The sequence below is a fragment of the Xenopus laevis genome, chromosome 3L, assembly GCF_017654675.1.
Source record: "Xenopus laevis strain J_2021 chromosome 3L, Xenopus_laevis_v10.1, whole genome shotgun sequence".
NCBI lineage: Eukaryota > Metazoa > Chordata > Amphibia > Anura > Pipidae > Xenopus > Xenopus laevis.
In genome coordinates this window covers 139343955-139446396 of record NC_054375.1, presented here as the reverse complement: position 1 = coordinate 139446396, position 102442 = coordinate 139343955, and the positions used below count along the sequence as shown (strand labels likewise).

General features: G+C 41.7%; 4 protein-coding genes across 12 annotated transcripts in view; 2 read left to right on the top strand and 2 right to left on the bottom strand.

Moving 5' to 3' along the window:
- Nucleotides 1-24818: 24818 nt before the first annotated feature.
- Nucleotides 24819-28253, bottom strand: ppp1r3c.2.L (protein phosphatase 1 regulatory subunit 3C gene 2 L homeolog). The gene is given in 2 exon segments (NM_001091187.1): nucleotides 24819-26098; nucleotides 28090-28253. A coding segment is annotated over 1 exon segment (672 nt). The 5' UTR covers nucleotides 26075-26098; nucleotides 28090-28253; the 3' UTR covers nucleotides 24819-25402.
- Nucleotides 28254-38623: 10370 nt separating this feature from the next.
- On the bottom strand, nucleotides 38624-51544 carry gins4.L (GINS complex subunit 4 (Sld5 homolog) L homeolog). 4 transcript variants are annotated; one of them, XM_018250868.2, is made up of 8 exons: nucleotides 51379-51402; nucleotides 50986-51107; nucleotides 48709-48795; nucleotides 48273-48386; nucleotides 46164-46261; nucleotides 41368-41456; nucleotides 41152-41242; nucleotides 38624-39078 (listed from the first exon to the last, which is right to left on the bottom strand). In XM_018250868.2, exons 2-8 carry the CDS (start codon nucleotides 51073-51075, stop codon nucleotides 38982-38984), a joined length of 666 nt encoding a protein of 221 aa, XP_018106357.1. In that variant the 5' UTR covers nucleotides 51076-51107; nucleotides 51379-51402; the 3' UTR covers nucleotides 38624-38981.
- A 117-nt stretch (nucleotides 51545-51661) lies between these two features.
- Nucleotides 51662-82856, top strand: chmp7.L (charged multivesicular body protein 7 L homeolog). 6 transcript variants are annotated; one of them, XR_005965997.1, is made up of 12 exons: nucleotides 51662-52078; nucleotides 53487-53760; nucleotides 53844-54012; nucleotides 63305-63490; nucleotides 67578-67711; nucleotides 69214-69262; nucleotides 69952-70071; nucleotides 70167-70265; nucleotides 70597-70651; nucleotides 70734-70871; nucleotides 71695-71846; nucleotides 82725-82856. XR_005965997.1 is itself a non-coding variant. In NM_001086377.1 (11 exon segments), coding segments are annotated over 10 exon segments (1269 nt in total). In that variant the 5' UTR covers nucleotides 51863-52078; nucleotides 53487-53503; the 3' UTR covers nucleotides 71757-72349.
- An 11759-nt stretch (nucleotides 82857-94615) lies between these two features.
- LOC121401601 (tubulin monoglycylase TTLL3-like) overlaps nucleotides 94616-102442 on the top strand; it is a 9951-nt gene continuing 2124 nt past the window's right edge. The window contains exons 1-11 of the mRNA XM_041587090.1: nucleotides 94616-94678; nucleotides 95608-95640; nucleotides 96482-96794; nucleotides 97281-97369; nucleotides 98049-98145; nucleotides 98624-98673; nucleotides 99161-99280; nucleotides 99958-100072; nucleotides 101009-101137; nucleotides 101388-101565; nucleotides 101953-102101. Of these exons, the coding sequence (XP_041443024.1) occupies nucleotides 94616-94678; nucleotides 95608-95640; nucleotides 96482-96794; nucleotides 97281-97369; nucleotides 98049-98145; nucleotides 98624-98673; nucleotides 99161-99280; nucleotides 99958-100072; nucleotides 101009-101137; nucleotides 101388-101565; nucleotides 101953-102101 (1336 nt within the window). The remainder of the gene's footprint in view (nucleotides 94679-95607; nucleotides 95641-96481; nucleotides 96795-97280; nucleotides 97370-98048; nucleotides 98146-98623; nucleotides 98674-99160; nucleotides 99281-99957; nucleotides 100073-101008; nucleotides 101138-101387; nucleotides 101566-101952; nucleotides 102102-102442) is intronic.

Below are 102442 nucleotides of genomic sequence, written 5' to 3'. Positions count from 1 at the left end.
ATCCTGAAAGGTAATGGAAGCCAGTGCAGGGATTGACAGAATGGCGAGGCAGAGGAGGAGCGGTTGCTGAGGTGTATGAGCCTCGCAGCAGTGTTCATTAGGGGCTGGAGAGGTGACAGTCTCTGGAGGGGAAGGCCAATTAAAAGAGAGTTACATTAGTCTAGACGCGATATGACGAGAGAATGAATAGGAGTTTTGGCAGCATCTTGGGTGATAAATGATCATATTTTGGATATGTTCCTTAGGTGGAATTGACATGATTTAATAAGTGACTGGATATGAGGAGTGAATGACAGGGCAGAATCTAGGATAACCCCAAGGCACCGGGCCTGGGAGAGGGGGTGATAGTGGAATTGTTAACTATGATGGATACTTCCGGGATGTTACTGGTGTTGGAGGAAAGAGAACCATTTCAGTTTTAGGGAGGTTTAATTTAAGGTAGCGTTGCGACATCCAGGTAGAGATAGCGGACAGGCAGGAGGAGATGCGAGTTAGGAGTTCTGGGTTGAGATCAGGAGATGAGAGATAGATCTGAGTATCGTCAGCATAGAGGTGGTAGTGGAAACCATATGAATTTATTAATTTGCCAAGGGAGGAAGTATAGAGGGAGACTAGTAATGGTCCCAGGACAGAGCCTTGAGGAACTCCAACAGAAAGAGGTAGGGGAGAAGATGCTACTCTGTTGTAGGAGACAAAAAAACACCCGCCTGTCCCAGTCCCCAAGCCCCAACTGTGGTGCCAGGGCCCCCTATAAAAGTTTTTATTAAAAAAAAAAAATCATTGGCGGCAGGGACCCCGTAGATTTTTTTTAAAAATCATTGGTGGTCAGGGTCCCCCAGAAGTTAAAAAAAACTGTGGTGCCAGGGGCCCCCATAAAAGTTTTTTTTAAATCATTGGTGCCAGGGACCCCATAAAGGTTTTTTTAAAAAAATCATTGGTGGTCAGGGCCCCCCATAAGTTAAAAAAAACTGTGGTGCCAAGGCCCCCTATAAAAGTTTTTTTTTTAAAAAAAGGGACCCCATAAAAGTTATTTTAAAAATCATTGATGGTCAGGGCCCCCCTTACAAATCAAAAAAAAAAACATTGGGGCCCCAGAGAATATTTAAAAAAAAGAATTGGTGACAGGGGCCTGTAAAGTATTTAAAAAATACATTGGTAGCTAGGGCTTTAAAAAAATAAAAAAACGCACACATTGGTCTTCAGTAGAACTGAACTCTTGGCTTCAGGACTTCAAGTTCGGCTCGTTTCGTGACTTTGGGTCTTTTCGGAGCTTCGGGGGGGTCAAGTTCGGCTCTTTTCACCACTTCGGGTCTCTTCGCGGCTTCGGGACTTCAGCAGATTGGCTCTTTTCGGCAGTTCGGGACTTCGGCTTTTCAGAAGGGGACTTACGAAGAGGTGTCACGGCTTTGGCGCTGCCAAGGGGGGCCCGGTTATTTAAAAAACTGCAGCACAGCCGGCCCCCCTTCAGGCCCGGTCCCGGTACAGTTGTACCCTCTGTGCCCACCTGATGTGCGGCCCTGAGTTTAAGTATTTACATATCCAGTGTTATTAGCCAAGAGTTGTAATGACCACTTCCTGCCACACTTCAATATAGTGTTTGGAAAGGGGTGGATGGATCTTTCTCTTTGGCTGCTGGTAGGGTTGCCAGTTTGGCTGGTTTCCAGCCAAATTGGGCTACTAATTAAAACCCAGGCAGGTTTTGGAAGTACAAACTAGCCAAGGTACGTTTTTGGGATACTTTTTGGACCTTTGGCTGGTTTTTACTTTGGAAACCAGCCAAAGTTTTTTCTAGCCCTAATGTGGCAAATCTGGGTCTCCCAGTGCATGTTGGGTAATGTAGTTTTAGTTTAACAGTTTGCCAACTGCCAAATTTAATGTAAGACTACAATACCCAGCATGCAATGGGACTGACTTGTGTAGAAGTTGGGAGTTACTAGATTTTGGGCTCTGTACCCCATTCTCGCATTTTCCGGTGACTTTCCTCAATTTCAGTCAATTTTCGGGCAAAAATCTGTTGGCCACCAAAATGTCTAGAGGTTGACTTTATTTTATATACAATTTATTAAAATTGTATATAAATTAGGGCCCTTATAGGGGCAAATCTTTCCCATTTTGCTTCATGGAAAAATGTGCAAATCAGTAAAAATTGAAAAAGGCGTATTTTCACATCTATTCATATAAAGACTTTTTATTCACTGTGCTATTTTTGGGCTACTTTTGAAGTGTCTCTTGGCTAGTTTTGGGCTGGTTTTGTAGCTGGCTTTGGCTGGTTTTGGAAATTAGACCTGGCAACCCTGGCTGCTGGTGTCTTAACCATCTGGATGTTCCCATTGAGCCTGGGTACACCAAGGCCCAGTAAAGCCATTGCCCTAAAGCAGTGATCCCCAACCAGGAGCTCGCGAGCAACATGTTGCTCTCCAACCCCTTGGATGTTGCTCCCAGTGGCCTCAAAGCAGTTGCTTATTTTTGAATTCCAGGCTTGGGGGCAAGTTTTGGTTGGATAAAAATCAGGTGCACTCAGGGTCGGACTGGGGGGCCCGGGGCCCACCGGGACTACTGTCCAGGGCCCCTTCCGACCCCCCCGACCCCTACTGCGACGCGCCGAGTGCACGCACACAAAGGCGCCGCTGGGCGCACCAGCGTGAAGGCGCCTGGCGCATGCGCAGAAGGCGCTGCGCTGATCGGCGCTGCGGGAGGAAAACTTTTTTAAAGATATCTGGAGAGGTGTCTGGCCCGGCGGGGGCCCATTAAGGGTCGGGGCCCACCGGGTATTTTCCCGGTGTCCCGCCGGGCCAGTCCAACACTGGGTGCACTGCCAAACCAAGCCTCAATGTAGATTGACAATCCACATAGGGGCCACCAAATGGCCAATCACAGCCCTTATTTGGCACCCCAGGAACATTTTTCATGCTAGTGTTGCTCCCCAACTCCTTTTACTTCTGAATGTTGCTCACGGGTTCTAAAGGTTGGGGATCCCTGCCCTAAAGGGACCAGCACCTTTAGTGTCTGAGTCGGGGACCAGGGAACCCCGTGAACGAGGTTAGCTAGAGACAGGGTTATATCTGTTACAGACTCTCTAGAAGAGTGAGATTACAGCTAGTAAGGATCTGCAGCAGGGAGTAGCTTCCCAAGGCTCCTAGATTGCCTTCAGTGAAGGGACACAGTGGATAGGGCGTCAGGCTTAGACTTCTTCTCCCTGACCACTGGGTGGGATCTGGACCATTTCAAGGTATATCTGCCTGGGATTCCTATTACTACTTGACTACAATGCCTATGGGAGTCACATTCCTCAGCTGTGTCATCCTTCTCAGCACTGCTAATACTACCTGCATATACCTCATATGACTGTTAGTAAAACTGGGCATATTTGTCTTGAACAAATAAACTGTTACTCTTTTGTTTCACCATAAGAATCTCATGGCGTCCATCTTTTCCTATTTTATTGGTAGGCTGTGGCAAACCTCCTAACATTTTGGAAATAAAAAGAGGGACAAAAAAATTTGCCGTGCTTAGAGAGGCGAATTTTCTTTGACTCACAGAAAGCCTCTGAGGAAGTCGATAAGCGACGAAATGCGTAAGGCATAGGTGGCTGATGTCCAGGATTTAACTAGCGGGGTGAAGGCAACGTGGGTCTGAGCCTGAACTGCAAACCACCAAAGACACTTGGAACAGCACAAACTTCAACGGAGAAAGATGTTATGCCTGATACTACAACTACCACCACAGGCCATACCTCCCAACTGTTGCGTTTTCAGCTTAAAAGTGAGTGCAACCTATTGGTTTTTATTGTTGTAGAATAAAAAGGATTTTACACTATATTTGCTCTTTTAACTTTCTTTTAGCAAGAGAGAATACTCTACAGCTCCATTTCTGCAAGTTCTTGATGTGCACATGTTATTTTTAAACGTTTGTGAGTACCCATTCCTATTATTTACTCGAGGAGAAACGAGGATTGTTGGGTCAGATAACAAAGGGGAAGATCCAGAAACATTGGTACATTTTTTACAGCAAAAAAATTTGACTGTTTTTTTTCCAGTCCTCTAAGCTGGGAGTCTAACTTTTCCCAAAGGACCTCCTTATCTAAATTGTTACAATTACGTATTTGCTTATCTCAAAATTGTTACAAAGTATCTTATTTGCACCTGTTAGCTGTAATGGGCTCTCTGCCAAAAGCCAATTAAGTTAGAAACTTTGTTTCTCTTTCTGGCTGTTCAGTGCAGAGAAAGTCGGGACTTTCCAGTACAAAAGCAGGACTGCGGATTGAGCTGTTAAAAGCGGGACTGTCCCGCTGAAAACGGGACAGTTGGTAGGTATGGCCTGTGGTAGTTGTAGTTACACTACACCACATCTGAAATCTTCCACTTAGCGAAGGCCCTAGCCTGAAGTGTTGAGTCACATGTATCTATCACTAGCTGGACATTAGCTACTTTTGGTCTTCCTAGTCCAAGTTAGCATTACAGCACTTTACAGCAGCACTTTACAGCAGTGTTCCCTACCAGCATGCTTTTGCCTGTTCCCAGACTAGTCATAGTCCTCCTCTTTTTTTGTGTTTTTTTTAAATTATTTCGATTTTTGTTTAGCAGCTCTTCAGCTTGGAATATTAGCAACTATTTGGTTGCTACGGGTTTACCTTAGCAATCAGGCAGTGGTCTGAATACAAGAGGAATAGTAATAGTAAAAATAATAAAAACTAGCAATAACGTAGCCTCACAGCAATAGGGCTCAGTGGAAGTGGAAGGAGGCAGGAAAGGAAGGCAAATAATTCTAAAACTATAAAAAAATATTCACTTTTCAAGACAAATTGAAAATTAGCTTAGAATAAGACATTCTATAACATATTGAAAGCTAACTTAAAGGTGAACTACCCCCTTAAATGGTAGTATTACATATAGGGGCAGATTTATCAAAGGTCGAGTTGAATTTTTGAATGAAATGAATATTTTTTGTGTAATTTCGACTAGGGAATAGTCCAAATTTGATTCGAATTTGAAAAAAATTCAAAATTCCAATATCGAAATGTATCATGTACTGGAGTTAATTGGTGGACTTTAAAATCTTCAAAAAATTTTGGGAAAAACTTTGATTCTAATTTGATCGAATGCGCTGTTCCTTCAATTTGTATGATTCGAATTCGGCCAAATACGGACCTACTCAATCAAAAACTGACCTATTCCACCAAAAAAACACCTTTATTTTTGAATATATATATCATATAAAATAGCTTGGGGTTCTTTTCTAAGCACCTTTGCAATTTCCATTATTCTTTTCCGTTTCAGAGGTCAGTTCATGCAACTGTTCTATTATCAGAGAGATATACATTTAGAAGGAAAACAGAGAAGTGTTCTGCTAAGGAAGGAGATGGAAAAGGCCTTTGCTGATCTCTTTGCTGAACAAAGCAACATCAGAACACTTCTCTGTTTTCCTTCTGAATGTATATTTGGCTGACAGTACAATCAAAAGAGCTGACCTGCAGGTGGCGCTGTTACACAATTCATTAAATTTGCAGTTAATAAAAAGTTAAAGCGGACCTGTCACCTACATATAAAAAGCTGCATAATGAAAGTCCTTTGCAAATTAAACATGAAACACAATTTCTTTTTTTCATTAAAACATCCATACCTGTTATAAAGGTATTTAAATATTTAAGCTAGGGATGTACCGAATCCACTATTTTGGATTCGGCCGAACCCCCGAATCCTTCGCTTAAGATTCGGCCCATTACCGAACCTAATCCTAATTTGCATATGCAAATTCATTTCTAAAATTTGAATTTCGAAATGTATCATGTACTGTCTCTTTAAAAATTTGACTTCGACCATACGACATCTAAAACCTGCCAGATTGCAGCTTTAGCCTATGGCGGACCTCCTAGAACCTGTTTGGAGTCAATTGGTGGACTTTGAAAAAAGTTTTTTTTACGATTCGAATTCGATCGAAAACGGACCTATTCGATCAAAAACGAACCTATCCGGCCAAAAAAAATTTCAAATTCTAAATTCAACCTTTGATAAATCTGCACCTTAGTGTAAGTTTATTTTGCTCAGCTAACATGATAATAAAGAATTTTTAATTATTTCTTAGGGTGACGGTCCCCTTTAAATAGCTCTAAAACAGAAAAAAAATATCCAGAAATCTGTTATCCGAAAAGTTCCAAATTATGGAAAGGCGGTCTCCAATAGACTGCATTTTATCCAAATTTTTAAAAATGATTTTCTTTTTCTCTGTAATAATAAAACAGTAGCTTGTACACAATCCAAACTAAGATATAATTAATCCTTATTGGAAGCAGAACCAGCCTATTGGGGTTATTTAATGTTTACAGGATTTTCTAGTAGACTTAAAGGATCAGTAACATCAATTTTTTGGTTAAAAGATTTCTGTTGGCTGCCGATAATATCTCTGCATGTATTGCCGATCGTACGATTTTCAGTGGGAGACTGTCACTAGCTCTAGTCGGACAGAACTTTCCTACGATTGCTGTCAGGGGCAGAACATCCGCTGATCTGTTCTTTACTACTTTATTTGATCTGAATGGTTAGTGGCAGGTCGGGAGATGGGGAAGTCCGATCGTACGATGATTCGCAGGATCGGATCTTTGCGTCTATGGCCAGCTTTAGCGATTTAAAAGTTTAATATGTCTTTGTGCTTTTTTTTCGTTCTACATTAAAAAAAATTGATGTTACTGATCCTTTAAGATGAAGATCCAAGTTACGGACAGATCCCTTATCCAGGAAGTCCCAGGTCCTGAGCATTCTGGATAAAAAGTCCTATTCCTGTATTTATATTTTTTAGCACATCATTCAGCGTAATTCTCCATTCATACTTTTTTTGTGAGAACTTTTAATAAATGTCATGATATTTGTAGTTTTAGAGTTTGTGAGTTTAGTCGTGGTTTTAAAAACCTCTTATATCACTAATATCAACCATTGATAAATAGACCTCTAAGTGCCATATATTATAAGACAGGGGAGGGAGCCAAAAATGGGCTCTTATGCTGTTTAGTTTGAGCTTCTGTGATCCCCAAAATAATGATAAATATTTTCCTACAATTAATAATAGTCATAAAAACAGGAGGTTCTAAGACAGTTTTAGGGTTGCAAAGGTGAAGAACATACGATTTTTATAGATAAAATTATGGATCTTTTACCCATGAACAGAAGATGAATATGATCATTTCAAAGTAGGCTACAGATATCAGGTTCATGCAGAAAGTCACTCAAGTGCAGCAAAAAATGAAAACCAATTGTAACTTGTCTTAGAATCACTCTCTACATCATACTAAAAGGTAAACAACCCCTTTAAATATAACATTTTATTAATACTCTCACTTACTTTCCACTAAGAGGCACACATTCAGTCAATAGACAGAAGAATCTTCCATTAGGAAGGCAGTGTCGCTATTAGAAGGTATTAGCACTAAGTAGAAGGCAGAAAGGGTTGATGGCATTAATCAGATAACACGTTCAATAAGCAGAAATCAGTATCTCTCATTAGGAGTCAATCAGTAGACAATGGCAAAAAAAATTCTCGGTGTAACGTCAATAATTGCTCCTCTACCCTCGAAAGATCAGCTGCTGGGGATACATTGCCATGTGATTGATGACCCATGAAAATTAATATATGGTGCCTGACTTGAATTTTGGATATAAATGACATATTTATTGGAGCTCCCCATGGATCCTCTCCAGCCGGTATCAGTGTTATCAATAACTGGTGGATGTGTTTCCTGGAAGTGCATTAAGTTGCAGAAGTTTGGACCTTAAGCCAATCACAGCTTGTAATGGGTCTGTACCCCCAAAAGAGGGGGAATGGCTGGCAAATTGCTGAGTGCTATGGTTCTCCGGGACAGTCAAGTAAAATGGTTCAGAACAGTGCAGGACCTCGCACACCCTGCAGAATGAAAAAGACGCCTGGTGCACAAGGGTAGAGGCTCGGCCACCTCAAACTTGACAAAGGGGTTTTGTTCCCCGAACTCCGCTTTGAAATAAAAATTGGAAAATTTCCTGTAGTCCTGTGCGCCACAAGTAAAAGCCATACTTTGCAAAAAGTAACTTTTACAGTTACTTCCCATTTATTTTTCAAGATGAAGTCAAATTCCATATCTCCCCCCAATAAAGTAGATCTACCACTTGGGTTGCCACCTGGCTGGTATTTTACTGGCCTGGCTGGTAAAAATGTTGCTTGATGCCAATGTTATTTATAGGAAAAAAACATAAAAATATAGGAAGGCTGGTATTTTTTTTACAGAAAAGGTGGCAACCCTATCTACCACTAGTACCCTACCCTAATTTGGCGGTTCATCACCTGCTCCCGAGCCTAACCCACAAGCACTGGTATTTATAGGCCCATGCCCAACCTGCGGGCACAAAACTATAAAAGCCATGCCTAAAGGTGGAATTGGGACATAGTAAGACTGCATGGGTTCAGCCAAACCTGCCCGCAGGCCGCACAGGTTGTGCAGAAGTCGGCCAAACCTGCCCAACCCACGGGTAAACAGGTCCTGCAGGTTTCAGGCCGGCCCACACATCACAATCTACCATTAATTGGAAGGGATTGTCATAACTCGAGGTAATACCACTCAACTCATTATGAAGCTGTTGCACAGTGTTACCCATTAGAATAAAATGTTCACTTGACAATAAGTTTGGCAGTGAAACTTTATTGGCAGGAGAATGATAAATCAGGCTCAGAAGGTTTAGAGAGGAATACAGAATAAATGGGAGAATTTAGGAAACAGGAAGACATTTGGAAAAACTCCTAGTGATCTGAAGAAATAAGGATGCAATGAGGTTATAACCACAGGGAGGTCTGGACTGAGAATCAAAATAGGCCCTGGCATTCCAGGTACCCAGAGGCCCAAACAGGTCACATAGAGGCCCAAACAGCCCCCCACCAGCCCAATAAATAGTGAGTGTCTATGGCATCTTACAGCAGCCCCTCTGGAACTCACAGATTGCCAGTCCAGGCCTGACCACAGGCTTAGGAGACCCAGTGCCAATATGGGGACAAAAAGTACAGAGACCTGAAGAGGATATGTATGCCTTTCCTAGGGTTTTCTGGATATGTGAAAGGGGTGGTCTATACAGAAAACCTCTAGTTATGCCACTGTGGATTAAACTGGTCTGTAAGAAAAGGTTAAAAACCCCAGAGCCTGAGCATTTAGGTGCCTATGTTGGTAGGAAGTGTGGATCCTTATTCATTTGGATCCTCTTCCAAACTGGTTATTAAGTGTTACATATAAATTGCTGTTGATCATAGGACAGCTTCACTAGCACATCATTTGGGAAAAGGCTGAGTTAGGGATAGTTTGGGGCATTACAGAGCCGAAATGGAAAAATGATTAGCGTGCCATTGGGACAGAAAGGGATAAAGGACAGGGATAAAGAAGGAGAGAGAGAGAGAGAGAGAGAGAGAGAGAGAGAGAGAGAGAGAGAGAGAGAAAACACTAATGTGCAAATGAGATGGTTTGTACTGTCAGCATGACAAGTGGAAAGTCAGGTTACATAACAAGTAAACTCTATTATGAGCTAAGTGGCTTCCACACATTAAAAGATTACATCCCCAGCAACCCCTGTGCAAATAAACCAGATCCGTGTCTTTAACCTGTCTGCAATCTACTGTATGACGCACCATGAGAAATCAGCCCCACCTCCATGTCAAGGAAGGTAAATGCAAATCTCAATCAAGCAACTGCCAGTCTAAATTTGGGGATTTGAGCTCTCTCTCTCTCTATCTTCAACCTGGTCATCAGATTGTGTGCTGAAGTAATCGCATTGGTAGATTGTTTAGCCATTAACTAATCTGTTTGCTGGTGTCACTGTATGTCTGACTATGGTCCTGCTGATGGGGATGACACATCAGAATTTTTAAAAGCAAGTTAGTAGCTCTTAAATGATACACTGTGTAAAATAAAATATTATATATATATATATATATATATATATATATATATATATATATATATATATATATATATATAAATAAAATATAATATGACCCTGAATATAAAGAGATGGAGTAGGTCATTGAGGCCCTTCCCACCAGGGCTTTTAATCTATATGGGAAAAGGGGTGGGACACACATAAGACATAAGGTATAAAACTGTGTAACTGTATGCTGGAAAAATGTGGCAATATTATGTAAACTGATTAGACCTCCCCTTGAATATTGCCTTCAGTTCAGGAGACTCAGAATGACATTAAAGGACATTAAAGGAGAACTAAACCATACAAATGAATGTGGCTAAAATACCATATTTGATATACTGAATTTATAAAGTTTCAGCTTGTCAATAGCAGCAATGATCCAGGACTTCAAACTTGTCACAGGGGGTCACCATCTTGGAAAGTGTCTGTGACACTCACATGCTCAGTGGGCTCTGAGCAGCTGTTGAGAAGCTCAGTTTCGGGGTTGTGGCAAATTATCAATTCTGATGCTTATTGTGCTGGTTTCTGAGCTGCCATGTAGTAATTATCTGTATTAATTACTAATCAGCCTTATATTGTGACATTTCTATTCTATGTGTACTGTATATTGTGAGTGGGTCCCTAAGCTCAGTAAGTGACAGCAGCACAGAGCATGTGCAGTGAATCAGCAGAAAAGAAGATGGGGAGCTACTGGGGCATCTTTAGAGACACAGATCTTTAATGCTAAAGGCCTGTGGTTGCTTGGGCTGGGAAAGAAGCACAAAACATAATGTACAACATTTCTACCTACTTCTTTAGTTATGTGTAGTTCTCCTTTAAGGGATAGCACTCAGAGTTATTTGTTTCTGTAGTAGCCCGAAGTTTCCTCGTGAGGCAACTTAGGATGACTTAGGAAAACAAAGCGCTCCGAGTGCCATCCTGCCGGCGGTTTAGATTCTAGCCGGCAGGGAGGCAGTTCGGGGAGATTAGTAACCAGAGGAAGAGACGATTTGCCGCCGGGCAAAAATCGCCCCTAATCTTCTCGTGTGTCTTTGCCCTAAATAGTAAAATCCAGATCCCACTGTGACACATTCAGTTACATTGAGTTGGAGAAACAACAGCCTGCCATAAAGCAGTTCCATCCTAAAGTGCTGGCTCTTTCTGAAATCACATGACCAGGCAAAATGACCTGAGATGGCGCCTACACACAAATATTATAAATTAAAAATAAATACACTTGTTGGTTCAGGAATGACATTTTATATTTGCAGTGGAAAACAGTGTAATTTGGAAATAAAAACTACATCATAAAAATCATGACAGAATCCCTTTAATGTAGAGCCCAATCTTACCCGCTGCCTTGTTTCTGCAGTAAGAAATTTTACAATATGAGAACGCTGGTGCTAAAGTTTAAGGGCTTTAGCACATGGGCAGATTCGGGGAGATTTAGTCGCCTGGCGACTAATCGCCTCTTCTTCGGGGCGACTTCGAGCCGAGCTGCCTTCCCCCTGCTAAAATAAAAAATCGCCTGCGGCAATGCACTCACGGCTCTTCGGTTTCCAGAAGTCGCCTCACAATGCGAGTGCATTGTCGCAGGCGATTTTTTATTTTAGCAGGGGGAAGGCAGCTCGGGGAGATTGTCACCCCGAAGAAGAGGCGATTAGTCGCCAGGCGACTAAATCTCCCCGAATCTGCCTGTGTGCTAAAGCCCTAAAGGGTCTGTTAGACCATAAAACCTGAATGAGACCTTGAGCCTTGTGTTTACCCAAAGCCCCAAATTTCTAGCCTGACCTTGGCTGTCAATGGCAGCCTAGTTTTATTCTCCCTACTAAGATGCTACACTCTTGATCTTTAATCCTCCACAGAGTTTCATCCTGTTTGAAAATGAGATTAGTGCTGTTTGTGGCTGCTGAACTGCTTCTGAAAATGGAGCAGATTAACCCTTTCACTGCCAGGGACACCAATAATGACCCACTATACCAGGACCAGAAAGGATCCAGTAATTGCACGCAGTGATCTCACTTATGGGTAACTGTATAGATAGGGAATAATGTGCCCCCTATTGTAAAATATTAGTATATTAGAGTCAATAGGGATAATTCAGGACCACAAGTCCCAGTGCAGCCGGCTAAATGGCAGATAGTCCAAGCAATGATAAGCAAACCCTTGGTGTGCCATGGGCCTGATGAAAATTGCTTATGTTTTTACCTCTCGGCACCTGCATATGTGATCGTTATTTGTAAACTGCAACCGACTGAGTTGCCAATTTTTACCATTCAGTACGAGGCTTCTTGTTTGGGCAAGTTTCCAGGCTCTCAGCAGTGCTGCATAAATACCCGCACGGCCTGCAGCTAAAAACATTCAAATGGACCTAATCCTGGAAGTCATTTTTATTTAGTTATTTATTTATTACATTTAGGGTATTTAACCATAACCCACAAGACCCAACTCACCCCAAAAAAAAAAAGCATTGGTCCTGGTATAAAGGTTTGAGCCTATGATTAAGTGCTCTATAAGCACAAATGCTTAAGGCTGTTGTAATGATGGTTTTTATTTACTTTTTTTAAAACTTTTTTCTGCTTTTTCTTGGATGGCCTGTTTTATGGATCTTTACTCCTTTTTCTGCACCTTTAGGGTTTCAGTCGTCCCCTATCTGAAGTTCTGTGGCTTCTGTGAGTGGCTTCTGTGAGTTTCTTCACATTTTTCTGGTTTAAAGATTTCCCAACATCCTTTCTGCACTGGGTGTAGGATGTGATTGTGGCACTGGGAACCCGACGTTTAATGTCACTAACATCACCTTAGTTGTACAGGAATGGGATCTGTTATCTGGAAACTAGTTATCCAGAAAGCTCTAAATTGTGTAAGGCCATCTCCCATAGACTCCATTTTATCCAAATAATCCAAATTTTTAAAAATGATTTCCTTGTTTGGTGTTATAATTAAACAGTAGCTTGTACTTGATCCCAACTAAGATATAATTAATCCTTATTGGAAAGAAAACCAGCCTATTGGGTTTATTTACATGCTTTTCTAATAAATTTAGGGGCCGATTCACTAAGGGTCGAATATCGAGGGTTAACTAACCCTCGATATTCGACTATGAATTAAAATCCTTCGACTTCGAATATCGAAGTCGAAGGATTTAGCGCAGATAGTTCAATTGAACGATCGAAGGATAATTCCTTCGATCGAACGATAAAATCCTTTGAATCGAACGATTTGAAGGATTTTAATCCAACGATCAAAGGAATATCCTTCGATCAAAAAAAGTTAGCCAAGCCTATGGGGACCTTCCCCATAGGCTAACATTGACTTCGGTAGCTTTTAGATGGCGAACTAGGGGGTCGAAGTTTTTTTTAAAGAGACAGTACTTCGACTTTCGAATGGTCGAATAGTCGAACGATTTTTACTATGAATCCTTCGATTCGAAGTTGTAGTCGAAGGTCGAAGTAGCCCATTCGATGGTCGAAGTAGCCCAAAAAAACCTTCGAAGTTTTTTACCTTTGAATCCTTCACTCGAAGTTAGTGAATCGGAACATTCAATAATCTAGAAAGCCCCAGGACTCGAGCATTCTGGATAATGGGTCCCGTACCTGTACTACATTAATTGCGTCCAAAAGGATCATTCTGATTGCCAATTAACACTTCAACCCCATGGAAGAAAATGGTATCACTAATATCACTAGTTTTCCTCTTAGATCACTATTTGTCCCTTTGTATCTCTTCTGTATTGGGCTGGTGGATTAATTACCAGTCCTCAAGCTAATTATAACCTTCAAAGACATGAACCTGGCCTCCGGGACAGAGCACCAACGACACAGACAATGACAGTTGTTATTATTACAGCAAACATATGGGATTTTCCACTGACTAGACAAGTAAAAGGAAGCCTGAGGCACTACAACATGCCTTTCATAGAGCCCAAAGTGTTTACTCATTCAATACAAGTCATATGTCAGCCATATATCACCTCCACTCTCAGCAGCTCTGCAGCAACCGAAATACTTAATGGACCAGCAGGAGAATCTAGCATAACAGATAATTTGTTATCCTATAGATTAAGCACGCACTGCCAAGAATAAACCTTATAGAGGGTATATAGGCCAGAGAACTCCCCGGTAACCTGTGATATCTTTACAATACACATATGATGTCTATTATCATAACTGATACTTATTGAAGTCACTTGTGTCAAATGACTAATTTGTGTTTGAAAATAAATAATGTTTTATAAAATATGAAGATATTACACTTAGGCTTGAGAAGGGGACAGGGAGTAGGGCATGGATATCCATAGTTAAAGGAGAACTAAAGCTTAACTAAAGAAGTAGCAAGACATGTTGTACATTATGTTTTGTGCTTATGTACCAGCCCAAGGCAACCACAGCCCTTTAGCAGTAAAGATGCCCCAGTAGCTCCTCATCTTCTTTTCTGCTGATTCACTGCACATGCTCTGTGCTGCTGTCACTTACTGAGCTTAGGGACCCACTCACAATATACAGTACACATAGAATAGAAATGTCACAATATAAGGCTGATTAGTAATTAATACAGATAATTACTACATGGCAGCACAGAAACCAGTGCAATTAGCATCAGAATTTAATAATCAGCCCTGTAGCATCATCTTATATTACAGGGGAAGATCATTTTCTGCTGGATAATTAGTGACAACCCCTAAGCTTAGCTTCTCAACAGCTGCTCAGAGCCCACTGAGCATGTGAGTGTCATAGACACTTTCCAAGATGGTGACCCCCTGTGACAAGTTTGAAGTCCTGGATCATTGCTGCTATTGACAAGCTGAAACTTTAGGCTGGTGCTATAAGTTCAGTATATACAATTTAGAATGTTTAACCATATTAATTTTTAGGGTTTAGTTGCCCTTTAAGTTTCTTCATATAGTGTTTTTTTTTAAAAAGATGCACTGTGAGGAATTTGTGCTCTCTATAAGCCATTGAAAGTGCAGTCCTCCTTTTGTGCCCTTCAGCAACGTCTATTCTGTGTAAAGATGGTCATAGTTGTCGATGGACTAAATTGGCAGCTCAATAAACTGTGTATGGGACCCTCAGATATTTGGCCAAAAATCTCCAATTATCAATAGGGCAGGTTTTAAAATCCTGTTGGGGCGAGAACCACATAAGCTCCTTGACGTGGTCCTTGTTTTGACTGAATGTATCTACTGCATTGTGATCCAATCTGAGGGCCAAACGATTGGATGAACCCGATTCCCACTTGAAAGTATGGCCGAATTTACAAAGAGAAGAAAAGCTTATAGTGCATGCTTACATAAGAAGTACACTCTAAAATCAACTTACGTTTCCAGTTACTTGCCCTCCATCAGGTACTTTAACCTTCAGATCAGCCCTGCTAATTATCCCATCCCTACCTTACAATTATCTCTTCTGCTGTCTTAAAGGGGTTGTTCACCTTTGAGTTAACTTTTAGTATGATATAGGGAGTGATATACTGAGACAATTTCCAATTGGTTTTCATTTTTTATTTTTTTGTGGAGTTATTAAGCTTTTTATTCAGCAGCTCTCCAGTTTGCAATTTCAGCAATCTGGTCGCTAGGGTTCAAATAACCTTAGCAACCATGCATTGATTTGAATAAGAGACTGGAGTATGAACAGGAGAGGACCTAAATAAAAAAGATGAGTAATAAAAAGTAGCAGAGCATCTATTTTTTATATGGGGTCAGTGACCCCCATTTGAAAGCTGCTAACAAGTGCCCGCTCTATAACATACTAAAAGTTAACTTAGAGGTGAACCACTCCTTTAAAGGACCATAAAGTTAAAAAATCCCTACACTATACAGACCCCACTCCCTCCTCCCCCCAGCCTAAGTTTTACCCCGGGCAAATGCCCCTAACGTTTTACTTACCCCTCGGTCCAGATTCAGGCATTGGGGTTCACGGGCGCCATCTTCAGATGCTTCCGTAATCTTCAGGAATTTTTCACGAGTTTTGGCGCATGTGTAGTTGTCGTGAAACAGAAAATTGCTCCAACTGCACATGCGCCGCCGTCTCATTCCAAAGTTTTCCGAAGAGAAGGAGATGGCGCCCTAGAACTCTTGATGCCTGAATCTGCACCGAGGGGCAAGCAAAACGTTAGGGGCATTTGCCCGGGGTAACACTTTGGCTGGGGGGAGGAGGGAGGCGGGTCGATGTAGGGTAGGGGGGTATGGGTTTTTTAACTTTAGGGTTGAAATCTCCTTTAAGCCATTACAGCAGGTTTGGAGGTCGGTTGGAGATACCGAAATATAGTGACCAGCAGTTCTAAACTATAGCAAGTGGCATTCCACTACCAGATAAACTGTCATTCATATCTGCAACTGCTTGATCAACCCAGGCTTGATAATCGTGCCGGGAGAAAAGAAAGTCCCTTCCAAATCTTAATACCATTGTTTAAATATGAATATATTCTTTATATATAATTCCATAATTTATCATTTAATTGATCAGACTGATGGATCGTGAAATAACACCCTAGACCTTCAAGCTTGTTAGATTCCGCAGTTGTCCTCAGTGACCCAGCAAGTTCCCCACAACCGGTTATTTTCACACAAATTATATAAACATTCTGAGAACTAGACAGTTGGAGAAAGCCTGAGGGCCGACAGCATTTCTTTCATGAGGCCCCACCTTATTATAAACCGCATTTCCCAGTATATATTAGCTGTAGCATTAAATGAATGTCCATGTTCTGAGCTTAAATCAACATTAATGTGACCATTCAGAGAATATGTTAATATAAGGTGATACTGCCAGGCCCACGGCACTTTTCAACCAGATGAAAGCATTCAAGACTGACCCCTGCAGCCTGGACACCTATAAGATAAAATAGGTAATGTGCAATATGTACGGCTGCATAAAAACAAATACATTCTAAAGCATACATCTAAACTAATAGCTATTTAGTAATACAGCATACAGTTAGGCACATAAATATTTGGACAGACAACTTTTTTTTTCTAATTTTGGTTCTGTACATTACCACAATGAATTTTAAATTAAACAACTCGGATGCAGTGTAACTGCAGACTTTCAGCTTTAATTCAGTGGCTTGAACAAGAAGATTGCATAAAAATGTGAGGAACTAAAGCCTTTTTTTAACACAATCACTTCATTTTCAGGGGCTAAAAAGTAATTGGACCATTGACTCAAAGGCTATTTCATGGGCAGGTGTGGGCAATTCCTTTGTTATGTCATTATCAATGAAGCAGATAAAACAATGTAATTTAGAAATAAACTACTACACCCTGAAAATCACGACAGTATCACCTGTAGACAGCAACATGCTGTGGAATAGAGACAACCAACCTTACGCACCCCGGCATAATCCTCTTGCCCTATCAATTGGCAGACCAGTTATTTAAATGTAATGACTAAATAAGCTTTTTAATGCCTAATTTGTCTCTTTGAATTCCTTTACATCATCTTCATGATCTTCATTTAATTGTAAATCACCAGCCAGTGACACAGCATAATGCTCGTGGAGTGTGACCTCAATATGGCCACGGTATAGTCCTAAGGGCTCTTACAGACAAGCGTTTTTACCTGCGCTCCCCTGCGTTCCGTTTTCCTGCGTTCAGCCGCAGGGGAGCGCAGAACGCAGGAAAAATGCAGCATGTTGCGTCTCAACCTGCGTTCGGCGCCTACACGCGCCTGTGTGAGTACAGCCCCATTGGAAAAAATGTAATGCGTCTATTCCTGCGCTCCCCTGCGGCTGAACGCAGAAAAACGGAATCCAGGGGAGCGCAGGTAAAAACGCTCGTCTGTAAGAGCCCTTAGACTGGTTAGATTCGGTGATGGCTTTAACATTGCCTTAGTGACACAGGCCCCCAGGGCCAATTATTAAGAGACTAATTATTTAAACATTCTGCTGAACTAGAGAAAGCCTGAGGCAGTACAACATTGCTTTCATGTGACCCCCAACTTATTTAAACCAATGGGCCTTTCCTAGAAGGCAAAATCCATATATCAGTACATTGTCTAAACAAAATCACATGGCACATTACAGACAGTACACCTGTTTTACCAAAGAATGACAGTTAATGGCCCTAGAACCCCTCGTAACATCTACACAAGACAAATAAACTGAATATGCTGGTTTAAAAGGGAATTACATAGTACATTTGGATCGGAAAAAGAGCAAAGTCAATCCAGTTCAACCCCTCCAAATGACACACATGTATGCAAATACTTATACCAACCTATCTATACATATAGATAATATAGTGTAGGACTCTGAGAGCCCATTCATTTCATGATAATGGATATCAATATGACTGGCTGGCACAAACTGTGTTTTTCAATAGAAAAAATGGCACAAATGTAATTTTTTTATTAACAAAAAAATTACATTTGTGGTACAAAAAAGCCTAACGTGTTCCATGCCACTCCAGGGCACTCAATCACAGGTGACTAAGTGCCCTCAAAACAAAACGTGTGAGACTTTGTTTTCTAGGTCCAGTTTGTGTCAGCCTTTTTCTCTACATGGTTGTGTGATTTATTCCCTTAAAGGGATACTGTCATGGGAAAAAACATTTTTTTCAAAATGAATCAGTTAATAGTGCTGCTCCAGCAGAATTCTGCACTGAAATCCATTTCTCAAACAAGCAAACAGATTTTTTTATATTCAATTTTGAAATCTGACATGGGGCTAGACATATTGTCAATTTCCCAGCTGCCCCAAGTCATGTGACTTGTGCTCTGATAAACTTCAATCACTCTTTACTGCTGTACTGCAAGTTGGAGTGATATCACCCCCTCCGTTTTCCCCCCCAGCAGCCAAACAAAAGAACAATGGGAAGGTAACCAGATAGCAGCTCCCTAACACAAGATAACAGCTGCCTGGTAGATCTAAGGACAACACTCAATAGTAAAAACCCATGTCAAGCATTTCTCTCCTAAAGTGCAGGCACAAGTCACATGACCAGGGGCAGCTGGGAAATTGACAAAATGTCTAGCCCCATGTCAGATTTCAAAATTGAATATAAAAAAATCTGTTTGATCTTTTGAGAAATGGATTTCAGTGCAGAATTCTGCTGGAGCAGCACTATTAACTGATGTGTTTTGAAAAAAACATGTTTTCCGATGACAGGATCCCTTTAACTGAAGGTCTGGGGCTTCTGGGGTTTCTTCGTTCTTCTTGCCTGCAATTGATATCAATAAACAGTCTTTGCGTGCAGGCCCCAGGGAATGCCAAATGCTCCATTAGATAGACCACCACCCAGTGTTGGACTGGGCTGACGGGACACCAGGAAAAAAACGAGTTGGCCCTGGTCTTTGCGGCCCAGACCCAGTACTTATTCAAGGAAATGGTTAGCACTTACAGCTCTGGGGTCCTAGGTTCAGAACCAGCCAGGGTACTCTCTGCAAGGAGTTTGTATGGTTTCCCCACACTCCTGATAAAACTGACCCTAGAGTGAATGTGATGGACAGCTTAGATTGGAAGCTCCACTGGGCAGGGACCAATGTATAAAATCTGAGAAATACTGTATGTTGAACGCATTATATTAATAAAGGAAAATTATCAGCAATTATTTTTTTCTAGGTGTGGAATTCTCTCCCTTAAAAAATGGCAGTGATTTGCAGACACAGTAGATAGTTTGAATAAAGGGTTGGTTGCCTATTTATAATATCACGAGGTTCAGCGTGAGCTCGTAAATGCAAATATAATATAAATCACACTTTTGTGGATCCAGAAATGTGTTTTTTATCATTTGATTCAAATAGCAGATGGTTTTAGAAAAGGGTTTTTAGTTTCTTTTTTTTTTTTTTAATGTTTTTATTTATGAGACTTTTCATACAATAAAATAGTTGTAAAGTACAAACGTGTGGAGAATTTCTAGTGTTCATATCACAGGAGAGGTACAGTACAACATTGAGATCCTTATAATCAACATTGATAGTAAAATAAGTAAAGCTGGGAGTTTACCAGTGTTACAATTAACAGTTCCATATTGCGAGAATGTATTGCAGTCAGTCTTGTTATCTTAGGATACCTGAGTTAACCCCTATCCTTTCATGTTAAGTACTACTTCTCATTAAGAGAGAGTAGGGACAACATCTTGGTACTTGTATGAGAAGTTTATAAGTGTGAGGCTTGTAGAGCCATACATGAGTAGTCTCCTAAACGGAAATGCAATCAGACAGATGAGATTAGTCAATATGAACAGAATCACAATAAACATAAAATAGAGTTTAAAGCTAAACAGGGAACAGAATGTGGTCAAACAGACGTGGTGTACTGATAGTGGGTATTGTATCTGGTTTAGGGGGATAGCCAAGAATGGTGAGAGAGTGGTTTAGCAGTTTCAGTTTAAGCTTTGGGGTCCCCTTAGGAGGTACCCCAAGAAAGGCTTCCTGGGGGGCCTTTGGTAGGTTCAGTTGTAGAACCGAGAAAATAAGATTATAGACCCTTACCCAAAACCGGGCCACTCTTGGGCATACCACAAATGTGAGCCGTATTCCCTGGGGATGAGCAGCCATGAAAGCATTGGTTATTACAGCAATGATGGATTTTATCTAGTCTAACAGGGGTCAAGTACCACCTGAATAACACCTTATATCCAGTAATTGTGTTAAGAGAACTATGACTTAAATTGTCCCAGGCTTTCAACCAATCGTCCTCTGACAGGGTAATTCCCAACTCTTTGTGCCATGCTTTGATGTATGTCCGGTCTAGCAAGTTAGCTGGGGATACCATGTTTCGGTATAGCAGCAAAATAGTTCTTGGGGTTATAGTGTTATTGGTACACCAGCGTTCAAAGTAAGTTTGATTAGCTGCATCTGGGATTCTCAGGTTACAAGATTCCTTTGCCCAAATTAATAGTTGGGTCGCTCTAAAAAGTTCGATATCAGGGAGGCTATCATTTTCTTTCAGATGGGAAAGCATTAGAGGACCCCTAATTGTGAGCAAATCTCCCAATCTGGTCAGATCGTTAGAAATCCACCAAGCAAAGGAGTGAGCTTGGAGTCCTGGAGGGAATGATGGGTTACATGTAATTGGGGGCAGCTGGATAGTGTGGTGAAGTTAGTTTACTGTATATAGTTTTGCATTTTGGTCCCATAGGGATAATGTGAATCCTAAGCTTGGACTAAGGGTACGAGGTCGTAGAACCGGGGCTGACCATAATAGACCTTCTGCGGAATATGGTAGTGAGAGTGTGTTCTCAAGTTCTACCCATAATAGGGGAGATCTGTGGAGGTGGAGTAAAGGTATTTGAGCTAGCTGGGCGGCAATAAAGTACTTTCTCAAGTTAGGGAGACCAAGACCTCCTTCCTGGGGCCTCCTTGGGTTTTTAGTTTCTTTTTGATCAGCTAAGGGCCTGTATAAACCTCTCCATATTATCATTATGTCAGTGCAGTGCATTCAGTCACTAAATATGACCAAGCCCCTCCACACAAAAATCACAACCTTCAACTGTGAGCATGCCAGGACCCCCCTGCTGTATTGTAGTTACACCACTGGGTGCATTATCCTCATTGGAATAAATGTTACTGGGCTACTGGATGCTGGGTTATGACCTATATTAGCCCATTTCAGTCCTCAAACTGGTTAGACTGCTTGAAGACATGAACATGGCACCAGTGACACACAAAGGGCCCCAGGGCCAGACATTATGACAGTTGACATAGGAACCTTTCTGCAGATCAAGGACAAACAAAGCAAGCCCGAGGCCTAGTAATATTCTTCCAGTCACAGTGTATTATCTGCCCTGTCTCCACTTTCAACTGCACTGTACAGCAACCTACAAATAACGGAGGATTTACACTTATATTGGGCATGTTACAATGTGCACACACAACTGGATCAGAACAATGGGTTTTCTGTGCATTGTAGCACCTATTACTATGAATATGATATGATTTTATATACACAGGTACAAACTACATTAAATAGAATATTGTATAGTATGTGTGGGTGAGTCTGTAGCTCAAAGATATGGGTGGGGGGGTGCGTGCAAGGGCAACTACCTTGGGCCTCACTTTTCATGAGCTGCACTGACCAACATTTAGGGTAGAACTACACGATGTGCTTACCTCCATTCTGATGCGATGCAAGGAAGCGCCGTCGTCACGTCGGATCGCCAAATCGAATGTAAGTAATAGGAATGTCGCTGATTTCATCCAACACGACAGTTGGATGAAGACGCAACAAGCAGCGTTCGCATCCGACAGTCGTGTTGGATGAAATCAGCTTCTACGTGCGACATTCCGATTACTTACATTAGATTTGGCACATGCGCCGTGACGCCTGCTCTTCCTCGTGTCACATCGTAGGTAAGTGCTAGTGAGGTGCGGGTTGGGATTGCTTTTATAGACCCGCGCCGCCCTGCCAATGATGTCACAAAAGGGGCGGGGCGAGCAGGCACAGCGTCTATAAAAGAGGAGCCCGGAAGTCGGAATCTGACAGTGGTGAAGAAGCGTGCGAGGTCAGCCCGAACCTGCGGATCACTAGTAAGCGCATCATGTAGTTCTACCCTTATACAACTGCACCCAGAGTCCCTTTCCCGGTTAGGGCATGAAACTGTAGGACAATGTTTATCATTGGGGTTGTATTAGGGTCCCTTGAAATGTGTGAATAAGAATTTTTCATAAATACACACTGAAATTGCTTATTAGTTAGTGTCCCCCTGTGCAGACGCATGCGGGTAAAAAAGAAACGCAAGGACGTGATTGGCTATTTAGAGTGGTGTGTGTTTGGTTTGGCCAGTCGTCATTTGAGGAGAGAAATACTTGCCCCATTGCAAGAGTGGACTATATAATATTGATATAAAGCCCTACACATGAGCCCACTGTATCGTTTGTGTTCCATATGTTAGAAAATGTATGGGGGAACCCGGTTACCCAAATAAACATTTTTAAGGACTTTTGCACTCTGAAAAAAGGAAAAGACCCCAGACAGGCAATACACGCAGAGATATTATCGTTAGCCGACAAAACGAAGAACATGGGTCTGATTTATTAATATTAACAGAGGGTGGAGCATACTCATATGTCCCTACACCAATATTATGTAGTGTTGCAGGAAAATCATACATTCGCTAGCCCTTGCTAAACCCTCTCCATGTTGATCCAACAGATACATTGCCTGTAGCAAACTTAAAGGGGGTTGTTCACATTTAAATTAACTGTTTGGTATGACATAGAGAAGGATATTGACAATTTGTAAGTGGTTTTAATTTTATTTGTGGTTTTTAAATTATTTAGCTTTTTTTATTCAGCAGCAGGGTCATGTACAACAAAATGTTTTTTTTGTTGTACACCCAGGCCCCATGCACTCCACAGTTAAAAGACCACACAGACATCAGCGCTAAAAAAAATTGGTCAGGGTCCCCCTACAAGTTAAAAATAATTGGTGACCAGGGCCCCCCTATAAGTTAAAAAAAAATATTGGCGCCAGTTCCCCAATAAAAGTTTTTTTACAAAAACATTGGTGCCAGGGCCCCCCTTACAAGTAAAAAAAATAATGTGGGTCCCCAATGCATATTTTTTTTAAAAAAAATTGGTGGCAGGGGATTAAAAAAAAACCCTGCTTCAGGACTTCAGTGTCGGCTCCTTTTGTGACTTCCACATTTGGCTTTTCGGAACTTCAACCGGGCGGCACGTCTTCGGAGCTGTCAAGGGGGGCTCAGCTCTTCGAAAAGTGCAGCACTGCCCCTTCAGGCCCGGGACACTTGTCCCCATGTCCCTGTCTGATGGTGGCCCTGTTCAGCAGCTCTCCAGTTTGCAATTTTAGCAATCTGGTTGCTAGGGTGCAAACTTCCCTAGCAATCATAAAATATGAATAAGAGACTGGAATATGAAAAGGAGAGGGCCTGAAAAGAAAGATAATTAGAAGTAGCAACAACAATAAAACTGTAGCATGTTTAGATGGAGTCAGTGACCCCCATTTGAAAGCTGGAAAGTCAGAAGGTGGTAGGAAATTAAAAATTATATATATCTCTCTCTCTCTCAATAAAGTGACATAGTACCGCACTCAAAAGGGAATACTTATAAAAAAAAAAAATAAAAAAAAATCACGATTTATTGAAAAAAAAAAAAAAAATCAGACGTTTCAAACTCTTCAAAGAGCACAGTTGGTGTTTGAAACGTCGGATTTTTTTCACAAGTATTCCTGTTGAGTGCGGTACTATGTCACTGTATTTACCTTATTTAAAAGCAAGTTTCTAAAATATATATATTTTTTTTATTAGTGGGATAGCAAGACACTGGGCAGAAGTGCAACATGAAGCTTCAGACTGGTCTGAAAATGACCAGCAGGTGGCTTTAAGGCCCACTGGTGACATCACTGGGTGAGATTTAAAAATATTTATGTGGGGTTTTAGTGCATTATAAATAAAGTTGTTTTTTTTTTTAGATTGCTATCCCTTTATGTGGTTTTAAATGTTGAATTATAAATCACTTTGGTATTATGTATATTAAATTAAGGTATGTGATCTATATAGATATATAGGCACTAAGCGGTAGTCAAGAATGTGAAGAATTTAGCACACCACAAAGAACAGGATTGGATGTTCACTTAATTGCATATTGATGTGGATTGGGCACCATTCTATGGTCTGTGTTGTTAAAAGTATTACAAGTTTGAGATTATGTTTAACTGTTCTTGAGAAAGGTCCTAATAAGGAACAGATTTTTGTACAATGTGTCTGGAATAAAGTCAGTTAACTAAAAGCTAAAAGGTGAGCCACCCCTTTAAAAAGCAACAGACTGTTCCCTTTGGCAAATCCAAAAATGTGGATTTGGATAAAATGGAGTTTATGGAAAAAGTCTCCTTAATTCGAGGCTTTCTGGATAACAGATCCCATACCTGTACTTTTTTTTTATCAGCACAACCCCCCGGCTACTGAACCCCCAAATGAAGCATCACTGGAAAAAATAAGTAGCACACAGACTTCGATTTAAAAAATAATATTTATTTGGTTCAATGGTAAAAGGTGGAGCTAAAAGTGGCGAGTAGCAGACATCCTAAAATCATTGCAGAACTTGCCCTGTGGAAAAGGCAGGATCAGTTACACGAGAAAGAGCAGCCTGCAGGGAACATCAGTTGGGCAATGCTAAGAGTCCCTTCAGATTTGGCAACTGCCAGAAAACATTACATTTTTCTTTTTAAACAGTTTCCTCCTGACTTGCCAAAGTCTATTAGTTACAAGCCACTACCTCCCCATTATATACTTCCCCCCCACTCCTGTGCAATTCAGGCACAATGGTAGCAACTGTGCAGGCCAGTAGGCGCCTCACTTCTTCCAAAAAATGATCCAGTGCAACCCAAGTGGTAGCAACTCCATGGCAAATAGGCTCCTTTTTTATGCTGGACTACAAACACAAAAATCACATGTCCATGGTGCAGCCAACACCCTGCAATTAAGTAGCAGCAGCAGCTGTACCAGATAAACCATTTAGACTGGGATAAATAAGCACCTGACCTCAAGCGAGCCAGCACTGAAGTGTGAACAGATGCAAGCTTTGCAGCCAAGCCCATGGAGTTCACCAGTAGGGCCCCTGCAGGTAGCCTTTGCCTTTCCCCTCTTTGTGCAAGGCGTAATTCTTTCCATCATGGTTGTCCCAGTACTCCTCCCCTGCACACCAGTAGCAGAAACAGAACTCGGCCCGCACTGTACCAACCTGAAGGGGCATTCGGAAAGAAAAGGAGTCAGTGTCCCCTCCCCCACGGGGGTCACGCAGGTAAGTGCAAGGTAGATCATAGTGATTGCGCCACCCATTGTAGCTCACACGCAAAGTGACACGCTTTTCATAGCCAATGTTACGCACCCTCACGGTGCCCGCTACAGCTCCCCCCTGCACAGCACATTGCTCCAAACACACCATCTTTTCTTCAAGCTTTTCCCTATAGCGACTGTAGTCCTGGGTGGGTGGGCTGAAGTCCAGGGTGTAAGTGGGGCTGGAGAGAGGGCGCAGGGCTCGGAGGGATGCCAGGGCAAGTACCAGCGGTTCTTCATCAAAGAACGCACGAGTGAAGTGCCGCACAGATGTGAGAGCCAGTCCCAGGGCATCAGCAAAGACAACATTCTTCTTGCGGGGGTCAGGAGGGCGACAGGTGGGAGCCAAGCAAGGGCGGAGGGAGCCAGAGGCGGAGCAGTGGAACTGGGGCTGGGGTGGGGGGCTGAGGCAGACGCAGACAGAAAAGTCTCCAGGCATCTTCAGAGGAGAGTAGGGGAATGTCTGAAAAGGAGAATAAAGTAGAGATAAAGTACATTTCACAGGAAGGTGCAGCTCTTTCCCAAGCAACTACTGCATTCTAAATACACAGAGCTGCTTGTATGGATCGGTCGCCAGTTGGATGTGCCCTTTTTCAGCCAGCTTGCAGGAGGATAAATGGGGCAAATTGTCGGCTAACAACTGGATTATACTGTGGAAGTACAGGAGCCATTGGGCGAGGACAAAAATCAACATGCCGATCCAGTCCCCACCAAACTTCATTTGCAAACCAGATACTGGTCAGGCAGTCCCGAGGCCACCATACACACAAATGTCTGACTCAGTCTGGAGCGACCGGATCAGCAGCTTTTAACAGATGTGTATGGTCAGCACAACCTCACCTATTGGGGGCGGGGGGTTAAAGGTGCAGTTAAGGCTACCTGGCAACTTATAACTGAACTAACTATGCTCTACTGGCCAGCTGTGCCAATGGACTCCCATTAATAAGAAGGACATACAAGCAGTTTGAGGGAAGGCACTACAGGGCCCCAGGTACTTTCTGCCAGAACCTCATTTATTAACAAATGGACATTTAGAGGGTGAAGTGGTCAGTCTGCAGCCATGTGTGTATTGTAGTCCTAGCCACACTAATAATAGCTTACACAGCATGCAATTAAAGGGGACATAAACCCCCAAAAACTCCAATCAAAACAAAATGGAAGTTTTAAGCAACTTTCCAATGCTAATAAAATGTAATAGAAGCTCCACAATCATCAATCTGCTCTTTGACTGCCAGTTCTGACGTTTAAAAAGGAAAACCGCAGAAGGCAGTTGACTTCCAAACTCTGAATAAGCATCAGGGGGCAGTGTAGGAAACAAGACTCTTGGCTGGAGGAGAGAGTTGGCTTTTGCTAAATTTGCTTAACAATCAGAACCAGCGCATGTAAAGGAGACAAATAGTACTTTCAACTTCAAATACAAATACTCCATCCCCACTGAAAGTTAGGGGCATATTTATCAAAGGTTGAATTTCAAATTTGAAAAAAAATTTGAAATTTGAATCCAAAAAGACCAACCAAAATTAAGTCAAGGTTTTTTTTTGTCCAAATAGGTCTGTAATCAAATCATATGAATCAAAGTAATAGCGCATTCTATCGAATTCAATTAGAAGTTTTCACTAAAAACATTTTTTTTTCAAAGTCCACCAATTGACTCTACAGTATAGGTTCTAGGAGGTCCCCCATAGGCTAAAACAGCCATTCAGCAGGTTTTAGACGGCATGTGGTCGAAGTCAAATTTATAAAGAGACAGTACATGATAAAATTCAATTTTTTTTTTTTCAAATTCTAATCGAATTTGGACTACCTCAACCTTTGATAAATCTGCCCCTTAGGGCTAGTCCACACGGGGAGATAGCCACGCGTTTGCGGTGACAAAGCGCCGCGCCAGTCGCCGCGACCGGCGCAGGCGACAGTTTTGTATGGGCGCCTATGTAAAAACGCCTGTGCTAACCACACGAGGCGATGCGCTTTTCAACAGTCGCCTGAAAAAGCCTGGCGAGGCATTTTCAGGCGACTGTTGAAAAGCGCATCGCCTCGTGTGGTTAGCACAGGCGTTTTTACATAGGCGCCCATACAAAACTGTCGCCTGCGCCGGTCGCGGCGCTTTGTCGCCGCGACCGCAAACGCGTGGCTATCTCCCCGTGTGGAATAGCCCTTAATGTACAGCAGAAAGTTGCTTAGAACCAAAATTTATTTTATTGGACTTTTTTTATTTTTGGCCTTAGATCCCTTAAGGGCAGCGACACAGATGGCGATTTAGTCGCCCGGCAACAAATCGCCTCTTCTTCGGGTGACTAATCTCCATGTGCGTCTGAACATAAACCCAAATGGGGGTTCAGGCTGGAACAAAGCACTTGAGAAAGAGATAGAGACCTCAAACTAAGAATATGAAGCAGATTTTGCACAGGTGAGTGCCATCGGATTTTCAATATATAATTGGAAAAGAGAACTTACCTTCCTTAGAAGAAATTGCACGTTTTCCCAGGAGCCCCGAGAGGCAGAGGAACAGAAGACCATAGGAATAAAGTGGAGAGAGCTGCAGGCTGGTTACACACCGGGGGAACAATGGCAGTTTCATGTGAAGCACAAAAACCCTCTGACTCCTCTCCCACCAGCGTCCTGCGCCTACTGAGAACTCCTTATGCCCAACTGCAGGGAGGCAATTCCTGGCGTCACGTGAGCCAGCGCAGTTGCAGCAAATCATGGGTCAGTCTGTAATTATAGGCAGCCAATAGCAGCGCAGCCACGGGGCAGTGTGACATCTGAAGGGGATTAGTTTATTCCCAGTGTGCGCCGATACTGCGCTATTGTGTTTGAGCCCCATTGAGCTCAGTGGGAAGGAGCGCAGCGCAGATTTACATGCAAATATCAATCTAATCGCTATTGGGGCCGGCGCCCTGGCTGTTACTGATACCGACACCCCCTGCTTTGACTGTGATAAACCATCATTGAGTTTTCTATTGTTCCATCTGCCTGCTGGGACAATGGAGCAATGAATGCGCGATTAGCGCGACGTGTTCCTTATCAGTCCGCAAATAACGTTAGCAAGTTGCCTGTCTACTTCTGTTTCTGGGGGAACCCCACACCAAAATCAGCCAAGTTGTCTACAAAACTAGCCAAGAGAGCCACAAGTAGCCCAGAAATAGCACAATATGAGCACTGAAAATAAGTCTAAAAAACAAATTAATATTTGTGAAATTCTCACTGTTTGCAATTTTTTCCATGAAGCATAATGGGACTGATTCACTCGTCACCAGGGGTGTATCCGGGGCCCAGGAGGTATAGGGGCCCTATAAGGCCTAATACATATAAATATTGGTAAAATAACTAATCCTATAGACATTTTAGTGGCCAGCAGATTTTTGCCCTCTGAAATTGAGGAAAGTCACCGGAAAATGTGAGAATGCTTATGAGTGACGGGAGACTGGGGTACAGAGCCCAAAATCTAGTAACTACCGACTTCTACACAAGTCAGTCCCATTGCATGCTGGGTATTGTAGTCTTACATTAAACTTGGCAAATTGTTAAACAAAAACTACATTACCCAACATGCAGTGGGAGACGCCGGCAGAAAAAACTTTGGCTGGTTTTCAAAGTACAAACCAGCCAAAGACCCAAAAAGTAGCCCAAATCAGTACCTTGGCTAGTTTCAAAATCCGCCTGGGCTTTAAATCAGTAGCCCAATTTGGCTGGAAAATCGCCAACCTGGCAACCCTGCCCCACCCAAAAACTCTCTTGTGTTTTGCCTAATGAGAGAGTCATTGTAAGGCACTTTCCAATATGCATTTACTGGTGGTTAGTTAATGCTATTCAACGTAGCATTTCAGCAACAATTAATATCCCTTTCTATTCTCTCTATTCAGCGATGGAACAGAAGTCGGCTGTCCTCCATGTCTGTTTAGTGTCTGGCCTCTGCTACAGGGGTGTAACTACAGAGGAAGCAGACCCTGCAGCTGCAGGAGGTATAGGGGGCCCCATGTGGCCCAAATAATGAGCAACTTCAATATTTATTGGTTGAACAGGACAACCTCTGGATATGTTTTGGCCCCTAAAGTTAATTTGCTGTGGGGCTAGGGTTGCCACCTGGCCGGTACAAATGATGGCTGATCCCAATGTTATTAATAGGGAAAAAAGCTAAATATATATATGAAGGCCGGTATTTTTTTGCAGAAAAGGTGGCAACCCTTTGTGGGGCCCAGTAACATATAGTTATGCCACTGTTCTGCTACATAGTTTTGAGAAAGGGACTACAGGCAGCCATACACAAGCAGATTTAAGCTGCTGATTTGAGTTCTTAAAACCAAGTTAGTAGCTTATCCAGCAGGGCCCACCAAGGCTGTTGCATCAGGGGCCAGTCAACCCCCCCCAAAGAGCCCAACACTCCCCTCTGCCAACCCCATGGGCCCTCTGCCCCAGCTGCAACTCCTTCTACCAACCCCAACCAATGCTACCCAGGGCAGGATTTACATAGCTGGCGCCCCGTCCTTTCTTTTACTCGCTCAATTTTTCATCATCGGGAGCAGTGGGGATTGGTGCATGGGATATTAAAAAACGATTGTATCTCCTGTGCATCCCCAGTGTTTCTGAACCAATCTGGGTGTGGTTGAGCAGTATGCCATCTCGCAATATGCTGCCGCCCTAGGCCCAGGCCTTGGTGGCCTCTCCACAAATCCGGGCCTGACGGTACCTTCTCTTCATGTGGCTGCGATTGCGGCATGGGGGCTGTCAAGAAGTGGCCGTGGGGAGTGGGTCTGGGCTTGTGGGGCCCACTGTTATTATTCCACCAGCCCAGAGCTACCTGACCAAAAATTGGCCAGATTTCAATCTAGCAGGTTGAGTTTCACGTCGGATTGAGGAGCACAATAGCTCATTGATGCTGTCCTTGCCCTGGGGACAAACAAACCCTTTAGCCCAATATCACCCACCTATAAAAATCAGATTTTATAATGTATGGCCACCTTAATTCTGTTTTGTTTAGTAGTTCCATTTAAACCAAACTTTATAAACCACTGAAACATTGGAAAGCTCCTTAGAATGACATTATCTCTTAGCACACAAACAAAGAAGGGATAAAGAACAGGGCAACTCATCCTGCTTCCTAATGTATTTAGTGCAAATTGGGTCACACCCCAGTTATGCCAAAACTTCATCCATAATCCACCCATACACTTTCTCGCCAGGCAAGTTGAATCTTTTTATGTTGGGGGCCCCTAACTGCAGTATCCACTGTACCAGGTCTGGACGGAGATTCAAAATAGGCCCAGGCCCCCCGGCACATTGAGTACACAAAGGCCCAAAAAGCACCAAGGAATAGTGAATGTGTGTGGCTTCTCTCAGAATCTATAAATTACCATTCTGGGTTTACCATGTACCCCTTGATAGTGGCCTTGTGTAGACTCATCTGTTCATTCCAGATCAGCCCCTCCACCCATGCAAATCACTTCAGTGGCTCCCAATTACCTTGAATGTAATTAAACAATTAACACTTACACTCAAGGACCCTAGCAATAAAACCCCCCTTATATCTCAGCTCCAAACACACAGAACTGCAGAAACCCTATCCCAGAGCTGGGCCAATACATACAAAAGGCCAAAGCCGCTTTACGTCAACCTTCTAAGACTAAGCTTATGTTGTATTTTTGACTTATGATACTGTTCCCCTTGATTATGAGGGTTTGTCCACATGAATGAAATCCAAGATGGGTGCAAAGTGATTCCATTTGTCCCCCAGACTCCTGTAAATATTTCCATTCAGCCCCAGATCCCCATTGTCTACGGGAGGGGAGGAGCCAGCACAGTCTCGCTTTTCCTGTCCTCCATTTGTCACAGCAGGCGAGCCTCCTACTAATCACACTGAAATAATAGCAGTCCTGAGCTGGGGTGGGAAGCCAAACATTAGATGGGTAGAGGCAGCTGATGGACAGCAGCTGGGGAGGTCCAACTGCACTCGCTTAGGACAAGGACAGGACCAGTTAAATACGTGATGAGTATGATCCCTTTTCATACAGAGGTCCATCAATACTGTCCTCTCATTAGATACCTGGATTCCATGAAATTTCTTCTTGCAGACATAAGGACATCCCAAATATGCTGAGCAAAGGAATCACAATCACCCCTGCTGAGCTGTGGCACCACACAATAACCATATCAATGTAAGTGTTAATTGTTAGAAATAAATCAACAGATCTTTCTCCCCCAATCCTTTCCTTTTCCTGTACCAAGAAACACTCACAGGAGGCAGTTCTCTAGCACCAATGCTTTATCCCCCAGCCCATTGCATCTAATCTTGTTCTTTTTTTAGCTCCCCTGCTCTGAACTACTATATTTTTCTTTATACTGTTATTCATGGCTGACCAGTTGTACTCAGAACACAACAAATACCAGGAAGTAGATAAGAATTTGTCCGGCAGCCAATAAGGCCAGGAACCAGGTGCCCAAAACAACAGAACCCAAAACGCTGTCTCAATTTCTGTGGGGTTTTTTTTGGGTGGGGGGGGGGGGGGCAAGATAAAACTTGTAATTCTAGAATAAACTGCCTATCCAATGTCCTGAATAAACACACTAAAAGGGGGCATTAACCTACACACTGGCTTTTAGTATGATGTAGAAATTGGAATTCTAAGACTATATGTAAATAACGGTTATGCTTTTACTTAAAGGAACAGTAACATCAAAAAAATGAAAATGTTTTAACGTAATAAAAATATAATGCAGTGTTGCCCTGCACTGGTAAAACTGGTGTGTTTGCTTCAGAAACACTACTATTGTTTATATAAATAAGCTGCTGTGTAGCAATGGGGGCAGCAATTCAAAGGAGAAAAGGCTCAGGTTACACAGCAGATAAGCTCTGTAGAACATAATGGTGTTATCTGTTATCCACTATTTAACCTGTGCCATATAGACTTTTTTCAATTTCCACCATTGCTACACAGCAGCTTGTTTATATGAACTATAGTAATCTTTCTGAAGCAAACACATCAGTTTTATCAGTGCAGGGCAACACTACATATTTTCATTACTTTAAAATATTTTCATATTTATTGTTTCTTTAACTTTAGTTCTTTAGGAAAGTAAGCAGTTATTTGGTTGCTACACTCCACCTATCCTAACAACTAGGCACTAGTTTCAATGGCAGACTGGATGACAAAACAGGAAAACAACAGACATGAAAGAGTGATAAAAATATTAAAAAGTCTGGCCTCATAATCAGTCTGCCCAGTGTCAAACTGGGGGGTCCAGAGCTGCTGCCTAAGGGCCCCCCACCCCAGCCATGAGGTCGGTGCCACATCCCCCCTCCGCTGCCTGCTGGTGGGCAGAAATGACATGGACAGTGCAGACCTCACTTTGCACCTACTTCCCGCTGTGTTGTGGGTTCCCCTGCTGCTCACTCTTCCCCCTCCAGCTCAAATGCACTACTATACAGGAGGGAGAGTCTCTCGAGGAATCAATGAGACTCTACACTGTAGTGGCTGCCTCCTGTGGGCCTGGCAAACAAAATATAGGTTTCTAAACATTTATGAAATCATATAATAGTGAAGAGACCTATAGAAGATATCAAGGCGAGTGATGACTTTGTTGAGGCTTCTATGTATAAGTCACTGGGTGACACCTCCTCCACTAGGCATCAGTTATTCTTGTTACTATTTAAAATTTATTTGACATCAAACCAACAACAGTATCGCTTAAAGGAGAAGGAAAGGTTAAAACTAAGTAAGCCTTATCAGAAAGGTCCATCTAAATATACCAGTAAATCCTCAAAGTAATGCTGCTCTGAGTCCCCTGTCAACAGAAACACTGCATTTCTTTCCTTCTATTGTGTACACATGGGCTTCTGTATCAGACTTCCTGCATTCAGCTTAAACCTCATTGCCCTGGGCAAGAGCATGCTCAATTTGCTCCTCTTCCCCACCCCCCCTCCCTTTTCTACTGTAATCTGAGCCCAGAGCAGGGAGAGACTCAGGCAGGAAGTGATGTCACACCATGTAAATACTGCAGCTCCTATCCTTAACAAACAGAGTTTCTAGAGCTTTTTACTCAGGTATGGTAAAACATTCTACAGAATAAATATAGCATTCTAGCTTGCACTATTGCAGCTAATCTATTGGCAATAAAATGCCTCCATAGCTTAAGTGCGTGCAAGTAAATCTGGGCTTTACTAGAAGACGGGAAAAGCAAGATAATGGCATCAAATTCTTCTAAATCCCACCTGTGATGGTATGGGGGTGCATTAGTGCACATGGTATGGGGAGCTGGCACATCTGTGATGGTATGGGGGTGCATTAATGCAGGGGTCCCCTACCACCGGGCCGCAAGCTATGCCAAACTGGTCCGCCTCTGGTTCCAGCTGCAGTCTATAACAGCTGCAAAAACACTTAAAAAGGCCCTAATTACCTGAAATCCTAGCTCCCTGAAGCGCCATTGCAATGACAACAGCTGTGCAAAGTCCAGGAAGCTTTCTACTGATCATGGTAAGGAACAAAATACTGTTTGGATAGTTTTTTTGGTAAGCCTGAAAGGAACCCACGCATCTACATCCCCACCGGTCGTCGTAAACATTGTCTTGCTTGAAACTGGTCTGTGGTGCAAGAAAGGTTGGGAACTGCTGCATTAGTGCACATGCCATGGGGAGCTGGCACATCCGTGATGATATGGGGGTGTATTAGTGCACATGGCAAGGGGAGCTGGCAGATCCATGACAATATACGGGTGTATTAGTGCACATGGCATGGGAGCTGGCACATCCGCGCAGGCCCGGAATTGTGGCAAGTCCTAGGGCGGCATGATTACTTACTGGACTCACACAGTCCTCAGTGCAGATAGGGACAGGGGAAGTGTGCGCTTGAGGGCACGCTTCCACATGGGGGGGATGTGCACATGGAAGGGGGAGGGCTGATCAGAAGGACCGTGGCCGGCCAGAAACAGAAATCAGGCCCTGCATCCGTCATGGTATGGGGGTGTGTTAGTGCACATGGCATGGGGAGCTGGCACATCTGGGAAGGCACCATTAATGCTGAATTATATATACATGTTTTTGGAGCAGCATATGCTGCGATTCACTGCCTTCTGCACCAACTACATGGCTCTGTAGTAAGAGTGCACCCCATGCAAACATTTATGGGGCTATGTAATAAAAGGCACCAACTTTACCCAGGGACAGTAACTCAGGAGACGAGATGTTGAGCAGCTGAAATCCTTGACTGGACATTTCACTCCCAAACCTACAGCACTTGGTCTCCTCAGTTCCCAAACTGCTTACAGAGAGTTGTTAAAAAGAAGAGGAGATGCAACACAGTGGGGAAACATGCCCCTCCCCAACTTTTTTTGAAACGTGTAGCTGCCACCAAATTCTAAACTAATAATTTCCAGAAAACAAGAACATTTCTCAGTTTTAACATGTTGCCTTTGTACTTTTTGCAATTAAACATTTACAAATTGCCCCATTCTCATTTATATTTTACAAAGTGTCCCAACTTTTTGGGAAATAGAAGTGTGGCCCTTTAAGGACATGTGCAGGTTCAGACCACACTGGCTTTCAGTAGCTTCAGCACAGATGGTGGAGGCTGAGGATATGCTTTTAATACACTGCCGCCACAAATAACCTGTAAAACCTATCCTTTTAAGTAGTAATTAGTGGTACCATGTGTCATAGGTATCCCTGAAACCTGTGTCTAATAAGAAAGAAGAATCCCCTACTCTAAGGGTAAGGACACACAGGCAGATTCAAAGAGATTAGCCGCCTAAAAAATCACCCCGAACTGCCTTCCCGCTGGCTATAATGAAAAATTGCCAGCGGAATAACACTCGCGGCGCTTCATTTTCCGAAGTTGCCTCAAGAGGAAACTTCAGGAGACTTCGGAAAACGAAGTGCTGCGAGTGCCACCCCGCTGACGATTTTTAATTATAGCCGGCAGGAAGATTTGGGGAAATTGTCGCCCCGAAGAAAAGGCGATTTGTCGCCAGGGCGACTTATCTCCCCAAGTGTCCTTACCTTTAAGCCACTCTTATTGTACAACAATCATAACCATTATGATGCACATATGGGGCTTCTTTATACTAAAAGCAAAATAAAGCGATGTACACCTTTCATACATTGTTATGCTGCACGTGGAAACTACAAGACTCAACTGCTGGTGATACCACTGTATCTCTCCCCCCACTGAGTACTAGTTTCTGGCCAACGCTATTCAGCAGAACAGTGATTGTCACACAATTAAGAAGGAGCCGTATATAAACAGAGGGTCTACAGCATTTTTTTTTAAGGTGGGAGTGGGGGATGGGCTGTCAAGCCTTACAATTACCCACTACTAGCACTCTAAAGGGGGGGGGGGGGGTGACAGAAGGCTCTTTCCATTCAGAAGCCCAAATGATTTCCCCTAAAAACAGAACAAGGCACAAGAAAAGGATGAGGTCAAGGGAAACAATTTATGAGCTGGGGGGATGGGTGCAACAAAATAAAATAATAAAAAATGCACCTCCAAGGGAATAAAGGCAGATATAGGCAAAGATAAAAGTGCAGTGGGTAAGAATGCTTATTGCTAGACAGATAACAAGTATAGGTCTCATGCATGCGATACTGTGGATACACACTGATTTGAGTGCAACAGACCTAAAGTAGCCATAGATGTAGAGATCCGATCTCTCCCAGATATGCCCACATTGAAGTGGGCGATATCGGGCTTATCCGATCATGGGCCCAACGATCAGATCATAATTAGGGTTGCCAGCTGGCTAGTATTTTACAGGCCTGGCCGGTAAAAATTATGGTTGATCCCAGTTATTAATAGGGAAAAAAGATAAATAAATAGGAAGGCTGGTATTTTTTTTTTTTTTACATAAAAGGTGGCAACCCTAATCATAATGCATCTGATACGGGCCCGCATACGCGCACAGATGCAGTCGCGATTTTTTAACCTGCCTAATTGAGATCTGCCTGACTTTCGGCCAGATGTTGATCAGGAAAGGCCGTCTGATGGCACCACTCATGGGCCAATAAGCTGCCGACTCAGTCTGTCGGCACCTTTTATCGGCCCGTTTATATATATAATATCCTATGAAACTTACGATTTTCAGACTATATCCGGTGCGTGACCAGGGTTGCCAACTTTTCTAGAAAAAAATACCGGCCTGCCGGTGTTTTTATGGTTTTTCCCTATACTTAATATTGAAATCATGCAACATTTTAACAGGCCAGGTGGCAACCCTATGTGAGACAAGCGGACCAATATCAGCATTGGACTTGGATAGCAGTCGGCTCGTTGATCGGGTGCCTTTGAATAGACTTGAACATTGGCCATTGCTAGTGCTGAATCGTCGGTAGAATTCTATTGTTTCTACCTGTATATCTGATGATTCAGCTCTACACTTGTGTATTGAAACAAACGATCTTTCCAGGAAAGAACGTTGTAGTAACGTCTACGGCAACCTTTATAATAGGGTCAGACAGGCCGAAAACAGCCTGATGAAATCCGCCAATTTCAGCCGCTCACCGCAGTTATCGTCTGCAACTTTTGCAATCGGAAACCCTTGTGTCGGGTCGGAGCCAATCGTGCACCAGTAGTATATCTGAGCTCCACAAGATTTTTGGCATATCTGAATGATTTTCCCAGATTTATCTTTTAATCCTGTGGTTTCTGCTGGAACCAGAGCACATCCCCCCCATAGGTTAACCCACATATGTTGTATCTAGGCACTACACTAATTCAATCATCAGATCTGTGGCATGCCAAGGGTGAAGCTGGCAATACATCGGCAGACTAATTTGCCAATTTAGGCCCTTCGGCAGTTTATCTCCCTGTGTAGGGGACCTCTCCAGCAGGTGATCTGAAAAATAACATAAAAAAGTAAGTGCTGCAGACAATCCTATACGCCCACTGGTGCTTCCTATTAAAGTTGTCAGGCCCCATTTGACACTGTTCTTATTACTTTATTTGTATCATTAATAAACAACAAATCCAAATATGTCCAATAATCTGACAAACATATCATTTGTGTAATCAAAGCCTGTATGCCCATCCCCACATCCTGCATTAACTATTACTGTACTACCCCACCCCCCCCACCAAGTATTTACACCTAGCACTGGTCCGGAGGGGGGGTTTGAGTAGGGGGCCACAAGTTACACCACTGCTTAATCATTCCCTTTCACACACCTCTATTGCATAGCTCTGCAGAATATGTTGGAGCTTTATTAATACGTATATTTCAAGGAGAATTCAACCCATAATAAAAAAAACCCTCCCCCCTAACCTGGCTAGACCCCCTCCCGCCTGCCCCTCCCCCCCGCAGAGTCTGGCCTCTGAGTTCACGGCAGCCATCTTCTTCTTCTCCGGTAATCTTCATGTCGTGACAGCATGCGCAGTAAATTTTGGGTCCCGAACAACTGTGCAGGCGGCGAAAGTCCCGAAAATTTCCGATTTTTTTTTTTTTTTTAGAAAATTCTCCTGACTTTCGGCGCATGCGCAGTGGTTCGGGATCTGAAATGTACTCCAACTGCGCATGTGCTGAAAGTTCCGAAAAAAACTGAAGAAAGAAGATGGCTGCTGTGAACTCCGAGGCCAGAATCTGCACGGAGGGGTGAGTAAAAAATTAGGGGCATTTGCCCCGGGAGGGCAGGTAGACTGGGGGGGGTCTACCCAGGGTAGGGGGCGGGTTTTTGTTTTTATATTACGAGTTGAATTCTCCTTTAATAGTACAACTCCAGCTTAGTCTCTAATCTTTTGCCTCGTTAGTAAAAGGCACAAGAGGAAGAAGAGGGGATAAGGATGGGGGGAGAACAAAGGCCCGTAGTTAACAGACAAATACAGTTGGTTTATTTGCATGTGTGCCTGGAGGCTGCAAGTCCAGCTGATGCAAGTCTGTAAGTGTTTCAACCCTGCGTGTACCCAATGACCTCTCTGCTGGTCACATTCCTAAGACTGAGCTCACACTCTGTAATTATCAGCATGGCCCAGCCCTCCAAATAGAACCAGTGAACCCACTCACACCGATATAAACCAGTTATTTCCCTTTTATTTATATATAGTGCGGACATATAGGATGATGACTTTACCTCATCAGCAATATATTTTACATTAGAATGAAAATCCAGGAGCATTGCATTGTCTCGGAGCTTTGTGCGACCTTATACTCACAACTCAGCTTGCACTAGCATTGCACAAAGCACACCTCTTCCCAAGGACATCCATGATAATGGGTTGATGATTCCCCATTTCTGCTATAGTGGAACTGCTAAATCAGATCTTCAGTTTTGCTTCCTTCAGTGATTGATGAATGCAAGTGGTGCTTTACTAAACTACTGTTTTGCTGCCCCCTCCAGGATGAGACAAAGGTTGCTCCACTCTGTAGCATTAAATGAGTTTCACAGCTCCTGAAGCCACAAGGGGAGCGATGGTCCGATAACGGATGAGATGTTGAGATCCGACCTCCATATCTATGGCATATTCACTAGAGGAAAAGGCTTGTGTTACACGGGGTCATAAAATGATGCAATCAACGGATATCAGAGTGTAAGATGGATAAACATAGCTGCAGGATGCTGACGCTGCATATTATTTGCAAACAAAGGCAGAGGTTATTAGAAAAGCAGTTACTGTGCAGTCAGCAGCTCTTTCCCTATTGAGTAGCAGCCCGTCACTTTGTCATTACCTCATATTGAAAAACTCTTGGAGGCACATTTATCAAGGGTCGAATTTTGAATTCATGCAAGTTTTTTTTTTTTAAACTCCCAGAAATATGAAATTCGATTGGTGCAATTTAGATCTGCCTGCAATATCACCTTTCAATACTCTTGATTAAAACCAGGGTCTGACGTGCGTCAGTGCCAGTTACGATTTGTGTATTGTAAAGAAAAAAAAAAAAAACCCTTAATATATTTATTAACATATAAATACTTAGAGTTAAATATCAAGAATCATTAGTGCTGTATTATTAGACTCACAATTATAAAAATGAGCCAACTGTATATTTTTTCTAATTTATCCCCAAAACAATCCACAGTGATTATCTGTGTTATCGGTAATCTAATTAAATTAATACAATTAAACCTCTTTCAGAAAAATTAGAGAGTGTAAAGTGCAAGTGCTCAGTTTTTCAATATAATTAGATTAATTACTGATAACACAGATAATCACTGTGAATTGTTTTGGGGATAGATTAGTAAAATATACAGTTGGCTCGTTTTTTAATTGAGAGTCTAATCATACAGCACTAATGATTCTTGATATTTAACTCTAATAAGGTATATATTTTTTAATAAATTGATTAATAAGGGGTTATTTTTCTTTAACATTTTTAAGAAATTTACATTTTTTCAACTCGGACAAATTGAAACAACCGGAGAACTCGAATCGAATTAGAAAAACTCGATTCGAGCTTTTCTCTCTAAAAACAAAAACTGAATGTCAGGAAGGCTGCAAACACCACCAAATTGATCCCCGGACCTCTCCCACTGACTTATACAGTAATTCGCAGGTTTTAGGTGGCGAATAGTCAAATTTGAGTTCTTAAAGGGCCAAAGTATGATAAATCTGGCAATCCGAATTAAAACTCGAATCGAGTTTTGATAATTCGCAATTCAAATTTGAGAGTTTTGACCAAAAAATAATAAAATAAATAAATCTACTTTTCACTTCGACCCTAAATCTACCCTTTAGGATCGGTTTTCAAAACTACAGAACATTATTTGGGCTCTGGTAATTCAACAAAAATTATTTAGATGGAGAGATAACCAAGGCTATCTATTAGTCATGTGTGGGTTGACCCGAACCCTGTGGTGACCACCTGTTGAGTGGGTGTTGAAGTTGGGCAACCATTATGGGTTATGGGTTGGGTGCAGGTCAGACTGGGGGAGAGATAAATACACGCCTCCACTGCTCCGTATGATTACCTGTCTTGGAACCAGAGGTGCACACATAAGTAGTGTACATAGCAAGAAGATGCAGGTATAGATTGGGAGTGGGTCCTACAATGGTAACATTTTGCGGGTTTAGGGTCATGCAGGTTGAGTTTTTCCTGAGCTGCATATCACTACCATCTTTCAATAGAACATAGGGTGCTACACCGGTCATGTAAAAACAAAAGTTCAGTGGCTGAAAGTATAGCCATTACTCTGAAAGAGCTTTTCTAGTGCAAACAGGAAGCACGTAGTTTCTTTATACTGATTATTTACAGACGAGGCCCATTTCACACTTACATATGAACAAAAACCTATTGGGTGCAGGCCCGGACTGGCAATCTGTGGGTTCTGGCAAATGCCAGAGGGGCTGCTGTATGGTTCCATAGAAAGTTACCATATAGTGGGCTGGTAGGAGGCTGTTGGGGCTGGTAGGGGGCTGTTTGGGCCTCTGTGTACTTGGAATGGCAGGGCCTATTTTGAATCCCAGTCCAGGCCTGATTGGGTGTGTCACATTTGCAAGGGATATGAAGCCTTATACCTAGAGACATAATGTTCCAGGGTAACCGGTTTTGTGCTCCTGGACATATCTGTTATAATCATCACACTTTCAGTCTTATTCTAACCTTTGCTCATCTGTCTCTGGTTCCACCAGGATGTTATTCTGTTCCTCCTTCACTCTCAGGAATACAAAGGAATCCAGGTTTGGTTTTGGGACTGCAAGTTTAAAAAAAAAAAAGAAAAAAAAAGAAAAAAAAAAAAAAAAAAAGGAAAGTACAGTTTACAGCTATTCATTGTAATTATATATATTTTTGATCTATTTTTTTAAATGAACCATTTACCACTTTTGAGAAGATCCACAGTTTGCAGATTTGGTGGCATGTGACGAAGCGCCACACTCTTTAATAGTGTTTCTGTGTTTGTCATGTACCTGTAGTAACAACAAGAGGAAACAATACAAGTTAGCTAGCGGTTAGGGAGGCATCATTTGGACATAAAGGTTGACCTTGATAGACATAGGTGTAGAGGGATGCACTGAATCCAGAATTCGGTTAGGCCAGGATGTAGCCTTTTTCGCTAGGATTCAGCCCAATCCAAGTACCTGGCTGAACAATATTTCATTACATGAAAAAGGAAGTTGCATTTTTATCTTCTGTATGTGCAGTGCACAGATCTTTTTTTGTGGCATAATCACAAAATAGTGGATTCCGTGCATCCAGGTCTGGACTGAGATTCAAAATAGGCCCTGGCATTTTGGGCAGACAGAGGTCCATACAGCCCACACAGGGGCCCAAACAGCCCAATAAATAGTCATGGTCTATGGCAACTTACAGCCGCCCCTCTGGCATTTGCCAGAACTCACAGATTGCCAGTCTGGGCCTGCGTGCATCTCTATTTTTATCTCAATTTCTAGGTTACAATGGCTCAGTTTAATGTATGTCTCGATCATATATTGTTCTAATTTGGTTGGTAATGCAGAACACCATACTAGGGATACGGCAACAATTGGCAACTAAGCTGTTCAAACCCACCAACAGCTGTAGTTCTAATGCGGATATAAATAGTTACTGTATAACGCCATATAACAGTCACTGCCCTACTGTAGCACAGCAGTTTTCTAGAATTTATTTATGATTTACAGTACAGTGGAACCTCAATTTACATCCCCTGATTTTAAGTTTTCCCACATTTTACATTGTTGTTTTGTGCCCCCCCCTATATATTATACATTTCCCTGATATTACATTTTCGTGTATTTTAAACCATTTTTTTCTGGTCCCCTGAAAGACAGAAAATGGGCGTTCTACTGTATATACATTAACTATGATAAATGAATCAAAGACAAGGTTCAGGTACAAGCAGCAGACTTTGGGAGAGCTATTGTCCAATGATCAAGGTACAATGTATTTGTTCTATTTATATTGCTGGGTAAACAGTAAACACAGGTATTGTTACTCAGCAAATATCATTGGAATAAACAAACAGGCAGAAGATAGACTGATAAGCTGTATAGACAACTTACTTGAGTAGCAAATAAGACCTGTTACATGGATGATAAAGTGATCAGTTACAATTTTCTATTGTATGTAAACAGTTTGCACATATTTGGGTTGGGGGGGGGTTAATGTTATTGCTCAATACCAGTTTATCAGAAGGCTTAATCTTTAATCCTGCATATATTTTATTAATGTTTCTTAATGTTAATTAATACAAATTATTAAAAGGGTGGTCCACCTTTAAAGGGGCTGTTCACCTTCCAAACACTTTTTCAGTTGAGTGGTTTTCAGATTGTTTAGAAATAAAGACTTTTTTCAATTGCTTTCCATTAAGTTTCCAAGTTTAAAGTTGAATGTTCCTGTCTCTGGTGTTTGAGTCTGGCAGCTCAGTAATTCAGGTGCAGACTCTGAACGGTTACAATTTTGCAACATTTAGGGGCAGATTTATCAAGGGTCGAAGTGAATTAGAGGGAATTTTCGAAGTAAAAAAATTCAAAATTTCGAACTAATTTTTTTGGATACTTCGACCATCGAATAGGATCATAAGACTTCGAATTTACATTAGACTTCGATTCGAAGTAAAAATCGAAGTACTGTCTCTTTAAAAAAAACTTCAACTTCAATACTTAGCCAAATTAAACCTGCCGAAGTGCTATGTTAGCCTATGGGGACCTTAGTGTTCGATAAAATCATTCGATTCGAAGGATTTAATCATTCTATTTTACTTCGACTGCAGAACAGGCAAATTAGATGAAAAAAAAAAGTCAGAATTCAATATTCGAAGTATTTTAATTTGATGGTCGAATTTTGAAGTATTTTTAACTTCGAAATTTGACCCTTGATAAAGCTGCCCCTTAGTTGATCCATTTCTCAGCAGCATCTCTGAAGTATTAGCAACTATTGTATCAAGTCTAACAGCTGCCTGTAATGAAACCCAGAGATTCTGCTCAGCAGGGACAAAGATAAGAAATGTATCAACTAAATGTATCCATTTAGAACAGTATAGAGAGTCGGCGACCCCCCTCCCAGAGTTGTTTTAGAAAAGTGAAAAATTAGACTTAAACTTCAATATTAGAAAAATGGTCACACATAGAACGTATAACGTAATTGAAAAAAGTCTATTTCTGGGGAACAATCTGAAACCAACTGAACTGAAAAATGTGTTGCAAGGTGAACAATCCCTTTAAAGTAACTTTTAGTATGTCATAGAATGGCCAGTTCTAAGCAACTTTTCCATTGGTCTTGTTTATTTTTTAATCGTTTTTGAATGATTTGCCTTCTTCTGACTCTTTCCAGCTTTCAATTGGGGGTCACTGATCTAAAGAAGTAATGCTCTATAAGGCTACAAATGTATTGTTACTTTTTATTACTTGTGGAGAGAAGAAAAGAGGAAAGAACCTTGCTTTGTGACTGCAGATTGCCTTCAACGATTAAAAACCGACCCTCACCTCTATATATACCATAAAATTAGTTCTTCCAGCGGCCAACTTTTTCATTCATTCAGTTAGTGAGAATATATAAATTTATCCACTTATACCAAAAACATAAAGTGCATTGCTTAGATAAATATAACTGGAGGTATTAATTATCACTACACCAACTCTGTATATTGTAGCAGTTGTGGATTCTAATAACCGCTAATATTAGTTAATTTAACATTTCCTGATAATTACTATTGGAATTTAAAATTATAATTCATAAAATACTTTATAAGGTGCCTGTGCTCAAATAATTAATAAAAAACTTCTTAAATGGTTTGTATCATAATACTTGAGGTAATAGTATAAAAAAGTGATTAGTGCTATTAATGAAAAAGTTGATTGAGTAGATTTAATACAGTACTACTCAATTGCAAATTAACCCACCGCTCCTTGAGGATAAGAGAGGAATTGTGAAAAAAGGTAGTTGGTGGAGTTGCTCCCAAGATAACTAATTAAGTTTTTTCTAAATCCCTAGGAGCACCACAAAGTGGGAGAAGGCAGAGACTGAAAGGGCTGCGGTCTCGTTAGTTAATCTTTTACTGTCTGGAAGGAGAGGCTATTTAACCCTAAAAAACCGCAGACCAGTCAGTTCATGGAGGGAAAAAAGGTTTGAGATATAGTTAGGAAAGAGTTCCTATTCATTTAAAAGGTGCAATTTTTGTTCACCGATGTGAAATAAAACAAAAAGATCAGGAGTCAAATCTTGCCCTGACGCGCGTTTCGCCACAGCTTTCTCAAAAGGCAAGTACTGTAGCACAGCAGTTTTTGTTCACCGATGTGAAATAAAACAAAAAGATCAGGAGTCAAATCTTGCCCTGACGCGCGTTTCGCCACAGCTTTCTCAAAAGGCAAGTACTTGCCTTTTGAGAAAGCTGTGGCGAAACGCGCGTCAGGGCAAGATTTGACTCCTGATCTTTTTGTTTTATTTCACATCGGTGAACAAAAATTGCACCTTTTAAATGAATAGGAACTCTTTCCTAACTATATCTCAAACCTGTTTTCCCTCCATGAACTGACTGGTCTGCGGTTTTTTAGGGTTAAATAGCCTCTCCTTCCAGACAGTAAAAGATTAACTAACGAGACCGCAGCCCTTTCAGTCTCTGCCTTCTCCCACTTTGTGGTGCTCCTAGGGATTTAGAAAAAACTTAGTTATCTTGGGAGCAACTCCACCAACTACCTTTTTTCACAATTCCTCTCTTATCCTCAAGGAGCGGTGGGTTAATTTGCAATTGAGTAGTACTGTATTAAATCTACTCAATCAACTTTTTCATTAATAGCACTAATCACTTTTTTATACTATTACCTCAAGTATTATGATACAAACCATGTAAGAAGTTTTTTATTAATTATTTGAGCACAGGCACCTTATAAAGTATTTTATGAATTATAATTTTAAATTCCAATAGTAATTATCAGGAAATGTTAAATTAACTAATATTAGCGGTTATTAGAATCCACAACTGCTACAATATACAGAGTTGGTGTAGTGATAATTAATACCTCCAGTTATATTTATCTAAGCAATGCACTTTATGTTTTTGGTATAAGTGGATAAATTTATATATTCTCACTAACTGAATGAATGAAAAAGTTGGCCGCTGGAAGAACTAATTTTATGGTATATATAGAGGTGAGGGTCGGTTTTTAATCGTTGAAGGCAATCTGCAGTCACAAAGCAAGGTTCTTTCCTCTTTTCTTCTCTCCACGATCAATTTTATCCTTGCGTGTACTGTCTTAATACAAAACAACTTATTAAAGAAAGTTAGTAAAATCCCTTTTTTTAGTACTTTTTATTACTTATCTGTCTGGTCAGGCCTCTCCTTTTCATATTCCAGTCTCTTATTCAAATCAATGCATGGTTGCTAATGTAATTTGGACCATAGCCACCAGATTGCTGAAATTGCTAACTGGAGAGCTGCTGAATAAAAAACTAAATAACTGAAAAACCACAAATAATAAAAAATTAAAACCAATTGCAAATTGTCTCAGAATATAACAACCACTTTAATAGTAATGAAGGTTCACACCCTTATTATACCTACCTAACTCAAACCCATATCAGGTCACTCAGCGTATATTCTAGTCTTTTGTGATTCCCTGATTCCATACTATAATCTTTAGTGCTTTTTGATCACAACGAGCCCCTTGCATGATACTCACTCTTTAGCAAAGGCAAACTCCTCAGGGGACAGGTGTGGAGGTTCTCCCTCACCTCTGCTTTTCTCTTTCTCAAGAATGTGAGGAAAAAACTTCTCAATCTGCCAAGAGCGAATGAAAACAAAATATCAGGACAATTTATGAAGAGTGAAGCTCTACTACATGTATGGGACCTGTTATCCAGAATGCTCTGGACCTGGATCTTTCCGTAATTTGGGTCTTCATGCCTTATGTCTACTAGAAAATCATGTAAACATTAAATAAACACAATGGTTTTGCTTCCAATACGGATTAATTATATCTTAGTTGGGATCAAGTACAAGCTACTGTTTTATTATTACAGAGAAAAAGGAAATAATTTTTAAAAATGTGGATTATTTGGACAAAATGGAGTCTATGGGAGGCAGCCATTCCATAATTCGGAGCTTTCTGGATATTGGGTTTCCGGATAAGGGATCCTATACCTGTACAACTACTGTGTTAAAGCATTGCACAGACTGCACTACAGTTTAAGGCTGCTAACAATTTCGATTTTATTCATTGTACAGTGGACATCGATCGTAAAACTAACATTCAGATTTTAATTGTAGGATTAAAGTAGGAAATTAATTGACAGGCAACAATTGTATGAAATAGGAAATAGGAGTGCCTGTTACCGATGAATATTGTCAAATAGGCAATACATGCAAAGATTTTATTGTTATCCGACAGAAATGTTCTATCCTGTCCGAACGACTAAACAATTAATTGCCTTCATGCGGGGGATGATTATTCTGAGCCTACACATGATCTGAAAATTGTATGAAACTTTGTTTTGTACAGCTGTATCATCGTGCGTATGGCCAGCTTTAAAACTTTGCAGTGACAGAAAAACCCCATGATATACTGTACCTATCTCTAAGTCTGCAAAAATTGACAATGCTAAGACTACAGAATATCCCACAAAGAGAGGGGACTATATCCACTCATATAACATGCTGCAAAATTGCTCTGAGCACTTTTCAATTATTTTTTCTTTTACATCTTTTGGTTTTAATGATATTAGTGGTTTTACTTGCCAAAATCATGAATTTGTAACAAGGGCTGACATTCCTGTTCTGTCCAGAGGGCCAAAACAGCAGAAACTTTCAGTAGGCGCTTCGAGGTGGGCGATATTGAGCTAATCTGATTGTGGTCCCCAGGGCCCAATTATCGGATCACAACAAGAAGAATAGGTGCGGTCAGATCGAGAGCATCAACGAACTGATGCAGTCCTTGATCAGACGGGATTTTTATACCCGCCTGATTGACATCTGGGAGACGTTTTGGCCAGATATTGACATGGGAAGCCTTTCGGATGGTCCCAAACACTGCCCATTAAGCTGCAGACTTAAATCTGTCGGCAGCTTATATCTGCTCATGTATGGGGCCTTAAAGGAAAACTATACACCCTGAACAATGTATGACTCTATAAAAAGATATTGCATAAAACACCTCATATGTAAAACCCTACTTCATGTAAATAAACCATTTTTCATAATAATACTGTTTTAGTAGTATGTACCATTGGGTAATCATAAATTTTTTTTAAAAAAAAATAAGGGCCGCCCCCTGGGATCGTATGATTCACGGTGCACACAAACAAACCAAACTTGTTAGGTCACATGAGCCAATTAACAGACAGTTGTTTTTTGCTTCCACACTTCTTCCCGTTACAGTTAGAGTTGTAGTATTTCTGGTCAGGTGGTCTCTGAGGCAGCACAGAGAATATTATATACATGGGGATCGAGGCAAGAGATGTAAAAGGGCAATATTTACTTAAATATAAATTCCAGTTTGGTAAGATTCTTTAATATGTCACTTAATATGATATAAACTATATGTTGCTGAAGTATTCATTTTGGGCATATAGTTTTCCTTTATATCTGGAGAGATAGACCTGAGCAGAGGAGAACCAGAAAATTACCCCTGCATCTGTAAGTTTTAGTGTTCAGGGGAGCTGCTGTTACTAATTCTTATAAGTAGAGCAAAACTACTAAGATCATAAAAACTAAAAGAAAAAAAAAAAGTACACTAGAAAGATATCAAAAGAGAACTTGCTACATGCAGCAGCACATAGTACCCAACTTGTACCTTGAGCATGCGGCTCCGTAAGTAGCTGCTGAGCATGTATCGTATCCGCTCAATCTCCATGTGGTGGAAGCTGATCTTCAGATCCCCAGGCTTTGCTCTGTGCAGATTCTGCTCCTGCAAAAGCAATAAGGCACTCAGAAGTCCATTAGGTCCAGTGACACTGCCACACACACACACAATTCAGTTCATGTTAAGTTACATACTATAAGACAGTTGCAGTTCTAGACTGAGAATAAAAATAGGCACCAGTTTGCAACTATTAAAGCAAAGAGATCCATTGTTTTAAAGTTCCACAAAATGAAAGGGGGTCTATTTTTCCTAGAGGTGGTCTAAGTGTGGTATTCAGGTTCATGCTGCCTTTGTAATATTTTGGTAATTTTAATGGTCACTACAGGCTCAGCAAAGTGAATAAGGAGGAGACCACACGTTGCATTACCATGTGATTTAGTTGTTCCATTACACACTCCACAACTTCAGATTTGCTCTCCAACAGTTCCGGTGCAAACTTCTCATTGAGCCAGGCCTGCAATGAAAGAAAGAAATGACATGCTGGAGTAGAGTTATTGCATTTAATATTTGCATATATACTGCTACCACTACACTCTTCTTCACCAGTTTTGGGCGATCAGTTTTCGAACCCTTTGTTGCATCAATGTGAGTTTTTGTATGGCCTTGCCACGAACAAATCACTTTTACTTAGAGAAAAACTTTCCGACCCTACCCAACTCAGCCTCAGGAAATCTAAGGGCCATACATGACCTGCACTCAAAATATGGTGCTTTTTCGTTAAAGTGAAACTAAACCCGACCTATTTTTTTTTTTTTTTTTTACATTACAGTAGCAATGGTGGCAGCCATTTTAAAGGAGAAAAGGCTCAGGTTGCACAGCTGATAAGCTCTGTAGAACATAATGGTTTTATCGGTTACATAGTTACATCGTTAAATTGGGTTGAAAAAAAGACATCAAGTTCAACCCCTCCAAATGAAAACCTAGCATCCATCCAGAGAAAACAACCCCAACCATGACAGTCTCCCCTCATAATTTAAGTCTTCCATCCCTCTGACCAGTTTTGTTGCCCTTGGGGGCAGATTTATCAAGGGTCGAATTTCGAAGTGAAAAAAAACTTCGAAATTCGACCATAGAATAGGGTAGTCCGAGATTCGAAGTTAAAGGATTTTAAAGGTCGTACGATTTGACAAAAAAATCTTTGACTTCTCAAAAGTTAGCCAAATACTGGCTATAGGTTCTAGGAGGTCCCCAAAGGCTAACATAGCAATTCGGCAAGTTTAAGGTGGCGAAGTCGAAGTTTTTTTTAAAGAGCCAGTACTCTTTACATTACATTTTTCAAATGGTCGAATATTCAAAGTATTTTCAATTAGAATCAGTCGAATTTGGCCTATTCGATGGTTGAAGTACCCAAAAATTACTTCGAAATTCGAAGTTTTTGAATTCAAAAATTCATTTCGACCTTTGATAAATCTGCCCCTTAGTCTCTGCATGCTCTCCAGCTCATTTATATCCCTCTTAAAGAAACCGTTCAGCGTAAAAATAAAAACTGGGTAAAAAGGCTGTGCAAAATAAAAAAATGTTTCTAATATAGTTAGTAAGGCAAAAATGTAATGTATAAAGGCTGGAGTGACTGGATGTGTAACATAATAGCCAGAACACTACTTCCTGCTTTTCAGCTCTATAACTCTGAGCTAGTCAGCGACTTGAAGGGGGGCCACATGGAACATAACTGTTCAGTTAGTTTGCAATTGATCCTCAGCATTCAGCTCAGATTCAAAAGCAACAGATATGACCCATGTGGCCCCCCCTCGACTCTCTGATTGGTTACTGCCTGGTAACCAATCAGTGGAAACCAAGAGAGCTGAAAAGCAGGAAGTAGTGTTCTGGCTATTATGTTAGACATCCAGTCACTCCAGTCTTTATACATTACATTTTTGGCTAACTAACTATATAAGAAACATTTTTTTTATTTTGCACAGCCTATTTACCCAGTTTTTATTTTTACACTAAACAATTACTTTAAGGACTGGAGTCCAAAACTGAACTGCATACTCCAGATGAGGCCTCACCAGGGACCTATAAAGAGGCAGAATTATGTTTTCATCCCTTGAGTTAATGCCCTTTTTTATGCAAGACAGAACTTTATTTGCTTTAGTAGCCACAGAATGAATTAGACAACATGTTATCTACAAAAACCCCTAGATCTTTCTCATTTAAGGAAACTCCCAACACACTGCCATTTAGTGTATAACTTGCATTTATATTATTTTTGCCAAAGTGCATAACCTGCATTTATCAACATTGAACCTCATTTTCCAGTTTGCTGCCCAGTTTTCCAGTTTAGACAAATCACTCTACAAAGTGGCAGCATCCTGCATGGAACCTATAGTTCTGCACAATTTAGTATCATCTGCAAAAATAGAAACAGTATTAATGACCTGGAGGTGGGCATTGAAAGTAAACAAGTTGAAAAGCAAGGGACCTAGTACAGAGCCCTGCGGTACTCCACTAACAAGACTGGTCCAATTAGAAAATGTTCCATTTACCACCACTCTTTGTAGTCTATCTTTTAGCCAGTTCTCTATCCAGTACAAATACTATGTTCCATTTTAGCTGCAGCGCAGGGAGCTGTAGTTGCACAGAGGCCGGCAGACCAAAGCTTAGTTCTGAGGAATATATGTTGTCAAATTAGAGTAGAACTCACCTCTTCTAACTTATTTATAAGCTCTGCAGGTGTAAGGACCTCCTCGTCCTCATCGGAGCCCTGATCAGACAGCGCCAGCTCATCTTCCATGGGGCCAACACGAGGAATATTTTCACCTCAAACTGTTAAAAAAAAAAAGGAATATAATCTCAAATGGAAACAGGTTAATGGCAGGAAGGAATAGACATGTACAGGAAGACTGCAGGTTAAGTGGCAGCACCTCACTCCCTTATTAACAAATAAGATGCATTCAGCATGGCTACCCAAAAAGCATTACAGTCTGCAGCTATCTAGTATGTCTGCTTTTAAAGACATACATAAACCAGGACCTCCAGTATTACAGGGGCCACTTGGTAATTGTGCAATAGTTATTAGATATATTGTACTACACACGAGTCCAGCCGAGGAAACAGCTAAATAACAAGCAGTGCGGGCACAGACTGACAAAACTATACGGACAGGGAGCGTACAGACTACAGTCTATAGAGAGGGTTATAATAAGGCCACCCCTCTGGCTCTCACCTTTTGGGATGATCCTGGGATTGAAGACAAGTCACGTGTCCCCCGGCACAGTATAACTTTGGCAGCTACTTCTATATTTTCCCGCCACTAGAGCATGTTGTCGGAAGTTTTAGGCAAGGGCGTGGCAAGGGAACGTCATTAGTTACGCTTACCGAGGACTGTAGGGACTGCTAGAAATGCTCCAAAGTGGCTCGCCCCACTTATTACAGTGTCCTGACATATACATTATACATCCTGACCAGCGCAATGTTACATTCTCGCACGTTACATAGAATTTATTAAGTGCCGCCTACGTGGCGTCCCTTAGCTGCGACGTATTCCGCCCATTTTGGCACTTGCACGGCGGCTGCTAAAGGTCGAACTGCGATCTTTTGGGCGTTCCCAGAATTTGTGGCAGCTGTCGCTTTCGTTTTTGAGATCCGTCAATTTCGGGACTTTCTATCCCCCCCCCCTAATTTCTGTCTTGTTAGGCGCCGTTTCCCATTATGCTGAGTCCTGGGATCCTGTGACGTGCCGGCCGAGCTCTGCTTGAACTACTGCGGCCTCTGGGAGCTGTAATCAGCAAATAGCTGTAGGTTAAAGTTGCCTTTCTATACCAGATCTATGTGCCATGCATTTCTGCTTGCATGTCTGTCCTGTGCCTAGTGCCGGCCTGTTACATATTGTCTTATCATTATATAATAGTTGGTATATATGTGGCTTGACACAGGCACGGCCGAGCCTTACACATACACTGAGGCCCACAGAGAGCCCCACACAGGCCCTGCCCAGCATTACACATACACTGAGGCCCGTATAGTCCCACACAGGACCTGCCCAGCCTTACACAAACACTGAGGCCCTGCCCAGCATTACACATACACTGAGGCCCAGACAGGCCCTGCCCAGCCTTACACATACACTGAGGCCCATATAGTCCCACACAGGTCCTGCCCAGCCTTACACATACACTAAGCCCCTGCCCAGCATAACAAACACACTGAGGCCCATATAGTCCCACACAGGACCTGCCCAGCCTTACATATACACTGAGGCCCATACAATCCCTGCCCAGCCTTACATATACACTGAGGCCCATACAATCCCACACAGTCCCTGCCCAGCCTAACATATACATTGAGGCCTGCCCAACACATACACTGAGGCCCATATAGTCCCACACAGGCCCTGCCCTGCCTTACACATACACTGAGGCCCAGACAGGCCCTGCCCAGCCTTACACATACACTGAGGCCCATAGAGAGCCCCACACAGGCCCTGCCCAGCATTACACATACACAGATGCCTATATAGTCCCACACAGGATCTGCCCAGCCTTACACATACACTAAGGCCCAGACAGGCCCTGTCCAGCCTTACACATACACTGAGGCCCATAAAAAAATACCGGCCTTCCTATATATTTATCTTTTTCCCTATTAATGACATTGGGATCAACCATCATTTTTACCGGCCAGGTGGCAACCCTAACTGAGGCCCATACAGTCACACACAGGCCCTGCCCAGCATTGCACATACACTGAGACACACACAGGCCCTGCCTATTCATACAAATACACAGGGCCCATACATATATTATGTTTAGTTGCTTTTCCTTTTTTTGAGCAATACCCCTCTCCATATATGTAAGTTCTTCTTCTTCTATGTACTATTCCACAATATTTATAGGATCCTTTCATTTCCTTGGAATTATATGTCTTGCAGAAAATATGAACATTTTGTTCGGGGAAAAGTGATTATTCTGTTCATAGCTATATCATAAAGTAATAACATACTAATAGCATCTACTGGAACATTTAATATACACATTTGTGAGAGAATTTTCTGTACCTCAATCCAAAAACTATCTAATAATATCCCATTCAACTCATTTAAAACATGTCCCTTTTTCTCTCTAGCATCTCCAACAAATATCTGTTGTACCTTACATTTTGTAAATGGCACTTATCCCAGATCCTCTCGCCTTTCCTATATTCTAGGTTTGCGACTGTGCAAGATGGCGCCCCTTTCCTGTAACCCCCCAGAGTGGGAAGATGATGAGCGGATGTCTTTCCTGTTCTCAGCTTTCAAACGAACACGTGATGTAAACACCTGTGATTGGGACGGCAAGATGAAATTTTGGATCCCTCTGATCCTTACACATGCCAGGGCCCAAGGACTTCTCAGTATTACACTTAGCCAACTGGAAAACGACTTCAGGCGCAAAGGCTGTGCACCGATGGGACTGAGAACTGTTATCCAGGAGATGATCAGGTGCTGGACACATCAATAGGGGGAAATTGGGAACAAAGCATTATATTCTGTGTTGATAACTCTAATTTTGTCTTTCTGTGTAGGCAAGGCACGTTGAGAAAGGAGACAGATTTTGTGTCAGGTGTCAGCAGTGGGTGGCTGTCTTGGGGCATGAGGCAACTGGTCATTAGACCTCTTCGCTGGACGATAGGTACAATGCTGGGAAGCCAGGTGGGCCCTGATGAGCCACTAGTGATTCCTGAAGTTATAAAGGTGCATATTGAAGCCAAGTGTATTTTTGCCCCAACCTGCATAACTACAGCTAGTAACCTACAGATCCTAGGGTCCCTTGAATGACAGCAATTGGATATTCTTGTATTCTAAAGTGTGTTTTATTCGCTTGTAGCAGCATGGCTGTTATTCTATAAAATATATCGCCCTCCCTGTAACATATGCAATTTGGTGTATAGTAGACATAACACAGTGGATAATTATTATTGGATACTGAGATATGGTATTAGGACTCATTTCTCTGTCGTCTCAGGGGGACACAGGGACTCCAGGGGTTTAAGCTCCACCGTCCAGGAGGCAGGACACTAAGAATAAAAAAACTTAAGGGGGCGTGCCAAGGAACAGGCTTAACCTCACACACTGTAAGCATACCTCAGTTTTTAAGTGTCCTGCTTTCAAGGAGGATGGACTTCGCATGCTCTTCAGCTGCATTCATCATTGTGGGGTATCTCCAGGTACAGGAATGCCTGTTTACTCTGTGAATTCCCCCATCGCGGGATACTTCACCGGGGTCTCTACCCTAGCCATTCAGGCTATATCCGACCCACACAGTTACTACCTGCCAGCCAATAGGGACAGCAGCACTGTACGGTGAAGCACCGGGTGAGTACCATGGCAGTGTTCATGTCTATCTCCCCGGGTTGCTCTCCCTCTCCCCTTCCTTCTCATTAACTACTGGCCAGTAAGGGTGAGTAGGCCCCTAAGGGAGAGATTCCTCTCCGACCTGGCAGACCTGCCTTTAGGATTCATTCGTGCCCTTCAATGTGCTTCCGTTTCTCCGTCTACCGCTCACAGACGGCTGTCGCGTGCAGCTCCTTCCTGCGCAGCTCCTTCCTGCGCTTCAGTCCTGGAACGCATCGCATCCATGCGTTCCAGGCGCCATTTTCTTTTAGCGCGAACAGGAGGAGCTGCGGCGCATGATCACACAGCACGCCATTCTCTGCCAGGAGTGGGAAAGAGAGGGACACAGCACAACAGTGCTCCATTAGAAAGTTTAGCGGAGCTACCTACTACTCCTAGGGCACACTCTCCCCTTCAGGAAGCAGTTAACTACTTGGTTGCAGCGACTTAACCCCAATACAGCCATTCCTCAGCAGGTACCATTGACACTGCATTATGGTGGAAGGTAAGTCAGGGGGACTTTTCCCAAGGGCGGGGGGGGGGGAGAGCACCAACAGCACAGGTTACCTACTTTGCCTGCAAAAATTGCCAGTCAAAAATACCCAGGGGTCAGGCTGAATCCCTCTGCAGATCTTGCTCCAAAAGACAGGGCTCTGCACCTGCTCAGGAACCTACTACACCCGAGATTTCTCAATTTGGCGAATCTTCACAAGATAATTTTGCACAAGATGGGGTCGCAGGTACATCATCTGACTCCCCAGCCCCCTCATGGGCTATTCAGCTCTCACAGTCTCTAGCATCCTTGCAGAGTCTACCTTCAATTGCTGATAATCTAGGCAGGGCCATAGCTAAACTAGCCCACAAGCCTAATGGGAAGCGTAAAAGACCTTCCAGTCCCAAAGCGGACGACGACTCCCATATCCTTTCTGAGGGCTCTTCATCTGGAGGAGCTGCCTCCCATTCAGAGGGCGAACTTCCACTTTCTGATGGGAGTGATGGAAGTACTAAAAATTACACAGTCAGCAGCACACTTCTTCTGCAAATCTGTTTAAGAGGAAACATAAATCCTCAGCTTGTTTCCCATGTCATGAACAACTTACCAGCATTATCCACGATGAATGAAAATTCCAGGCTACTCGTAAATTTTCCAAGTCCTATCCATTTAATAAAGAATCGGTGGAAAAATGGTCTGCCGCCAGCAGTAGACGCACCAGTCTCTAGACTCTCTAAGTCCACTGCCTTACCCGTTACAGACGCGGCAGCCTTCAAGGACCCATCTGACAAAAGGCTAGAGGGATTCCTGAGGGCAGTATACTCATCTGCTGATTCTACATTTCGCCCAGCACTGGCGTCCGCCTTGGTAGCCCGAGCCATACAAGCCTGGTCCGAAACTCTAATTTCAGACATTCAAGAGGGTGTCCCCAGAATAGACCTCATGTCATCTGCACAATCCATCGCGGAGGCAGCAGCATACTTGTGTGTCCGCAGGACGTTCTGGCTTAAGAATTGGACAGCTGATATCAGTTCCAAGAAATCCCTAACTTCGCTCCCCTTCAAGGGACAAAGACTCTTTGGGGAAGAACTCGAAAAGATCATCTCCCAGGCCACAGGGGGGAAAAGCACCTTCGTCCCCCAAAACAAGTACAGAAACACATCGTCCTCTAGACGGGGAACGTTTTTTCGTGGCCCCAGTGGAAGATTCTCCAGACGAAACAGCCCCCCTCAACTCTCCCAGTTTCGCTCCAAACAAAGTGATAAGGGCTGCACACCATGGAAAACCAACAAGTTCCACAACAAACCTTCAGCCGACAAGTCCACTTCCGGCTGATGGGGCACCCCCTCCGGGGTCTTGGCAATCAATAGGGGGCAGATTGCTACGATTCCGGGAGGTATGGAACCATTATTCGTCAGACGCTTGGGTCACCAAAATAATTACCGAAGGTTACCCTCTGGACTTTTCTTCTCCCCCTCCCCGAAAATTCCTCATGTCCAGACTCCCATCCAAACTTGACAAAGCTCAGGCCTTCCTGGACTGCATTTCCAACATGGAACAGGATGGAGTGATCATTCCTGTTCCCCCGTCAGAGACCTTTTCAGGTTTTTACTCCAACCTGTTCCTAGTCCCGGATCTTTTCGACCAGTGCTGGACCTGAAATTTCTCAATAAACACATACGCTCAGTACGGTTCAAGATGGAGACCCTACGCTCAGTTATCAGAGGTATGGAACCGGATCAGCTATTGATGTCCCTGGACATAAAAGATGCCTATCTCCACGTACCTATATGGCCTCCTCACCACCGTTTCCTCCGATTTGCCTTCAAGAACCGCCACTACCAGTTTGTGGCACTTCCATTCGGATTGACCTCAGCGCCCAGAGTCTTCACCAAACTCATGGCGGTGACGGCAGCAACCCTCCGACTTCAGGGAGTTTCGGTGACTCCCTACCTCGACAACTTGCTCCTGAAGCCAGAACGACAGAACAGTGCAGAGCACATCTTCAGACAGCTATATCCCTGATCCAGAGCTTCGGCTGGACCATCAACTGGAACAAATCCAGTTTGACACCCAGTCACCAGATGATGTCCCTGGGCCTTCATTTCAACACCTTAACGCAGCGGGTATCCCTACCCCAAGACAAGCAAAGGAAGATAAGGGACCAGATCAGCCTTCTTCGTTCCAGTCAACCTCCCACAGTCCACCTAGCAATGCGGGTACTGGGACTGATGGTCTTGTCCATCGAAGCTGTACCATTTGCTCAGTTACACCTACGGCCTCTGCAAGCCAACATCCTATCGGGATGGAAGGGAGGTCCTCTAACCAAGAGACTTCACCTACAGCAAAAGACACGAGACTCTCTCCTTTGGTGGCTAACACAACACAACCTATCCACGGGCCAGTCCTGGGCCGTCCCAGACTGGACCGTCATAACAACAGACGCGAGCCTTCTGGGCTGGGGAGCAACGTGGTACAAGCTCTCCGTTCAAGGTCAATGGGCTCCCCGCGAAGCCAAGCTTTCAATAAACATCCTAGAACTTCGGGCGGTAAGACTAGCCCTCAGACACTGGTCCTCACAACTTCCGAACAAATTGGTCCGAGTGCAAAGCGACAACTCCACCACAGTCGCATACATAAACAGACAGGGAGGAACCCGAAGCAAAGCATGTCTAGCGGAAGTGGAACAAATCCTGACGTGGGCGGAAATCAGCTCAGTCAGACTTTCCGCCATACACATCCCAGGAGTGGACAACACTCAAGCGGATTATCTCAGTCGGAACCAGCTGGATCCGGGAGAACGGGAACTGCATCCCGAAGTCTTTGCGGATCTCGTGAAACGATGGGGTCGTCCCCAAATCGGCCTCATGGCAGCCAGAACCAATCGCAAAGTCCCCAACTTCTTCACTCGTTCTCGGGATCCGATGGCGATGGGAGTGGACGCCATGACACAAGAATGGCGGTTCAAACTGTCTTATGTATTCCCTCCAATTCCCATGCTCCCTCGGGTGCTGAAGAAGGTCAGACAGTCACCCTCAACAGTAATCGTGATAGCCCCATATTGGCCCAGGAGAACTTGGTTTTCGGACCTTCAGGAAATGTCCATTGCACAACCACTTCGACTCCCAGCCAGGGACGACCTCCTCCAACAAGGTCCCATTGTCCACCACAACCCAGGGCTGTTCGCTTTGACGGGATGGCTGTTGAGGCAACCATTTGGAGAAGAAAAGGCTTAACAGAAGAGGTCATTACCACAATGCTCAAATCACGCAAATCCACATCCTCCAAAGCTTATCATCGGGTGTGGCACAATTACTGGAAATGGTGCAAGGAAGCACACTACTCCTTCCTTGAATGCGACATTCCCAGAGTTCTCTCCTTCCTGCAAAGGGGCATTCAGCTAGGTCTCAAGTTAAGCTCACTGAAGGTTCGAGTCTCGGCTCTTTCGGTATTACTCCAGACTCGACTAGCCATGGATGACTCGGTCCGCACATTCCTACAGGGAGTGGCCCATATTGCTCTGCCATTCCGTCCCTCAGTACCAGGATGGGACCTCAACCTGGTGTTGGAGGCTCTGCTCGGCCCTCCTTTCGAGCCATTAGCGGTCATCCCAGAGAACATTCTTACCTGGAAGGTAGTGTTCCTGGTAGCCATTTCTTCTACCAGACGAGTCTCCGAACTTGGTGCCCTATCGTGTGACCCTTCCTTACTAGTCTTCCACAAAGACAAAGCAGTACTTCGCACAGTGCCCTCCTTCCTCCCCAAAGTCGTCTCATCATTCCACATCAACCAAGAAATTGTCGTCCCATCGTTCTGTCCGGATCCTAAGAATGATAAGGAACAACGTCTTCACAGTCTCGATGTGGTCAGAGCACTTCGCTGGTATCTTGAACGCTCTAAACCTTTTCGACATTCTCAAGCCTTGTTTTTGCTTCCATCCGGCCCCCGTCGGGGCATGGCCGCTTCAAAGACGACAATTGCAAGATGGCTTTGGGAAATCATCCGTCAAGCTTATCTATCCAAGGGAAGATCTCCACCAACATCCGTTAGAGCTCACTCCACGAGATCCATGGGCGCTTCCTGGGCATGGCGTAACTCGGCGTCTTTGGACCAGATCTGCAGAGCAGCCACTTGGTCCTCGGTTCACACATTCACCAAATTCTATAGCCTTGACACGTTTTCTTCTGCGGAAGCCGCCTTTGGCCACAATATACTGCACTCTGCGGTGCAGTAAAGTGTCTTTATCTGCTATTCTTCCCGATTTCGCTCCCTCCCTGCTGTTCTGGGGCTGCTTTGTTAAGTCCCCTAGAGTCCCTGTGTCCCCCTGAGACTACAGAGAAAACAGGATTTTTTGTTACTCACCGTTAAATCTATTTCTCTGTAGTCGATAGGGGGACACAGGGCTTCCCGACCCTAGCGAAATGTTGACCGGTTGGTCTTATGGAAAAGTTTCCTTGGTTTACCTGTTGCCAGTTGAGTTATTTCAGATTTTTGCTGCAGTCTCTTTGGTACAAACTGAGGTATGCTTACAGTGTGTGGGGTTAAGCCTGTTCCTTGGCATGCCCCCTTAAGTTTTTTTATTCTAAGTGTCCTGCCTCCTGGAGGGTGGAGCTTAAACCCCTGTGTCCCTGTGTCCCCCTATTGACTACAGAGAAACAGATTTAACGGCGAGTAACAAAAAATCCTGTTTTTCTTAGGTGCACATTAAAGGGGAACTCCACACAAAAATAACTTAAGCTTTTTGAAAAGTAAACACAATTTCAAGCAACTTTTCATGATTTTTAATGGTTTGGAACAGTTCCCTATGCCTAGCCCTCTGCTCTCCTGCTGATCTGTCTGACTACTTTGCTGACATTTACTACTTTACTTTGTATCAGCAGCCAAATGTCCTCAGCCTGCATCCTCCAAACCCCACAATTCCCTGCACACATGATTTCAATAAGGAACAGAACATCCCAGTGCAATGCATTGTGGAATATGTAGTTTCTGCATGCTGTCTGTAAGCTCTGGAGAAGTTGTTAAAATTTGTAACATCAGTGTTTAGTCCCTCCTTCCCTGACAGGATTTCAAATGATGCAGAAAGAAACTGTTAAACAGCTGGATTTCAGCATAGAAAATGGCATTTATTCTTACATAGTTACATAGTTAGTTACATAGTTAAATTGGGTTGAAAAAAGACAAAGTCCATCAAGTTCAACCCCTCCAAATGAAAACCCAGCATCCATACACACACCCCTCCCTAATTTTAATTAAATTCTATATACCCATACCTATACTAACTATAGAGCTTAGTATCACAATAGCCTTTGATATTATGTCTGTCCAAAAAATCATTCAAGCCATTCTTAAAGGCATTAACTGAATCAGCCATCACAACATCACCCAGCAGTGCATTCCACAACCTCACTGTCCTAACTGTGAAGAACCCCCTACGTTGCTTCAAATGAAAGTTCTTTTCTTCTAGTCTAAAGGGGTGGCCTCTGGTACGGTGATCCACTTTATGGGTAAAAAGGTCCCCTGCCATTTGTCTATAATGTCCTCTAATTTTCTTGTAAAGTGTAATCATGTCCCCTCTCAAGCGCCTTTTTTCCAGAGAAAACAACCCCAACCTTGACAGTCTACCCTCATAATTTAAGTCTTCCGTCCCTCTAACCAATTTAGTTGCACGTCTCTGCACTCTCTCCAGCTCATTTATATCCCTCTTAAGGTCTGGAGTCCAAAACTGCACTGCATACTCCAGATGAGGCCTTACCAGGGACCTATAAAGAGGCATAATTATGTTTTCATCCCTTGAATTAATGCCCTTTTTTATGCAAGACAGAACTCTATTTGCTTTAGTAGCCACAGAATGACACTGCCCAGAATTAGACAACTTGTTATCTACAAAGACCCCTAGATCCTTCTCATTTAAGGAAACTCCCAACACACTGCCATTTAGTGTATAACTTGCATTTATATTATTTTTGACAAAGTGCATAACCTTGCATTTATCAACATTGAACCTCATTTTCCAGTTTGCTGCCCAGTTTTCCAGTTTAGACAAATCACTCTGCAAAGTGGCAGCATCCTGCATGGAACCTATAGTTCTGCACAATTTAGTATCATCTGCAAAAATAGAAACAGTACTTTCAATGCCCACCTCCAGGTCATTAATAAACAAGTTGAAAAGCAAGGGACCTAGTACAGAGCCCTGCGGTACTCCACTAACAACACTGGTTAAATTAGAAAATGTTCCATTTACCACCACACTTTGTAGTCTATCTTTTAGCCAGTTCTCTATCCAGGTACAAATATTATGTTCCAGGCCAACATTCCTTAATTTAACCAGTAACCTTTTGTGTGGCACTGTATCAAATGCTTTAGCAAAGTCTAAGTAAATCACATCCACTGCCATCCCAGAATCGAGGTCCCTGCTTACCTTCTCATAAAAAGAAATTACCGTAAGTTAGTCTGGCAAGATCTATTACGCATAAAACCATGCTGGCACAAACTCATAGTATTATGATTTGCTATGAAGTCCAGTATCTTATCCTTTATTAACCCTTCGAAAAGCTTTCCTACGACTGACGTCAGACTAACTGGCCTATAGTTTTGAGGCTGAGATCCTTTTTTGAATAGAGGCACCACATTAGCAATTCACCAGTCTCTCTGCACTATGCCAGATCTCAATGAATCCTGAAAAATTAAGTAAAGAGGTTTGGCAATCACAGAGCTAAGCTCGCTAATTACCCTGGGATGAATACCGTCTGGCCCTGGACCTTTGTTAACCATAACATGTTCTATTTTTTTTTGAATTTCTTCATGTGTGAACCATGCATCATTAGTTGTATTACTAGAATTGGGACTGTTAAGAAGGAAACCTTCACTTACTGGTTCCTCATTTGTGAAGACGAAAAATACGAGTTCAGAATCTGCGCTTTTATTTTGTTTTCATCAACCAGCTGACCCCCCTCTGATAGTAAGGGTCCCACCCCTTCCTGCTTCATTTTTTTACTATTAACATATTTAAAAAACAATTTTGGATTTTTTTACTGCTTGCTGCAATATCCTTTTCTAAAGCAATTTTAGCTTGTCTTATAGCCTCTTTGCATGATTTATTGGCCTCCTTGTACCTTATAAATGTTTTGGCTGTACCAGCTAACTTGAAAGCCTTAAAAGCACGTCTTTTCTTACCCACCTCAACACCAACGCTTCTATTGAACCAAAAAGGTTTTGCTTTGCAACGACGTTCCTTGCTTACAAGTGGAATATACTGACAAATATATTTATCAAGCAGCATTTTAAAGAATTCCCATTTTTGTTCTGTGTTTGACCCTGTGAAAAGCATTTCCCACTTAATATATTGCAGAGATGCCCTTATACTGTCATATTTTGCACGTCTGAAATTTAGTGTTTTAGTTACTCCCTTATAGAATTGCTTCTGCAACAGAATCTCAAAGGAGACCATGTTATGATCACTATTCCCTAAATGCTCACCCACACAAATGTTAGAGATGAGTTCAGTATTGTCAGTTATTACAAGGTCCAAAAGAGAGTTATTCCTAGTAGGTTCTTGAACGAGCTGGAATAAAAAGTTGTCATTCAGCATATTTACAAACCTACTAGCTTTTTCTGTCTTGGCAACCCCATTACCCCAGTCAATGTCTGGATAATTGAAGTCACCCATAGCAACAACTTGACCCAGCTGTGAAGCCGCTTGTATCTGCAAGAGTAGCTGGGCTTCATACTCGACACTTATACGAGGTGGTTTATAGCATACACCAATGATAATTCTTTTTGTTACCTTTCGCCCAGTCAAAATCTCTACCCAGAGTGATTCTACACCCTCACCAGTGCCAGCTATTGTGATTTCTTTAGCGCATGGCTTTAATTCATCCCACCAGGTCTCAGTTACGTTTTGAAAACCATTTCATTGTTAGTCTGTGTATTGTATCCCCTCAGACTACATAGCTGATCAGCCATTTTTTACAATCATGATCGATAATGAGCGCCAGTGCCGTCTATGGATCTGTCGGCCAACCCTTTTTTAATTGTATGGACACACATAGTAATCTAGGTGGTCATGTTAGTGTAATTTGGTAATTAAAATTATTGTTACTTCATAACATGTTACAGAGGAACATTTATACATTGTGCAAGTTATGTCTGATCTTTCTCCAGGAGCGTGCGGCTTTGGTGTTGCAGCGATACCAGTCATCCACTTTTCGCTCTTTCCCATTGCTGTGCGAGGAGGAAGTGCACACCCTTTGTGCAGAGATTTGCCCTAACCCCTCTGCTTTGAATCTGGTGCTGCTTCAGCTGCAGGGAGATAAGAAGATTTGTGTTTTGGAGAGAGCTGGACAGAAGGTGAGCTTGCGGAGGCATGATAATAGGAAGGTCACAAAATAATGCAATAGCATTTGTGTTTTTCTCTGAATGTAGATATTAAAAAGCATATCCTCTTGTACTGAGGCCTAAGCCCGCTTGCATAAAGGTGTCCATAGATGTAACAATTACGATCTTTCTTTGAAAAGATGTTTCCAAGAAAGATTGTTCGTTCAATACACACGTGTAGAGCTGAATCATCAGATATATAGGTAAAACCAATAGAATTCTACCTGTATCTGACAATTTAGCACTAACAATGGGCGATGTTCAATTGCCTTCAAAGGCACCCGATCAAAATTTTCAAGCCCGATTGACGAGCCAACCGATATTCAAGTCTTCTACTGATAACGGTCAGCTCTTTTCCCACCATACACGCACCGAATATCGTACGAGAATTCGTTTTGTACAATATTATCTGTTTGTCTCTGGCCACCTTAAGCCCTATTAGACATCTTGTCTAGTACTCTTATTAGCAAGAATCAAAGTCTGATTCTCTCTACTTTCTGGTCCTGGGCGTCGTTAACAGGACTTTTCTGTTGCACTGATATGGTCAGGGTAGATCAGTTTAATGGAGCTCTTGTTTTATCATAGTACTTATAGGGATTATGTCATGATTTTTATGGTGTTTTTTTTTAAAGGTAAATTTTTATTGATTTTAACAACACAAACAAACAAGTACAATACAATATATTGTAGAATTACATTGGATTAGTGCTGGGTCAAGTGTAAACATATACATACAGGAGAATATAGTCACTTAGGGCTACAATTGTTGGTAAAGACATGTAGGGGCTGGTGGCATAAATCAGGTTGCCTCTGTCTTGGGAAGATAGTTTATGTATCCAGGGGGTCCTGGTCACACCAGTCCCCCCAAACCTTGCTAAATTTATCATATGTCCCTCTTGTCTGGTAGGTTAATTTTATGAGGGGAAGGGCATTGTCTATCAACTTTCTCCAGAAGGCTAAGGTGGGGTTCTCCCCATCCAGCGCATAACCACTGTTTTCTTGGCATAAAACATGATCGTAAGTAACCAGATTCTGTCTGCATTAGTAGGCAGTACCTCATCTATCACCCCTAAAATGCATACTGTTGGGTTCACTATCTGTGGCGTGCCCAATTCGTTCGCTAAGGACATTATTTTAGACCAGAAATCTAGAATGGGGGGACAGGACCAGGCCATATGGAGAAAGTTGGGCCCAGGAGAATTGCACCGTGAGCAGAGATTATCTTGTCTCCTACTAAATTCCTTCAGTTTGAGGAGCGTTATGTATGTTTGGTGGAGTAATTTATACTGTATGAGTCTATCTTTTGTTGGATTAGAAATGTGTAGGCATTGTCTGTGGCTTCCTCCAATTGTTTGTGGACGGATAGCCTGCTCCCACAGGTGGTAAGCTTGGTCAAATGGTGGTTTGGTTCTTCCCAGAATCTCTATAAAGTTTAGATACGAGTTTGGCTGGGGGTGGGGAGTAGAGGGCCTCCTCCAAAGCCACTGTGGTCACTATAGGGGAGAGGGTATGAAACTGGGCTTGAAAGGCGTGTCTGAGTTGGAGGTTCCGGAATAATTGTACCCTTGGCCCGGGACTTTACCTTCCAACTAAAACTGGAAAATTGGGGGCCGGATATCAGATCAGAGAGTTTCTTAATGCCCAAGCGTGGCCAGTAGAGGGAGTCTTGTAGTTTGTTTAGCTGAGGCAAGAGAGAGTTAGCCCAGAGTGGGAGATAGGGTGGCCATGGGTGGTTTAAAATTTTCAGAGCTGCAGTCCTTTCTTTGTGCGAGGTCAGTAAAGTGTCTATAGGCAGAGGTGCTTAGACATTCTATCGAGTGGAGGATGGATGCTTGAAGTGTTGTGTTTGGTTGGGGGGAGAGGCACCAGTGTATATAGTATATTTGGGAAGCTAGGTAGTAAAAGTAGAACTGCGAATGTGCCAGGCCCTCTTTCCCAATAGGCGCTGTAAGCCTTTCCCAGGAGATGCGAGGGGTACTACTAGCCCAGATGAATGGGATTATGATTGTGTTAAGTGTCTTAAACCAGGACCAAGGGATAGTGAATGGAGAGTTGTGGAATATATAGAGGAGCTTGGTAGATAAATCATTTTAATAATTTTCACTCTTCCCCAGTTTTTGAGTGAATGGGGCAGAGAATCGATTATTGGGTCTAGGTTTACTTGTAGGAAGAGTTGTGGGTCCATGAACCCAAATCCCCAGATATTTAAATGAAGTGAACCATTTTAGCTGTCGATACTAAATAATTGTGATTTCTACCCAATTGATGCGGAGACCGGAGTGTTTGCCCAGAAAGGAATTCTTCGGGGTCAGCTAGGTGATCAGCAAAGAGGGACAATTTTTCTGTGATATTGGCAAATTGTAGTCCCTTGATGGTTGGGCAATCCCGTATAATAATGGCCAATGATTCTATCGCTAGTGCACAGAGGACTGGGGACAGCGGGCATCCTTGCCTGGTCCCCCTGTGCAATTGGAAAGGGGGGGAGAGTGAAGTTGTTGACCCTCATCTTAGCAATAGGGGAGTTGTAAAGCAGTTTGACCCACTGGATGAATTTATTGCCCAGACCAAACCTGGAGCAGCACTATTAACTGATGGGTTTTGAAATAAACATGTTTTCCCATGACGGTATCCCTTTAAATTACGTTACCCTGGCCAATGGAGATCAGGACTGAGAAAACTTCATAAAGCACTTTCAGTCAGTGTTTAAATCCTGCCCCACTGCCTCACCTGGGCACATGCTACAACAAAGGAGCTGGAAGTTCAGGCAATTAGAGCTGTGGTGAGAGGATTGTGATCACTTCCTCAGTCTCTAGTGGTGATAAGGTTTTTAGCCCAGGTTGCCTTGCCCTTTAAGACAACACCTTAGTAAGGGCATTGGGCTGCATGTGGCCCTCAGTTGAATCGTTAAATGTAACTGCAAACACTGGACACATTTACAACTGGGCAGTAACCCATTACAACCAATCAGATGATTGCTTTTCGTATTCAACTTGCAACTGGCTGAATAAAGCTAATCACAGATTGGTTGCTATGGGTTACTGCCCAGATGCAAATTTGCCCACTGTTTATAAATGAGCCCCCATGATTCTAATTTGTAATGCACTTTAATAAGTGTCTCCCTGCATGGATAAAAATGAACAGCAGTGCTGGAGCAATGTTTAATACACTGGTCGCCTCACTTGCTAGACCGGCAAGGCATGGGTAACAGTAAATTAGGTTGAAAAAAGACACGTCCAACAAGTTCAACCTTTAAACTCTTTTTTTTAAATTTTTTTAACCTGCCTAAATGCTAATTGATCCAGAGGAAGGCAAAAAAACCCCATTTAAAGCCTCTCCAGTTTGCCTCAGAGGGGAAAAAAATTCCTTCGTGACTCCAATCGGACTAGTCCCTGGGAGGAATCCTTACTCAGAACACTCTGCAGTAGCTTCTACTGTCCTAAAGCCTACCCAGTGTACCCAAATATTGCATTCCAGGTGTTCTTGTAAAAACATGCCTATTTGTAAAGGAAATGCCAACATTTTTATGACCGTAATTAGGCAATTCCTAGCATCCCACCCCCCACAAATTAGAGGGTGGGATGCTAGGAATTGGAGGTATGAGAATTGGCTCCTTGTTGTAGAGTTTTACTGCCGTGAACATCGGGACATGGTAAAGCAAAGCAGCAGGCCTTGCAATGGAAATAATAAGGTAATTATATAGTGAGGAGTTTGCTAGTGTTGGATGACAGCTTATAAATTGTTATAGTAAACTAGACATTAAGCCCGTTAAATTAACGGGCGCTAGAACATATGTAGAAAATTCGCCAGAGACGGTCCGTGGGGCACATGCGCAGTAGCACCAGAGACGGTCCGTGGAGCACATGCGCAGTAGCGCAATCCCACGGACACAGGGACTGGACGCAGAGACACTTCAACTTTATTATATAGGATGAGTTCTACTATATTGTACATACATATGCAACATCACCCATTATATTTTGGTATTGCTCAAAGCTTGCCCTCTGCCCATGGGTGGGCCAGCTCTCTCCTTCTTACCTTGTTTTTCTTTCCTCCGCATCAGTTAGTAAAATTTGTCCGAGTAAGTGTGGGGCAAGTGGAACCAATTAGCGAATCCGACCTGGGGATATATCAATTACAGCAGGGCGAAAAACTCCTGTCAGAGCGACTTCAGAGTGCAGGGGAGGAGTCTAATAGGTGAGTTGTACAGCTGGTTCTCTTAAGTACTTCGCCAGAAGGTTGTCCAATACTGTGACATTGTTTGTGGGGCATTTTGTGGTGCAGTAAAAGCACCACAACATGCTCTTATACTTAGGCTAGGGCTGGCAAAATATGTGGCATACTATGAAATGCACAAAAAAGCTGTGACTAATATAACAGTATCCTCTATGACTGTACACTATACATATATAACTATACATATACACCTAGTATTAATCAAAGGTTGAAGATGCACACATTAGCCTCTGGATAAGTGAAAAAAATGACATCCCACTTGTAACAATATTAATATATAGAGGTTAGGAAATGCACACAAGCAGAATAACTGCTATTTTGTAAGTTTTTATTGTGTGTCCACGCAACATGTTTTGGGGCATCAAGGGCCTTTATTCACACACTTGAAAAAGGGCACCTTGATGCCCAAAACATGTTGTGTGGATGCACAATAAAAGCTTAAAATAGCAGTTATTCTGCTTGTGTGCATTTCCTAACCTCTATATTGTGACATATATATATATATATACTTCTAAGCATCCATAGCTGCTTCCTGTAAAATACAGAAAGACACCCTAATGCAATCAGAATACACAGTGCTGGTGCTCTAATACAGGCACGACAAGTGACCCTATAATACCGTCAGAATACATTGAGGAGAATGGGCACTATAATTCAGGCACATTCAGAAGAGTTGGAATTCTAATACAAGGAAATAAAGGAAAAAAGGGGTGGTTCACCTTCAAGTTAAGTATGTTATAGAATGGCTAATTAGAATGGCTAATTCTAAGAAACTTTTCCATTGGCCTTTATTTTTTCTTCTTTATAGTTTTTTAATTATTTGCCTTCTTCTTCTTCTGACTTTTTAGCTTTCAAATGGGGGTCACTGACCCCCATCTAAAAACAAATGCTCTGTATGGCTAAAAATGTATTGTTATAGCTGCTTTTTATTACTCCTCTTTCTATTCAGGTCTCTTTTATTCATATTGCAGTCTCTTTTCAAATCAATGCATGGTTGCCAGGGTAATTTGTAAAAGTGCAAACCAGAGAGCAGCTGAATAAAAAGCTAAATAACAAAAAACAAAAATAATAGAAAATCAAAACCATTTGCAAATTGTCTCAGAATATCACTCTCTACATCACACTGAAAGTTAACTCAAACGTGAACAACCCCTTTAATGATACAAGGAGAAGAACTCGCATACTAATACAGGCTCAATATAAAAAGATAGATGATACATATAAACCTGATACAGGGAGAAATCTGGCATTTTAGTACAGTTTCTACTGGTGGGTAACTAAGATCTTCCATTGGTTTAGAAAATATTCTGGCACTGGTTATTTTAGAGTTGCATTTGGCCTCTCACCTGCCACTTTCTATCATGTCCTGCCCCTTCTTCCAAATGATACAGACATAGGGACTGACAACATAGACTGTTATGTGAAGCTCTGACTATTAGAGCAGCCGTCTCTTTGCTCTGCAGGCTGACGGAGGAAGCCAGAACCTATAATCGGGCAGGAAACAAGAACCAGGTGAGCAGATCAGACTTTATATCCCTCTTTTTCTTCTGTCCTTTCCAGCCTGCTCAATAAGTAAACCTTAAAAATAAGTGAATGTAAAATTGATGAGAGAGTGCTGTTCTAAGCACTTTTGCAATGTACATTCATTATTTTTTTTTCATTCCAAGATGTTAAAGGATACATGTACTGTTATTATGAATGAATTTTGTTACAGCAGCGCCACCTGCTGGTCATTTTCTGACCAGTCTGACCACCAAGTAGTCAAGGAAGTTGTCAGGAGAAAGAAGGAGGCTGCTCTGATGTTCTTCTGGTTAGGAAATTAGAAACCTTTATCATATCTTTAATAACCAAAAGAACATCAGGCGCTGTTGTAACAAAATTCATTCATATTAACAGTACATGTATCCTTTAATATCTTGGAATGAAAAATAAAATAAATAATGAATATACACTGCAAACGTTCTTAGAATAGCACTCTCATCGATTTTAATTTCACTTACTTTTGAGGTTTACTTATCCTTTAAGATCTGCCTCTAGTCTCTCCACCTTTGCATCTTGTTGTGCTTTGTTTGCCTACATGGTTGTCAAACCTGGAAGTACAACTAATGTCCTGCTGCTGACAATGGTTGGTTACAAGATCTGCTAGTAATTATATTTCATTAAATGGGTGCTCGTTTGTCTGCCCTTAATATTATTCCCAGGCTCTGCGTTGTTTGCGGAAGAGAAAGCTAGTGGAGCGTCGCATTACGGAGCTGCAGAACAAGCAGGACAACATACAGGGAATCTTGGAGAGGATATCGGCTGCCGAAACAGACCGCAAGGTGATGGCATTTAGCACTGAAAGAGCAAGAAACCCACAAGAAGTGACTTGTATTAACAAACTGGGCTAATGATAGTGATATGTTTACGGCCTTAGGTTGTCTCTGCGTACCAGATGGGAGTCTCTGCTCTTAAACAGGCCCTAAAAGATGTCACTTTGGAGAAGGCAGAAAGTATTGTGGATCAGATTCAAGAGGTAATAATGGCTAAGGCTAAAAGGGGAATTGTCTGTGCCTTTTGTATGAAGACATCATTATACTGTAATACCTCCCAGCTAGGATTGCCACCTCACCTCTTTAACACATATGGAACCCACAACCTGCATGGCTAATTAGCAATTCATTTAGACGCATGCTGCAGACTGAACTGATTTTATGTGCAGCCATGCATCATGCCTCTAAATAAATTGCTAATTAGCCATGCACGCTGTGGATTCCATATCTTTTTAAAGGGGTGAAGTGGCAACCCTGCTCACAGCATGCCTTCTTTGTCTCTGACCAATCATTTCCTTCTTGTGGCTGTTACAGTATTGTGATCTCCAGGATGACCTCAGTCAGACACTGTCCTCAGTCACCGACGCAGGTAAGATATGTACTTTTATTTGATGTATCTTTATCTCTGTCTGCTAAGGATTTCACTCCTCCTCTACTGCTTCTTGTTTCAGATGTTGACTCTGATGATTTGGAGAGAGAACTCAATGAAATTCTCCAAAATGAAGAGATGATTATTGACCTTCCTGATGTTCCTTCAGGCCCAGTGATCATTTCTCCCCAGCGCCCTACAGAATGGAAGATGGACCAGGGTGAGTCTGCAGCACTTAATATTGCTAAACCTGTTGCAAAATATACACCACACTCTGTACTTCATAATATACAGCCCTGCCTCTAGTTATACATGATAGGTTTCCCCTGCTCTTTATATAGTATGGCTCTTCTGTATCTTAAGGTGGCCATACACGGATAGATCCGCTCGTTTGGCGATGTCAAACCTTGAGGTGGGCAATATCGGGCTGATCCGATCGTGGGCCCTAGGGCCCAACGATCGGATCCTAGCGTTCGCCAAACGGGCGGTCGGATCGCGGGACCGCATCACCGAACAGATGCGGCCGCGATCCGACGGGATTTTTAATCCCATCCGATCGAGATCTGGCCGACTTTCGGCCAGATCTCGATCGGGGAAGCCCGTCGGGGGCCCCCATACACGGGCCAATAAGCTGCCGACACGGTCTGTCGGCAGCTTTTATCGGCCCGTGTATGGCCACCTTTAGTTTGTAGGGTGAACCCCCGGTGTATTTCCCATTTATACTACAGGACTTTGGTCTGTATCTTAGTTTATAGGAGGGATCCTCGGTGTATATCCCATTCATACAATATGGATTTTTTCTGGTCTGTCTCTCAGTTTATAGGAGGGATCCCCGGTGTATATCCCATTTATACAATAGGACTTATCTCTGGTCTGTATCTCAGTTTATAGGAGGGATCCTCGGTGTATATCCCATTTATACAATAGGGCTTTTCTCTGGTCTGTATCTCAGTTTAGAGGAGGGATCCCCAATGTCTGTCGCATTTATACCAGGACTAACTAGATAAAAGGCTAAACTACTACTGTATGTTGTCTATCCTCAGCTGCTCATTCTCCAGCAGATGGATCGTTCTTGAGGTCTGTTCCAGAGCCAATGCTACAGTGACAATACCAAAAGGTTGACTTTTATGGCTGCTTGTCCCCTACTCACAGGACCTATGCTGAGGAACCACTATGACTCTAATGAACCAACAGAGTAATTTCTTATGACCTTTATGATCATTTATGACACCCCAGACCCCTCTATAAGACTTGAGAGGACAGATACTTGCATAAAATCAGGGGTACTGCCAAACAGAGCCTCATTTAGGCTGCCAGCCCACATAGGGGGTACCAATAGCAAATCACAGCACTTATTTGGCACCCCCAGGGATGTTTTTATTGCACGTGTTGCTCCCCAACTCTTTTCACTTTTGAATATGGCTTCTGGGTAAAAAAAAGTTGGGGATCCCCACTCTAGAACCACTAAAATGCTGCTGAGTTTGGGCTATTCAGGCTTGTCCTAAGTGTTATACATTCTTATTATGTAAACTGTATTATCCAATCATAACAAAATCAGCTGTTTCATACATTATTTCAGACAAATGAATACATAAAAAATACTTTATGCCAAATGTAATGTAAGTAAAATTAACATTAACAGTTCAGAGGATAGAGTCCTTTTTATTGTGTATTTATAATAAACATATAAATAGAAAATGTTGGACTGACAGAAAAGCCTTTGAAAGAGAAGGTAACAATTAAGGTTGTTTGTGTTTTAGTAATGACAAATAGGCATTCAGTCTTTACTCTTATTATCCGGCCACTGGAGGGCAGTAGTGCATTAGTCTTAAAGGAAAACTATACCCCCAAAATGAATACTGGAATATATATTTACATAAATATTGCCCTTTTACATCTCTTGCCTTGAGACACCATTTCGTGATGGTCTCTGTGCTGTCTCAGAGATCACCTGACCAGAAATACTACAACTCTAACTGTAACAGGAAGAAGTGAGGAAGCAAAAGGCAGAACTCTGTCTGTTAATTGGCTCATGTGACCTTACATGTGGTTTGTACGATCTCAGGGGGCGGCCCTTATTTTTTAAAATGGCAATTTTCTATTTATGATTACCCAATGGCACATACTACTAAAAAAGTGTATTATTATGATAATGGTTCATTTACATGAAGCAGGGGTTTACACATGAGCTGTTTTACTCAGTATCTTTTAATAGAGACCGACAATGTTTGGGGGGGTATAGTTTTCCTTTAATGTGTATTCTGCATGGCACCAGGCTTAGTTGGTAGGGATGTTGGTAGGGAGAAAGTCTTGACCTATTTTTTATATATATATATAGATAGATAGATAGATAGATAGATAGATAGATATATATTTAGATAGATATATATTTAGATAGATATATATTTAGATATATATATATATATATATATATATATATATATATTTATATATTTATATATATATATATATTATATATTATATATATATATATATTATATATTTATATATATATATATATATTATATATTATATATATATATATATATATATTTATATATATATATATATATATTATATATATATATATATATATATATATATATATATATATATATATTATATATATATATATATATATTATATATATATATATATTTATATATATATATATTTATATATATATATATTTATATATATATATATATATTTATATATTTATATATATATATATATATATATTTATATATATATATATATATATATATTATATATATATATATATATTATATATTTATATTATATATATATATATATATATTATATATATATATATATATATTTATATATATATATATTATATATATATATATATATTTATATATATATTATTTATATATATATATATATATATATATATATATTTATATATATATATTTATATATATATTTATATATATATATTTATATATATATATTTATATATATATATTTATATATATATATTATATATATATATATATATATATATATTATATATATATATATATATATATATATATATATATATATATATATATATATATATATATATATTATATATATATATATATATATATATATATATATATATATATATATATATATATATATATATATATATATATTATATATATATATATATTTATATATATATATTATATATATTAATTTCTCCTGTTAATGTTGGCATCATGCTCCACTATGACCACATAGGCAATAACTCAACCAATCAAAACCAACCATTGTGTCCTGCACAGCAAACCCCTTGTCTTCTACATATCTTGTAAATGTATATGGTCTCAAGCCGTCAGTCGGGAATTGTATATTTCCAGTATCACAGATTAATGCCTTAATATTTATTGTTGTCTATATCTTTAGTTTTGTCCAGAGAACAAATACATCTCAATGACATCTAAAAGCAAAAAATTCCCTGTGGTTCCCCTTCTCATAGCTGTAACATTACAAAACTGAGCTTGTCAGTCATTATTACTTATTGATTGCTGGTAGTCAGTCCCACTTACTGCTTGCAGAACACATTCACATGCATATGCTTTCACTGTGCCAGCCTCATGTTAACCGTTAAGGGATACTGTCATGGGAAAATATTTTTTCAAAACAAATCATTTCATAGTGCTGCTCACACTTCTGCACGGAAATTTTTCTTTCAAAAGAGCAAATGGATTTTTTTATATTTAGTTTTGAAATCTGTCATGAGCTAGACATATTGTCAGTTTCCCAGGTGCCCCTATTCATGTGTCTTGTGCTCTGATAAACTTTAGTCACTCTTTACTGCTGTGCTGCAAGTTGGAGTGATATCACCCCCTTCCCTTCCCCCCACCGCAGCAGTCCATCACAACAATGGGAAGGTAACCAGATAACAGCTGCCTGGTAGATCTAAGAACAGCACTCAATAGTAAAATCCCGGTCCCACTACAACTCCTTCAATTACATTGAGTAGGAGAAACAACAAACTGCCATAAAGCAGTTCCATCCTAAAGTGCTGGCTCTTTCTGAAAGCACATGACCAGGCAAAATGACCTGAGATGGCGCCTACACACCAATAGTATAAATTAAAAATATACACTTGCTGGTTCAGGAATTACATTTTTTCTCTAGTCGGCCCTCCTGTCAGTGCAGACGTATGGGTTATGTCCAGGTTCACCTCTGGAGGCAGGACAGAAGAATTGGTCTCTTGGCCCCTCCCTCAGGATATATAGGCTGGCTCCACCTCTGTTCCTCAGTTCTTTTGTCCTGCCTTGGAGGTGAAGGATAGAAATTTCACTGCTATTTTTTATTTTAATTTCCTTTACAGATGGAGGCATGCAATGCTGTCTCCCAACGTTGTCTGTTCCCTCCTTGCTGGCATATCGCAGCAAGTGGAATATTGACCACACATTCCTTGGATGCTTTAGTGCAGCTTACCAGCACTATGCCTTTTTCCATCCTTGCTAGCATATTGCAGCAAGTGGAATCAGGAGGCCACAAACCATGGAGGTCTGTATGGCTATCTCCTCACAGGCATGCCTATCCCTCCTTGCTGGCATTTTGCAGCAAAGTGGCCGGGCGCTGCTTCAGCCAGTACCCTATCTAGGCACATCCCTTCTCTATGGCTTCCTATAGCATTCAATCCTTGCTAATGCCTTACTTGCACTCGCATGGTGCCTTCCTTAAGGGCGCGTTCCTCAGAACTAGAAGCGCCCTGACTGGGATTAAGCTGCGTGCTGAAACGCGCCTTCCAACAGTGACGTCATAACAGTGCGCCTTGGGTTGGCGCGCCTAGGTCGCACGCATGTGGCTCTCTGTATATGGCGTAATGCGATGACGTCATCGCCGCCATTTTGTTTTTTTCATAAGCGGATCGTTACAGGGAGCACAGCGTGCTCTCCACCTTCTGGCTCTGTTCCAAGACAGTTAAGCTGCGCACAAAGAGCAGCATCTCCTCACCAGCTTCCATCAGAGTATCATCTGGTAAAGGCATTATATTTCTATACTATGGAGAGATCAGATTCTTTAAAAGAACTGAGAGAGGATATACAGACTGCAAAATCTGTTAAGAAACCAGTTAAAAAGCCTGTAAAAGGGGCCAAATGCAAGAAATGTAAGCATACACTTCGTAAGTCAGAATCCATATACTGTACTGACTGCAGCCCAATTGAGCCACCTATCCTGTCTCCTCAACAGCCCACAAATAACAATTCACCCTTGTTGGAATTACACAGCAATGATAACTCTTTGCCTCAACGATTCCCATAGGGAGGAAGCACACCAAACATATGATTTTGCCTTTTAGGACATTTATTCAGCAGTGTTGGCACAAGCTTTCGGGGTCAACCCCTTCCTCAGGTGCACCTGAGGAAGGGCTTGACCCCAAAAGCTTGTGCCAACACTGCTGAATAAATGTCCTAAAAGGCAAAATCATATGTTTGGTGTGCTTCCTCCCTATGGGAATCGTTGTATGAAAACCAGGCTTGGAAGTAGCTGGAGGAGTTGAATGCACCCTAAAGAAAAAAGGAAAAGTAAGTGGTGTGCCGAAGAATATGTATGCTGGTATATGTTGAACTCTTTGCCTCATACACCAACAGGCAGCGCAGCACCACAAGTCCCCCCACAACTAGGGGAATTTTTAGAATGGGTGAAGACTGCACTTCAGCCACCCACTTTCCAACAACACACCACTAAGCGCAAGGCGCTGGACTCCCCTCCTGATATTTCAGATTCTGAGGCAGGTCCTTCCTCCCGCATAGATGCCATGTCCTGTTTGGAATCAGTTGCACCAGAATCAGGGGAGTTGAGCTCAGATTCACAGAGTGATTCAGACACTGAACAGCCTACTTTTGCTAAGCCAGATATTTCAAAGAAACTCCTGAGGGAGATGATGGCAACTTTAGAAATAAAAGATGAAACTGTGACAGTCTCTAAGGCAGATAAGGTGCTGGGGGTCCATCAAAAGAAGTCACGTGCATTTCCTATTTTTACATCCATCACTAAAACTATTGATACAGAATGGTCACAACCTGACTGCCGTTTTACCTTATCAAAACGTTTTTATGATACCTACCCTGTTCCTGAGGAACAGCGCAAAGTATGGGATAAGTCCCCTAGGGTAGATTCGGCCATTTCCAGACTCTCCAAACAAACTACACTACCAACTGAAGAGTTGGCATTTAAAGATCCCATGGATAGAAAACTAGAGTCTTCACTCAAACGAGCATACACTCAAACAGCGGCAATCCTCAGACCAGCCACAGCAGCAGCAGGCCTTGCCTGCACGGCTAGACATTGGGCACAAGAAATTGCCCAGAACCCTCCTACTTCAGCCCAGGAGTTAGCAGGGGACATGGGTAGACATAACACTGCCCTTTCCTTTCTGGCCGATACAGCGTTAGAGATTATTCGGCTAGCTGCCAGATCTTCCGCAAATTCGGTGATGGCAAGACGGGCTCTCTGGCTTCGCCACTGGTCAGGGGATACCGCCTCCAAGAATAAACTCTTGAAACTGTGCTATACCGGTGAGTCCTTGTTCGGCCCTGACCTCAAGCAAATCATCACGGAAGTCACAGGTGGAAAGAGTACTTTCCTTCCACCGGGAAAAAGAGGGCGCATGGATCAACCCAACAGATTCACCAATAGGCGGACATGGTCCACTCCTAACAGCAATTTTCGTTCCTTTCGCTCACCTAACTTTCGTAACACCGGCTCAGACCAAGGTGCAAGGCGTAATAAAACGCAGAGGCAACAACCAGGTCGGCACAGGAAGCCTACCATTCCCAAGCCCACCTCTGCCTGACTGCCCGCACCACAACCCAGCATCCAAGGTAGGAGGTTGATTGTCAAACTTCCTATCATGCTGGGAAACACACGTTCTAGACACTTGGGTTCTGCAAATTATCCAGAATGGCTACAGAATTCATTTTACCACATTGCCTCCAAGACAATTCGTTCCATCAGTGGTGCCTCCACACAAACGACAAGCCTTAAAACAAGCCGTACTGGACCTACAACACTCACAAGTCATCATTCCTGTGCCACAACTTCAAAAATTCAAAGGATTCTATTCCAATCTCTTTCTCGTCTCAAAAATAGAAGGATCCTTCCGACCAGTTCTGAACCTCAAACGGTTGAATCTCTTCATTCACAACCAAAAATTCAAAATGGAGTCGATCAGGTCAGCCATAGCCTTCATGGAACCCAACTGTTTCCTGACATCGATCGACCTCCAAGATGCGTACCTCCATGTTCCCATCCACCCCAGTTCTCAACCCTTTCTCCGTTTTGCAGTCAACGACCAACACTTTCAGTTTGTAGCTCTCCCGTTCGGACTTTGTACAGCTCCAAGAGTGTTTACCAAGGTGCTTGCACCATTGATTGCTCACTTGAGAACAATGGGGATTCATGTGTTACCATATCTGGACGATCTCCTACTCAAAGCTACGACTCAGGAGCAATCTGTCAGGGACACGGAGATCACCCTGCAAACTCTTTCACAACACGGTTGGTTGATAAACCACCGAAAAAGCTCACTCTTTCCTTCCCAGAGCATAACCTTTTTGGGTCTGCAATTCGACTCCCAACACTAGACGGTACAACTTCCCGAGGACAAGATCAACAATCTTGTCAACAATGCCACCAAACTTCTACAACAAACCACAGTGACGGCCGGCGATTGCCTTCAGCTCTTAGGGTTCATGGTATCCGCTCTCGAAGCAGTTCCATTCGCAAGATTTCATCTGCGTCCTCTACAACGCAATTTTTTACAATGCTGGAACAAAAATCATCAGGATCTTCAGCAAACCATTCCCATCTCTCCTCACACCAGGAGCAGCCTTTCTTGGTGGACCAACAGAATGCACCTACAATCAGGCAAGAGTTGGGCTCCAGTCAAGTGGGAAGTGGTGACAACCGATGCCAGCCTGTTCGGCTGGGGAGCTGTTTATCGCGAACACACTCTACAAGGTCGCTGGGACCCCCAAGAGTCCCAACTACCAATCAATATACTGGAACTTCGAGCAATTGTGTTGGCCCTTCGGGGCTGGTCCAGCCTCCTCCGTGCGCACCCAGTCAGGATTCAATCGGACAATGCCACGGCAGTAGCCTACGTCAACAAGCAAGGGGGAACCCGCAGCAAACAAGCGATGCTGGAGGCTACCAAGATCCTGACATGGGCCGAACTCCATGTTCCGGCCATCTCAGCGGTGTTTATTCCAGGAGTCCTCAATTGGGAAGCCGACTTCCTCAGCAGACAAACACTGGACCAGGGGGAATGGAGTTTACATCCCGAGGTATTCTCCCAAATCACCAACAAGTGGGGGGTACCAGACATCGACATTCTGGCATCCCGACTCAATTTCAAAGTTCCATGTTATTGCTCCAGAACCAAAGATCCCAGAGCAGCGTTCACAGATGCGTTAGTGATTCCCTGGAACTTTCACAAGGTCTATGCTTTCCCACCGCTTCCGATTCTACCCAGAATCATTGCCAAAATCAAACAGGCAGGGTCGACCACTATCCTCATTGCTCCGGACTGGGCCAACAGACTGTGGTACTCAGATCTGATCAGCATGTCCATTTCCAGACCCTGGAGACTGCCCATGCGGTCCGACTTTCTCCTGCAGGGACCAGCACGACACCCCAATCTGCCTCTGTTGCGTTTGACGGCCTGGCACTTGAAACCAAGTTGTGGTCCGAACGGGGGTTTTCCCCAGCGGCTATAGATATTCTGCTGCAAGCACGTAAAAAGAATACAGCCAAAGCTTACTACAAAGTTTGGAAGACGTTCATTGACTGGTGCTCCAACCATCGGCAGTCATGGGAAAGTAGCACGTCACAGATTATTACTGACTTCCTGGCTGCAGGTTTTGCAAAGGGTTTGGCACCTAGCACTCTTAAGGCTCACATCTCTGCCCTCTCTATTCTATTCCAAGTGAAATGGGCGGATCATCCGGATATTCAGCAGTTTTTCCAAGGGGCATTGAGGGCCAGGCCTCCCTATAGGAACCCTACACCCCCTTGGGATCTGACGTTGGTTTTATCTGTCTTACAAAAGGAGCCGTTTGAACCTCTTCACAGCTGTGACCTACGATGGTTAACTCTTAAGGTTGCCTTTCTCATTGCGATCACTTCAGCCAAGAGAGTGTCTGAGATAGCAGCGTTGTCACATAAAGAACCTTGGCTGGTTATTCACAACGACAAGGTTGTCCTTCGCACTGTTCCTGGTTTCCTCCCTAAAGTCTCGGCTTTTCATATTAATCAGGACATTGTTCTTCCCTCATTCTGTCCGAATCCGCATAATGACAAGGAAAGTCAACTTCACAAGTTGGACGTTGTGAGGGCAATTCGGATTTACAAACAGCGAACGGCTGGTTTTCGACGATCGGATTCTCTTTTGGTTTCCTACTCACCTGCACACAAAGGCCTAGCTGTGTCCAAACGCACTATTGCTAGGTGGCTCGTAGAGACTATCAACCAAGCCTACCTGCTCAGTCACAAACAGAAACCGTTCAGAGTGGTGGCCCACTCTACCAGAGCACAGAGCACCTCGTGGGCTCTCCAGAATTTAGCTACGCCAGAACAAATCTGCAAGGCTGCTACATGGGCTTCGCCCAACACTTTTATCAAGTTTTACCAGTTACACGTTTTTGCTTCTACATCGGCCGTGTTTGGCCGTAAAGTTTTACACACTGCAGTTGCTGAGAGGCATGTCTGAAATTCATTTGGCTTAAATCAGGCTATACCCACCCAAATTATTGAGGGACAGCTTTGGAACGTCCCATACGTCTGCACTGACAGGAGGGCCGACTAGAGAAAAAGGTATTTATACTTACGATAAATGTTTTTCTAGTAGGCCCGAACTGTCAGTGCAGTAAGTCCCACCCAGGCTGATTTTAGTATGGGTCTGTGGACTCTATTCTCTTGTCTCTCTATCTCTCTGTACTCTCTCTATCTCTCTGTACTCCTACTTTTGTCTCTTGACCGTCCTTCATATCTTGCTGTCTCTTAAACCACCTCACTGAGCTTTATAACAGAACTGAGGAACAGAGGTGGAGCCAGCCTATATATCGTGAGGGAGGGGCCAAGAGACCAATTCTTCTGTCCTGCCTCCAGAGGTGAATCTGGACATAACCCATACGTCTGCACTGACAGTTCGGGCCTGCTAGAAAAACATTTATCGTAAGTATAAATCCCTTTTTATTGTAGAGTGAATTATTTTCAGTGTAAACAGTGTAATTTATAAATAAAAACTGCACCATAAAAATCATGATAGAATCCCTTTAAAGGGTAACTATTGCGAAAATGAAAATGTTATATTAGCTTCATCATAATGAAATAAGCTTAGAGCTCACTCAAATAACTGATTCCAGTACAAACAAAATCTAACAAAATAACTGCCTTTTGCACAAATCCTGCATGTAGAGAGACATGATGTCTGGTGATTTTAATAGAGTGAACTCGAATACATCTTCTAGGCAAAAGGAACCCCCCTATAAGATATATTGGAACTGTCAATGACTATCTGACACCCAACTGCTGCATGAAGAGAGAATGAAGAGAAAAAGATGCTGAGAGAGAAATAGTGAAGATAAACTTGATTATTTCAGAAACAGTACAGAATATTTAATTGAATGTATTTAGAAAGTTTCTTATTTCAGTATGATGAAGCTTGTATTCCATTTTCATTTTCGCAATAGTTACCCTTCAAGTGCCAGCTACATGAAATGTGAATATGTTCACTTTAACCCCGGTACCATACCTATTTAGAAAAGTGGTTGTGGGGGGAGGGGTTTGTCGGGGGCCAAATCTGTGCGTGGTTCAGTAAGGCAGCCGGTAAAGTGAGTGTGGGCAGAGAATAGAGGCAGGGTGGGAAGGTGTCGGCAGCCCAATGAGGAAGCAGTGTATTAATTAGGCATGTGTATCATGTGACTGGCGAATGTGAGTGTGTAATGACTAATGTTATGCAGTAGCACAGAACATTCTATGGAAGAAGCCAAACATTTGCACATGCAGCACAGTCTGACCCAACACAAAGAGCAGATATAACATGTTACTATGGCAGCCAGCAGTTTTATATAGTCACCTACAAGTTGATAAATGAAAACAAATACCTGATTAGTTGTTGTCTGCAACTGTATTTATGCAAGGTGGCACCTAGGTTAGAAAATAATCATTTGTAAATAAATTATTGGCCTGGGCAGAACTTTAGTGTTTCCATCACTGCTCTGTTGTGCCGTCACTAACCCAAACGCTTTTGGTCACCTATTAACCCTTCCCTGGCTTAATCTGGGCACTATTTAATAACTAAAGTAAATATTTCCCACTCCCAAAATAACATTATAGTATAAGGAGTACTTGCTTCTGCTGTGGCGCTTTATAAATATGGCCATTACTTTATCATATTTTATAGTAAATAATAAGTACAGTATGTAAGAGAGATGCTCCCTGTTGTACATCACAAAGAGTACAGTAGCTCTGTCCTATGTAACACAAATATACAGTAAAGGATGTTTATGGCCCTTTAATGAATACCATATTGTTTTTTCTGGAAGACATACTGTATACAAATAATGCTTTGTAATTAAGGGGAATTTTACAGGACTTGGATTTAGAGAAAGGGGAGGGTCATGTATTGAATAATCCCATGTAGCGGATGAATAGGAAACTCTAAGCGGTGGTGATGCTTTTCCTTTCCTCATATAATTTCTCAGAATGTTTGGAGAGCTGCCAGCAATGTGAGATTACACGCTGGCTCTGCTAAATGTGACAGGCGCTGGGAATTTACCTGGAAATCCTATGTCCCTGCCCCGCAGCTTCATGGACTGATTCAGAGCAATTGCCTCGGGCTTCCAGATCTACGGGGGGTCACTTTGGGTCTAAATGTAAATAAATGTACATATACTATAAACTGTTGATCTGTAACTAGTACTTCTGTCCGGTGGGTTGTAGTTCAACAACATCTGTGAGGCTGGACTGCAGAGTTGATCATTACTGGTATAAATAGCAAAGATCACTGAATTCCTTTACTGTTTCTTAATTGCAGAAGTAGAAATCATGCAGAACATTGCCAAAGTGGAACTGTTAGTTCATGAGTATTAGAAGAGGCATAAGAAAAGGAAGTAAAGGGGAAATAGAGATCCTGTGATAAAGAGCAACGGCTGCAGTCATCCTACCCAAGGTAGTTCTTTCAATATATATGGTCAAATGAGAAAAAATGTCCATAAACTTTAAAGGGGTTGTTCACTTTTGAGTTAACTTTTAGTATGATGTAGAGAGTGATATTCTGAGACAATTTGCAATTGGTTTTCATTATTTGTGGTTTTTGAGTTATTTAGCTTTTTATTCAGCAGCTCTCCAGTTTGCAATTTCAGCAATCTGGTTGCTAGGGTCCAAATGATCCTATCAACCAGAGATTGATTTCAATAAGAGACTGGAATATGAATAGGAGAGGCCTGAATAGAAAGGTGAGTAATAAAAAGTAGCAACAACAACAGATGTGTAACCTTACAGAACATTTGTTGTCTAGATGGGTCACTGACCCCCATTTGAAATCTGGAAAAAGAAGGCAAATAATTAAAAAAAACTATAAAAAAAAAAAGAAGACTAATAGAACATTTGCTTAGACTTGTCCATAACATACGTTAAAGATCATCCTCCTAGTGAGCCGGGTTTTTCCTATTGGCTACGCAGGGACTCCTGCAGCCAATCAGGGATCAGATTTCATTTGGCAGGAGCGAACATGCTGGGTAAGTTGCCGTGTTTGTTCTAGCACTGGATTGGCAGGCTTAGAAGCATTATTAGTGGATGAGTTGGACTATTCCAATTTTAAAAGGTTATAGACCTGGATTCTGGATTTAAGTCAGTCCCACCATGTGACAATGAAAGAAAAGTCACGAAAACAGCCGAAATTTAAGTCCTGAAGCGGGGAAAAGACCCAAAGTCACTAAAGGAGTCGAAGTCCTGAAGCTACGAGTTCAATTCTATGGAACACCAATGTATTATTTTAATAATCTGTAGGCCCCTGCCACCAATTTTTTTTAAAAAAGTATTCTCTGGGGCCATAATTTAGCGCTGCTGTCTGTGTGGTCTTTTAACTGTCCTATGGAGTGGGCGGGATCTGGGATGGGGCTTGTGGGTGGAGCCCAGGAGGCCCTCAAATTTTTGTTGTATTGGGCCCCGTGATTTCTAATGGCGGCCCTGGCTCCATGTCCTCTCCCAAATAGCGTTCCACCATATTTTCAAATATGGAATCCATTTCACATAAAGTAATACCAAAAATGTTTTGGCTACTCTGAAGTTGGAGACCTAAGGTTTATGTTTATGTCAATTAGACTATAACAAACAAGGGAAAGTTGTGCTCACCACCGGGTGCAGTGAGGCTCTGAGCACACAATTCATACAGACAAATAAAAGAGATCCTCTGCACTCATCACATTATCAATATATTAAGGACATTGAGACATTTTGTGCCTTAAGCTACTAAAAATGCCTTCCCCTTTAAACAAAATAGGGATTGTTTGTCCATATATTACAATATATTTAAGCTGGCCAAGTCATCCCTGGTCTGGCCAGTCCTACACACAACTTTCAGGTGAGCACAACTTTCCATTGTTTATTATAGTTTATACAGGAGCAGTGGTTCGCGCATATTGCGAACATTCTCTCTCACATGGCAGAAGGCAGGGGGGAACTTTTCTCTAGGGGGGGCATTCTCTCTAACCAGTCAGTCATGTTTTTTGCATGCTCTAAATGCCTCACAAAGTTCCGGGAGGGCCAAGTAGATCCCCTATGCTCTGCTTGTAGCAACCTCCTGGCACAGGCTTCAAATTTTACAGCCTCTGACCTCACAGCCCCAGCAACCTCTGATCCTGGGCCTTCACATAGAGGGGACCCTGCTTCCCTAGGCACCTCTGACGCACCAGGGTGGGCTGTTTCACTCTCTCAGTCCCTCTCCAGCCTGCAATGCATTCCCCAACTAGCCACTTCTATTGACAAAATGCTGGCACAAATAACTGCCAAACCTATGACCGCTACCAAGCGCAAGCGATCACACAACCTGAAGGATGCACTTAGGGGGTCTCCTACACTCCCTTCTTCCGATGAAGAGGCCAGTGAGGGGGAAGTTCTTTCCTCTTCAGATGGGTCTGACTCTGGGGAAGACGACGCGGCTGAAGCAGCCCCTGCGGTTGACGGCCTCATAAGAGCAGTACTAGAGACACTACATATCCATGAAGAGGATACAGCTCAGAAAAAATTGACTCTCTTCAAGAGAAAACACAAGACATCTGTTTGTTTTCCTGCTCACGAACAGCTACAGGCCATAGTCCAGGAAGAGTGGCAAAATCCAGACAGAAAGTTTCAAGTTACCAAACACTTCACCAAACAGTACACCTTTCCCAAGGAATGTACCGATAAGTGGAGCACACCACCAGTGGTGGATGCGCCTGTCTCGCGCCTTTCCAAGGCCACTACCATGCCTGTGCCGGATGCATCTGCCTTTAAAGACCACACCGACAAAAAACTAGAGGGCATACTCAAGGCCAACTTCATCTCGGTGGGTTCGGCACTTCGACCTGTCCTAGCTTCCGCCTGGGTGACCCGAGCGGTCGAAACCTGGTCCAACTCACTACTACAGATTGCACAAGAAGGGGGTCCAAGAGACCAGATTGTTCAACTAGCCTCCTACATCCAAGAGGCCAACCAATTCCTAGCGGACGCTTCTCTTGACGCAGCAAGGGTTATCGCCAGAGCATCCTCTCTCTCAGTAGCGGCCCGCAGGGCCCTTTGGCTCAAACTGTGGTCTGCGGACCTCAGTTCCAAGAAGTCTCTCATCTCTATCCCTTTTCAAGGCTCCAAACTGTTTGGGGATGAGTTGGACAAAATAATTTCTCAGGCAACTGGGGGCAAGAGCATGCTCCTGCCTCAGCAAAGAGCCAAGTCAGCCTTCTCCTTCAGGAAGGGACAGTCCTTTCGGAACCAGAGTTTTCGCCACAACAAGACCAATCCAACCGCAAGCTTACACTCCTCTTTCAAGAGTCGTTTCCCAAACAAGGGAAAATCGGCTTGGCAACATCGCAAACCTCAGCCCAAGACATCAGGAGACAAACATTCCTCATCCTGACTATGTTCCCACGAATCCTCCAGATGTAGGAAGAATAGGGGGAAGACTTCAGTTTTTTGCAGATACCTGGGTCCATCTCATAGACGACTCCTGGGTCACTCAGACGGTCTCCTCCGGTTACCGGCTAGAGTTTCATCAGCTTCCCCCACGTCATTTTTTCATGTCCAGAGTGCCTGTGCAAGACACAAAACGGCGAGCCTTCCTATCCATCATAGACTCTCTAACAGAAACCGGGGTCATAGTCCCTGTCCCTCCTCATCAAAGATTTCAGGGGTTTTATTCGAACATCTTTATAGTGCCAAAGAAAGATGGCTCCTTTCGACCCATCCTCGACTTCAAACAGCTGAACAAGTGGGTAGTATACCACAAATTCAAGATGGAATCGGTTCGCACCGTCATCAGGGCACTGGAGCATGGAGACTTCCTGGCATCTTTGGACATTTGAGACGCCTATCTGCACGTCCCGATATTCCCTCAACATCAAAAATTCCTGAGGTTCGCTTACAGAAACCTTAATTTTCAGTTTGTGGCCCTGCCCTTTGGGCTGTCCTCTGCTCCGAGGATATTCACGAATATAATGGCTGCCTTCCTACGAGTTAGGGGAGTGTTCATAATGCCCTACTTGGACGACCTCCTTCTCAAGGCCAGATCCAAAGACATAGCGGAACACAACATTCAGTTCACCATACGAAGTCTGTAGAGGTTCGGTTGGACAATCAACTTCGAAAAGTCCTCTCCAACACCCCTCCAGTCCCTGCTCTTTCTGGGTCTGCAATTCGACACAGCCCGGCAACAGATATTCCTGCCTCCCGACAAGCAGTCCAAGATCCAGGCAGCTGTCCGGTCCCTGCGGTCCTCCACGTTTCCGACAATCCAGACGTGCATGAGAGTCCTAGGGCTGATGGTTTCCTCAATGGAGGTGGTGCCCTTTGCCCAGTTTCGACTCCGGCCACTTCAGACAACCGTACTGAAGCGGTGGAACAGGACATCCCTTCACCAGGGGATAGCCCTCCCGACAACAACGAGGAAATCCTTGAACTGGTGGCTAACCCCCGGCCGTCTCAACCAGGGGAGAAACTTCCAGGAACCGTCCTGGCAGATAGTCACCACAGATGCAAGCCTCACGGGCTGGGGGGCAACTTTCCAGGGCCTATCCTCTCAGGGCCGCTGGTCGCCAGGCGAGACGAGTCTACCGATCAACATTCTGGAACTGCGAGCCATCCTCAAAGCTCTTCTCGTATGGGACCACCTGCTGAGAAATCAAGCTGTCCGGATCCAGTCGGACAACGCCACGGCGGTGGCGTATATCAACCGTCAGGGAGGCACCAGAAGCACACTAGCAAATCAAGAGGTGGCCCTCATCCTGGATTGGGCAGAAAGAACGACCACCCAGATATCCGCAATCCACATTCCAGGAGTGGACAACGTGGAAGCCGTTTTCCTCAGCCGTCACCAACTAGACCCAGGCGAATGGGAACTACACCAGGACGCATTTCAGTTGCTAGTAGCCAAGTGGGGATGGCCACAGATCGACCTCATGGCAACCAGAGGAAATCGGAAGGTGCCCACATTCTTCGCACGGAGCAGAGACCCTCTGGCGGCGGGCATAGATGCCATGACCATGCCCTGGCACTTTCGACTGGCGTATGTATTCCCTCCACTTCCCATGCTGCCTCGAGTGTTAAGAAAAATCGCCAGAGAACCAGTCACCGTGATTCTCGTGGCACCTTTCTGGCCCAGGAGGTCATGGTACTCCGCTCTCCTCGATCTGTCCTTGCAGCCTCCAGTGACTCTTCCTTCGTCTCCTCAGCTGTTACGTCAAGGTCCGGTTTTTCACCACAACCCTCAGCTCTTTGCCTTAACGGGAAGGCTCTTGAGGCGGCAGTACTGAGACAGAAAGGGTTTTCAGAAGACGTCATACAAACCATGATCAAAGCACGTAAACCGGTTACTTCCAAAGTTTACCACAGAGTGTGGGAAACATACCGTTCCTGGTGTAGCTCAGAAGAGGTTACCTTTGGGGATTTCAAACTTCCCTGGATTCTGAAGTTTCTTCAAGCAGGACTAGACAAAGGCCTCAGCCTCGGCTCCCTCAAAGCTCAAATATCGGCTCTATCCATCCTTTTCCAGCAGAGGATTGCTCTAGAGGAAGATGTTCGGACATTTCTTCAGGGCGTCGCCCGTGTTTCGCCTCAATTCAGACAACCCATACCACCATGGGACTTGAATTTAGTACTGTCGGCTCTTCTTGATCCTCCCTTCGAGCCACTTCCTGATGTGGGTTTGGACGTTCTGACATGGAAGACGGCATTCCTGGTGGCAATCTCATCGGCCAGGCGAGTGTCGGAGCTAGGGGCACTATCCTGTGTGGAACCATTCCTAATTTTCCACGAAGATAAGGCTGTTCTTCGCACTGTTCCCAGTTTTCTTCCCAAGGTGGTCTCTGCCTTCCACATCAACTCAGAGATCATTCTGCCTTCGTTTTGTAACAAACCGTCCAACGATAAGGAAGCACGCCTGCATCGCTTGGATGTTGTCAGAGCTCTCAAATCCTACGTCTCCCGTACGAAGGCCATTCGGAAGACGGACTCTCTCTTCATTGTTCCTTCGGGGCCCCGGAAGGGCCTCCCAGTCTCCAAAACCACCATTGCTCGTTGGATCAAAGAGACAGTGAGACGTTCCTACCTGGCGCGGAAGAGGACGCCTCCCATTAAGCTTAGAGCTCACTCCACCAGAGCCCTAGGAACCTCTTGGGCTTTCAGAAATTCGGCCTCAGCTGAGCAAGTGTGTAGGGCAGCTACATGGTCCTCCCTATATACGTTCACGAAATTTTATCACTTTAATACCTACATGTCTGCAGAAGCAGCCTTCGGCAGGAAGGTTCTCCAGGCAGTAGTTTCCTAAACTGTCAGAGTTCTCCCTCCCTACTGTGGGGGTGCTTTGGTACGTCCCCACGGTCCCTGTGTCCCCCTAGACGTGAGAGAAAAGAAAATTTATGTACTTACCGTTAAATTCTTTTCTCTCCAGTCGTAAGGGGGACACAGGGCTTCCCCCCCTGAACTCTTGTTCTTATGTTTTCTCCATGGTGAGAGTTTGTTATGCAGTTACGTTCCTGTTTTTGGTTCTTGGTTACAAACTGACGCCCTCTGGGCATGACAGGGGATAAAGGGAGAGTGGGAGGGCTGTCAGCTCTGATGTCATCAGTGTTCCTCCTCCTGATGGGCGGGACCCTTTACCCCACGGTCCCTGTGTCCCCCTTACGACTGGAGAGAAAAGAATTTAACGGTAAGTACATAAATTTTCTTTTCATTTCTTTGGTATTACTGTTTCTATAAGGGTTTCTTCTCAAAGGCAGGTTTATCTAGCCCACCGAAGATTCTGCGTTCCTCTGTTTTCTTACACAAAGGTGGACTTCATCTTAGAAAGACTTGTGGATGTGGTGAGCACCAGTATTTGTTGTCAAGTGTGAGCAAGAAAGAACTAGATCACTTTAACAAACCTGCCTGTCTATCTGTCCCAGGGAATAACGGACAGGTGGTGAGTCAGCACCAGGGTTGTCAGGTCTAATTTCCAAAATCAGCCAAAATCAGCTACAAAACCAGCCCAAAACTAGCCAAGAGTCACTTCAAAAGTAGCCCAAAAATAGCACAATATGTGCAGTGGGAAAATCTAAAAAAAATTACATATACTGTATGTAAAAATACACCTTTTTCAAATTCTCACCGATTTGCTAATTTTCCCATGAAGTAAAATAGGACAGATTCGCCCGTCACTAGGGCCGTAACTACAGAGGGGGACCCCATGAGGCCCTAATTCATATACAATTTCAATAAATGTTGGTAAAACAGGTCAACCTATAGACATTTTGTTGGCCAGCAGATTTTTGCCCTAAAATTGGCTGAAATTGAGAAAAGTCACCAGAAAATGTGAGAATGCTTAAGAGGGACGGGAGACTGCGGTACAGAGCCCAAAATCTGGTAACTACCGACTTCTACACAAGTCTGTACCTTTGCTTGCTGGGTATTGTAGTCTTACATTAAACTTGGCTGTCAGAAAATTGTTAAACAAAAACTACATTAACCAACATGCATTGGGAGATGCAGGCCTGGCACATTAGGGGCGGGCAACAAAAAAACTTTGGCTGTTTTCCAAAGTACAAACTAGCCAAAGGCCCAAATCTGTACCTTGGCTAGTTTGTACTTTTAAAACCCGCCTGGGCTTTAAATTAGTAGCCCAATTTGGCTGGAAACCCGCCAACCTGACAACCCTGTCCTGTGTAGCACTTCCTTCCTGTCAGCTCACAGAGGTGGGGACTCCTCCCCCCTTGCACAGAAACAACACAGAGGAGAGACAAATATACATATCTCCCCTGCATTTATATAGTCCTGTAGCCTTTTTATACTAAGATTTGTTTGTTACACTAAGGGGGTTATTTATTAAACTCCGAATGCAAAAATCACAAACTATTCATGATTTTTTTTGTTATAAAATCACAAATTTTTTTAGAATTTATTAAACACAAAAAGTCTGAATCTGAAAATCCGACATCTCAGACATGAGAAAATCGGATGAAAAAAACCTAAAAAAAAAATAAAATTTTTACCCACAAAGCTAATTTTCTGGAAAATGTAATAATAAATAAGCGTAAAAAACCCAAGCGGATTTGATTGGAGTTTGTAGTAGAAAATGTTGAGATAACTTTGGACTTTGATAAATAACCCCTAAGACTTGTTTATTTTCCTGTTTAGGCTCAGGTAATTTCTACACTAGTAGAGAAGTGCCCAAACCATATTGCACAGCCCGTTATTTTTCTGAACTTCCTGACAGTTGGATTCCAATAAAGCAAATGACATTCTGCATGGTTGATCATCTTTATGGCTCTAATTGTTATTTTGCAAAAGTTTCTTTTTTTAATTGTGAGAAACCAATATCCAATAGATGTCTGTAGGATAAGACATAACATTTCCCAGGAAATAATAAATAATTGGGAGTCTGCAAACCTGATGCATTTCCATATCATTAAATCACACAAATTGTTCCTCACACCAGTTACTAATACAGTAACTGATTTTCAGTTTCCCCTCATTTTACATTGTTGTTTTGTGGTCCCACCACATTTTCATGGATTTTACACCACTTTTTCTGGTCCCCTGAAAAATGTAAAATGGGGGTTCTGCTGTAATTCTCTTAGAACACGTTATGGTGCTCTGCTTATTCTCAGAATATATGACTACACTGACAGAATGTAACACCTTGTACTTACACACTTATATTTCACAGGTACAAAGCAGAACTAGCAAACAAATTATGCTGGACAGTGGGCGCTGGATCAGGTAGGGCAGATTTTTAATTATTACATTCCAAATACATATATATACACACACACACACACACACACACACACACACACACACACACACACACACACGTGTATGCGACCTATTGTCTGGAGAACTGTTATCCAAAAAGCACATCTCCCATAGACTCCTTTTTATCCAAATAATCCAAATTTTTTTTAAAAAAAAATGATTTCCTCTTTCTCTGTAATAATAGAACAGTACCTTGTATTTGATCCTAACTAAGATATAATTAATCCTTATCAGAGGCAAAACCAGCCTATTGGGTTTATTTAATGTTTACATGATTTTCTAGTAGACTTAAGGTATAAAGATCCAAATTACAGAAATGTATCTGTTTTACTACATTGGTGTGTATTATTTGTTTCTTAGTGGGGTCCACCGTAGGTAGGTGTATCCCTGGATCCCACTAGGTGGTGGCACTGCTATTGAGCAAAATTCCATACGGTAACACTAGCAAATTTATAGTTAGAGAGAAGGGGTGGATTTTCCTCTTTGGCATCTGGTGCAGTGTTGGACTGGCCCACCGGGATACCAGGAAAACTCCCGGTGGGCCCAGGTGTCAGGAGGCCCTTGTGCTGCTAAAGATTTGGCCTATTTCATTATATTATGTAAAGAATAGAGACTAGGGGAATAGAGGTTGAGTGAGGAGAAGAATAATAATAGTACTGAGAGTGGGCCCCTGGTCTATGGTTCTTTGGTGGGCTCCTGGACTAAGGTTTTTGGGTGGGCTTCTGGTGTCCCAGTCCGACACTGATCTGGTGTTTGACCCAGCTGGATATTTCCAGGGAGCCTGGGTGCAACAAGGCCCAGTAAAGCCATTCTGTCCTAGAGGGACCAGTACCTCTAGAGAGTAAAGTCCGGGGGCAGGGACCCTGTGAATGAGGCCAGCTACAGATCTGAGATCCTGAGGGTGTATCTATCCAGGTGTTAAGCTATGTGCAAAACCAGTGGACCATTTGTCTTGGACAAATAATCTGTTACATTTTTGTTGCAAGAACCTCCTGTTGCTCTACATCTCAGGTTCCAGCCTGGTGTGTTAGAGTCCAATGTACACATGCTCTATTCCCATAGCTGGCAGACATTAACCCTTTGAATCTAAAATAGCCCAAAAAAACATTACATTTTGGTGCCCAAAGGCATGGGTTAAAGATTTTTCTGAAGGCTGAGCTGCTGTGTGTACTGTTTCTTTAAATCCTCATGGCAGGCTGCTGGACCGAATAGGAGAAGACAGTCCTGCATTTTTTGCTCTAAATTATTTGGCTGTGGGTTCGGGCTGCGAGGTTCGTTCTGGAGTACCCTCGTGCAGAAAAAAATATGAATACTTATAAAGCCTCTAACAAGTTTTAGTTTTTCAGGTGATTAATAGCAAAAAATATTAGAAAACCTGTAAAAGTGGGAATGGCTCAAAAAAGAAAGTCCAATAGGATCAGCACAGCTCCCATTCACAAATTTAACAACAATGTACTTGTTAATACATTTCTATAAATTTTACCCTTGCCTGCCTACCTAATCCCTGATCCACCCCAAATATATATTCTCATTTTACCGCATCTCTGCTGTGATGTTTGCCCCATTACATCATCGATCTGCTGAATTCTATGTCATTACCCACCTCCAGCATCCCAGTGCCTCCTGACTGGTAAAAGGTGGAATCCCTAGCAGTAACCCATGGCAACCATTAAAGTTTTGTTTTCATGTTCTACCTGTAGTTGGCTAGAAAAATCTAATCACTAATTTGGTGATATATTTAATTCCCATGTGCTCCATTGAGCATGAGCAATTTACAGTATGTGTATATTAGAACAAAGATAATGCTATCTATAGATTTCATTGGGTTTAAAAATGTTACAAAGCGACGATTCCGTGAAATACAGTACAGGCGGTGTTATATGTATTTCTTAGAAATCTCTTAAATCAGGATCTTATTTCATGGAAAAGCTAGTAACATACAATGGAGAATCTTTGACACCTCATCAAAGACTATATTTCTGGACTTAAGGTTCTATTGGGTTTATTCACAAAAGTGCATAATCTGTTTCATTCAAAACAACTGCAAAAATAACAACAAATAGACTTAAGACTTTGTGAGGTCATCAACAATGGTTGCATTGGTTACCACCATTAGGTCATCACAATGGTTGCCATGGATTACCATTGTGAGGTCATCATAATGGTTGCCATGGGTTACCATTGTGAGGTCATCACAATGGTTGCCATGGGTTACCATTGTGAGGTCATCACAATGGTTGCCATGGGCAACCATTGTTATGACCTCACAATGGTTGCCATTGTGATGTCATCATATGACATTGTGATGTCATAATGGACCCTAAGCTTTCTGTACATGTAGCACAGGAAACAGGATCCAAGTTGTCATTTGATTTTCCAGCCAGCTGAGGTAAGCATCAGAGGCAGAGGGTGTGGTATATTAAAACTACTAAAACTTATATTAAGGATAGAAATATATAAATAAATAAGAGAGAGAGGTGTATATATAGTGAATAAAGTACCCCTTGTATAGTGAATAAAGTACCCCTTGTAAAATATAAGGATATTATAAGTTAGCGAGGCATTCAGGCCATGGAACTCTGAAGTGAGTTCTAATATCTTCATATTTTGCAACAGGGGATACTTTATTTATTACGAGTCATGACAGAAATAACATCACTAAGCTCTGATTACAACAATGACATCACTAAGCTCTGATTAAAACAATGAAATCAATTCAATGACCATATAAGGTCAAAGGCTGAGTGCTTCCATAGTGATGTCATAATGGACCCTAAGCTTTCTGTACATGTAGTACAGGAAACAGGATCCAAGTTGTCATTTGATTTTCCAGCCAACTGAGGCAGAGAGTGAGGTATATTAAAATTACTAACACTTGATATTAAGGATAGAAATATATAAATAAATACATAAGAGAAACAGAGTTGTATATATAGTGAGTATATATAGTGAATAAAGTACCCCTTGTAAAATATAAGGATATTATAAGTTTAGCGAGGAGTTCAGGCCATGGAACTCTGAGGTGAGTTCTAATATCTTCATATTTTGCAACAGGGATATTTATTTATATAATATATACATAATATCTGTGAGTCATGACAGAAATTACATCACTAAACTCTGATTACAACAATGACATCATAAGCTCTGATTGAAAATAAATCAATTCAGACATATAGGCGACAGTGCTTTATAATATACTAGGTATTAATATTCATATTTCCACAGAGTATATTTATTATAATAACAAGTTTTAGTGAGTTTTAAAAAATACATCACTACTCACCGTTATACGTATTAAACTGAAATTTTATTTTTTTTTCCTATACAAGAAATTATAAATTACAGATATAGCTCTTGTTATTATTATAATAATAGCTATAACATAAATATTCTCAAAAAATCAAATACAAAATCAAATACAAATCAATAACATTCTTCACAATGAACACTTTAACGAAAAGACTTTGGAAATGTATTTCTTATTGCTTTCCATTTCGTAAAAAGGTAAGATTTCAAATAATATAATTAAATGCAATATGTTGTTAAGTTATAAGAATCAGCTCACCAATAAAAAGTCTCAAAAGTTGTAAAATCTGCAGTAACAATTTATCAGAATTTCACAAATATTTTATTTACCTTTTATAGTAATGCTAATCTCAGTTATCTGCATAATATTAGCTAAATTATCATTTTAAGAATATTAAAATGATTCCTGTAAAAAAAAAAAAAAAAAAAAGATTAAATGTGCATCTTAAACCCTCCAATCATCACAATCAAAGCAATTCTTAATGGCAAAATTAATTTGATACGTGTGATAAACCCACTATTGTTTATTTACCAACACAAGGAATTGTTGTGCCTGGGCCGTATCCAATAGAGTTTTTGCTTCATTGTTGTACTTGTAGCTGGCAGAACAAATATAGTCACTGACTGGCTGCTATTTTTTGTGGCCACAGGTGCAGATTTCCCTAGTGTTAGTAAATAAGTCATATTGTTTATTCACGAATAATTAAAAATAAAAGTCCATATAAAATTTGGATTCAGGTATTTGTCAGTTGGCACCCACTCCATATTGGGCCACATATTGTGGAGAATGTAGGTACATGAACATACTTTAATATGCTACAGTTGATATGTATGTTCAGTGTATACCAATGTGTAGCATTTCAGGTCTGTTAAGAAGAATCAGTGATACCTTTCCTTTGACTTGTGCTGCCAGATGTATACAGTACATGTTGGGTATATGGAAATCATGGGCTGTAGGGGGTCCTACAAATAGGTTTTTCTGGCCTGGGGAGGTCTAGTTCTGCCCCATATTAATAGGGATAATTTGGCAAAGAGCTATGTTTAAATACCCAGTATTAGAATATTCTTTACTGTCAAATGAAGCACTTAACTATAAACTGATAATATATATTTTCTTTTTTTATCAGAAACCTAATGACAATGCTGTTGAAGAAATTGAGGTAGGCAGGAGATATTTGTAGATTAAAACAGAACATTCTTTTATTCTTCAGACTGCCTTTCCTTTCATAGTACAGATTTACTTTAGCAACTTTCCTACATACTGACCTAATATATAATGGACGTTTAAGGTGCATGTGGAGTTTTTAACGTATCTTCAGTGCAGACCGAATCCCTTTTCCTCCTTTTTACCTCTTCTTGTTTAAAAATAAAAAAGTGTGTGTATATATATATATTAAACTTCTACACTGCTGCTTTATGAAAAGGCACATGTAGTATTGCTGCCAAAAATACCTTATTTACATATATATATACATATATATATATATATATATATATATATATATATAGGTACAGGATCTGTTATCTGGCAAACCGTTATCCGGAAAGTTCCAAATTATAGAGAGGCCATCTCCCTAAACTACATTTTATCCAAATAATTCCAAATTTTTAAAAAATGTTTCCTTTTCTTCTGCAATAATAAATTAGTTCCATGTACTTGATCCCAACTAAGAAGAAATACCAGCCTATTGGGTTCATTTAATGTTTACACAATTTTCTAGTAGACTAAAGGTATGAAGATCCAAATTACAGTAAGATCTGTTATCCAGAAAACTCAAGGTCCCGAGCATTGTGGATAACCAGTCCCATACCTGTATATACACAGTTATACAAGAGTGGACATTGGCTGCTCAGGAATCTTTGGGTTTTCCTATAAAATTAGACACATTTCTACATTGCACCAGTGGGTTATGGGCCTAACGTGTGGAACTGTAGCATTTACTTTACACTTTTACCTTACTTTTGTGAATTTCTTATTCTTGCAATATTTTATCTTAACAGATCAAACAGGAATCACTAGAAAAACAACCTATTGAAGCCAATAGTGAAAGAGAAACGAGTTATGAAGTAAATAGTGAAAGAGAAACAACTATTGAAGCTAATAGTGAAAGAGAAACGAGTTATGAAGTTAATAGCGAAAGAGAAACAACTATTGAAGCTAATAGTGAAATAGAAACGAGTTATGAAGTTAATAGCGAAAGAGAAACAACTGTTGAAGCTAAGAGGAAAAGAGAAACTACTACTAAAGCTCATAGGAAAAGAAAGGCGGCTAACAAATCTAATAGTACAAGAAAAACTGCTAAGAAGCCTAATGGTAATTAGTTAAATGCTTAAATGCTATCTTCTGATTGGCTGAACACTTTCTACCTGTTACTAGAAATGAACTAGTTGGTACTTGTTACTACTCCATGTCCCATCTTTAACCTTATAGTCCAACACTTCTTTCATATTAGTGGCAGAACATGATTTAGATGAATAAATGTGTTCAACTTCTAATCTTCACCTTTATCAACTGTGAAAATTTGTTGTTATTTGTTAACACTTTCCTAAATAGATTTGCCCCTGTATATGTCCTAGTACATGATGTTCTACAAGATTATTTCAAAGAACTGTCTTGTGTTATCATGTGGCTTCATAAAATATGTTTATGGTTTTATTCTGAATTTCTCCAGTCCTGGGAATTTTGTAGTAAATTGCCATCTTTATTTTGTACTCTTTGTGGTTTGTTAAAATATTATATCATTATTCATCACTCCTGATAATATAATATATGTATGTTATATCTCTTTTGCACATGCAGTTTCACCTGAACGGGATAAATTGTACTGTGACGAATGTGTATCCAGACAGAAGAGATGCTTCGAAGACCAGGTTAAAACATCAATTGCGGTAAGTAATTTACCAGCACCAGGAATTCTTTTAGCCTATGTTGTGAATATAAGTATATTAGGAGAAAAAAACCTAAAAATGACATTGCACAGAGAGTCCATCTCCTACAATGTAAATGATCTTAGTTTGGTGCCTGACTTCCCCAAGGCTATAATGACTTTACATAGAAAAGTTAAAGAACACTAGGAGTGAATAACAGATAAGCCACATTCTGCTCTTCATGTGTCCTGTTGTGAGAGCCATGATTGGCTGGAAGGAGGCACCTGGGTCTAACATAGACACAATCCACTAAAGTAACATAGTAATTCTGAATATACCTGTAATGGCCATTTTTACAAATGTAAAAACCAGTGTATTGCTGTGAGTAGATATGCTGATAGCCAACTCATAAGGAAATAGGTAGATGGGAAGAGCATTGTTACATTTATCCCTGATATCTGCCCAATATGCAACAAGTACACAGTTAGTATTGGTTGTATAACAAACTATTATGTTCTTCCACTACAGATATTTCCAAACCCCAAGACTTATGAATTTGTTTCTTTTATATACCTTAAGGTCCCTTAATATCACACAGAAGAAACATGATCCCATGCAAGCAATTTATTCTGTATAAGCCACCTTTAAGAAATTACTGTATTTGGAATCTCTAATGCGTTTCTCTTTAAATATCCCACAGAAAAAGAAAGTTTTCTGGACTGACTTTAAAAGATCCAATGACTTCGAGAGAGGCCTATTAAGTAGAGGATGGGTGAAGAAAATTGCCCCCACCTTCAGTAAGTCTGCTTAAAAAAAACATCTCTTCAAGGATTTTAGAGATATTGAATTGTTAATGATAAAAATGAACCTAGTGCTCCCCACATGCTAGCATATAAATGTCTGCCCTGGGGTTTCATGAGCACAAAGTTGATGAAGTAGAAGTAGAGGATAAAACCTCATGGAATAGGCGACAATTGCATGAAAGTTGCATCCAACTTTATCTTCCAGTGACTTTCTGATCTGAAAATATTCCACGTAAACATATCCGTAGGCCAGAATTTATAAGGAATACTTTTTCTGTAGGCACCTGACACCAAAAAACATGGTTTTGTTACACAGTTGAGTACTCTAGTCTTAAGCCTTAATATTATAGAGATAATATTATATTCCCTAATGTGCCTGGGAAATATGGGCAGAATCTGCTACTAGTGGAACCTTTCTGAGCAATCTAATAAACTGCGATAATGATACTAATGCAATGTTTTTACTTGATAGATGCTGGTCCCAAGAAAACTGTATTTCGTGACCCAACATATGGACATAAGGTAAATTCATATTTATGTTTGTACAATACAAAGATCTATGTAAGAAATGTGTGGGTAATCTTAATCTAACCACTCATGGATATGGCCAATTTAATTGAGCATTAAGATAAATATTGTTAATGTTTAATATTATATGCTTTCTTTTATCACACCATTGTCATTGTTCAACCCAGAACAGTGTACAATGACTTGCCCTTTCCTATAGCTAAACATATTTCTTTCTATGAACATAAATATAAATGCACTACATTTACTATTCAGTTAAAGTGCATGATGTGACTGGTGGAGAGGAGCCAAGCAAGTTAGCAAGCTACAGTACTTAGTGCAACTTAATTACAGAGTATGGTAGCAGCATAACTAGCAGTTACTAGGCCAGTTGTTATTTCTTCTGTGGTAAAAGAAGTAATATAATGCTCCAGAAGTTTACTAATCATTTGAGTGTACTTGCCTTCCATGAATAAACTTTGTATTTATTTTTCTTTTTTAGATTATAAGTCGTTATGACATACAACCCAACCTCATCCTGACACGTAAAAGAGTTGAACTCCATCTTCTGAAAGAGGATCAGATAACCAATCACTTTTGCAGAGTGCACGCCACAAGCAAGGTGAGCCAACTGCAGTGACTTACAATGACCCATATCAACCAATTAGATCTTTCATTTCTATCTCGCAGTAGACTGATCAAAATGAATTGCTTATTAAATACTATTTGTGAATATATTCACATTCTCAGTGAAATTTGCCGTTTTATTATAATAGCACAACAAAAAATAAAAAGCAACTTGTTTTAGATGATTTGATCCATGTCTGAACTGGAGGCCCCAGTATTTAACCAGTGTAAAGACCCAAATAGTTCCACATTAGCCCATTAATAAATACTGGTGCATGGCATTTTGATATTTGCCCGTTTACAGTCTGCCTGTGCAGGACTGCTTCTTTCATCTGAATCATATGGCTTCCAGTTAACATGATTGGAACCCATTATTTCCAAGTCAAAGACGGTTTCCAGTAAATGGAAGTGGAAATTATTTTACATAGGGTTTCCAAGAGAAAACAAGGCTATGATATGATGCCTCTTGTCACTGGTCATACTCACAATGTAACTTCTTCGGACACAGGTGACCTGGTGGGAATATAGAAGCCAGAAATGTGGCCAATCAGTGGCTCTCTAGATGTTGTTGCATTCTAATTCCTAGAATTTTTTGTATATTTATTTGCTATAATCTTTTTTGACTTTTTATATTTATAAAATGCATAACTAAATATGTTCTTTGTATTCTAGAGTGGTCTGTGCAAAGTATTAAGGCAATGGTGTTTGTCGTGTGATGCGAATCCACACACTTTCTTCCCTCGTTGCTACATGTTTAGTAAGATAAATGAAAAACAAGCATTCATTGGTAAGTGTGCATAAAATACTGTATCATGTCATTATGTCTTGGGTATAGTATCTTAAATCTGGGCTTTATATCCTTCAAAACCAAAGTATTATTTAACTTAGTGATCTACAACCAGTGGCTTATGAGCAACCAGTTGCTCACCAACTCTTTGGATGTTTCTCTCGTTGGCCTAGAAACAGGCACTTATTTTTAAATTCCAGGCTTGGAGGCAAATTTAAATTGCATATAAACTAGGTGTACTGCCATGTAGAGGATCCTGTATGTTGTCAGGCCACGTAGGGGCTACTAAATCACATCACTTATTTGGCACCTCCAGGGACTTTTATCATTTTTGCATTGCTCCAAAACTCTTGTTTTATGTGAATGTGGTTCATGGGTAAAAAATGGATGGGGCCCCTTGTTTAACACTAAGGTTATTTTATATATTGCATTTTTTTCATGGAATAGTTATTTTGGTTTAGCTTTTACACAAATGTATTTATATAACATTTGAAAAGGCAACAGAGCACACATTCCAATATAGAACACTGACCAGGCCATGACTAGTCCCTCCCCTCTCCTTGATGTCTCTCACTTATCACCTAGTCATTAGAATGTTTAAGAGGGATTCTGAAATCACTGGTTCTATATAGCTGTCCATATGAAATAATGTTCCACCCTAAATAAAATGTGCTCTAATGTAACAGCTATTAGAAGTTCCCATAAGTATATTATAGTGCATATTAACGACAACTCTCTGTATCTCTTATAAATTGTGCCTATATACATTAATATGTAAAGGAAAATAAATCCATAGTATCACCTGCTTAGAAATATAATTCAAAGTTCCATCTTTCTTTAGAAACTAAATATTTGCCCTGTTTGTTCTCACAGTTATTGTTAGTGTCATCTTTTGGTTAAATAGAGTATTCTAACAAAAAATGTACCTTTATTTAGATGACTTTACCATGACTGCGGCTTGTGGTATCCTAAAATGGGTTTTGAGAACCAATGGGAAGTCTTTGCAAGATGAAGTTATTCCCAGCCGGAAAGAAAAGGAAGAAAAAACGGCTATTTGCATGTCAGGTAAGGGAAAAGCAGCGGCACCTGGTATAGCTACAGCTACTCTGATAACAGAAAATGAGTTACTTGTAGTATTTAAACAAGACCCCTTCTTTGCAGTGACTATAATTGGACAGTAACACCTTGTTCATTTTTACACTGTAAGATTAGACTTGAAATGGAGTCACTGGCATCTCATGGTTTTCCAACCAACTATATTTGTTTATTGTTCTCACTTCTTATTAATCTCCTCCTGTTATGTTCTTTTCTGTAGATGCTAAAATAAACAATCATGGCCCTGCAAGAATTGTTCCAGAAGATATTATAGTAACAGCCCTTGTGGTTTGCCAGTTTCATCTGTACGACTTGACACATGAGGATGAAGACGACATAATATGTGCCGGGATAGTTGATAGAAAACATTTCATAAGTGACTACTATCAGGTTATGCAGTAAGTAATGTCAGATGAAACCATTCATAACAATTTAGATTTAGAAAGAAATTGTCCTGATTATAGGAAAACAATGACAGTGAACACTCTATGGGGTGATTTATGAATGTTCATAGAATGTTTGTTTCTTCGAATCATAGTTTTTGCGCAAATTCATGAATTTTTCTTATAGTTACTTAATCCATGATTTTTTAGTTATTTAGCAAGTGTAAAAACCATAAAATCTACGAATACAAGGGCCTAAAACAAATCAGATAGAACAGATATTTATCGTAAATAATAAACTTATTGGTATACATTATAATATTCTCCATAAACATTGTATTGCAATAGTGTGATGTGTATTATGTATAACTGTCTCTCATCCCTGCCCTTGTATTGTTACAGTCATGGTGCGCACATACAGAATTCAGACAAGTATGTTGATTACTGCCACCAATTGTTATGTAAGCTGAGAAGAGTGAACCCACAACTAGATATAGATGGAGAAAAAAACATCTGGATTTCAAAACCAAGAAATTTATCTAGAGGAAGAGGTAAGAGAATCTGTGAAATGGGTACTCAATTGTTGTTTAGGGGGAAACAAAAGTTCAGGTTACTGGTGGGTGCCCCCACAGGACATTAAATGACTCACATACAGTAACTAATGCAGAAAATCTGCAAGGGCTTATATAGTAATAGCTATTTCTATATGATCCATAGAAGGGTGAGGAACCTCACCGCCAGTGAGGTTTTGGGAGGATCCATGAGGGTTTTCATCTCATCTCATACATTTTGGCACATAATAAATTCCCATTCTTCATGGCCAATTCACAGTTATGATTATGGTTATTTCTGTGCAATAATGCAGAATATGTATAAATGAATTCCTAATTAG

Excerpts from the sequence above, each read along its gene's own strand:
- chmp7.L (XM_041584931.1), top strand. The coding sequence starts at position 53,504 with ATGGCGCCCCTTTCCTGTAACCCCCCAGAGTGGGAAGATGATGAGCGG. Across the intron at positions 53,761-53,843 it reads GTTATCCAGGAGATGATCAG|GCAAGGCACGTTGAGAAAGG; the intron begins GTGCTGGACACA and ends CTTTCTGTGTAG. Across the intron at positions 70,072-70,166 it reads CTGCCGAAACAGACCGCAAG|GTTGTCTCTGCGTACCAGAT; the intron begins GTGATGGCATTT and ends TTACGGCCTTAG.
- gins4.L (XM_018250868.2), bottom strand. The coding sequence starts at position 51,075 with ATGGAAGATGAGCTGGCGCTGTCTGATCAGGGCTCCGATGAGGACGAG. Across the intron at positions 48,796-50,985 it reads TTATAAATAAGTTAGAAGAG|GCCTGGCTCAATGAGAAGTT; the intron begins GTGAGTTCTACT and ends CTTTCATTGCAG. Across the intron at positions 39,079-41,151 it reads CCAGAGACAGATGAGCAAAG|TGAATATGCCATAGATATGG; the intron begins GTTAGAATAAGA and ends CTTTTCCTCTAG.